This window comes from Eubalaena glacialis, chromosome 4, assembly GCF_028564815.1.
Source record: "Eubalaena glacialis isolate mEubGla1 chromosome 4, mEubGla1.1.hap2.+ XY, whole genome shotgun sequence".
Lineage (NCBI taxonomy): Eukaryota > Metazoa > Chordata > Mammalia > Artiodactyla > Balaenidae > Eubalaena > Eubalaena glacialis.
In genome coordinates this window covers 172,156,626-172,300,804 of record NC_083719.1, presented here as the reverse complement: position 1 = coordinate 172,300,804, position 144,179 = coordinate 172,156,626, and the positions used below count along the sequence as shown (strand labels likewise).

The 144,179-nt window shown below is 39.0% G+C and overlaps 2 protein-coding genes across 2 annotated transcripts; one reads left to right on the top strand and one right to left on the bottom strand.

Moving 5' to 3' along the window:
* Nucleotides 1–35,022: 35,022 nt before the first annotated feature.
* Nucleotides 35,023–57,850, top strand: LOC133090649 (olfactory receptor 2B11). The gene is given in 5 exon segments (XM_061189029.1): nucleotides 35,023–35,028; nucleotides 43,625–43,902; nucleotides 43,904–44,415; nucleotides 44,418–44,503; nucleotides 57,725–57,850. Coding segments are annotated over 5 exon segments (1,008 nt in total).
* A 1,236-nt stretch (nucleotides 57,851–59,086) lies between these two features.
* Nucleotides 59,087–112,262, bottom strand: NLRP3 (NLR family pyrin domain containing 3). The gene is made up of 10 exons (XM_061188593.1): nucleotides 112,223–112,262; nucleotides 111,733–112,053; nucleotides 108,005–108,109; nucleotides 105,713–107,489; nucleotides 102,098–102,265; nucleotides 98,966–99,136; nucleotides 97,760–97,930; nucleotides 62,996–63,166; nucleotides 62,321–62,491; nucleotides 59,087–59,186 (listed from the first exon to the last, which is right to left on the bottom strand). Exons 2-10 carry the CDS (start codon nucleotides 112,013–112,015, stop codon nucleotides 59,087–59,089), a joined length of 3,117 nt encoding a protein of 1,038 aa, XP_061044576.1. The 5' UTR covers nucleotides 112,016–112,053; nucleotides 112,223–112,262.
* Nucleotides 112,263–144,179: the final 31,917 nt, after the last annotated feature.

Sequence of the window (144,179 nt, the reverse complement as noted above, 5' to 3'; positions counted from 1 at the left end):
TGTAGAGGGGAATGAATGGGCCACAAAGAAATAAAAGTTACTTCCTGGGCACTTATGTTATAATTTTCATAATGTCAGCGTGCTCAGTGTTGTAAGCAGGAGACAGATTCAGGCTGCAGATGGTGAAGCAGACCTGCAAGCTCTTTATCTTTTCCCAGCTCCAATGCAGCTCAACTAACAAAGAAAAACTACTCCTCTACTGATTATCAGGGACAAATTTCATTTTTAAATTCCCTACATATTTTACTTATTTTTCTCTGTAATTTTCTTTTGAATACATGGAGTATTTTAATAAATCTGGGCTAGTAGTCATTGAATTAAGTCCTTGTTTGCCAAATTAATGCCATTCTTCATCTGAAGGAGGCTTTGACACCACAAAGTGATAAGAGACTGAGGTAGAAACACATTTCAGTCTGTAGTTGACATTATTTTGAAATGTTAATCTATCCCTTCATAGAGTATGGAGCAGGTGAAATTTGAGGATTTTATTGATACTGAAAATTTCAGGTTTGCATACATCACAAACCTAGAAAGCAATTCACCTTTCTCTTTGAGGTGTATGGATTCTCAAAGTACAAATAATAAAAAGAGAAAGTCTAGGAGAATATATACCTTCCAATAACTAAATAATTCACTTGGGGCTTTTCTGTGCAACTTTTTCTCCCATGGGGGAAATGACTTAAGCCAACCTTTCCAACATGCCGTTTCTCGGATCACCAGTATTCTACAAGAAGTCACTTTACACCAAAGATATTAACTAGCGTGCATTTTCTTCTAAAACATAAAATTACATGCACTATGGGAAGAAAAGACATATTTACTAGTTATTAGTTTGTCTTCCTATCTTTCTAAAAGCCCATCACCATCCTCAAAAATAGAAATTCCTTCCAGTATTTACCTAAGGATTCCCCACTTTAAGAAGCAGCTAGGTGTCACATCAACACCCACACTTGTAGTGTCTATTGTGTTTTTTTTATTAGTTGGGTCTCATTAGAAACCACCGTTTATTTTTAGCATGCACAGTGTCTTAATGCAAGAAGCCTGATTTTCTATTTGGGAACCTCTATTTGGGATCTGTACCTCAGTTTCAGCCTTCTTTGGAGTAGACTGCATACTCCAAATAGGGCATGGTGAGACAGTCTGATATATACCAACATATGATGAATGGCTGAAATACTTCTACCCCACTTAATGTGATGTACATGACAGGTGAGGCCACACCAATTCTTTGCACCATGATGCACTTAGAAACTTAAATTCTGAGAAGCTCAATGGCTGGGCATATGTAATGCATCACTCTAACTCACAAAGTGTATTTCTTTTTGTTTTATTATCTTCAATAGGAAAAAATGTATGAATTGAAATTTTTTTTTGCAAAAAAAAAGCAGTATGGTAAAAAATATATATATTTTAAGACAAAACTAAGACCACATAGGTCTTGGAGGAATGCATAAATGAAAAAAATAGAAGACTAGCATAATGTAATTAGCACTTAATATTTGTGTCATTTGGGAAAAACAAATTCTTCCCTGAAGAATTAGTTTATCTTAGTGTTAATATCCCATAACTCAAGACTTCCCTGGTGGCACCTGCCAATGCAGGGGACAAGAGTTCGATCCCTGGTCTGGGAAGAACCCACATGCTGCAGAGCAACTGAGCCACAACTACTGAGCCTGCACTCTAGAACCTGTGAGCCACAACTACTGAGCTCGTGTGCTGCAACTACTGAAGTCCAAACGCCTAGAGCCTGTGCTCTGCAACAAGAGAAGCCACCACAATGAGAAGCCCGTGCACCACAAAGAAGAGTAGCTCCCGCTCACTGTAACTAGAGAAAGTCCACGTGCAGCAACGGAGACCCAATGCAGCCAAAAAGAAATATAAATACATATATATATTCCATAACTCAATAACTTCTATACAGAAATGGAGAATATATAAGAATAACCTTAAGCAAATAATTATAACTTTCTCAAGGTTCTTGATTGTTTTTTTCTATAGATGGTGACAACTTAGGAGATATGTGAAGGTAGCATAGTGATTGTAAAATATTATAGGTAAATAGAAAAGAAAGGAAGAAACTGCAAAACCCAGTGTGAGACCTTATCTCTTTTTTGTTACTTTTCTCACCTTATTGAGGTATGAGACACAAATAAAAGTTGCATATATTTAAGATGTATGACGTGACATTTTGATATATGTATATATTGTGAAACTATTACCACAGTCAAGCTAATCATCTTTTCTTATAGGCTAGCTCAGCTCTGGGAGGAACAAGTTGAAAAGAAGACTACTCATTTTTAGCAGGGTGAAAGTTCATTTTTCCATAAGCTATCTGCATTCCCCAGCTGGCCACTGTCCTGCAGTCTAGAGTCCAACATATTTATACACATGGGCATTAAACAGCATGTATGTGACCATGTTCTAAGAACTGGGGATGCAGAAGGGAATGAAGCAAACAACAAGCCATTACCCTCATGAGCTTACATTCTGAAAGAAAGATGCACATATGTAAACATAAGGAAATAAGCATATAGAATGTCAGGTGGTGGAAAGTACTCTTGAGAGAAGCAGAGCAGGAATGGAGAAAGGGTGATTCTGCAATTCTGAGTAGCACAGTAGGGAAAGTCACTCCTGGGGTGAAGCTTAAGTACAGACATGAGGAGATGGTAGCAATTCTAGGCAGAGTTGACAGCAGGGACAAAGGCAATGTGGCAAATGATCACCTGGCACCTTTCAGGAACAACCTGGAGACTTCTGTGCCTGCAGTCAAAGGAGGAATGTGGGAAGTGGTGGGAAATAGGATCAGAGAAGTAATGGGTATGGAAGGGATGAAGGAACAACTGGTGTAGGGCTTTGTGGATTATTATAACAATGTTGCACATTTACTCAGAGTCAGGTGGAAGACAGTGAAGAGCTTCAAGTAAGATGCATATGATTTGACTTACATTTTAATACAATTATTATTGCTGATGTAAAGTGTGAAAAATAATTGCAATCTGAGTATTTTGAAGGGAGAGCTAATAAGATTTGCTGGTAGATTATATGTGCTGAGTTGTGGGGGAGGAGGTATAGTGGAAAAGAGAGTGGTCCAAGTTGACACTGAGGTTTCTGACTGAGAAACTAGTAGAATAAGGGTTATCATCAACTGAGATGGGGAGCAGGTCTGGTAAGGAACAGGGTTCATTTTCTGAAGCATTAAGTTTGGGATGTGTATTAGCCATCTGTATTTTACCTTGGATTGCCAAACAAAATGTTACACATTGGGTGGCTTAAACAACAGAAATTTATTTTCTCATAGGTTGGACATTGGAGGTCCTAGATCAGGACTCAGTCAAGGTTGGTTTCTGGTAAGGTCTCTCTTCCTGCCTTGTAGATTGCCTCCCTGTTACTGTGTGTTCACATGGCCTTTCCTTTATGCATGCTCAGGGAGGGAGAGAGGGAGAGAGAGATGCAGGTCTGGTGTTTTTCAGCTTCTTATAAGGACATCACTCCTATGGGATTAGGGTGTAACTCTTACGACATCCTTCAGATAATCTTAATTATTCCTTAAAGGCCCCATCTCCAAACACAGTCAAAATAGGGGTGAGAGCTTCAACACATATATTTTGGGGAAAAACAATTCAGTCCACAACACCATATAAATGAAGATACAACATAGACAATAAGCTGTTTGAGTCTGAAGTTTGGCATGGAGATGCTGGCCAGGGATATAATTTAGAGAGCCTTAAGCATAGTTAGTATTTGAACCCATTAGACTACATTAGATCACTAAGGGTGTGTGAGATAGGAAACTAATATTATTTATTAGTGCAAACCCATGTGCACTCCTTGCTCCAACACTTAATGGCCACATAACCTTGAGCAAGTCACTTGCCCATTCAAAGCCTCAGTTGCCTAATCTTTAAAGTGGGGTTCATAATAGCTCTTTGCAGAGTTAAATTGAGTAATTTGAATAATTTAGACTCAAAAATAAGATAAAATATTTATTGGTATAAATGTCATATTGGATCATAGGCAGTAGATTGTGTCAAGCACATATTTCACTGCCTACATTGCTTGGTTGTATCCCATTCACAATAGCATCAAAAACAATAAAATACTTAATAATAAACTTAATCAAGGTGGTGAAATATCTGTATACTCAAAACTCTAGGACTTTGAAGAAAGAAATAAAATAAGACACAAATAAATGGAAAGATAAACGATGTTCACGGATCAGAAGAATTAATGTTGTTAAAATGTCCATACTACCCAAAGACATCTATAGATTCAAAGCAATACCAATCAAAATACAATGGCATTTTTTACAGAAAATTTTAAAATCCTAATATTTGGATGGAACCATAAAAGATTCCAAATAGCCAAAGCAATCTTGAAGAAAGATAACAAAGCTGGAAGTCTCACATTTCCTGATCTCAAAATATACTACAAAGCCATAGTACTAATAACAGTATGGTACTGGCATAAAAATAGACACACAAACCAATGGAACAGAATCAATAGCCCAGAAATAAAATCTCACATATACAACCAAGAATTCAATGGGGAAAACTGGATAATCACATGTAGAAGAATAAATTTGAATCCCTATCTTACACCACTCACAAAAATTAACTTGAACTCAGTTAAAGGCTTAAAGATCTGAAACTGTAAAATACCTAAAAGAAAACTGAAAGAAATTCCTTGAAATTGGTCTTGACAACAATTTTTTGGATATGACAACAAAATCACAAGCAACAAAAGCAAAAATTAATGTCAGACCACATCAAATTAAAACACTTCACAGTAAAAGAAACAATCAACAAAATAAAAAAGCAACCTATAGAATGGGAGAAAATATTTGCAAATCATAATCTAATAAGGGGTTAATATCATACAAGTGAATAGCAAAAAATCAAACAATCCTATTAAAATGGGCAGAGGATCTGAGTAGATAATTATTCAAAGAAGACATACAAATAGACACAGATATATGAAAAGGTATATTTTTAATCATCAGCAAAATGCATATTACAACCACAACCAGATATGACCTCACACCTGTCAGAATGGCTATCATCAGAAAGATGAGGGATGACAAGTGTTGATGAGTATGTGGTGAAAAGGGAACACTTCTGCACTGCTGGTAGGAATGTAAGTTGGTACAGCCACTATGGGAAACAACATGGATACTCCTCAAAAAAATAAAAAAAGAAAAATTAAAAATAGAATTACCATATGATCTAGCAATCTCACTTTGGAGTATATATCTAAAGGAATTGAAAACAGGATCTTAAACAGATATGTGCACTCCTATGTTTATTGTAGCATTATACCCAATAGCCAAGATATGGAAACAACCTAAGTGTTGAACAACAGATGTATGGGTAACGAAAATACTATTCAGCTATGAGAAAGAGGGAAATCCTGCCATTTGCAACATGGATAAACCTTGAGGGCATTATGTTGTGTGAAATAAGCCAGACAGAGAAAGACAAATTCTGTATGATATCACTTACATGTGGAATTGTTTATATGTGGAATACCTTATACATGGAATCACTTGTATGTGAGACTCATAGAAACAGAGAATAGAATAGCGTGTAAAACAAGGAATGTTGCTCACTATCAGGTTCTACAAAGATTAAGTTACTAACCACTGCAGTCGCTGACCTACAATACACTCTGAAAGGAATTCAGAATAAAGAGCAGGATGAGACACTCTGTGCTTTGGGAAAAGCGGCAAAAAATGTCCTTAGATAGTTAGATATATTTCAGGAGAAATTTTTTATGAACCTGAATTCTTGCATCTTCCCATACTTAAAAAAGCACTAAAAGCATTAACTGAGATATCTGTCCCTCTTGACTAGAAGTAACTAACCTTCTACCTAGACGTATGGTGGATTGCACATATACCTTAGCCAAAATCATATATATACTGACCTCTCCCCCTACCTCTTCAGAGTAGTTCCTCAGAGCTATCTGAGGGGCTGTCTCCCAGGCTATAGGCCTCAGTAAGACACTGAATAAAACTCAACTCACAGCTCTTATGTTGTGCATTTTTGTCTGTTGACAGGTGGTTACCAGGGGCTGAGGGTGGGGAAAATGGGGAGATGTTGATCAAAGGGTACAAACTTCCAATTATAATATTAACAAGTCCTGAGGATCTTATATACTGCATATTGATTATAGTTAATAATACTGTGTTATAGGACCTACTGTATAGCACAGGAAACTATACTCAATATTTTATAATAGCCTATAAGGGAAAAGAATCTGAAAAAGAATGTAGATAGATAGATAGATAGATATGGATATATACATACATATAACTGAATCACTGTGCTGTACACCTGAAACTAACACAACATCGTAAATCAACTATAATTCAATAAAATAAAAAAAAAAATAATACTGTATTATATTATTGAAAGTTGCTAGGAGAGTAGACCTTAAATGTTCACACCACCAAAAAAAATGGTAGCTATGTGACATGATGGAGGTGTTTGCTAATGCTATAGTGGTAATCATTTTGCAATATATAAGTGTATCAAATCAACATGTTATATACTGCAATGTGATTTATAATAAGAAATATATATTTGGCCTTTGTCCCCATTCCTGGCAGGGAGCTGCTTAAACCTTTCGAATTTCCTAATGGAGGAAAGCCATAAAGATGTCTTTTATTATGTTAATAAAGTGACTTGTGGAAAATCCCTAGGTAACTTAAGAATGAGGGCTGCTTGCTAGGGGAATTTTTAGTCCCATCACTGGACCTCTGGGGAGGGGAAAGCAGCTGGAGACTGAGTTCAATCAAATTGCCAATGCTTTAATAAATCATGCCTATGTAACGGGACCTCCATAAAAAACTCAGAAAAATTGAGTTAAGAGAGCTTCTAGGTTGCTGAACATGTGGAGGTTCTGGGAGAGTATCACGCTCAGAGAGGGTGTGGAAGCTTTGTGCCCTTCCCATATACCTTACCCTATGCATCCCTTCCATCTGGCTATTCTTGAGTTACATTATTTTATAATAAACTGATAATCTAGTAAGAAAAATGTTTCTCTGAGTATGTGAGCCACTCTAGCAAATTAACCAAACCCAAGGAGGGGGTTGTGGGAACCTCTGGTCTAGTCCCATCAGTCAGAATCACAAGTGACAGCTTGGAATTGCAATTAGACTCTAAAGTGTATGGGGGAGAGGCAGTTTTGTAGTATTGAGCCTTTAACCTGTGGGATCTGACACTGTCTTCAGATAGTGTCAGAATTGCTTGGATTGACACCCAGCTGGTGTCAGAGTGTCACTTGGTGGTGTTGGGAGAAAACACATGCTGGAACACCTTAAACTTATGCAAGGTTATATGTCAATTATATCTAAATAAAGCTAGAAAAAAATAGCGTTTTATACTCTGATTAACAGACTAGCTCCAGAATCATTCATTCATTGACTAACAATAATAACAATTATTATAATAACAAATATGTATTAGATGTTGTCAACATGCCAGGTATCAGGCAAATATATTGGGACAATGGAGAACATAATATTGGGTTGGCCAGACAGTTCATTCTTGTTTTTCTGTAACATCTTACGGAAAACCCCAAATGAACTCATTGGCCAAGCCAATACTAACTATGACAGACACAGACCTTACCTAAAGAATTAGAATAATACTCTGAAACCCTTCAAAATACATATCAAAAAACTTTAAGCAAGTAAACTTAAGAGGCTTGACCAACAGCCTGAACTAATTAGTGCCAGTGCAATGTGCAAACCCAGTCCTGACTGATTTCAAAGACCAAATTCTTATTAACGGTGCAGTCTCAAGGCACTTCTTACTATACAAATCAAAGAGTATATTAATCATGGTGCAAATAGGGTCCCTTGATAGGAGAAAAAAATTCCATCCAGTAAAGTAGTAGTTATTCCATAGTACACATAAAAGTATATCACTCTTATATAGACATTAAAGAAAACTATAGACTTCAGAGGATCGGAGGGGAATGCAGCAACAGGTCTCTGGAAGGCAGGACAGAGTAAGATCTGTGTGTGTGGTGCATACTGCAGCCCTAAGCACTCCAGCCTGAGTCATGTGTCTCCTGGTGCAGAGTGAGGCTGGGTGCTGGAAAGTGGGGTTTGAAGAGGGGACCCAAATAGGGGACAGCTGTTGGCTGTGAAGAGTCAACCTGAAGGGATGGGAGTAAGGAGTTCCATGACTGGGAAAGTTTGCAGAAGAAGCCCAGGCCACTGTAGAAGCAAGACGTCATTGATGAGTGGCACACAAGGGGCGGGGCCGCCATTGCAACCTACTTAGAGGTCTCAGAGGGCCTCCGAGGGAGGAGGGGGTTGGCTGTGGCTGACCATGAGAGCAAGTACACTGATAGCAGAGGCCCCAGGAAAATCTTTTTTCTTTTTTGTTTGTTTGTTTCTCTGTTCATTTGATTTTTTTTCTGTTATTTTTGGGGTTTGCTTTTGTTTGTTTGTTTGTTTTTGTTAGTATGGTTTTTTGTTGTTTTGTTCTGTTTTGTTTTTATATTTCCTTGTCATGTCTAAGTGTTTGGTTTTTGTTTTCTTCGCTTTTTTTATTTCACTTTCTGCCTTTTATTTTATTTTTGTTAGGCTTGTTTTTATTTTTTGTTTTTGTTTTTGGTTTCTTTTCTTTGGTTGCTTTCTTGCTTTTTCTTCTCTTTGTGTTTTTTGTTTGTTTTTGTTTGTTTGTGTTTTGTTTTTATTGCTTGTCTTGAGTTTTGTTTGTTTTCTTATCTTTCTTTGTTTTTGTTGTTGTTTGTTAGTTTTTGTTATTTGTCTTGGGTTTTGTTTGACTGTTTTTTTGTTGTCTTTTTATTCCTTTTTTGGTTGCAAACATGAGGCTGGTGAGGTCTTGGTCCCCCAGCCAGGGGTCGGGCCTGGGCCCCTGGGGTGGGAGTCTTGAGTCAAGGACACTGGACCACCAGAGAATTCCCAGCCCCAGGGAATACTAATCGACTTGAGCTCTCCCAGATGTTCCCATCTTGGCACAAACACCCGACTCCACCCAACTCCCTGCAAGCTCCAGTGCTGGACGCCTCAGGCCAAACAACTAGTAAGACAGCAACACAGCACCACCCATCAGCAGACAGGCTACCTAAAGTCATACTAAGCTCATAGACACCCCAAAACACACCCCTAACGTGACCCTGCCTATCAGAGGGACAAGACTCAGCTCCACCCTCCAGAGTGCAGGCACCAGCCCCTCCCACAAGGAAGCCTACACAAACCCCTGAACCAACCTCACCCACCAGGGGGCAGACACCAGAAGCAAGAGGAACAACAACCCTGTAGCCTGCAGAAAGGAGACCACAAACACAGTAAGTTTGAAAAAATGAGATGACAGAGAAATATGTTGCAGACGAAGGAGCAAGGTAAAAAATTACAAGACCAAATAAATGAAGAGAAAATAGGCAATCTACCTGAAAAAGAATTCAAAGTAATGGTAGTAAAGATGATCCAAGATATCGGAAATAGAATGGAAGCAAAGGTTGAGAAGATACAAGAACAGTGCAAAAAGGACCTAGAACTAAAGAACAAACAAACAGTAATGAACAACACACAACCGAAATGAAATATACACTAGAAGGAATCAATAACAGAATAACTGAGGCAGAAGAACAGGTAAGTGAGCTGGAAGATAGAATGGTAGCAATAACTGCCATGGTGCAGAATAAAGAAAAAATAATGAAAAGAAATGAGTACAGTCTCAGAGACTTCTGGGACAGCATTATATGCACCAATATTCAAATTACAGGTGTCCCAAAGAAGAAGAGGAATGAAAGGGTCTGAGAAAATATTTGAAGAGATTATAGTCAAAAAATTCCCTAACATGGGAAAGGAAATAGTCACCCAAGTCCAGGAAGCACAGAGAGTCCCATACAGGATAAATCTAAGGAGAAACATGTTGAGACACGTATTAATCAAGCAAACAAAAATTAAATACAAAGAAAAAATATTAAAAACTGCAAGGGAAATGCCACAAATACTATACAAGGGAATCACCATAAGGTGATTGGCTGATTTTTCAGCAGAAACTCTGCAGGCCAGAAGGGAATGGCAGGATATATTTAAAGTGATGAAAGGGAAAAACCTACAACCAAGATTACTCTACCCAGCAAGGATCTCATTCAGATTGTATAGAGAAATCAAAAGATTTACAGACAAGCAAAAGCTAAGAGAATTCAGCACCACCAAACCAGCTTTACAACAAATGCTAAAGGAACTTCTCTAGGCAGGAAAAATAAGAGAAGAAAAAGACCTACAAAAACAAGCTAAAAACATTTAAGAAAATGGCAATAGGAACATACATATCGATAATTACCTTAAATGTAAATGGATTAAATGCTCCAACCAAAAGACACAGACTGGCTGAATGAATACAAAAACAAGAACTGTATATATGCTGTCTACAAACTCCAGACCTAGTGACACATACAGACTGAAAGTGAGGGGATGGAAAAAGATATCCCATGCAAATGGAAATCAAAAGAAAGCTGCAGTAACAATACTCATATCAGACAAAATAGACTAAAATAGAGACTGTTACAAGAGACAAGGAAGGACACTACGTAATGATCAGGGATCAATCCAAGAAGAAGACATAACAATTGTAAATATATATGCACCAAATATAGGTGCACCTCAATATATAAGGCAAATGTTAAAGGCATAATAGGGGAAATTGACAGTAACACAATAATAGTGTGGGACTTTACCACCCCACTTACACCAAGGGATAGGTCATCCACATCATTCAGAAAATTAATAAGGAAACACAAGCCTTAAATGATACATTAGACCAGATAGATTTAATTGATGTTTATGGGACATTCCATCCTAAAGCAACAGAATATTCTTGCTTCTCAAGTGCACACAGAACATTCTCCAGGATAGATCACATCTTGGGTCACAAATGAAGCCTTGGTAAATTTAAGAAAATTGAAATTGTATCAAGTACCTTTTCTGAACACAGTGCTATGAGATTAGGAATAAACTAAAAGAAAAACAGTGTAAAAAACACAAACACAGGGAGGCTAAACAATATATTACTAAATAATCAATGGATCACTGAAAAAGTCAAAAGATACCTAGAGACAAATGACAACAAAAACACGACAATCCAAAACCTATGGGATGTAGCAAAAGCAGTTCTAAGAGGGAAGTTTATAGCAATACAATCTTACCTGAAGAAACAAGAAAAAGCTCAAATATAAAACCTATCCTTATCCCTATAACAACTAGAGATAGAAGAACAAACAAAATTCAAAGTAAGTAGAAGAAATCATAAATATCAGAGGAGAAACAAATGAAATAGAAATGAAGAAAAAATAGCAAAGATCAATGAAATTTGTTATTTGAAAAGATAAGCAAAATTGATAAATCTTTAGCAAGACTCATCAAGAAAAAAGGAAGAGGACTCCAATCAATAAAATTAGAAATGAAAAATAGGAAGTTACAACTGACACCACAGAAATACAAAGGGTAATAAGAGATTATTACAAGCAGCTATATGCCAATAAAATGGACAACTGAGAAGAAATGCACAAATTCTTAGAATGATACAAACTTCCAAGACTGAACCAGTAAGAAAGAGAAAATATGAACAGAACAATCAAAAGTACTGAAATTGAAACTGTGATTAAAAATCTTCCAACAAACAAAAGTCAAGGACCAGATGCCTCCACAGGTGAATTCCATCAAACATTTAGAGAAGAGTTGACACCTACCTTTCTGAAACTCTTCCAAAAAATTACATAGGAACACTTCCAAGGTCATTCTATGAGGTCTCCATCACCCTGATACCAAAACCAAACAAAGATACTACAAAAAAAGAAAACTACGGGCCAATATCACTGATGAACATAGACACAAAAATCCTCAACAAAATACTTGCAAACAGAATCCAACAACACATTAAAAGGATCATACACCCTGACCAAGTGGGATTTATCCCAGGGATGCAAGGATTCTTCAGTATACGCAAATCAATCAATGTGAAACACTACATTAACAAATTGAAGAATAAAAACCATGTAATCATCTCAATAGATGCAGAAAAAGCTTTTCACAAAGTTCAACACTGATTTATGATAAAAACCCTCCAGAAAGTAGGCTTAGAGGGAACCAACCTCAACACAATAAAGGCTATATAAGACAAAACTACAACTAACATCATGCTCAATGATGAAAAGCTGAAAGCATTTCCTCTATGATCAGGAACAAAACAAGGATATCCACCCTCATCAATTTTATTCAACATGGTTTTGTAAGTCCTAGCCATGGTTATCAGACAAGAAAAAGAAATAAAATGAATCCAAATTGGAAAAGAATTAGAAAAATTGACACTGTTTGAAGATGACATGATGCTATACATAGAAAATCCTAAAGATGTTACCAGAAAAATACTTGAGCTCATCAATAAATTTGGTAAAGTTGCAGGATACAAAATTAATGCACAGAAATATCTTGCATTCCTAAACACTACCAATGAAAGATAAGAAAGAGAGATTAAGGAAACAATCCCATTTACCATCACATCAAAAAGAATAAAACACTTAGGAATAAACATACATAAGGAGGCAAAACACCTGTACTCAGAAAACTATAAGATACTGATGAAAGAACTCAAAGATGACACAAACAGGTGAAGAGATATACTATGTTCTTGGATCAAAAGAATCAATATTGTGAAAATAACTATACTACCCAAAGCAATCTACAGATTCAATGCAATCCCTATCAAATTACCAATGGCATTTTTCACAGAACTAGAACAAAAAATTTTACTCTCTGTATGGAAACGCAAAACACCCCAAATAGCCAGAACAATCTTGAGAAAGAATGGAGCTGGAGGAATCATGCTCCTGACTTCAGACTATACTACAAAGCTACAGTAATCAAGACAGTATGGTACTGGCACAAAGACAGAAATATAGATGAATGAAACAAGATAGAAAGCCCAAAGATAAACCCACACACCTATGGCCACCTAGTCTATGACAAAGGTAGCCAGAATATACACTGGAGCAAAGACAGTCTCTTCAATAAGTGGTGCTGGGGAAACTGGACAGCTACATGTAAAAGAATGAAATTAGAACACTCCATAAAACCATACAGAAAAATAAACTCAAAATGGATTATAGACCTCAGTGTAGGGCTGGAAACTATAAAACTCTTAGAGAAAAATATAGGAAGACCACTCTTTGACATAAACCACAGCAAGATCTTTTACGACCCACCATGTAAAGTAATGAAAATAAAAACAACTATAAACAAATGGGACCTAATTAAACTTAAAAGCTTTTGCACAGCAAAGGAAATCATAAACAAAAGGAAAAGACAACCCTCAGAATGGGAGAAAATTTTTGCAAATGAACCAACTGACAAGGGATTAATCTCCAAAATATATGAACAGTTCATGCAGCTCAATATCAAAAACACAAACAACCCAATCAAAAACCAGGCGGAAGACCTAAATAGACATTTCTCCAAAGAAGACCTACAGATGGCCAACAAACACATGAAAAGAGGCTCTACATCACTAATTATTAGAAAAATGCAAATCAAAACTACAATGAAGTATTGCCTCACAATAGTCTGAATGGCCATCATCAAAAAATCTACAAACAGTAAATGCTGGAGAGGCTGTGGAGAAAAGGGAACCCTCCTACACTGTTGGTAGGAATGAAAAATGGTACAGCCACTGTGAAGAATATTATGGAGGTTCCTTAAAAAAATAAAAATATAGCTACCATATGAACCAGCAATCCCACTCCTAGGCATATATCTGGAGAAAAGCATAATTCGAAAGGATGCATGCACCCGGATGTTCATTGCAGCGCTATTTACAATAGCCAGGATATGGAAGCAACCTAAATGTCCATCCACAGAGGAATGGATAAAGAATATGTGGTACATATATACAGTGGAATATTACTCAGCCATAAAAAGGAATGAAATAGTGCCATTTGAGGAGACATGGATGGATCTAGAGGTTTCATACAGAGTGAAGTAAGTCAGAATGAGAAAAAGAAATGTATAATATCACTTATATGTGGAATTTAGAACAAATGGTAGAGATGAACTTATTTGCAAAGCAGAAATAGAGTCACAGATGTAGAGAACAAACTTATGGTTACCAACAGGGGAAGGGAGGCTAGGATGAATTGGGAGATTGGGACTGATATATATACACTACTATGTATAAAATAGATAACTAATGAGAACCTACTGTAGAGCACGGGGAATTCTACTCAGTGCTCTGTGGTGGCCTAAATGGGAAGGAAATCTAAAAAAGGGTAGGTATATATATACCTATGACTGATTCACTTTGCTGTACAGCAAGAAATTAACATAACATTGTAAAGCAACTATACTCCAAAAAAATTAATTTAAAAAAGGGGTACATTGGAGTTAATGAAAAAGTTCTGGAACTTGATATTGGTGATGGTTGCACTATTTTGTGAATGCACTTAATTCCACTGATTTGTACACTTTAAAATGGTTACAGCAGTAAATTTATGTGTTATATGTTTATTTTTACAAGTAAAAATAAACTTGTTCTATCAAGAAAAATATTATTTCATCACTGTACTCTACACTAAGAATAGAATAATTTGATTTTGAAAAAAAACCTGTAGCACATGTACCAAAATTACTGTAGTGAGCAAATATTTCAGACTCTTTTCTCCAGTACATGTGAGGACACTTTGTGTAGACACATGATTCTTATGTTCTGCAATCAATGTTTTGCAGTATAAAAACCTAAAATAATATTGAAATAACATTCAAAATAAACCTTCTGTACACACATGATCAATTCTGTGTGTACGGAAATTATAATAGAATTGTAATTATTCAATAGGGAAAAAAATCCCGAAAACTTCTTTCCCTTCAATTGCACTGCCCTGATATCATCACCCTCTGTCTCCTTCCTGAATGTTCCAGGGGATAAAATGAATGTCTTGTGATTTTTAGAGTTTTTTGGTCTTTTAGGGGGTTGGCGTATATTTCTCATTCTGAAAACACGTGAATCATCCTTACTCCTTATACTAAGAGTTTTCTTAGGGAAAAAAATAAATACTTCTAATTTAAAACGATTCTGATTTTAAAATTTAAGACCGTGTCCTTACACATGCATTTGAAGAGAATCTAGCACACCATTGACTTGGGGATTTCCAATACTTTTAGAACTTCCAAATCCCTTGGCTGCTCTCCTATTTTTTAATGCTACATGCGCTGAATTTGTGGATTTTAACAATCCTTGAAGTAAGATACTATCCATTATACAATATTTGCAACCTGCCTACAGAGATATGATGCTGCTACTTCACCATCAGTAAGTGATATTCTTGGGTTTACTTGTTTTAGGTGGTATTTCAGATAAACTATGATCAGAGAGTTTCTGGTAATTCCAATTAAGTTTAATGAGCACTGATCCATTTCAGTAAACTGATTTGCTCTTCTTAAGGTATTTGGTATTTTATCAGGTTCCTACCTTCAGGGGTAGAGTTTGTGACTGCATAATTGACTCACAAAATATGGACTCATTCCTGTAACTGTCACCATGCTATATTTTTTGTCATAATGTCACAGGACTAAGGGTTGAGTCACATTTTCAAGAATGATTTTTCATTGTAATTATTTTGGTGAATTATTGGATGAGCAAAACTCTTCCTTTAGTGGGAATTTTTTTTTTTTGTACTAAGAATCTGGTTGTCTTGAATGTAGCTCCAGTACTTACACTGAACAGCTCTTGGACTTTGAGTAAGCCACTAAACATTTCTAGAAATGAATCAGATTATCACTAAGATCTCCATTTCCTCAAAAATTCTACCAAACTTTTATTTCATGACTACGATTGACATTTTGGTCCCCATCTTTTGGTGACATTCATACATTTTCTTCATATGTGAGTCAACAAAAATTTCTTATCTCCAGAGAGGATACTTACACCCATGGGGGACAATGTAGTCCTCAGTTTAACCTGTTGCTTTTCTATGTCCTCATCAGTTCATCTGAGGTGACTCTTTTTATGGGGCAATTACTTTATTGTGTCATGATTCACTTGCACATAACCATCCGCATGCGCCTCTCCTCTCCTACATCCACATTATGAAACCACCTATGTTCTGACAACTCTCGATGCCTCCTGAATTTGGAGGGGATCAGAATCCATCTCCCTGGTGCTTTTTCAGAGTATCAGTGCTACTCTGGTCTGCTATATGCAAAGCAGAGGAATGTCTCAGCATTCTGGCTCACAAAAGTCCATACCACTACAACTTCTGTGTATGAATTTTGGCAAATGACTGAAACTCTCTGAGCCCCATTTCTACAAATGCACAGGGAAACTCTAAATGTATTTTAAAACACTGTGACTGTACATGTGTTCAATTTATTTTGTTTGGTCAATTTCCAGTTTTAGAAATGGGTAAGATTCCCTCCCTGGGATTTCAAAATGGTTGAGAGTTGAGTTTTGTTATTTTTCTTAACATCTTTATTGGAGTATAATTGCTTTACAATGGTGTGTTGGTTTCTGCTGTATAACAAAGTGAATCAGCTATACATATACATATATCCCCATATCTCCTCCCTCTTGCGTCTCCCTCCCACCCTCCCTATCCCACCTCTCTAGATGATCACAAAGCACCGAGCTGATCTCCCTGTGCTATGTGGCTGCTTCCAACTAGCTATCTATTTTACATTTGGTAGTGTATATATGTCAATGATACTCTCTCACTTCGTCCCAGCTTACCCTTCCCCCTCCCCATGTACTCAAGTCCATTTTCTACGTCTGCTTCTTTATTCCTGTCCTGCACCTAGGTTCATCAAAAGCATTTTTTTTTTAGATTCCATATATACGTGTTAGCATATGGTATTTGTTTTTCTCTTTCTGACTTACTTCACTCTGTATGACAGACTCTAGGTCCATCCACCTCACTACAAATAACTCAGTTTCGTTTCTTGTTATGGCTGAGTAATATTCCATTGTATATATATGCCACATCTTCTTTATCCATTCTTCTGTCCATGGACACTTACATTGCTTCCATGTCCTGGCTATTATAAATAGTTCTGCAATGAATATTGTGGTACGCGACTCTTTTTCACTTATGGTTTTCTCAGGGTATATGCCCAGTAGTGGGATTGCTAGGTCATATGGTAGTTCTTTTTTTTAAGGAGCCTCCATACTGTTCTCCATAGTGGTCGTATCATTTTCCATTCCCACCAACAGCGCACGAGGGTTCCCTTTTCTCCACACCCTCTCCAGCAGTTACTGTTTGTAAATTTTTTGATGATGGCCATTCTGACCGGTGTGAGGTGATACCTCATTGTAGTTTTGACTTGCATTTCTCTAATGATTAGTGATGTTGAGCAACCTTTCATGTGTTTGTTGGCAATCTGTATATCTTCTTTGGAGAAATGTCTACTTAGGTTTTCTGCCCATATTTGGATTGGGGTTTTTGTTTGTTAGATACTGAGCTGCATGAGCTGCCTGTACATTTTGGAGATTAATCTTTTGTCAGTTGCTTAGTTTGCAAATATTTTCTCCCATTCTGAGGGTTGTCTTTTTGTCTTGTTTGTGGTTTCCTTTGCTGTGCAGAAGTTTTTAAGTTTCATTAGGTCCCATTTGTTTATTTTTGTTTTTATTTCCATTTCTCTAGGAGGTGGATCAAAAAGGATCTTGCTGTGATTTATGTCATAGAGTGTTCTGCCTATGTTTTCCTCTAAAAGTTTTACAGTGTCTGGCCTTAGATTTAGGTCTTTAATCCATTTTGAGTTTTTTTTTATGTATAGTGTTAGGAAGAGTTCTAATTTCATTCTTTTACATGTAGCTTTCCAGTTTTCCCAGCACCATTTATTGAAGAGGCTGTCTTTTCTCCATTGTATATTCTTGCCTCCTTCATCAAAGATACGGTGACCATATGTGCATGGGTTTATCTCTAGGCTTTCTATCCTGTTCCATTGATCTATATTTCTGTTTTTGTGCCAGTACCTTACTGTCTTGATTTGTAGCTTTGCAGTATAGTCTGAAGTCAGTGAGCCTGATTCCTCCAGCTCCGTTTTTCGTTCTCAAGATTACTTTGGCTATTTGGGGTCTTTTGTGTTTCAATACAAATTGTGAAATTTTTCTTTCTAGTTCTGTGAAAAATGCCAGTGGTAGTTTTATAGGGATTGCACTGAATCTGTAGATTGCTTTGAGTAGTATAGTCATTTTCACAATGTTGATTCTTCCAATTCAAGAACATGGTATATTTCTCCATCTGTTTGTATCATCTTTATTTCATCAGTGTCTTATAGTTTTCCGCATACAGGTCTTTTGTCTCCTTAGGTAGGTTTATTCCTAGCTATTTTATTCATTTTGTTGCAATGGTAAATGGGAGTGTTTCCTTAATTTCACTTTCAGATTTTTCATCATTAGTGTATAGGAATGCAAGAGATTTCTGGCATTAATTGTGTATCCTGCTACTCTACCAAATTCACTGATTAGCTCTACTAGTTTTCTGGTGTCATCTTTAGGATTCTCTATGTCTAGTATCATGTCATCTGCAAACAGTGACAGTTTTACTTCTTTTCCAATTTGGATTCCTGTTATTTCTTTTTCTTCTCTGACTGCTGTGGCTAAAGCTTCCAAAACTGTGTTGAATAATAATGGTGAGGGTGGGCAACCCTGTCTTGTTCCTGGTCATAGAGGAAATGCTTTCAGTTTTTCAACATTGAGAATGATATTGGCTGTGGGTTTGTCATATATGACCTTTATTATGTTGAGGCAAGTTCCCTCTATGCCTACTATCTGGAGGGTGTTTTTTTTTTTATAATATATGGGTGTTGATTTTGTCGAAAGCTTTTTCTGCATCTATTGAGATGATCATATGTTTTTTCTGCTTCAGTTTGTTAATATGGTGTATCACATTGATTGATTTGCATATATTGAAGAATCCTTGCATTCCTGGGACAAACCCCACTTAATCATGGTGTATGATCCTTTTAATGTGCTGTTGGATTCTGTTTGCTAATATTTTGTTGTGGATTTTTGCATCTGTGTTCATCAGTGATATTGGCCTGTTGTTTTCTTTTTTTGTGAAATCTTTGTCTGGTTTTGATATCAGCGTGATGCTGGCCTCGTAGAATGAGTTTGGGAGTGTTCCTCCCTCTGCTATATTTGGGAAGAGTTTGAAAAAGATAGGTATTAGCTCTTCTTTAAATGTTTGATAGAACTCGCCTGTGAAGCCATCTGATCCTGGGCTTTTATTTGTTGGAAGATTTTTAATCACAGTTTCAGTTTCAGCACATGTGATTTGTCCGTTTATATTTTCTATTTCTTCCTGGTTCAGTCTCAGAAGGTTGTGCTTTTGTAAGAATTTGTCCATTTCTTCCAGGTTGTCCATTTTATTGGCATAGAGTTGCTTGTAGTAATCTCTCATGATCCTTTGTATTTCTTCAGTGTCAGTGGTTACTTCTCCTTTTTCATTTCTAATTCTATTGATTTGAGTCTTCTCCCTTTTTTTCTTGATGAGTCTGGCTAATGGTTTATCAATTTTGTTTATCTTCTCAAAGACCCAGCTTTTAGTTTCACTGATTCTTACTATTGTTTCCTTCATGTCTTTTTCATTTATTTCTGATCTGATCTTTATGATTTCTTTCCTACTGGTAACTTTGGGGTTTTTTTTGTTCTTCTTCTTCTTCTTTCTCTAATTGCTTTAGATATAAGGTTAGGTTGTGTCTTCAAGATTTTTCTTGTTTCCTGAGGTAGGATTCTATTGCTATAAACTTCCCTCTTAGAAATGCTTTTGCTGCATCCCATAGGTTTTGGGTCATCATGTTTTCATTGCCATCTGTTTCTAGGTGTTTTTTTATTTCCTCTTTGATTTCTTCAGTGATCCCTTGGTTATTTAGTAGCATACTTTTTAGCCTCTATGTGTTTCTATTTTTTACAGTTTTTTTCCTGTAATTGATATGTAGTCGCATAGCATTCAGAAAACATATATGATACAATTTCAATTTTCTTAAATTTACCAAGGTTTGATTTGTGACCCAGGATATGGTCTGTCTTGGAAAATGTTCCATGAGCACTTGAGAAGAAAGTGTATTCTGTTGTTTTTGGATGGAATGTACTATAAATATCAATTAAGTTCATCTTGTTTAATGTGTCATTTAAAGCTTGTGTTTCCTTTTTTATTTTCATTTTCGATGATCTATTCTTTGGTGAAAGTAAGGTGTTGAAATCCCCTACTATTACTGTGCCACTGTCGATTTCCCCTTCTATGGCTGTTACCATTTGCCTTATGTATTTTTATGCTCCTATGTTGGGTGCATAAATATTTACAATTGTTATATCTTCTTTTGGATTGATCCCTTGATCATTATGTAGTGCCCTTCTTTGTCTTTTGTAATAGTCTTTATTTTAAAGTCTATTTTGTCTGATATGAGAATTGCCTTTCCAGCTTTCTTTTGATTTCCATTTGCATGGAATATCTTTTTCCATCCCCTCACTTTCTGTCTGTATGTGTCCCTAGGTCTGAAGTGGGTCTCTTGTACACAGCATATATACGGGTCTTGTTTTTGTATCCATTCAGCCAGTCTGTGTCTTTTGGTTGGAGCATTTTCTCCATTTACATTTAAGGTAATTATCGATATGTATGTTCCTATTACCATTTTCTTAACTGTTTTGGGGTTGTTTTTGTAGGTCTTTTCCTTCTCTTATTTTTCCTGCCTAGAGAAGTTCCTTTAGCATTTGTTGTAAAGCTGGTTTGGTGGTGCTGAATTCTCTTAGCTTTTGCTTGTCTATAAAGGTTTTAATTTCTCCATCAAAACTGAATGAGATCCTTGCTAGGTAGAGTAATCTTGGTTTTAGGTTTTCCCTTTCATCACTTTAAATATGTCTTGCCACTCCCTTCTGGCTTGCAGAGTTTCTGCTGAAAGATCAGCATAAACCTTACAGGGATTCCCTTGTATGTTGTTTGTTTTTTTTCCCTTGGTGCTTTTAATATTTTTTCTTTGTATTTAATTTTTGATAGTTTGACTAATATGTGTCTTGGCGTGTTTCTCCCTGGGTTTATCCTGTATGGGACTCTCTTCACTTCCTGGACTTGATTGACTATTTCCTTTCCCATATTAAGAAAGTTTTCAACTATAATCTCTTCAAATAGTTTCTCAGTCCTTTTCTTTTTCTCTTCTTCTTCTGGGACCTCAATAATTCAAATGTTGGTGTGTTTAATATTGTCCCAGAGGTCTCTGAGACTGTCCTCAATTCTTTTCATTCTTTTTTCTTTATTCTGTCCTGCAGTAGTTATTTCCACTATTTTATCTTCCAGGTCACTTATCTGTTCTTCTGCCTCAGTTATTCTGCTATTGATTCCTTCTAGAGAATTTTTAATTTCATTTATTGTGTTGTTCATCATTGTTTGTTTGCTCTTTATTTCTTCTAAGTCCTTGTTAAATGGTTCTTGTATTTTCTCCATTCTATTTCCAGTATTTTGGATCATCTTTACTATCAGTACTCTGAATTCTCTTTCAGGTAGACTGTCTATTTCCTCTTTATTTGTTTGGTCTGATGGGTTTTTACCTTGCTCCTTCATCTTCTGTGTGCTTCTCTGTCTTCTTGTTTTGCTTAATTTACTGTGTTTGGGTTCTCCTTTTTGCAGGCTGCAGGTTTGTAGTTCCCATTGTATTTGGTGTCTGCTCCCAGTGGGTAAGGTTGGTTCAGTGGGTTCTGTAGGCTTCCTGGTGGAGGGGATTGGTTCCTGTGTTATGGTGGATCAGGCTGGATCTTGTCTTTCTGGTTGGCAGGATCACGTCCAGCAGTGTGTTTTGGGGTGTCTGTGACCTTATTGTGATTTTAGGCAGCCCCTCTGCTAATGGGTGGGGTTGTGTTCCTGTCTTGCTTGTTGTTTGGCATAGGGTGTCCAGCATTGTAGCTTGCTGGTCATTGAGTGGAGCTGGGTATTAACATTGAGATGGAGATCTCTGGGACAGCTTTCACTGTTTGATATTATGTGGGGCCGGGAGGTCTCTGGTGGTCCAATGTCCTGAACTCGGCTTTCCCATCTAAGAGGCTCAAGCCTGACACCCAACTGAAGCACCAAGACCCTGTCAGCCACACAGCTCAGAAGAAAAGTGAGAAAATAAATAAAGAAAGAAAAATAAAATAAAATAAAATAAAAAATATTATTAAAAATAAAAAGTAATTTAAAAAAATAAAGAAGGAAAGAAAGAAGAGAGCAACCAAACCAATAAACAAATCCACCAATGACAACAAACACTAAAAACTACACTAAAAAAAAAAAAAGGACAGACAGAACCCTAGGACAAATGGTAAATGCAAAGCTCTACAGATAAAATCACACAAAGAAGCATGCACATACTCACTCACAAAAAGAGAAAAAGGAAATATATATATATATATTAACAAAGAAAGGAAGAGAGCAAACAAATCAATAAAGAAATCTACCAATGATAATAAGCTCTAAATACTAAACCAAGAAAAACATAAAACCAGAAACAGATTAGATGCAGGAAGCAAATCCCAAGTCTACTGTTGCTCCCAATGTCCACCGCCTCAATTTTGGGATGATTCGTTGTCTATTCAGGTATTCCACAGATGCAGTGTACATCAAGTTGATTGTGGAGATTTAATCCACTGCTCCTGAGGCTACTGGGAGAAATTTCCCTTTGTCTTCTTTGTTTGCACAGCTCCTGGGGTTCAGCTTTGGGTTTGGCCCCACCCCTGTGTGTAGGTCACCTGAGGACATCTGTTCCGCACCCAGACAGGACAGGGTTAAAGTAGCAGCTTATTAGGTAGCTGTGGCTCACTCAGGCCAAGCTTGATGTTGCAACAGCCTGAGGCATGCCATATGTTCTCCCGGGGAAATTGTCCCTGGATCACAGGACCCTGCCAGTGGCAAGCTGCACAGGCTCCTGGGAGGGGAGGTGTGGATAGTGACCTTTGCTTGCACACAGGCTTCGGGGTGGCTGCAGCAGCAGCCTTAGTGTTTCATTCCCGTCTCTGGTGTCTGCGCTGATAGCCGCAGCTTACGCCTCTCTCTGGAGCTGGTTTAGGTGGTGCTCTGAATCCCCTCTCCTTGCACACCCCAAAACAATGGTCTCTGGCCTCTTAGGCAGTTCCAGACTTTTTTCCAGACTGCCTCCCGGCTAGCTGTGGCACCCTTGCCCCCTTCAGGCTGTGTTCAGACAGCCCATCCCAGTCCTCTCCCTGGGATCTGATCTCTGAAGCCTGAGCCTCAGCTCCCAGCCCCCACCTGCCCCAGTGGGTGAGCAGACAAGCCTCTCAGGATGGTGCGTACTGGTAGACACTGATCCTCTGTGTGGGAATCTCTCCACTTTGCCCTCTGCACCCCTGTTGCTGTGCTCTTATCCATGGATCTGAAGCTTCCTGCCCCCGCCCCCCCCCCAGCCTACCCTCGGGCTCCGCCAGTGAAGGGGCTTCCTAGTGTTTGAAAACATTTCCTCCTTTACAGCTCCCTCCCAGAAGTGCAGGTCCTGTCCCTATCCTTTTGCCTCTGAATTTTCTTTTTTCTTTTGCCCTATCCAGGTATGTGGGGGAGTTTCTTGCCTTTTGGGAAGTCTGAGGTCTTCTGCCAGCATTTAGTAGGTGTTCTGTAGGAGTTGTTCCACATGTAGATGTATTTTTGAGGTATTTGTGGGGAGGAAGGTGATCTCCACATCTTACTCCTCTGCCATCTTGAAGGTCCTCTGTGTATTATTTTTGCATCCTGCGATTTTACTAAATTCACTGATTAACTCTATTAATTTTCTGGTGGCATCTTTAGGATTTTCTATGTATAGCCTCATGTCATCTTCTTACAGTGACAGTATTACTTCTTCTTTTACTATTTGGATTCCTTTTATTTCTTTTTCTCCTGTGATTGCCACGGCTAGGACTTCCAAAACTATGTTGAATAATAGTGGCAAGAGGGAAAATCCTTGTCTTGTTCCTGATCTTGAGGAAATTCTTTCAGGTCTTCACCATTGAGAATAGTGTTTGCTGTGGGTTTGTTGTATATGGCTTTTTGATGTTGAGGTAGGTTCCCTCTATGCGCACTTTCTGGAGAGTTTTTACCATAAATAGGTGTTGAATTTTGTCAAAAGCTTTTTCTGCATCTATTGAGATGATCATATGGTTTTTAATCTTCACTTTGTTGATGTGGTGTATCACATGGATTGATTTGCAGAAACTGAAAAATCCTTGCATCCCTGAGATGAATCCCACTTGATCATGGTGTATGATACTTTTAATGTATTGCTGGATTTGGATTGCTAGTATTTTGTTGAGGACTTTTGCATCTGTGTTCACTAGTGATATTGGCCTGTAATTTTCTTTTTTTGTGGTTTCTTTGTCTGGTTTTGGTATGAGGGTGGTGGTAGCCTCATAGAATGAGTTTGGAAGTTTTCCTTCCTTTGCAATTTTTGGAAACAGTTTCAGAGGATCGGTTCTAGCTCTTCTCTAAGTATTTGATGGAATTTGCCTGTGAAGCCATCTGGTCCTGGACTTCTGTTTTGAGGGAGTTTTTAAGTCACAGTTTCAATTTCAGTACCTGTGATTAGTCTGTTCATATTTTCTATTTTTTCCTGCTTTGGTCTTGGAAGTTTGGACCTTTCTAAAAATTTCTCCATTTCTTCCAGGTTGCCCATTTTATTGGCATATAGTTGCTTGAAGTAGCCTCTTATGATTGTTTGTATTTCTGTGGTGTCAGTTGTAAGTTCTCCTTTTTCATTTCTAATTTTATTGATTTGGCTCCTCTGCCATTTTTTCTTGATGAGTCTGGCTAAAGGTTTATCAATTTCATTTATCCTTTCAAAGAACCAATTTAGTTTCATTCTTCATCTTTATTTCATTTATTTCTGCTCTGATCTTTATTATATTTTTCCTTCTACTAATTTTAGGTTTTCTTTGTTCTCTCTCTAGTCACTTTAGGTGTAAGGTTAGGTTATTTATTTGAGATTTTTCTTGTTTCTTGAGGTAAGATTGTATCACTATAAACTTCCCTCTTAGAACTTCTTTTGCTGCATATCATAGATTTTGGATCTTTGTGCTTTCATTTTCATTTGTCTCTAGGTATTTTTTTATTTCTTCTTTGATTTCTTCAGTGATTCATTGGTTGTTTAGTACCATATTGTTTAGCCTCCATGTGTTTGTATTTTTTACAGTATTTTTCTTGTAGTTTATTTCTAATATCATAGCATTATGGTTGGAAAAGACGTTTGATATGATTTCAGTTTTCTTAAATTTACCAAGGTTTGCTTTGTGGCCCAGAATGTATTAAATCCTGGAGAATGTTCTATGTACACTTGAGAAGATTGTGTGTTCTACTGCTTTTGGATAGAATGCCCTATAAATATCAATTATGTCCTTCTGGTCTAGTGTGTCATTTAAGGCCTGTGTTTCCTTATTGATTTTCTGTCTGTATGATCTGTCCATTGATGAAAGTGGGGCATTAAAGTCTCCCATTATTGTATTACTGTTGACTTCCCCCTTTATAGCTCTTAGTAAAATATTTGCCTTATATATTGAGGTGTTCCTATGTTAGGTGCATATATATTTACAATTGTTATGTCTTCTTCTTGGATTGATCCCTTGATCATTATGTAGTGTCCTTTGTCTCTTATAACAGTCTTTATTTCAAAGTCTATTTTGTCTGATATGAGTATTGCTACTCCAGCTTTCCTTTGATCTCCATTTACATGCAGTACTTTTTTCCATCCCCTCACTTTCAGTCTGTATGTGGACCTAGGACTGAAGTAGGAAGAGAAAAAAACTTTGATCAGAAATTTAAAAAAATAGTATTAATGTTTTTCTTAGAAACTTACTTTAAGTGGGAGTACCGCAGACTCACCTACTTGCAACAATGTTTTGCTGGTGTTTCTTTAGGTAGACTTTTTTTTTTGACCAAACCCCTGCCTCTAGAAATTGTGCTCCCACTTTTTTTAATTCAACACATCACTAAATGTCACATATTGATTCTCAGACTGCTCATTTGATTAATACCAACAGACATTGGGAGATTTGGTTCTTAGATATGGTAAAACAAATAGAGTATTGGGGTTCATATATTATCAGATTTATCAACTATTAACTCCTTAGCTTATTTCTATTAAAGCTGAGTCTGTAGGTCTGTAGAAAATGAACACCAATAATTCATACATGTATTTATATATACTGTAAACATAAAATGATTTTTAAAAATTATAAAACCAAAACATTACCTACATTCTACCCAAATACTGATTATTTTATATATTGTCTTCTACCCAATCCCTATATGTTGTTCATTCATAGGTGGGGATTAACATAGTATAGGTAGAACTTTCTATTTCCTTTACTCAATAAGAATAACAACAATCATATCTGACACCTATTGAGTGCTAAGTATTCCCAGGCACATTTCTAGGAAATTTACCTGATTTCACTGATTTAGTTTTCTCAATGAAGCTATTATTTAGGTGTTCTCATTATCCCCATTTTATAAATGAGTAAACTGAGGCCCTAATTATCAAAGTTTGGATGCAAGGAAGCTCATATTTAAATCTAGGCGGTTAGTTTCAGAGTGCCCTGCTGCTTCTTGAGTACTTTTTTCATTAAATGACATTAAAATGTTCACACTGATGCAGTGTCATAACGTTTTTGAAAATAGTGTGTAACATTCCAAAAATAGATATCCCTTCAATTGATTTCCAGCAATTGTTATGTGTAGACATTTGGGATATTTTTATTTTCTTTTATTTTTGCTGTTATGTGATTTGAGTAGGTTTATGCCTTCTATTGAATTCTTTTCTTAAGATAATCCCCAGGATATACATTACTGAGTCAAATATTACAAGAATTTCATTTTTTTTTTTTTTTTTTTGATGATTGCCCACATATCGGCGACTGGAGGGGAAAACACATCAAGATGCAGCTCATTTTGCTTCACAAATTTACCTTAAAAATAAAATTCACCTTCTTACCAAATATTGCATCATACTTATTTATTTTTATCAATTCTCTATTTTACATTGCATCACCGCATAGTTCTCTATAAAGCATCCCCAGGTTTCAGACTCAGGAGCATAGAACTCCATTTACTTTTCTGAAGTGAGAAAAATGGTGTGACTACTCTTTTTCTCTGAGTTAATAAGATAATGTAAACCAAAACTGCCTTCTAGCTTACCCAACATCTGTCATCCCACCACTGAGTTATGAGGCAGGAAGGAAATGAGTCTGGATTTGGAGCTAGAGAACCTGGGTTTACAATCAACCTTGACAATCAAGTATGGAGATGTTATGTTAATCAGGGTCCCAACCAAAAAAAAAAAAAAACCAGATGTCAAAGTGCATAATTTGAATAATGTTTAATATGGATAAAATTGCCTAAAGTATGGGAAGATTCTATGGAAACTGCAAGGGCTAGTACAAGTGGGGACTGTTACTTCTCAGGGGTGGAGGCCAGAGGACAGGAACAGTTACAGGAACCTGAAGACAGAAGGGCTGTGGGGGGAGGAATACCTAATAGGAGTTATGAACTTCAGGGAGAAAAACACCCAGAGGTGGCACTCCCAGGAAGAATGATGGGGGATCAGTGTGCTGACCTCACTCTATTCCATCCTTACTACATCATGGCATGGCCCCCCATTGGCTGATCACAACCACAAACTAAAGGCTAGGGACCCACTGAAGTAGTCCAATGCAGGTGAAGCACAGAGCAAGTCAGAGAAAGTGGAGAGTTAATCTAGAGGGGCAAGGAGTCCATCCTTATTGCCTCAGTCTCTATTCTTGACCTTAATTTAGGTTAAAGTTTACATCTCCAACTCCAGAAACATAGAAACTTGTGTTGGTTATCATATCACCAAGCAGTGATGTCAATTGAGGGATAAGCGCATCAGGAACTAAAATATTAGCCACCATCAGTGTTCTTCATAAAGATTATGAGAAGAGAAGGAGGATAATAATTTAACATAAAATAAAGCTGCTACAGTCCCCACAGCTCTTCATGAGTATGAGACAGGAGGTTCAATCATAGCTACCTTCTTCCACCACCCAATCCATGTTTCCCTAACCTTATTCCAGCATCTCAGCTGGAAGGAATTTTTTACCTGGTGATGTGAACCATACCTTTATCACTTTTTAGTTCCAGTGAGATTTGAGTCCTTAAGGTCTGGGCTTTATTGGGCTGTTATATTTTTCTATTGTCCAGGACTATTGGACATGTACTGGGAGCTTCTTCCCAATTATTTCTGCTTGCAACATTCTATAACAGCATTTCAAGTTATTGTAGTAATCCAGATTATTCACCCCTGCTAATAGAATTATCTCATTCTCCACCTGCTGATTTAGAGGCATGGGGAGCCCATATTAACAAAGTAACATCTCTAGCTTCTAATTTAAAGACATCACATGGCTATCTATATATTCTGGTGGAAGTGTTGTTTCTTTTAGTTCTAGGATCTTCAAATCCACTATGTTAGTCAGGGTTCCCCAGAGAAACAGAACCAATAAGGGGTGTGTGTGTGTGTGTGTGTGTGTGTGTGTGTGTGTAGAGAGAGAGAGAGACAGAGAGTGAGAGAAATAGAAGGAGAGGGAGAAGGAGGGGGAGGAGAGAGAGAAAGAGAGAGAGAGGAAGGAGAGATTGATTTTAAGAAATTAACTCAAGCAATTTTGGAGAGTGTCAAACCGAACATCTGTAGTATGGGCCAGCAACCTGAAATTTCTGATAGGAGTTGATGTTGTAGCTCGAATCCAAGAGTCTGGAGACAGAATTCTCTCTTCCTTGGAGGAACTCAGTCTTTTCCCCTAAGGCACTGATTGGATGAATGAGACCCACCCACATTGTGGAGAATAATCTACTTTACTCAGTCTATTGATTTAAATGTTCATCACAGCTCAACAGATACCTTGACAGCAATATCTAGACTGGCATTTGAGAAAAAACTGCATAACATAGTTTATTCAAGGTGACACATAGAATTCATCATCACATTCACCAAGCCCAAACTTTCAGTGCCATGAAGCAAAATTCTTCAACTGAATGATTATGAGTAATAGTGAGTGGGGACACCCCCTCCTCACCTGTTGGTTCCTGGACCCATGCATCACTCTATGTGGAAGTTGTCCTCACATACTGGCTTCAGATTTAGGACATATACCACACCTGCAGGAAAGCAGTGTATATTCACACAGTATTGTTTCTCAGCTTGCACCATAACTGAACCTTCATCAGGCCAGTCCATCAACCTCTCAAGCCTACTGCTTCTGAATAGTAAAGTATAAAGTAAGAATCATGAATTCCAATGGTGATCCTAATGCCACACTCCCTTTGCTTAAAATGTATTCTCTGACCACAGGTGATATTGCATAGGATGCCATGGTGATGGCTAAGGCATTGTGAGAGTCCATTCTGTAAGTGGTTGGTGCAGGAAAACAAAACTGTGAGAATATTTTTCTATCCTTATGAAAACAAACATTATTGACTGAATGATCAAAGGAGTCTAATGTAATCAACATGCCACTAGTTGGTCCCCTAGACCCTTGCGAATGTGCCAAATCAGGGGTCAACCTTATTGATAGAAAGGTCATAATTTTGAATCAATCCATAGCCTCCATCCCTGCTTCCATGTTCAATTTTTCTTGGGCCTAGGAGCAAACCTGCTGGCAAAAAAGACTAATATCTACTGGAAGAGTTCTCACCTACATTACTATCAAGATCCATCTCTGCAGTGGATGTCCTTTAGCAGGGATTTATGTAGGACACAGTTATCATGCTCTTGTGCCCCTTTCAAGAACTTCATCTGCATCCTCTTTCCAGATTTCTGTCATTAATTTCCCAGTTTTGTTCTTCTCAAATCCCTGAACAAAAGACCACCAATGACCAGAAACCAGTGCACATCCATACTTAAGCGCATATCTCCCATGAAAATTAACAGCCAGATGAACTGCCTGTAGTCTGTTCACTGGTAAAATGTCTATTTGCCAGCATCTTTTAAGACATTCAGAGGGGACTGAGGCATAAGACGTTCATTTCTTTCTGCTGCTGTATATAATTTAAATTTATCTGTAAACTGGACCTTGCTTTTCCTCCGTTGATAACTGGTTAAGCATTACACAACTTTTGGAGGTTTAGGCAGGGAAGAAAGAGAGGTAAAAAAGTAGGTCAATTGTTACCTAGGGAGTCAGAGCAGTAACATAAATTAGGAAGGGAGTTAATGGAGTCAATTGACAATTTTTACTCAGTTTAGTACCCACAGAATAAAAAGAACAAGGAGGAAAGTAATAACTTTGAAAGCATTAGATGAAAATTTTCAAGATCTGAAGAACAATTTCAATTTGTATACTGAAATCTTTCACTGACTCCTTGAAAAGATGTATTAAAAAATCTCCTGGTGTTTAGATGTGCTGTTATTTTCCTTTGCCTGCTCATGGTTTTGTCTAAACTTAGTAGTCAAGTTTTTAGAACCTCCAAACATTGCAGCAAGGAAGGGGGCAGGGGTACCCACTGGGATCCCCATTTCCCCAAGCATGCATCATCCTCTTGATCTCAGTGTTGGATATCAACTCAAGAGAGTAGTACAGGGTTTCATCAGTTTATTCAGGAATAGTCGACCAAACAGGTCCTCCTGGAAACATGGAGGACAGCACTGAGCTCTGCTCATCTCTCAGCCACCCTCTGGTTCAAAGAAGATTGATGACCATTACTAGCACTTTCTTCCAGTTGCTTTAAATGTCCAGGCTGATGGGTCATTTGCTAACCCAACTGCTACCTATATACGTCACCGAATTCAAGCTCCCACTGATCGCTGCATGACAGGCCAATAAGTTGAGACAAAAGGTGTTGGGGCAAGGAATAGTGACTTTATTCAGAAAGCTGGACAATTGAGAAGATGGTGGACTAATGTCCTAAAGAACCATCTTAACTCAGAGTAGAATTCAGGCTTCTATTATGCTAAGGGAAAAGAAGAAACAGGAGGGTTCAAGATTAATGGGTAAAGCCTATGTATTCTATTACTTTATCTTTACATACAGGGATAAAGTAATAGAATACATAGGCTAAAGAATGAGGGAGGCAGTTTCAACACGGTGTTAGTTCTTTTCTTTCTCTGTTACATATGCTTGCCAATGAAGACATCCCCCTGAGAACCCAAAGAGATACACTTGAAGTGAGATATGTGCCTCAGAATGAAGTCAAGACCTGAAAGGAGCACCAGTGATTCCACAATTTCTCTCCCCATGTCCAGTAGAAGTATGGCAGACCCACCAACAGAGACATCCTGAGGCAGTGCAGCCTGAGGGAGAGTGAGGGAAGGTCTTCCTAAATAGAGTGAATTTCCGTCTTATTTGTGTGTAAGTCCTTAAGTTACAGTGAAAGGGGAAAAGATGATTATGTGACCTATTGGAAACTAGCCATCTACTGATTTGTATTATGCACCTTTTCTGCCCAATACATCAGAATCTTCTAGTCTCCACCATTACTCCTGTCACTCCTGCCCCCTTTTGCATCAAAGAGTTGCACACAGGTTTTGATGCCCTCTCACCAAAGCAAACAGACCCTGAGTCACCCCAGGCCCCCTTTGTGAACTCCCCAACTTCTCCTCTGGGTCTCCCCACATGCTTAACTCAAGCATGCACAGTCTGGAAATGAAGCCACGCCTACTACAGGGATGGAAGCCAATGGAGATGCTTGTAAACAAATTTTTTTACAAATTTTTTGAGGTATAATTCACATATAACAAAATTCATACATTTTAATACACAGTTTGAGGTTTTCATAAACATAGGCAGTTATGATACTACCATTCCAATCAAATCGTAGAACACTGCCATCACCCCAAAAAGTTTCCTTGAGGGCCAAATAATTCTAGTTGCATTCTATTTACCACCACTTATCATACTGCATGATACATTGTAAGAATCTATGCAATACTTGTTGATGGGTCAATGGAAAGAAAGAATACAGGAAGGAAAGAAGGAAAGTGTAGACTACCACTTATTAAATTATATACCAGGAAATATACTAAGATATTTGCATTTATTATTTCAGTTTTTCTCATTACAACACAATGCTCAGATTTTACTATTCCTATTTTACAGATGAGTAGACTGGGCTTCATAAAACTTTTGTAAGTCATTCAAGGTCCAATAGTTAATAAGTGGGTGCTGGGGTTTGAATCCAGTTCATTTGATTACAAAAGTCCATTTTTCACCACCATTTTTCACTGGTTTCATGTTAAATAAATATTGGTCTAGAGATGTGTTATCAGCACAAATCTTTTGCTCCTTGAATCTTAACTGCAGCTGAAATAACATGAAATCCCAGAAATATGGGCAATCTGTATTACACCCTCCCCCCTCCACAAGAGAACCTTCCAGTTCATTCCGAGCAGAACAAGGCATCTCTCTTCTCCACTAACCATAACCACATTATTTTTTATCACCTATTTGATCATTAAATGTATTCATTTGTTCATTGTTAGTTCAATTATTAATCTGTTGTGTCCATATCAACAGAGACTGCTTCAGGTTACATTCTCCCAGAGATTGGGAGATTGTTGGGAATACTGACATCAACAACTTTATTATAGCCCATAATATAATAATGTTAAGAAAGAAATTTCAGAAAATCTTCTTGAAAGGTCTGTCATGATTAGGTTCAGCTTCCTAAAGCACAAAACCCAAATTGGTGCTATAAACAATGTGGAAGGCTGTCACTCTCCTGTCACAGATGCTGGGGTTCAACAGCTCATGGTACCTCCCTGATCATCAGGTACCCTGGTTCCTCTGAATGCTCCACCATTCATAGTGTGCAGCTTTCACCTTCAAGTTTGCTTCAAGGAGAAAAATGGCTGCTAGGGTTCCAGCCATCAAGTCTAAATTGCCCACAGGAAAATGAAGAAAGGAGGATTGACAAATATTTCTACAAGTTTTCCCAGCATCTCATTCATCTCATTATTGTCCTCTATCAAAGAAAGTGAAAAATATAACTCCTTCACAGGGTACCATGTTGTCTGGAGTAACAGAGACTGCCAAAAATAAGAGTGGCCAAACAGATATCTGAAGTAAGATGAGGAAGGTGATGATTAGCATAAAGGGACTCTGTCGCAGTCATAACAGTTTCCATCTACTTATACCATCATTTTCACAGCACAAAACTGTGGATTTCATCTATTTTTTTCCAACTTCACGTATATTTAAGCCTCTATATCTTTGGAATTTATCCCATCTGGACATCAAGACAGTTCTCAAGAATTCCCACATCCCACATCTGGCTCTCCATGGGACAGAGCACATGTGAGAGAAATGCTTAGAATCAGGGAATTTTCCCACTTCATCACCCAAGCACAATCTACTGTCTTCTTTGGGACAGGCCTTCTCTCCTCACTCTAACCCTAGACAAAATGCTTCCTGAACGCCAGAGCGTAAAAATGAAACCACTGCCATAATCCGACCTCATGCCAAATCAAGACATCTAGAACTAGAGGTCAGGAATAACCAAGTTGAAACCTAGAGAGTAAAAATAACTGTCCCAGAGGTAGAGAATGGACTTGAGGACATGTGGAGGGGGGAGCGTAAGCTGGGATGAAGTAAGAGAGTGGCATGGACATATATACACTACTAAATGTAAAATAGATGGCTAGTGGGAAGCAGCCACATAGCACAGGGAGATCAGCTCAGTGCTTTGTGACCACCTAAAGAGGTGGGATAGGGAGGGTGGGAAGGAGATGTAAGAGGGAGAAGATATGAGGATATATGTATACATGTAGCTGATTCACTTTGTTATACAGCAGCAACTAACACAACATTGTAAAGCAAATTATACTCCAATAAAGATGTTTAAAAATAAATAAATAAATAAATAACTGTCCCAAAGCGTCACTATTCATGGTGGTTTATAGTACATAATAGCTCTTATTCACCTGAATTACAGCTCATGAATTAACTTGCACTACTTCATACTGGCTGTCAACCTAAAGACTTTTTTGTCCATCCTTTCCATGTGACAAATAGAACAGGTAGTTGAGACCATGTGTAGTAGTCAGAAAAAAATTTTTCAAAGTTTTTACTCTGTGCCAGTCACTGTTCTGAGTGCTTTACAAAAACCAACTCATTTTGCACTTGAAATAGACTAAAGGGTGACTCTAGTGCTTCCTGTACTTTTCTGATCATGAGTGAGGTACACAGAAGTTAGGTAACCTGCTCAAAGACACACAGACAGTGAGTAGCTGAGCTTGGTGCTGAAGGCTGTTCAGTGCCCACACTCTAACTGAATTATGTGCTATACAAGTCTATCTTCCACTCTGATTTTACAGCAGCCCCTACCTACCCTGAAAAGTTAAAAATACAGGGTTCTCGTTCCCCATTATTGGTCCATTTCCTCTGGTCTTCTGGTCTTCTAAGATTTATCATTAATTGCGAGTACTCCAGTCTCACACACTACATCAATTACCAGCTAACCCCTCAGACACTAATTAAACAAAACATCAGGGATAACTTCCCAGCCAGAGGAGAACAAGGTTTTCTTCTCAATGCCTGGGGAGAAAGAGCAAAGCCTTAATAAAACAGAGAAAATGAGGTCAAATTTCATCTGAGGGATAACTTTGAAATGATCAAGGAGCATGACACAGGATGGTTTGCCACCTAAGACTCTTATCCTCAGAAGTAACCTCCACTACATAAGCACATAAGCTTGCTCCACCAAATCAAAATGTCTTCAGGTCTGGGGACCACCAAGATTATAGCAGATCCACGGAGATCACACAGAAAGCACTGAGTATCCCCAGTGATCGTGTTGTGATGGAAGACAGACTTTTCTTCTAGACTAATAATCTCTCCACATCTACTCAGAGGGCAAGGCTCAGGTAAAGGTGAAGTCCCAGCAACTTCATCAGAGAAAGCATGTTGTGTCTTCCTGGAATATAAAGAACATTTCCAATGACTCCATCCCTAAATGTCTCTCTCCAACAAAAAGCACCACATGCTGCTAATAGAGCCTCCATTCCTTAAGCAAGCCCTCTGTAGAAGCCAGGGAAACATGGAGGTAAGTGGTTAGTCCTCAACTCTAGACAAACTAAAATCTGCACAGTGCAGTAGAAGTTGGTCAGGCTGTGGCAGCAGGAACACTGGTCTGTGCTGGAGACCAAGATGATGTGGGACAGCGGACAGGCAGATCAATGATCAGTGGCTAAGCATTAAGCAACATATGTAAGATTGTGTACTTAAAAGCTAGAAAAGACAGCCAGGAACATACTAGGCTGCCCCTACCTCTAGGTAAATGAGCTGTTCAGTACTCACTGGAAGAGTGGATATTGCCCAGAGTAAATGAGACCCTGAGTCTCATTCCTGCTAACTCTCAATATTTTCGACAATGCTGAGTCATAGTCACAAGAACAATATTAAACACTTCATGGTCATGAAAAGAGAGAAACAGAACAAGTAAAGCCAAATAGTACCAATCCCTAGAGAAAGCAAGCTTCTAGCTACATTTTAGCAGCAAACTGAAATATCCAGAGAACATTAAAAGGCAATGGATTATGGGTGGGGGACCAGATTTATGCAGGCGAGGCCATCCCTGTCTCGGTGACATGTGTTTGCTTGCAGAGACTGGTGCCCTCCCTGTGAGGGCTTGTGTCCTCTCTTTGTGGTCCCAAAGACCCATCACTGCTGTGTTCCAGCTCCTTCTTCCCTTTTCCCCTCCCCACCACCACTAGAAAGAATAACAGATGCAGCTCAGGACTCTACATACCATCTGGAATAAGGAGCTATTTGAAGAATGAGACCTTTAGGTTTGTGAACATAATTAGTAATCACTTCATGAATTAATTGCATTAGGCATGCTGTCTAAGTGCTGTAAATGACACAATGTGTAAGATCCTTGCTTTTAGAGAAATTACAATCTCTGCAAAAAGTAAGGATTAACAAATTGGAAATTATTATCAAACAATATAGCACATTATTAAGTTTTCCTTTAGGCAAGGTTTTCAATATTTTTCAGGGTATTTAAGAAAGAGTTGTGCATCTGAAAGGGGACTGCTCATACTTTGGAGGCAGTGATGTCCTGGGTCAATGGTTATGACATCTGGGGGCTTATGAAGAGGTAACTTTCCCTCTGTATGAACCAATATCAGGGGGCTTAAATATCTTACCCCATGGAGTCATATTGCAGCTTTGACCTGAGCAAGGAAGATGTTCTTAACCTTTATGAACTTCTCAGTTTTCCCAGAGTTTTTGAGGTAGGACATGAGATAGCACATATATAGTACCTGGTACACAGACTGAAGGGTGGTAATGCTCACTCAATGCTGATTTACCTCCTTTCCTTTCTCACTATTTGCTAGAAATTGTTTTTTTTTAATAATCTCTAAAAGTAGAGCATTTTGAAAAGTTTTACCTCAAGCCTCTTGTGGAGATGTGGTTACCAATGGTCCTCAAACCTCTCTGTATGTAGGAGTTTATAAGGGATGACCCATGGTGAGGATCAGTGAGGATGGTTTATGAAAGAAGCAGAAGCTGAGCTATAGTGAAATCAAATGTATGATGTGAAGTGAAACAGCATCCTGGCAGATGGGCAAAGGCCTGTCTCAGGATGACTGAGACCTGTGAGTGGACCTGGGCATTAACTATGTTGAAGGGGCTGATGGATTGAGAGTTCGTGGAACAAAGCTAAAGGGGGCAGAGCTGAAGGGGAAAGAGTCTAAAAGTACTCTTCCTCATTGTGCCAGTTCACTTCTTCATTTTACTCTAATCAGAACTTCCATCCAAGAATAAGCATGTCATCAGAACAGAATTGGAAATACAAACAAATCATAAGAAAAGTACTTTTTTCTTTTTTGAGGAAAAACTTCCTATTAATATCAGTGAAGGAAAATATTGGCATTCTTTTTTCTTTAATTAATTAATTTATTTATTTATTTTTGGCTGTGTTGGGTCTTCGTTTCTGTGCGAGGGCTTTCTCTAGTTGCAGCAAGCGGGGGCCACTCTTCATCGCGGTGCGCGGGCCTCTCACTGTAGCGGCCTCTCGTTGCGGAGCACAAGCTCCAGACGCGCAGGCTCAGTAGTTGTGGCTCACGGGCCTAGTTGCTCCGCGGCATGTGGGATCTTCCCAGACCAGGGCTCGAACCCGTGTCCCCTGCATTGGCAGGCAGATTCTCAACCACTGCGCCACCGGGGAAGCCCAATATTGGCATTCTTAAGCCTTGTCCCCAAGACTCAATCTGCAATATAGTTTTAGTTATGGCCTTGGCTGTTAAACAGGACTTTCACTTGGTTATCTGAGTGGTGGGAATTTGAGGCTGAATTTTTTTTTATTATTAATTAATTTATTTATGGCTGTGTTGGGTCTTCGTTTCTGTGCGAGGGCTTTCTCTAGTTGTGGCAAGTGGGGGCTACTCTTCATCGCGGTGCGTGGGCCTCTCACTATCACGGGCTCTCTCGCTGCAGAGCACAGGCTCCAGACGCGCAGGCTCAGTAGTTGTGGCTCACGGGCCTAGTTGCTCTGCGGCATGTGGGATCTTCCCAGACCAGGGCTCGAACCCGTGTCCCCTGCATTAGCAGGCAGATTCCCAACCACTGCGCCACCAGGGAAGCCCTGAGGCTGAATTTTGATTGAAGAAAGAGATCTTTGGGGTTGATAGACAATAAAACCTCATGGCCTAGACCTTGTTTCCCCATCTCATAAGCTTATTTCTAGATTTTCTCTCTTGTTTGTTGGAGTAGGTAACGTGTTCTGTCAACTCCCAAGAGGAATTTCAGCAGCCAGTGTCAGGCATGTGTGTGTGTGTGTGTATGTGCATGTGTACAGATAGATGATAGATAGATAGATAGATAGATAGATAGATAGATAGATAGATAACAAGGTTTATATATCATACAGGGTAATGATATGGAATGATATATATCACAGGGTATATCAATGTGTTCCCATCCAGCCTGCCAATTGGTATGGTGTAAATACTGTCCTTAAAATTTCCCATGGCAGCTGCTAAGAGAGACATGTGACAGAGGTCAGAAGAAACTGCAGGGAATTTGGTGTGAGAAGGATAAAATCCTTACTCTTGCTCAGTAACTATTAAGGAGATGGGTTTTTATTTTTTAGGTAATTGGAAGACATAAAGATATATTTGCTCTTAACACCTGAGTCTTAGAAAGATGACTCCATTGTGAATGTGAGTGATGGGTTAGATAAGGCAGGGACTGCCTGCAAGAAGACAGTTAACAGGCTCTAAGAGGGGTCTGGAAGACCATTCTGGCCCAGAATGGCAGTGGCGAGAAAATAGATAGCTTGTATCTACAACATTGTGCTGGTAGAATAAATAGAACAAAGTCACTGATGAAATATGGTAAGTAAGGAATAGAACATCATTAGAAATAACCTGAGTACTCTGAGTCAGGATGACTAACGCAGAGGCAGCCAAAAATTAGTAGGAAGGTGCTGGTTTGAGGTTGGAGGAATGGCTAAGTTAAATTGGGGCTGTTTCAGTTAGTAATCTCAAGAGGGAAATTGGACATCAGTGAATAAGTGACAGCTGTAGACACAGGTCTGGATTCTGCTTGAGGGTTATTGTAGCAGATGTGGAAATTACTGTTTACCCAGAGAAGCGAAGCAGCATGTTGGGGAACGTCTCTTTTTTGGTAGAAGAAAAACACAAGGATGTCAAGGGAGAGCAGAGGCCAGATCTGAAGCAGAGCTCTAAATGGAGGGCTGGACAGCAAGGCATCTGATGCAGGGTGAGAAGTGTCGGGCTGGGATGACTCCAAGCTTTGCAGTTGAGAGGGTGTGTGGGTGGGTGTGTGAGTGTGTGTGTGAGTGTGTGTGTGGGTGCATGTGCCCAGAAATGCCTGGTACACTGAACTGGAAATTACAAAAAACCTCTTCTCAATTATCTTACCACTTTCCCTCCTGTGACACTGCTCTTCTCTTTCTGGCATTTTCTTCTATCTTAGTCATTTGCACAAATGTTGTTGATGTTCTCCAAGTCACTAGCTGCTTTTTCAAAAGCAAAGTGCTAAAACAAAAATCAACAAAAGCAAAAATAAACAAGTGGGATTACATCAAACTAAAAAGTTTCTGCACAGCAAAGGAAATTATCAACAAAATGAAAAGGCAACTTACTGAATGGGAGAAAATATTTGCAAATTACAATAACTGATAATGGGTTAATATCCAAAATATATATAGAACTCATATAACTTAATAACAAAAAACCAACGATCCCAATTAAAATGGGCAGAGGATCTCAGTAGACATTTTTCCAAAGGAGACATACAGACAGCCATCAAGAAAAGGTGTTCAACATCACTAATCATTAGGGAATTGCAAACCCAAACCACAGTGAGGTATCACCTCATACCTGTCAGAATGGCTATTATCAAAAAGACAAAAACAACAATTGTTGGTGAAGATGTGGAGAAAAAGTCACCCTCGTTCACTATTGGTGGAGATGTAAATTGATGCAACCACTATGGTAAGTGGTATGGGAAAAATTAAAAGTGGAACCATTATATATAATCCAGAAGTTAAACTTCTGGGTGTTTATCTGAAGAAAACAAAAACACTCTTGGCATACCTCAGAGATATAGTGGGTTCCATTCTAGACCACCACAATAGAGCAAATATCACAATAAAACAAGTGACACAAAATTTTCAGTTCCCCAGTGAATATAAAAGTTATGTTTACACTACGTTGTAGTGTATTAAGTGTGTAACAGCATTATGTCTAAAAAATCAATGTACATGCCTTAATTTTAAAATTCTCTATTGCTAAAAAATGCTAGCCATTATCTGAGCCTTCCAGGAGTTATAATCTTTTTGCAACAGTAATATCAAAGATTACTGATCACAAGGAATTCCCTGGTGGTCCAGTGGTTAGGAATCTGCACTTTCACTGCCAAGGGCCCAGGTTCAATCCCTGGTCAGGGAACTAAGATCCCACAATCTGTGCAGCAAGGCCAAAAAACAAAAACAACAACAACAACAAAAAAAAAAAACAGGACAAAGATCACTGATCACAGATAACCATAATAAATAAAATAATAATACAAAAGTTTAAAATATTGTGAGAATTACCAAAATGTGGCACCAAGACGTGAAGTGAGCAAATGCTGTTGAAAAAAATGATGCCAACAGACTTTCTCAGTGCAGGGTTTCCATAAACCTTTAACTTGTAAAAAAAAAAAAAAAAAAAGTATCTACAAAGGGCAATAAAGTGAACTTCAATAAAATGAGGTATACCCATCATTCAAAAAGACATATACACCCCATATCCACTGCAGCATTATTTACAATAGCCAAGATATGGAACCAACCTAAATGTCTATCAATGGATGAATGGATAAAGAAACTGTGGTATGTATACACATGGAATGCTACTGGACCATAAAAAGAATGAAACCTTGCCATTTGTGAGAACATGGATGGATCTTGAGGGCTTTATGCTAAGTGAACTAAGTATGAGGGAAAAAAATACCATATGATTGTACTTATATGTAGAATACCAAAAAAAAAAAAAAGCTCATAGACACAGAGAACAGACTTGTAGTTGCCAGAGGTGGGGAGATGGACAAAATGGGCTCACAAGGTCAAAAGGAACGAATTTCCACTTATAAATTAAATAAGTAATGGGGATGTAATGTACAGCATAGCAACTATAGTTAATAATACTGTATTGCGTATTTGGAAGTTGCTGAGAGAGTAGATTTTAAAAGTTTCAATCACAAGAAAAAACATTGTAACTATGTATGGGAACAGATGTTAACTAGAATTACTGTGGTGATCATTTTGCAATATATACAAATATAGAATCATTATGTTGTACACCTGAAACTAATGTTATATGTCGATTATACCTTAATTTTAAAAAATCAAAAAAATTTTTAAAAAGCAAAGTGCTAGAGAGAATAATGGCTAAAAGGAAGATCTTAGCTTTCAGTATTGACTATCAGTTGCTGCTACATAAATAATATAAGGTAGACCAGTTATCCTCCCCAAGACACTGCTTAACAGTAAAACAGGGTTGAAAACTTCTACCTTACTGGGTTGTTAAAGCACTAAGTAAGATAACCATGTACTGTTGTTATCACAGTACCTCACTCACATGAGTGCTTAATAATTGGTATTTATTATTAAAAATCTCCTATATCTATCCCTCTATCTTTCTTGCTTCCTCCATCCTTTTATCTCTTTTTTTCACCATTCCCCAACTTTTCTCTTTCTTGTCTAGTTTAGGTTCTGAGAAGAAACCTTGGAATCAGAAATTAGGAAAGGAAAATGACATAATTACTTTTCATCTTAAAAAAGGAGCAAGCCTGACTTTGCCCTGCTGCAACTCATGTGTCAAAATCTGGGTCTTGGGTTCCCATTAGAGAGAAAATAATCAAATTCTCTTATAGAATTATCTTAGAAGTATTTTTGATAGAATGGTGGGTAGAAGTGCAACAATTGGGTGTTCCACAAGAATATTGGGAACTTAATAGGAAATATTATATAGTTTTGAAACAGCAGAGGAAGAAAGGTAATTTGCACTTATTTATCCATTTCAACCCCAGAATTTGAGTTATTTTCAAATAATACATTCCTTAGAATGTAGAACTGTGGGGAATGGGAGGAAACATGTTTATTACAGCATCTAGGCTGAAGAGATCTCTATGAATTTTAGAGTTATGTATAAAGCACCAAATAAAGAACTAAAAAATGAATCCTTCATAAGTTACCTGCACACAGGACTTAATTCCCTTTCAATATTATCATGGACTGTATCATCCCCACCATGAACTTGAGGGTGTACAGTCCTGAGGGGAGTGTAGGAAGTTGGAGACCAATGCAGCTCAGTAGTAACACCCCCTGAGTCAGAAGAGGGCAACACAGTTGTTTTATGACAGCAATGGAATCTGGAAATCAGATCAGTTGTGTTTTCCAACTCCAAGAGGAAACAGCTCCTTGGCAAAAAAAGTTGTACAGGGAATTCAAATGTCACTCAAACTGCCTGATAAATGTTACCTCTAGAGGCAATCTTATCCTTCAGTAGACAACTCCAGGGGCTACGTTTCTTACCCTGATCAACACCTTTCTCCCTTTGCTCAAAATTCTATGTTCTGGAGTCTCATTAGGTACCATGACCCAGTCAAATGTGGAAGGGACTTAGCTCCTCCACTCAGGATTTTGGACTGTGTTGTTTTTTGTTTTTTTTTTTTACTGCCAAAGTGAATGATAGTGCTGTCCATGTACGAGCAGTCATGGAGAGAGAGACCAGCATGGAGAGCCAGGGAGGCAATATAAACCTTAGGAGGTGAGTAGGATGTGTTCATATCAATAAACCCCTTAGCTATTTACAAAGCCCTTACTTTTTAAAAAAATTTTTATTGGAGTATATTTGATTTAAAATGTTGTGTTAGTTTCTGCTGTACAGCAAAGTGAATCAGTTGTACATATACATATATCCACTCTTTTTTACATTCTTTTCCCATATAGGTCATTACAGAGTACTGAGAAGAGTTCCCTGTGTTATACAGTAAGTCTTTATTAGTTATCTATTATATATACAGTAGCATATATATGTCAATCCCAATCTCCCAATTTATTCCTCCCCCCAACCCCCCACTTTCCTCCCTGGTAACCATAAGTTTGTTTTCTACATCTGTGACTCTATTTCTGTTTTGTAAATAAGTTCATTTGTATCATTTTTTTAGATTCCACATATAAGCAATATAGTATGATATTTGTCTTTCTCTGTCTGGCTTATTTCACTCAGTATGATAATCTCTAGGTCCATCCATGTTGCTGCAAGTAACATTATTTCATTCTTTTTTGTGGCTGAGTAATATTTCATTGTATATATGCACCACATCTTCTTTATCCATTCATCTGTCGACGGACATTTAGGTTGCTTCCATGTTCTGGCTATTGTAAATAGTGCTGCAATGAACATTGCGGTGCATGTATCTTTTCAAATTGTAGTTTTCTCTGGATATATGCCCAGGAGTGGGATTGCAGGATCATATGGTAGCTCTATTTTTAGTTTTTTAAGGAACCTCTATACTGTTCTCCACGATGGTTGTACCAATTTACCTTCCCACCAACGCAAAGCCCTTACTCTTGCTTTATGCCACCTTTCACCTCCCTCCTGCCACCACGTCAAAAAGGCCAAACAAGAAAGCCTAAGAAAGTGATCAATGCCTGGTTAATGAGTTTGTAGAGAGAATTCAAACCTTCTAATAGTGATGGGAGCTATGGCAGATTTGGACCAAATTGGAAGAAAATTGCTCTTATGATATGCTTTCACAAACCTAATGGCCCTTTATCATCCCCAAGAATGTAGTTGAAGCAGGTATTTTTTCCCCATGTTACAGATGCAGAAATTGAAGTTCAGAGAGGGTCACAGAGTAGGAAGGAGAGCAAGACATACAAGCAACTGTCTGACTCTTGGTTCTAATTTCCTCCATATTTCAGTGTCTTTACAGAGGTAAGGAAGATGAGACATGGTGGAACCTGTATAAGAAAGCACAGGCACTGGTATGAGAAAGACAGTTAATTTTGCTTCTTAGATTTTATTCATCCCAACTTTCTCAATTCATCACAGGTGCCAGAAAATGCCTCAGCATGAGAAGTGACAACCAAAGCTTTTTGGGGGACCCCCCCTAAGGACTTCATCCTTCTGGGTGTTTCTGATAGGCCATGTCTGGAACTTCCTTTCTTTGTGGTCCTCCTGGTGTCCTATGTTCTGTCCATGTTGGGGAACATTTCCATCGTCCTGGTGTCCCAGCTGGATCCCCAGCTCCACAGCCCCATGTAAATCTTCCTCAGCCACCTCTCCTTCCTTGACCTCTGCTATACCACCACCAAGGTCCCTCAGATGCTGGTCAACATGGGCAGCTCCAGCAAGACCATCAGCTATAGTGGCTGCACTGTACAGTATGCAATTTTCCACTAGTTGGGATGCACTAGCAGCCATGGTTCTGGACCACTATGTGGCCATCTGTGAGCCCCTCTGATACACCATTATCATGCACTGCCTTCTCTGCCAGCAGCTTGTGGTTGTGGCCTGGCTCAGTGGCTTTGGCAACTCCCTTGTTTAGGTAGTCCTGAGAGTACAGTTGCCTTTCTGTGGGCAAAAGGTGCTAAACAACTTCTTCTGTGAGGTGCCAGCCAAGATCAAGCTAGCGTGTGCTGACACAGCTGTGAATGACACCACACTGGCTGTGCTGGTGACCTTCTTTGTGCTGGTCCCCCTAGCTCTCATCCTTCTCTCCTATGGCTTCATTGCTCATGCAGTGCTCATGATCCAGTCCTCCAAGGGATGGCACAAGGCATTTGGGACCTGTTCTTCCCACCTGGTGGTGGTCTCCCTCATCTACCTACCTGCCATCTACTTGTACTTGCAACCTCCTTCCAGCTACTCCCAGGAGCAGGGCAAATTTATCTCCCTCTTCTATTCCAAATCACACCCACCCTCAATCCCTTCATCTATACCCTGAGGAACAAGGATGTGGAGGGTGCTCTTAGAAGACTCCTGGCAAAGGGGGTACCTTCAACATGGTGGAGGAGTAAGACATGGAGATCACCTTCCTCCCCACAAACACATCAAAAATACATCTACATGTGGAGCAACTCCTGCAGAACACCTACTGAATGCTGGCAGAAGACCTCAGACTTCCCAAAGGCAAGAAAGTCTCCATGTACCTGAGTAGGGCAAAAGAAAAAACAGAGACAAAAGAATAGGGATGGGACCTGCACCTCTGGGAGGGAGCTGTGAAGGAGGAAAAGTTTCCACACACTAGGAAGCCCCTTCACTGGTGGACACAGGGGATGGGCAGGGGTGAATCTTCAGAGCCACGGAGGAGAACGCAGCAACAGCAGTGCAGAGGGCAAAGCAGAGAGATTCCCACACAGAGGATTGGTGCCGGCCAGCACTCACCAGCCTGAGAGGCTTGTCTGCTCACCTGCCAGGGAGAGTCAGAGCTGGGAGCTGAGGCTCAGGCTTTGGACGTCATACTCCACGGATAGGACTGGGGTTGGCTACGTGAAGACAGCCTGAGGGGGCTACTGCACCACAGCTAGCCAGGAGGGAGTCTGGGAAAAAGTCTGGAACTACCTACAAGGCAAGAGACCATTGTTGCAGGGTGTGCGAGTAGAGGGGATTCAGAGCACCAGCTAAAAGAGCTCCATAGATGGGTGCAAGCCACAGCTATCAGCTCGGACCCCAGAGACGGGCATGAAACTCTAACACTGCTGCTGCTGTCACCAAGAATCCTATGTGCAAGCACAGGTCACTATCCACACCTCCCCCTGGGAGCCTGTGCAGCCTGCCAGGGTCCTGTGATCCAAGAACAACTTCCCTGGGAGAAAACACAGCACACCTCAGGCTGTTGCAATGTCACGCCAGTCTCTGCCGCCCCAGGCTCACTCTTCATTCCAAGTATGATTACAGTAACCCTCCCTCCTCCCAACCTGAGTGAACAAGAGTGCCCTAATCAGCCACTGCTTTAACCTCCTCCTGTCTGGAAGGGGAACAGATGCCTGAGGGCCACCTTCATGCAAAGGTGGGGCCAAAACCAAAGCTGAACCCCAGGAGCTGTGCAAACAAAGAAGAGAAAGGGAAATTTCTCCGTGAAGCCTCAAGAGCAGTGGATTAAACCCACACAATCAACTTGATGTACCTGCACCTGTGGAATAACTGAATAGACAATGAATCATCCCAAAATTGAGGTGGTGGTCTTTGGGAGCAACTGTAGACTTAGGGTTTGCTGTCTGCAACTAATCTGTTTCTGATTTTTATGTTTATCTTAGTATGGTTTTTAGTGCTTGTTATCATTCGTGGATTTGTTTATTGGTTTGGAAGCTCTCTTTTTATTATTATTATTATTTTACTTTTTTATAATTATTATCTTTTTTTCTTTCTTTTTTCCTCCCTTTTCTTCTGAGCCATGTGGTTCACAGGGTCTTTTTTTTTTTTTTACTTTATTTATTTATTTATTTTATTTTTAGCTGCATTGGGTCTTCATTGCTCTGTGCGGGCTATATCTAGTTGTGGCGAGCAGGGGCTAAACTTCATTGTGGTGCACACGGGCTTCTCATTGCGGTGGCTTCTCCTTGTTGCGGAGCATGGGCTCTAGACGCATGGGCTTCAGTAGTTGTGGCTTGCGGGCTCTAGAGCGCAGGCTCAGTAGTTGTGGCACACGGGCTTAGTTGCTATGTGGCATGTGAGACCAGGGATTGAATCTGTGTCCCCTGCAATGGTAGGTGGATTCTTTACCCCTGTACCACCAGGGACATCTGCTAACAGGGTCTTGGTGCTCCAGCCTGGTGTAAGGCCTGAGCCGCCGAGGTGGGAGAGCTGACTTCAGGACACTGGACCACCAGACACCTTGCAGCCCCAAGTAATATCAATCATCAAGAGCTCTGCCAGAAATCTCCAGCTAAATGCTAAGATGCAGCTCCACCCAACAGCCAGCAAGCTCCAGTGCTGGATTCTCCATGCCAAACAACTAGCAAGACAGGAACACAACCCCACTTGTTAGCACAGAGGTTGCCTAAAATCATATTAAGTTCACAGACACCACAAAACACACCACCAGACTCGACCCTTCCCACCAGAAGGACAAGATCCAGCCCCACCCACCAGAACACAGGCACCATTCCCCTCCACCAGGAAGCCTATACATACCACCGTACCGACCTTAACCCACTGGGGGTAGACACCATAAACAATGAGAACTATGAACCTGCAGCCTGTGAAAAGGAGACCCCAAACACAGTGAGCTAAACAAAATGAGAAGACAGAGAAATATACAGCAGGTGAAGGAGCAAGATAAAAACACACCAGACCAAACAAATGAAGCAGAAAATAAACAGTCTACCTGAAAAAGAATTCAGAGTAATAATAATAAAGATGATCCAAAGTCTTGGAAATAGGATGGAGAAAATACAAGAAATGTTTAACAAGGACCTAGAAGAACTGAAGAGCAAACAAACAATGATGAACAACACAATAAATGAAATTGAAAATTCTCTAGAAGGAAGCAATAGCAGAATTACTGAAGCAGAAGAACGGATAAGTGACCTGGAAGATAAAATAGTGGAAATAACTACTGCAGAGCAGAATAAAGAAAAAAGAATGAAAAGAATTAAGGACAGTCTCAGAAACCTCTGGGACAACATTAAATGCACCAACTTTCGAATTATAGGGGTTCCAGATGAGGAAGAGAAAAAGAAAGGGTCTGAGAAAATATTTGAAGATTTATAGTTGAAAACTTCCCTAATATGGGAAAGGAAATAGTCAATCAAGTCCAGGAAGCGCAGAGAGTCCCATACAGGATAAACCCAAGGAGAAACACGCCAAGAAACATATTAATCAAACTATCAAAAGTTAAATACAAAGAAAGAATATTAAAAGCAGCAAGGGAAAAGCAACAAATAACATACAAGGAAATCCCCATAAGGCTAACAGCTGATCTTTCGGCAGAAACTCTGCAAGCCAGAAGGGAGTGGCAGGACATATTTAAAGTGATGAAAGGGAAAAACCTACAACCGAAATTATTCTACCCAGCAAGGATCCCATTCAGATTTGATGGAGAAATTAAAATCTTTTAGCAAAAGCTAAAAGAATTCAGCACCACCAAACCAGCTTTACAACAAATGCTAAAGGAACTTCTCTAGGCAGAAAAGACAAGAGAAGGAAAAGACCTACAAAAACAAACTCAAAACAATTAAGAAAATGGTAATAGGAACATATATAGCGATAATTACCTTAAAAGTAAATGGATTAAATGCTCCAACCAAAAGACACTGGCAGGCTGAATGGATACAGAAACGAGACCTGTATATATGCTGTCTACAAGAGACCCACTTCAGACCTAGGGACACATACAGACTGAAAGGGATGGGATGGAAAAAGATATTCCATACAAATGGAAATCAAAAGAAAGCTGGAGTAGCAATTATCATATCAGACAAAATAGACGTTAAAATAAAGACTGTTATAAGAAACAAAGAAGGACACTGCATAATGATCAAAGGATCAATCCAAGAAGAAGATATTACAGTTGTAAATATTTATGCACCCAACATAGGAGCACCTCAATACATAAAGCAAATGCTAACAGCCATAGAAAGGGAAATCGACAGTAACACAATAATACTAAGACTTTAACACCCCACTTTCACCAATGGACAGATCATCCAAAATGAAAAGAAATAAGGAAACACAAGCTTTAAATGACACATTAGACAAGATGAATTTAATTAATATTTATAGGACATTCCATCCAAAAACAACAGAAAACACTATCTTCTCTAGTGTTCATAGAACATTCTCCAGGATAGAGCATATCTTGGGGCACAAATCAAGCCTTGGTGAATTTAAGAAAATTGAAATTGTATCAAGTATCATTTCCGACCACAATGCTATGAGACTAGATATCAATTACAGGAAAAAATCTGTAAAAAATACAAACACATGGAGGCTAAACATACATTACTAAATAAGCAAGAGATCACTGAAGAAAATAAAGAGGAAATCAAATAATACCTAGAAACAAATGACAATGAAAACACGACGACCCAAAACCTATGGAATGTAGCAAAAGCAGTTCTAAGAGAGAAATTTATAGCAATACAATCCTACTGCAAGAAAAAAGGAACATCTCAAATAAACAACCTAACATTACACCTAAAGCAATTAGAGAAAGAAGAACAAAAAAACCCCAAAGTTAGCAGAAGGAAAGAAATCATAAAGATCAGAGCAGAAATAAATGAAAAAGAAATGAAGGAAACAATAGCAAAGATCAATAAACAAACAGCTGGTTCTTTTAGAAGATACAGAAAATTGATAAACCATTAGCCAGACTCATCAAGAAAAAAAGGGAGAAGATGCAAATCAATAGGATTAGTAATGAAAAAGGAGAAGTAACAACTGACACTGCAGAAAAACAAAGGATCATGAGAGATTACTACAAGCAAGTATATGCCAATAAAATGGACAACTTGTAAGAAATGGACAAATTCTTAGAAAAGCACAACCTTCCGAGGCTAAACAAGGAAGAAATAGAAAATATAAACAGACCAATCACAAGCATTGAAATTGAAACTGTGATAAAAAATCTTCCAACAAATAAAAGCCCAGGACCAGATGGCTTCACAGGCGAATCCTATCAAACATTTAGAGAAGAGCTAATACCTATCCTTCCTAAACTCTTCCAAAATATAACAGAGGGAAGAACACTCCCAAACTCATTCTACAGGGCCACCATCACCCTGATACCAAAACCAGACAAAGATGTCACAAAAAAAGAAAATTACAGACCAATATCACTGATGAACATAGATGCAAAAATCCTCAACAAAACACTAGCAAACTGAATCCAGTAGCACATTAAAAGGATCATACATCATGATCAAGTGGGGTTTATCCCAGGAATGCAAGGATTCTTCAATACATGCAAATCAATCAATGTGATACACCATATTAACAAATTGAAGGAGAAACACCATATGATAATCTCAATGGATACATAAAAATCTTTTGACAAAATTCAACACCCATTTATGATAAAAACCCTCCAGAAAGTAGGCATAGAGGGAACTTACCTCAACATAATAATGGCCATATATGACAAACCCACAGCCAACATCATTCTCAGTGGTGAAAAACTGAAACCATTTACTCTAAGATCAGGAACAAGACAAGGTTAACCCACTCTCACCACGATTATTCAACATAGTTTTGGAAGTTTTAGCCACAGCAATCAGAGAAGAAACATAAATAAAAGGAATCCAAATTGGAAAAGAAGAAGTAAAGCTGTCACTGTTTGCAGATGATATGACACTATGCACAGAAAATCCTAAAGATGCCACCAGAAAACTACTAGAGCTAATCAATGAATCTGGTAAATTTGCAGGATACAAAATTCATGCACAGAAATCTCTTGCATTCCTATACACTAACAACGAAAGATCAGAAAGAGAAATTAAGGAAACAATCCCATTTACCATTGCAACAAAAGAATAAAATACCTAGGAATAAACCTACCTAAGGAGGCAAAAAACCTGTACTCAGAAAACTATAAGACACTGATGAAAGAAATCAAAGATGACAAAAACAGATGGAGAGATACACCATGTTGTTGGATTGGAAGAATCAATATTGTGAAAATGACTATACTGACCAAAGCAATCTACAGATTCAATGCAATCTCTATCAAATTATGAATGGCATTTTTCACAGAATTAGAACAAAAAATTTCACAATTTGTATGGAAACAAAAAACACCCTGAATCATCAAACAATCTTGAGAAAGAAAAACAGAGCTGGAGGAATCAGGCTCCCTGGCTTCAGACTATATTACAAAGCTACAGTAATCAAGACAGTACGGTACTGGCACAAAAACAGAAATATAGATCAATGAAACAGGAGAGAAAGCCCAGTGATATACCCACGCACATATGATCACCTTATCTTTGATAAAGGAGGCAAGAATATACAATGGAGAAAAGACAGCCTCTTCAATAAGTGGTACTGGGGAAACTGGACAGCTACATGTAAAAGAATGAAAATAGAACACTCAACACCATACACAAAAATAAATTCAAAATGGATTTAAGACTAAATTTAAGGCCAGACACTATAAAACTCTTAGAGGAAAACTTAGGCAGAACACTCTATGACATAAATCACAGCAAGATCCTTTTTGACATACTTCCTAGAGAAATGGAAATAAAAACAAAAATAAACAAAAATAAACAAATGGGACCTAATGAAACTTAAAAGCTTTTGCACAGCAAAGGAAACCATAAACAAGACGAAAAGACAACCCTCAGAATGGGAGAAAAAAATTGCAAATGAGGCAACTGACAAAGGATTAATCTCCAAAATTTACGAGCAGCTCATGCAGCTCAATATCAAAAAACAAACAACCCAATCCAAAAATGGGCAGAAGACCTAAATAGACATTTCTCCAAAGAAGATAAACAGATTGCCAACAAACACATGAAAAGATGCTCAACATCGTTAATCATCAGGGAAATGCAAATCAAAACTACAATGCGATATCATTTCACACCGGTCAGAATGGCCATCATCATAAAATCTACAAACAATAAATGCTGGAGAGGGTGTGGAGAAAAGGGAACCCTCATACACTGTTGGTGCGAATGTAAATTGATACAGCCACTATGGAGAACAGTATGGAGGTTCCTTAAAAAACTGAAAATAGAACTACCATATGATCCAGCAATCCCACTACTGGGCATATACCCTGAGAAAACCATAACTCAAAAAGAGTCATGTACCACAATGTTCATTGCAGCTCTATTTACAATAGCCAGGACTTGGAAGCAACCTAAGTGTCCATCGACAGATGAATGGACAAAGAAGATGTGGCACATATATACAATGGAATATTACTCAGCCATAAAAAGAAACGAAATTGAGTTATTTGTAGTGAGGTGGATGGACCTAGAGTCTGTCATACAGAGTGAAGTTAAGTCAGAAAGAGAAAAACAAATACCGTATGCTAACACATATATATGGAATCTAAAAAAAAAAAAAAGGTCATGAAGAACTAGGGGCAAGACCGGAATAAAGGCACAGACTTACTAGAGAATGGACTTGAGGACATGGGGAGGGGATAGGGTAAGCTGGGACAAAGTGAGAGAGTGGTAGTGTATATATGGACATATATACACTACCAAATGTACAATAGATAGCTAGTGGGAAGCAGTTGCATAGCACAGGGAGATCAGCTCGGTGCTTTGTGACCAGCTAGAAGGGTGGGATAGGAAGGGTGGGAGGGAGGGAGACACAAGAGGGAAGAGATATGCAGATATATGTATATGTATAACTGATTCACTTTGTTATAAAGCAGAAACTAACACACTATTGTAAAGCCATTATACTCCAATAAAGATGTTAAAAAATAAAATAAATAAAATAAATAAAAAATTTTAAAAAATAAAAGAAACCAGGAATTGTGAATCTTAGGTTAATTCTCATTAAATTTGGAGCATAGCAAGGATATTCACTACCACTCCAAGTAGTAAAAACTACATAATGTAACAAACTAGAAACAAAAATAAGATGTAGGAGAAAGAGAAAGGAAGAATCAGAATTATTATTATTTGAAGGTAATATTTATATAGAAAAAGCAAGCAAATTCATTAGACAAACCACTAGAATATTAAATCTAATTGTTTTGCTATAGATAAATATTTATTTATCTACAGCAATTTCACAATCCAACAATGACATTATAAAATGCAATAGAAATGCAACCCCATTTATAAAGGCCACAAAGATATTAGAGTATATAGGAATAAAGCTAATTTTTAAAACTGAGGGAGATACATATTAAAAAAATAACTAAACATTACTGAAAGATAGAAAAGGAGAATAATGGGGTAGATATACAATGTTTACAGATGGCATGACATATCACAAAACTGTGATTCTTTCCCAATTTAAACTTAAGTTCAACAGAAGTGCATGGATGCTTTCATGCAAGGTGTATGTGTGTGTGTGTGTGTGTGTGTGCACGTGTGTAGTTTAAGCTACAGGATCAAGAATGTGACTGGACAACTGTTTGCTAAAGGGATTAGGCATGTGACTCATGGATCCAATCAACTATCTCAGTAGAAACCAGGAATAAAGTTGTTGTTGTCCAGGTAAGATCTATAAAGGTCCCTCTTGTTTGATGATTTGGACTCCTGTGAATTTCACAGGAGACCAACAAGATTTTTGTGAATGTTCTATCAGCAGAAATACTGACAGATTGGACTAAAGGAGACAGAAACAGAATAAAATAAAGAAGACTGTCAGATTTCTAGGATTCCAGAGGCAAGAAATGGGCCAACAGGGCTATCTGTCTAGGAATACATGTTATCCTTCAAGAAAATGGAAGACTGATCCTATTGGTGGTTCAGAGTTTGACAAGGCTGCCATTGCCACCAGGGTCCAGAGAGCACAGGCCCAGGGGGTGAGGTCATCTACTTTTCTGTGACCAGGAAGGCAGTGCATAATCAGAGCAGATTATTCTCAAGACTTAAAATCTAATGGAATTTGTTCTGTCAGGTTTCATACTTGCTTGGGACCAGTGATTATTTGTTTCCTTCTGATTTTTCTCCTTTTGAATGGGAATGTCTATCCTATGCCTGTCCCACCATTATATTTTGGAAGTACATAACCTGATGTTTGGTTTCACATGTTCACAGCTGGACAGGAATTTTGCCTCAGGATGAATTATTCCTCAAGTCTCACCCATACCTGATTTAGATGATGTATTTTTTTTGGTCGCGCTGCACAGCTTGCAGGATCTTAGTTCCCCAACCAGGGATTGAACCCAGGCCTTTGACAGTGAAAGCCCGGAGTCCTAACCTCTGGACTACCAGGGAATTCTAGATGATAATTAGATGAGCTTGGATAGTGGAATGGGTGAAGACCTTTAGGGAGGTTGGGATACAGTGAATGAATTTTACATGTGAAAAGAACATGAATTTGGAGAGCCAGAGACAGCACGCTTATGAGTTTGTGTCCCCCAAAATTTATATATTGAAGGTCTATCTCCCAGTACCCCAGAATGTGACCTTATTTGGAAATAGCATTATTGCAGTTGTAATTAGTTAAGATGAGGACATACGGGAGTAGGGTGGGCCTCCTCCATTTCTACAAATGTTCCTATAAAGTTTCGTCACTGGAAAAGCTCCACTGGCTGCTAGTGACACGTCAGTTCTGAGAGTGAGTGTTACCATTTTAACCTGACTAAACATTTTGCTATTACAAATTGTATTAGTTTACTAGCACTGCCATAACAAAGTGCCACAAACCGCGTGGTTTAAATAATAGAAATGCACTATCTCACAGTTCTGGAGGTTAGACATCTGAGACCGGGATGTCAGCCAGGTTGGTTCCTTCTGAGAGCTATGAGGAAGAATCTGCTCCATGTCTCTGTCTCTGTCTCTGTCTCTGTCTGTCTCTCAGGTGGTTTGCTGAAAATCCTTGGCATTCCTCGGTTTGTAGAGTTCTGCCTTCATCTGCACATGATGTTCTCCCTGTGTTTATGTCTGTCTAAATTTTACCCTTTTACAAGGATACCAGGCATATTGAATTAGGGCCCATCCTACTCCAGCATGTTCCCACCTTAACTAATTACATCTATAAAGACCCTGTTTCCAAATAGGGTCACATTCTGAGTTACTGAAGGTTGGGGTTTCAACATATGAATTGAGACAGGTTGTGGGGCGAGGGAACACAATGTAACTGCAAACTAAAGAATGTCACTCGCCACTGGTTCTACAAGAATTAAGTCATTAGCCACTGTAGTCGCTGGCCTTCAATACAACTTGAAAGAAATTCAGGGCAGAGATCAGGAATGAAGCACTCTGGGAAAACTGGCAGAACAAGCCTTCAGATAGATTTTTTCAGGAGAAAATTTTATGAACCCTAATTCTTGCATCTTCCCATACTTAGAAAAACACTAAAACCACTAAGATATTTGTTCTTGGCAACTAGCAGCAATCTTCTACTGAGATGTGTGATTGATTACAAGTACGCTTCAGCAAAATCATATTTATGTGGGCCTCCCCCCTTACCTCTTCAGAACAGTTTCTCAGAGCTATCTTAGAGGCTCTCTCCCAGGCTATAGACCTCAGTAAGACACTGAATAAACTACACTCACAGTTCTTGCGTTGCGCATTTTCATTCAAGTTGACATAATCCATAACAGAAGGAAAGCAAACACAAGGGAGGTGTAATAAGCTGAACCTCTACAGTAAGTTACAGGGTCTCAATCCTAGCAAGGCCTTCTGAAAAGCATGTAGAATGTATCACTCAAAGGAAGAGGAAACCTTCATAGTGGTCCCCACCCCTGTTGCTCAAGGGCATTAGCTTTGTTGTATTGGCAGGCTGGGCAGCATGGGGTTGTTCAGCAAATGTCCCATGGAGTATCAGAGAAGCCTCATGGCTGAAAGGCAAAGAAAGATAGGTGATACCTCTGACTTGACATACTATCATATTGCATCTGTGTGCAGCTGGTGAGCACAACAATGGCTGGAGTGAAATGTGAACCAGAACCGGGCACAAGAGGGTTCAAGCTGGGGCTAATATTTTATCTTTACAACAATACTCAAAAGTTTTACATTTTATAGTTTATCAACCTTTCCTTTATACTTTGTGTATTTTATATTTATTTCAAGAAGCACATTACCTAAACTTACACATTTTGCTCTATTTCTTCTAAAGTGTTTATACTTTTTTCCCTGAAGAAAACAATGTGCTTTTATTGTGACTGCATTCTGTTAATTTAATGATCTGTGTCAATGTGCTTATGTCATGTAATGCACTTTCCTGTCATTCTGTTTCTCCCCCAGCTTCATTGAGTTATAACTGACAAATAAAAATTAGATAGATAGATAGGTAGAAAACAATGTGATGTTTTGGTTAAGTATACACTGTGAAACAATCAACTCAATCAAGCTAATTAACATATCTATTGTCTCACATAGTTGCACTTTTCCTTTTGTGTGTGTGTGTGGTGAGAACATTTAAGATCTACCCTCTTAGCAAACTTCAATTATACAATACAGTATTGTTAACTATAGTCACGTTGTTGTACATGTAGCTTTACTTTGAAAATGTGTCTTCATTACTTTTGGAATTTGTTTGTATGATATAAGGCAGAAATACAATGTTTCCATGTGCGTGGCTGTTTGTCCCAGCCAGGTTGACTAGTCCTTCCTTTCCTCAACATTTTCAATGTCACAAATTACATTTCCATGCATGCCTATGCCTGTGCATGAACTCTATCCTGCCTATACTGCATCAATCATCAGTTTTATAGCTTTTTAATATCTAGTGTAGCAAGTTCTCCTACGTTGTCAAATTTTTTCTGGATATTCTTTGATCCCTATTTTTCTTATACATTTAAAAAATTATCTTGCTCAGTTCTGTGAAAATCCCTGTCAGTATGTTAATGACAATTGCATCAAATTTTAGTTTGAGGGGAGGAACAGATAGCATTGTCATGCCTTTGAAACTTCCCATCCATGAATATGACATATATCTCCATCTCTCCATTCATTCAGGTCTTCTTTTGTATGGTTTTTTACAACTTTTAATTTTTAAGAGATTCACTCCAGGTAAATATTGACTGAAAGAAAAACACACAAGTTACATTTTATTCAGGGTCTTACTGAGGACTATAGCCCAGGAGACAACCTTTCAGATAGCTCTGAGGAACTGCTCCAAAGAAGTAGGGGAAGAAGCCAGTATATATGTGATTTTTTTTTTTTTTTTTGGCTAGGGAATGCATGTAGTCAAGTATACATCTTGGTAAAAGATTACTGCTAGTCATAAAGAACAGATATCTCAAGTTACTGATTAACGTGCTTTTCTATCTATGAGAAGATGAAAGAAACTGGGTTTATTAAAACTCTTCCTGAGCTACATCTAACTCTCTAAGGAACCTGTTTGTCCAAAGCACAGAGCATCCTGTTGTCATCTTTAATTTCCTCTGTCTGAAACACAGAGTGCACTGTTGGTCAGTGACTGTAGTGGGTAAATCTTTGTAGATTGGATGGTGAGAAAAATGCTCTTTGCTCTTCTTTTGTTTGCATACTTAATAACTTTTATTGCTATGATTAATGGGATTTTTAAAAATAAATTTATTCATTTATTTTTGGCTGCGTTGGGTCTTCGTTGCTGTGCATGGGCTTTCTCTAGCTGTGGCGAGTGGGGGCTACTCTTCGTTGCAGTGTGTGAGCTTCTCATTGTGGTGGCTTCTCTTGTTGCAGAGCACGGGCTCTAGGTGCACGGGCTTCAGTAGTTGTGGTGCACGGGCTTAGCTGCTCCGCGGCATGTGGGATCTTCCCAGACGAGGGCTTGAAACCATGTCCCCTGCATTAGCAGGTGGATTCTTAACCACTGCACCAGCAGGGAAGTCCCTTGATTAATAGGATTTTATTACATTTTAAATTGCAAGTGCTTAGAAATACTGCTGTTTTGATTATTTAAACCTTTTATTTGGAAATATGTCATATGTACATAAAAGATGCAAGAATAAGAACAGTCTAAAGAATAATTCCATAACCCTCCCACCCCAAGATTTACCCATTGTCAACACTGACATTGACATTCTTGAAGAATATAGTCCCTTCCCCCTTTTAATAGAACTTCCTCATTTGGAGTTTGTCTGGTGTTTGCTGATGATTAAATTTCGGGTTCTCAACCAGAAACACACAGTAGTGATATTGGTTCCGTCTCAAGTCATCTCACCTGAAAGCAGACATCCATCTGCCCTCACTGATATTTTTTATTAGATGGTCAGGTACTGTCCAATTTCTGCTCTTTATATAGTTACTATTTTTCTTTTGCAACTGATTAGCCAACTGTAAAAAGATAATTTCAGACTACACAAGAATACTGCTTATCATTTAAATTTCCTATTAGGTTTTAGCACCCATTGCTGCTTCACCCCTCACCCAATTTTAATTGTGATGGTTGGAACGAATGATTTCTTTCCAACTGCATGTGTTGATGTTTGTATATTGATTTTCTATCCATCAACTTTACTTATTTTTTAGTTCTACTAGTGTGGAAAACCTCATGGAATTTTCCAAATTAATAGTTATATTGTGGGGTATTTATCTATTCAGATATTCCTCTTGACCACTGAAAGGTAAACTCTCAATCCAATTTTGAGATCTTAAGGAACAGAAATTTTTCTTCTGTCTTTCCAGCTTAACTGTGTTTTTCTAGCTATATTTTATCCTGCAAGTCAAGGTATTTGTGGCAGAGAGGCAGTCTGCAATATCTCACTTCACTAAGATGCAAAAAAACAAATATCGAGATCAGAGTTACTCAAAAGTGCTCGTCCTAGACTAGAAAAAGACTTTGCACCAGAATATAAATCACATACTGCTTCCCTTATTAAAAAAGTCTTATCATGAAAAAAGTCAGCTCATCTAAAAAGCATACTTAGTAATTCGATTGATTTACATTCTTGCAAAATCTCCTTACATCAATAGTCCATAGGCTATACTTTGACAAGCAGAGGTCTAGATGACTCATTTGAAAAAGAAAGTGGTATTTCCATCCTGAAAAATTCCATGTGGTTTAAGAGTTGCTCCATGTGCGGAGAAGCAATCATTCAATATATATATTAATGATTTAATGCTATGTGAAGTGTGGTAGATGAAATGCTCCTGGAATGTGATAAATCCAAGATAAGTTCTTATAACTGAAGGCAAAATGCATTTTCTACATAATACTTCTATTTATGAATATAGGCTCCCTCTACTCTAAAACTTTCTTTTGCATGATTTCAACTTCCTGTCCTACCAGAGTTGAAATTTCAACCATCAGAGTTAGGATAAGACATTTTTTTCCCCTTAGTCATTACAATTGAATCATTTGGCAAAGAGATTTTTTAACACATGAAGCAATTTAATTTATCTTTAGTAGTTTAGATAAATAAGTAAAAAGATTTCTAGGCACCCTCTCTTAAAATTAAGGAAAGGAAACAAATTAACTCAATAAATACAATAAAGTTTTTCTATTTTCCAAATTTTCAGCCAGCTACAATACAATAAAATGAATTATTTTATTAGAAAATATAACTGTTCAAAGATTAAAAATAAATAAGTTGCTGCCACAAAATTGCAACATAATATACAGTTAACTCATTCTTTTATGGTCAGTTAAGAGAAAGATGGCAGGAGGAATGATACAGTCAAAAGTAAACAAAAAAAGGGGGGGGGGAAGATGTGAGGGAAAGGAGAGCTAGAGCAAAAAGAGAAAAAGAAAGAAAAAGTGCTTTATTGAATGAGTTAGTTACATGAGGTCACCAAGAGGAACACATCCTCTGACTGAGGCACTATGGTGAGACCTGTGTTGTTTGATGATTTTATTGCCCTGGTGTCTTCAACCCAGAGGTAAAGGAGATGCTCACATTCTCTAGGCAAAGGCACCATCAGAAAGCTTCCACTCTTCCTCACTGGACCAGAAGAATCACAGAGTGGTGGTCTTAACCCTGATGGAGGAGTACTCACTACCACTTATCCACACCTAGATGGCAGGGAAGGCAAAGAACCTTGGCGTCTAGCAGCCCTGCTTCCACCATTACCGAGCAGGCTCAAGGACAATGGTCAACTCAGGCTTTTCTTCTTGAAGTGTTTCTAACGCACGTTTTGTATCATAATTGAAATACATTCCACACAACCTGTAAAAGCAAATAGAGAAGCTTTGGATTGTACTCTTCAAATAAACACTTTCAGTTTTTGGCTTTAAAAATCTCATCTCCTCACTTAGCCTCACACTTTTAAGCTTTCCAATGCTGCACTTCATGCCTAATGTGGTTTCTGTGATATTCAATATTTTTAACCTTCAAGTTTGGAAATGTTTAAACATGTGCAAATATAGAGAGAATAGTATAATGAATCCCATTACCCAGGTTTGACAGTTAACAGCTCATGGCCAATCTTGTTTCATCTATCACCCACCCACTCCTCACATCAGTGGATTATCTTAAACACAGCAGTTCATGCATCTATAAATATTTCAGTGTGTGAAACTAAATGCAGACTTTTAAAACATAACTGCAATGCCATTATCACACCCAAAAAAGTTAACAATAATTTCTAAATATCAGTATATGTCCAATCAGTGTTTAAACTTCCTCAACTGTCTGATAAAATTTTTATATTATGTTCATTTAATCAGGAGCCATATAAAGTCCACACATTGGGAATTCCCTGGAGGTCCAGTGGTTAAGACTTGGTGCTTTCACTGCCATGGCCCAGGTTCAATTGCTGGTGGGGGAACTAAGATCCTGCAGGCCGCACAATGCAGCTAAAAAAAAAAGGTCCACACATTGTAATTGCTTGGTATGCCTCTCAAGTCTTCTTTGATATCAGTTCTTCCTCCTTCTCTTTTTTTAAGTTTCCCTTGCAACTTAACTAAGAAATCATACCATTTGTCCTGAATCATTTCTAATAATCTTGATTTGGTTGTGTTATGGACTGTTTGTGTTCCTTCAAAATTCATATGTTAAAGCCCTAACCCTCAATGTGATGGTATTTGGATATGAGGTCTTTGGGAGGTAATGAGGGTTAGATGAGGTCATGGGGGTGGGTCCTCATGATGGGATTAGTGCCCTTATAATAAGAGATACCACAGCACACACTCTCTGTCTATCTCTGTCTCTCTCTCTGTGTACCACATGAGAACACAACAAGTCCAGAAGAGAGCTCTCACCAGAAACCAAATCAGCCAGCGCCATGATCTTGGATGTTCCAGCTGCCAGAACTGTGAGAAGTAAATGTCTATGATTTGTTTAAGGCACCTAGTCTATGCTATTTTGTTATGGCAACCTGAGCTCACAAGACAGGTTGACTGCATCCATGGATTCCCCAGTCTATTTTGAGCCTGTCCCTTATCTCCAGAGTGTCCTTCAGGGCTGGGTCAATTAGCCCACATACAGCAATGTCCCCAGCTTCATCCTGACCAATAATTCCTTTCGTTCCTATTTCTCTTAGCTCTGGAAATGGCTTTTCTTGCAAGAAACATGTTCCACTGTGTCCACACAAGGATACAATGCTGATCTGAACTACTGTTTATTCAAACCTGTATTCCAATTGGTTCTCAGCCTTGAGTCCATGAACAAGGACAGAAATTTCTGGGCTAATAGAATTTATACACTAGGGGTAAGATATAGATAATAAATAAATAAGAAAATGATATAGCATGTATTATGATGGTCAACACTATGGAGGAAAATAAGCAAAGAAGAGGAAAGGCATGCTGGGCTGCTATTTTCAGTAGGATGGTTACAGTCAGACTCACAGAGAAAACCCTGAGCAGAGGATTTAATGATGCACAGGAATAAGGCATGTGGATATGAAAGGGGGGAAGTTCCAGGCAGAGGGAACTGCAAGTGCATAGTTTCGGAGATGACAGTGTTTTTTGAAATAGCAAGGAAACCAGTGTGAGTGGAGCAGACGGAACTAGGGTTAGAAGATGACTTTGCAAAAATAGCAGGAGCCAGATCACATGGGGCCTTAGACACTGCCATGAGTTTGTGGCTCTTACTTTGTGATAGAAGCATGTTGGTAGGAGTGATATGCTCTGACTCATGTTTTAGCTACACCCTCCATCTGCAATGGTAGATGCAGAGTAGCCTGGCAGAATGCTACCAGGACAATCCAGACAAGAGGTGACAGTGGTTTGAACTAGGGTAGGACCCATGAAGCTGGCAAAAAGTGGTCAATGAGTGGGCATGCTGTGAAAGCAGAGTTAACAGGACATGCCAATGGATTGGATATGTGCATAAGGAAAAAGATGTGTCAAAGATGACACCAGGATTGTGTTGACCTGAACAATTCAGACTGAGTTACCATTGACTGAGATAGGGAAGAAGCAGATTTTAGACAGAAGGGAACAGCACAGGTTTGGATTTGGACGTGTGAAATTTGGGAGGCTTATTAGACATCCAAGTAGAAAGGTGAGACAAGCATTTGAACATGGAATTCATGGAGATATGAACTAGGGGGAGGGGAACAGCACATATATGATGAAACCAGAAGACTAGATGATGTAAACAAGGGAGAAAGTGTAAAGAAGAAAAATTAACCCAGTGATTGAGTCCTGGGGATTCAGTATGTAAAGGTCAGAATGATGAAGGGATACCAGAGGAGACTGAGCAGAAACAGCCAATGTAGTAGGAGAAAATCCAGAGGAGAGTGTGTTGACCCTAAAACCAAGCGAAAGAAATGTCTTTAGTGGAGACTGTGATCATCAGAGCTGACAGAAGTTATGAAACTAATTAGGAAGCTCTTACTAGCGAGGTATGTGTACCTCAGTGGTATCATTGATGATGGAAAGGAGCCAATGGTCCCAACACCCTGAAGACATGCCAAAGTTTATGGAATTTCTAATCTTGATGTTTCTGGAGCACTTTCTATTTAGAAATTCTCTGAAACAAGACCAACAACACCCTTACTATGCAAGGACTTTGCAATAAGGATGACCCATGGACAGGTCTAGTTCTACAAAGTATGATACCTTGCATAGAAATACAATTCTTTTTGGCTATTTTTCATTGGGACTTGTGTTTCTTTCAGGAATATGGATGAAAGGTCTTTTCACACCCAAATGAACCTTGATTATTCTAAATGTCTGGATGAAATTGAATACATAGTTCATGACTCAATTACTGTATACATATATAAATCTGCAACTGGCCCAAGCCCAACCTCACCCAGAGTGCAAATGAAGCCAACCTGGATTTTGGAAACTGGCCAACTTTTCCTAAGCACTAGGAGCCCTGCCACACAAATCTCTACAGAGCACACTTACTTCAGGCTTTTCAGGAGGCAGCCCTGCTGTTTCAGCACTTCACAGAGTAGCATGACCCCCAGATCACCCAGGTCATTGTTGCCTAAGCTCAACTTTCGCAGGCTCTGGTTAGAAGTCAGAAGTGTGGAAAGACCCCAGCAGCAGTGTGACGTGAGGCTGCAGTTGTCTAATCTGCAAGAAAGAAGGTGATTTCAAGAAAATGTACCCTTAATTATCCTCCACAGGTCTCCCAGATCTTAGCCTGTAATATTTCAAATGCAGAAAAGGCTCAGGATTAACAAACTTGGAACTGCCTTATGTGCCAAGGGTTATCATTCTCTCCTCTTCAGATGAGAATATTTTTTCCAGTCTACTGGATTTTGCAGTTCAAATGATTAACAGCAGTTTATGAAATGATTTTTCCCAAATTCTGTGTCTCCCCCCCAGATTTTCCTAAAACACTAGTGCCATACAACCCCCACTCTTTTGTGGTAGAGAGATTTATGGTGAAAGGAACTTCAGTATTTACCTTTACACCATCTAAAAGTACAGCTCCTCCTAGTCCCATAATCCTGTAAGAAGCCAAGCCCTAGGAAGACTCTCAGATATAGATTATCTCATCATCATTCCCCTCAACTGTCCCCTTCCCTGTAGCCACCATGCATTCCCATCACTGTAATAAGCTCAGAGACTTACTCCAACACCTGAAGCTTGCAGTGGGCATGTAAGAGTCCCTTACAGAGTAGCTTGATCCCCACGTCTCCGAGAGCATTGCCCCGTAGGTAAAGGTGTGTGAGATTCTGGTTTGTGCTGAGCACCGAGCATAGAGCTAGACAACCACCTGATGTAATGCCAGAATTCACCAACCTGTAGAAGGAACAGGGAGAAGAATCCTCAATGCCCAGACTTCCTTGAACATTGCACAGCTGTCTCAACACAGGAACTTCATTTTATCTGAAAAGCTTCATGCTTCAACTTAAAGGTCAGTGGCCAGCATCTTGGATATAATCTGAGGAGAGCATGACTCCCTATCTCTGGCCCCATAAAAGAGACAAATGATTTCTTAGCAGATGCTTTCCTGGGATCAGCAGAAGAGACAGAGCAAAAGCAAACTGATCCACATTCCCTCCACATTCCTCCTTCTTACACGTATTCCCTCTGGCCATACATGTTCCTCACTACCACTTCTTCCAGAAAGACATCCCAGATTGTCTCTTACTAATAATTCTCATTATTATTATATTAACACTGCAGAGGCCTACCTTATTTGATTCTTATACCAACCAAGCAAGGTGGCAGTGCAGCTGTAACTATTGAATATTTTCTACAGATTAGAAAGCTGAAGCTCATCAAATCATGTGTTGCTTTTAAGGTCAAAGAGAGAGTATTTGGTAGAGAGGGGACCCAGACTTACACCTTCTAGAGCCATCCCCTGCTCTATTGGCCCTTCTGTCCATTTCACACTACCTTCTGCCTTGTAAATGGCCTCTCAGAGTACAAAGCCCTAGGTTTGCATTATACGCAGTGGAACTAAGATTCTTGATGTACTACTTTTGGTCAAGTTGAGAATATACTATCACCCAACAAGAGCATAAGGGCTCTGAAATAGAGAGCTGTGTCACTCCTGCATAGACGCTCAAAGAGTGATATACAGTATGCAGAAAGTCACATGTGCTAGGCCTTCAACAAAGCTTTAATTTAAGAATATCTCATGCAGTCACATTTCTTTCTTAACAATGACATGTTTTTAAGTTCCAAGGTGTCTTAGAATCAGAAAAAATAGAAATACAGAAAGAAGTGATCCAGACAGCATAGCATGAACAGATGACCAAAAGGGAACAGAAATAATTATCCATCCACTAGTCTCCATCTTCCCAGTCAAGAATGAATCACAACAAAAAAGACTGAGTAAGCAAGACAAAGAGGGAAATGAAGCCCAAGAGGTATGAACAAAAACAATTGAGTGGTTTATAGTAAGTTCTTCTTTCTAGCTAAGGAGAATTTTATCAGAGGATCTTCAGTGAACATGCAGAAGGGATTTTCAGGATTTCTGGCTATCATAGACTGAATGTTTGTAGTTCCCCCTCCTCCAAATTTCATATGTTGAAATCTTAACTCTCAATGTGATGGTATTATTGGGTTGGCCACAAAGATCATTTGGGTTTTTCTGTAACATCTTAGGGAAAAACCCAAAAGAACTTTTTGGCCAATCCAGTAGAATGTGGGGGTTTAAGATGTGATTAGATCTTGAGGATAGAATCCTCATGATGGGATTAGTGCCCTTTTAAAAGAGACCCCAGAGAGCTGCCTCACCCCTATCACCATGTGAGAACACAGCAAGAGTGGCTGTATGCAAGCCAAGAATAGAGTCCTCACCAGGAACCAGGTGATCTACAGGCACCTTGATCTTGGATTTCCAGCCACCAGAACTGTGAGAAATAAATGTTTGTTGTTTGAGCCACCTAGTCTATGGTATTTTTGTTACTGCAGCCCAAATAGACTAAGACACTGGCAAAGATGAAGACCATTCCAGAAGACTAGAGATGGTCCTCAAAAGGGAAAAGAAAGAATATTTTGAAAGTTACAGAATAGTAAGATTTACTACTATTTCCAGAAAAGGGCTAAAAAGTATTATGCAACAGATGTTTGAGGAGAAGTACACAGTGAAGTGGCAGCAATTACAAGTAGATAGGGTGGTTTTGTTAAGAATAAGTCACATCGGGATTATCAGAATGTTGGTAACCACTGAGACTGAGTGATGGGTACATAGAGTACATAATGAAATGTTTAGAAAATCAAACAACCAAGCCCTACCAACCAAACCACTAGATTAGAAGAATGTAACCAACATCATATATCTTTGTTTCACTCAATCCATTCGACTCAGATCTACATTTACTGAACATAGATATCTTTCCATGTACTATATTGTTACTGATTTTTAAAAAATTTACTAATGATATGCCTTATGTCACAAAAATGTCTCACAAAGAAAATTGAGGAAGAAGATTTAACATTTATTAAGTATCTACTAATTGCTTGGCTGTGTGATGATGACTTTAAATAGGATTATCTCATTGAATTATTACAAAACCAAGATGCACGTGTTGTTTTTATATCTATTTTTAAATAGAAAAACTGAGGATCAGAGAAATCAGTTGAAGAATAAGACGGAGCTTTCTAGATGGACAATAGGAATGGGAGAGTAAGGCTAACCCTCAGGCAAAAAGGAAAATAGTATGCAAGGGTGAGGAAGGGTGAAAGAGTGGGCCAGTTTCTTAGAACTAAAACTTCAGTATGACTCAAAAGAGTGAAGGGTGTGGTAGGCAAGAGGGAAGAAGCAGCAATTTAGGGCTGATCAGGGATAGCCTTGTGTGCCAAGCTAAGATATACCAAATTTACCCTGATTTCAAAGAAGAATGTTTGAAGGTTTTTTTGAGCAAAAGCCCAGTATTATCAAATTTGCATTTCAGAAAATTCCCTCTGGTGTTATGTAAAAGAAAGATGAGAGGCAGAGGAAATTGAAAGTAAACACAAGATTAGAATTATCCTCTGTTTACTTGTCAGCTCCCTGGAAAGTCCCACTATTCAACAAGGCAGAATAGAGAGGGCAAGAGGGCAGAATAGAGAGGGCAAGAAAAAGGAGAGGGGTGGGAAAAAGGTTACAAGAAATAAAGAATTTTGCAAATGCTTAGTGTGTGATGCTTGTGTAATATTGTGGAGGGGGCAGGGGCAATATACAGCCAGAGAGAAAGACCTAAAGTTCAAGAAAAGAAATGTTGGCTATACCTAACAAAATATAAAATGCCTAAAAGTTTTGCCTCATTAATTCTACTTGTAGGTATCTGTCTCAAAACAAATACACACACATAAAGTTATATATATAAATATGCTTGCTGCAGAGTTATTTGTAATAGTGAAAAAGTAGAAACTCATCCAAAGGTTCATCATTCAATGAGCAGCTAAATATATTACCATAATGCATACTATACAGCATTATGCCAAAATCTGTATATCTGTATATACCAGCATGGCAATGTGTCCACAATAAATGAAAAAAGTAAATCATGAAAAAATGGTCTCATAATGATTCCAGTTTGGATAGACAGAGTGTTTGGGGTTGAATCATGTCCCCCAACATTTTATATGTTGAAGTCTTATCCCCCAGTACTTCAGAATATGACCTTATTTAGAAATAGGGTCATTGAAGATGTAATTAGTTAAAATGAGGTCATTAAGGTAAGCCCTAACCCAATATGACTGATATCCTTATAAAAGGGAGATGTTTAAACTCAAAGACAGACACACACCCACACAGTGAGAACACCATGTGCAGATGAAGGCTAAGACTGAGGTGATACATCTACAAGCCAAGGAATGTCAAAGATTGCCAGTAAACCACCAGAAGCTGGAAGAGAAGTATGGAACATATTCTTCCTCACAGCTGTCAGAGGAACAAATCCTGCCAACACCTTGATCTTGGACTTTTAGCTTCCATTACTAAGACAAAATAAATTTTGTTTGGAACATTTTAACAATAGCAGAACATTCTTCTCAAGTGCACATGAAACATTTTCTAGGATAGATCATATGTTAGGCCACAAAACAAGTCTTAGCAAATTCAAGAAGATTGAAATTATGCCAAGTATCGTCTCAGACCACAATGGTATGAAACTAGAAATCAATAACAAGAGGATAATTGAAAAACTCAAAAATCCATGAAAATTAAACAATGCTCTTCTGAACAACCGATGAGTCAAAGAAAAATTATAGGGGAAATAAAATATCTTGAGTCAAAAAAAATTAAAAACAACATACCAAAACTTATAAGATGCAGGAAAATCATTTCTAATGGGAAAGTTTCTAGCCATAAATGCATACATCAAGAAAATTGAAAGATCTTAATTAAACAACTAACTCTACACCTCAAAGAACTAGAAAAAGAGGAATAAACAAAGCCTAAAGTTAACAAAAGGAAGGAAATAAAAGATTACAGCAGAAATAAGTAAAATAAAAAGTAGAAAAATAATAGAAAAAAATAACAAACTAAGAGTTGAACCTTTGAAAAGATAAACAAAATTTACAAACTTTTAGCTAGAAACCTCCCCCCCCCAAAAAAAGGAGAGAGAGAAAGAAAACCTAAATCAATAAAATTATAACCAAAAGAGGAGACATTAAAACTGATATCACAGAAATACAGAAGATCATAAGAACTGTTATAAACAACTATAACAAACTGGACAACCTAGAAGAAATGGAAAAATTCTTAGAAACATACAACCTACCAGGACTGAATCAGGAAGAAATAGAAAATCTAACCAGACCAATTACTAGTAAGGAGATTGAATCAGAAATTTAAAAACTCCCAGCAAAAGAAGGCCCAGGACCAGATGGCTTCACTAGTGAATTTTATTAAACATTTAAAGAAGAATTATCACCAATTCTCCACAGACTTTTCCAAAAATCAAAAAGGAGGGAACACTCCTTAACTCATTTTATGAGGCCAACATTACCTTGATACCAGATAGGACACTATAAGAAAAGAAAACCAGAGACCAATTTCCTTGATGAATATAGATGTAAAAATTCTCAACAAAATACTAGTAAACTGAATTCAGCAGCACATTATAAGAATCATGCAGGACTTCCCTGGTGGTCCAGTGGTTAAGAATCTGCCTGCCAATGCAGGGGACATGGGTTCAATCCCTGGTCCGGGAAGATCTCACATGCTGCGGGACAACTAAGCCCATGAACCACGACTACTGAGCCTGCGCTCTAGAGCCTGCGAGCTGCAACTACTGAGACCATGAGCCACAACTACTGAAGCCCGTGTGCCTAGAGCCTGTGCTCTGCAATAAGAGAAGCCACTACAATGAGAAGCCCATGCACCACAATGAAGAGTAGCCCCTGCTCACCGCAACTAGAGAAAGCCCATGCGCAGCAATGAAGACACAGCACAGCCAAAAAAAAGAAAAAAAAAAAAAAGAATCATGCAATATGATCAAGTGGAATTTATCTCTGGGATGCAAGGATAGTTCAACATATGCAAATCCATTAATGTGATACATCACATTAATAGAATGAAATAAAAAATCACATGACCATCTCAGTAGATGCAGAAAAAGCATTTGACAAAATTCAATATCTGTTCATGATAAAAACTCTTAACAAATTAGGTAGAGAAGGAATATACCCCATCATAATAAAGGCCATATATTACAAGCCCACAATTAACATCATACTCAACAGTGAAATGTTGAAAGCTTTTCTCTAAAATCAGAAACATGACAAAAGTGCCCACCCTCCCCACTCCTATTCAACATAGTACTGAAAGTCCTAGCAAGAGCAATCAGGCCAGAAAAAGAAATAAGTGTATCAGAATTGGAAAGGAAGAAGTAAAATTGACTCTACAGATGACATGATTTTTATATAGAAAATCCTAAAGACTCAACCAAAAAAACTGTTAGATCTAATCAATGAATTCAGTAAAGTTGCAGTATACAAAAATCAACAAACAAATGTCAGTAACATTTCATGTAGCATTGGTGGTATAGTGGTGAGCATAGCTGCCTTCCAAAAGCCAGTAGCATTTCTATACACTAATAATATTATATAAAAAAGAAATAAAGAAAACTATCCCATTTACAGTAGCATCAAAAGCAATAAAATACTTAGGAATAAACTTAATCAAAGAGGTGAAAGATCTCTACACTGAAAACTATAAGACACGGGTGAAAGAAATTTAAGAAGACATAAACAAACAGAAAGATATCCCCTGTTCATGTATTGGAAGAATTAATATCATCAAAATGTCCATACTACTTGAAGACATCTACCAATTCAATGCAATCCTTATCAAGACTTCACTGGAATTTTTCACAGAAGTAGAAAAAACACTTCTAAAATTTATATGGAACCATAAAAGACCCAGAATAGCCAAAGTAATCCTGATAGAGAAGAACAAAGCTAGAGGCATCATACCTCCTAATTTCAAAGTATATTGTAAAGCTATGGTAATCAAAACAGTATCATAGTGGCATAAAAACAGACACTAGACCAATGGAACAGGATCCAGAGACCAGAAATAAGCCCATGAATATGCCATCAACATATATTTGATGAGGAGCCAAGAATACTCAATGGAGAAGACAATCTCTTCCATAAATGGTGCTGGGGAAATTAGATATTCACATGAAAAGGAATGAAACTAGACCCCTTTCATATATCATTCACAAAAATCAACTTGAATAGGATTAAAGACTTAAAGATAAGACCTGAAACCATAAAATTCCTGGAAGAAAATATAGAAAACAAAGCTCCTTGACATGGGTCTTAGTAATGATTATTTTTTAATATGACTCCTAAAGCATTGGCAACAAAATTAAAAATAAACAAATGGGACTACATAAAACTAAAGTTTCTGCATAGCAAAAGAAATAATCAACAAAATGAAAAGGCAACCTACAGAATGGGAGACAATATTTGCAAATCATGTATCTGATAAAAGGTTAATATACAAAATGTAAAGAACTCATATAACTCAATAGCAAAAAAGCAAATAATCCAATTTAAAAATGAGCAAAGGGCCTGAATAGATATTTTTCCAAAGAAGATATTCAAATAGCCAACAGGTACATGAAAAGATGCTCAACAGGACTACTCACCAGGGAAATGTAAATTAAAAACACAATGAGCTACTACCTCATGTCTGCTAAAATGGCCATCATCAAAAAGACAAGCAATAACTATAGATAACACTGCTGTATGGTATATTTGAAAGTTGTTAAGAGAGTAATTCTAAAACATTTTTTGTAACTATATGAAGTGATGGATATTAACAGTGGTAATCATTTTGCAATATATGTATGTCAAGTCATTATGCTATACACCTTAAACTTATACAGTGCTGTACTTTAATTATATGCCAATAAAATTGAAAGAAAAAAAGTAAAAATAAATGTTGCTTAAGCCACTCCTTTTGTGGTACTTTATTACAGTAGCCCTAGAAAACCAATACACAGAGTGTATTAAGATGGGTGGGTAGATGGACAGATTAATGGATGGATGATTGTTCATGTATAACAAAATGTCTGGAAGTTTGCTCATCAGCCTGCTGTAAATTGTTCTCTTGGGAAGTGAGCTGAAAAGGAGCTTTCAATTCTTACTTCATGTATTTGTATTATTTAACATTTTCACACTAAGCATGTATTACTTTTGTAATTAAAAAACTCACAAGCAGGACTTCCAGTTTCCAGGCCAGCATGTAGAAAGCTTAGAAGTTGCCATTCTGTCCTAACAACAAGGTAAAAGCTGAAAAAGCTGATGAATCAACAATACTTCTTAAATCCACGAGAAGTGTGGCCACAGCACAATTTGCTGCCCCCAAAATCGGGGAGACACAGAGGCAAATACAAAGAATCATAACTTCCTGGATCAGAAACCCATGAGTTTAAACCTCCATGGGAATCAGTGCCCAGGTAGGAAAACCTGAATTGTAATTGACAAATAACTAAAGGCTAGTTGTGGACAAGTCTGAACAATAAAAACACCGGGGGACCCCATCATAAGGGGACCTGCATACTTTTGTGAGTTTTATCTCCAGGAGCTCAACCAAGTTCTCACATTAAATATCAGGGAAAAATCCCTCTGTGCTTCCAGTACAGGGAGGAGTAAAGGAACCATTTTAAAATACAAGCATATGTCAGAGATATTGTCAGTTCAGTTCCAGACTACCCTAATGAAACAAATATCACAACCAAATTAGTCACACGAATTTTTTGGTTTCCCAGTGCATATAAAAGTTATGTTTACACTATACTGTAGTCTATTAAGTGTGCAATAGCAGTATGTCTAAAAAAAAAACAATGTGCATACTTTAATTAAAAAATACTTTATTGCTAAAAAATGCTAACCATCGTCTGAGCCTTCAGTGAGTCATAATCTTTGCTGGTGGAAGGTCTTGACTCAGTGTTGATGGCTGCTGACTGATCAGAATGGTGGTTGCTGAGGTTTAGGGTGGCTGTGGCGATGCCTTGAAATAAGACAACAGTGAACAACAAGGTCCTACTGTAGAGCACAGGGAACTATATTCAACATTCTGTGATAAACCGTAATGGAAATGAACATGAAAAAGAACGTATACATATGTATAACTGACTCACTTTGCTGTACAGTAGAAACTAACACAACATTGTAAATCAACTACACTTCAATAATTTTTTTTTAAAAAGACAACCATGAAGTTTGCCAGATTGATTGACTCTTCACTTGAACACTTAGAAGAATTGTAGGGTTATTAATTGGCCTAATTTCAATATTGTTGTGTCTCAGAGAATAGGGAGGCCCACTGAGAGGAAGAGAGATGACACAGGAACAGCCGATCTGTGGAGCAGTCAGAACACACACAACATTTATCAGTTAAGTTCACTGACTTATATGGGTGTGGTCTGTGGTGCCCCCAAAACAGTTACAATGGAACCAATAAAAATTGCTGATCACGGATCACCATAACAAATATAATAATAATCAAAAAGTATGAAATATGGCAAGAATTACCAAAATGTGACACAGAGACACAAAGTGAGGAAATGCTGTTGGAAAATGGTGCGAATAGACTTGCTCAACACAGGGTTGCCACAAACCTTCAATTTGTAAAAATTGCAATGTCTGCGAAGCACAATAAAGCAAAGATCAATAAATTAACGTATGCCTATATACCAGAGCACTCTGTTCTTTTCAACAATACTTGTCCTCAGGAGAAAATAGTTGCCCAAAGCCTAATCTGCTGGGATATTATTAGTCTAACTGATCTTAGGGAAGGGAAATACTCAGCTTCAGCCTACTCTAGGCAACCTGTTCTGCTAAGAAGGGAGGAAAAAAACTGAGAAGCAGTTGAAAAGCACTGAGAATTCACAGTCCAGATGTATAAATTCACTAAAAGGCTGAAACCTAATCATAGGATTATAGAATGCTTCACCTCCTCCCACACTTCATTACCATATTACTAAACTTCTATTTAGAGTAGTTCCCTCTACCCAGTACATCATGTCCAGGTTTCAAGAAAAAGTTACAAAACATTTTAAAAGTCAAAGAATAAAGGTTGAAGAAACAGAGAAAACATCAGAACCAGAGTCAGATATGGCAGGAATGTGAAATTATCAGACCAGGCATTTAAAATAATTATAACTAATACCCTAAGAGCTCTAACGGATTAAGTAAACAGCATGGAAGAACAGACAGGCAAAGTAAGCAGAGAGAGGACCAGTCTCTCCCATCAGAAAACCTGCACAAGCCTCTTAGATAGCCTCATCCACCAGAGGACAGACAGCAGAAGCAAGAAGAACTACAATCCTGCAGCCTGTGGAACAAAAACCACAGTCACAGATAGATAGACAAGATGAAAAGGCAGAGGGCTACGTACCAGATGAAGGAACAGGATAAAACCCCAGAAAAACAACTAAATGAAGTGGAGATAGGCAACCTTCCAGAAAAAGAATTCAGAATAATGATAGTGAAGATGAGCCAGGACCTCGGAAAAACAATGGAGGCAAAGATCGAGAAGGTGCAAGAAATGTTTAACAGAGACCTAGAAGAATTAAAGAACAAACAAACAGAGAAGAACAATACAATAACTAAAATAAAAACTACACTAGAAGGAATCAATAGCAGAATAACTGAGGCAGAAGAACGGATAAGTGACCTGGAAGACAGAAGGGTGGAATTCACTGCTGCAGAACAGAATAAAGCAAAAAGAATGAAAAGAAATGAAGACAGCCTAAGAGACCTCTGGGACAACATTAAACGCAACAACATTTGCATTATAGGGGTCCCAGAAAGAGAAGAGAGAGAGAAAGGACCAGAGAAAATATTTGAAGAGATTATAGTCAAAAACTTCCCTAACATGGGAAAGGAGATAGCCACCCAAGTCCAGGAAGCCCAGAGAGTCCCATACAGGATAAACCCAAGGAGAAACACACCGAGACACATACTAATCAAACTGGCAAAAATTAAAGACACAGAAAAATTATTGAAAGCAGCAAGGGAAAAATGACAGATAACATACAAGGGAACTCCCATAAGGTTAACAGCTGATTTCTCAGCAGAAACTCTATAAGCCAGAAGGGAGTGGCATGATATACTTAAAGTGATGAAAGGGAAGAACCTACAACCAAGATTAATCTACCCGGCAAGGAACTCATTCAGATTCGATGGAGAAATCAAAAGCTTTACAGACAAGCAAAAGCTAAGAGAATTCAGCATCACCAAACCAGCTCTACAACAAATGCTAAAGGAACTTCTCTAAGTGGGAAACACAGGAGAAGAAAAAGATCTACAAAAACAAACCCAAAACAATTAAGAAAATGGTCATAGGAACATACATATCGATAATTACCTTAAACGTGAATGGATTAAATGCTCCAACCAAAGGCACAGGCTTGCTGAATGGATACAAAAACAAGACCCATCTATATGCTGTCTACAAGAGACCCACTTCAGACCTAGGGACACATACAGACTGAAAGTGAGGGGATGGAAAAAGATATTCCATGCAAATGGAAATCAAAAGAAAGCTGGAGTAGCTATACTCATATCAGATAAAATAGACTTTAAAATAAAGAATGTTACAAGAGACAAGGAAGGACACTACATAATGATCAAGGGATCAATCCAAGAAGAAGATATAACAATTATAAATATATATGCACCCAACAAAGGAGCACCTCAATACATAAGGCAACTGCTAACAGCTATAAAAGAGGAAATTGACAGTAACACAATAATAGTGGGGGACTTTAACACCTCACTTACACCAATGGACAGATCATCCAAAATGAAAATAAATAAGGAAACAGAAGCTTTAAATGACACAATAGACCAGATAGATTAGTTGATATTTATAGGACATTCCATCCAAAAACAGCAGATTACACTTTCTTCTCAAGTGCGCACGGAACATTCTCCAGGATAGATCACATCTTGGGTCACAAATCAAGCCTCAGTAAATTTAAGAAAATTGAAATCATATCAAGCGTCTTTTCTGACCACAATGCTATGAGATTAGAAATGAATTACAGGGAAAAAAACATAAAAAACACAAACACATGGAAGCTAAACAATACGTTACTAAATAACCAAGAGATCACTGAAGAAATCAAAGAGGAAATCAAAAAATACCTAGAGACAAATGACAATGAAAACATGACGATCCAAAACCTATGGGATGCAGCAAAAGCAGTTCTAAGAGGGAAGTTTATAGCTATAAAAGCGTACCTCAAGAAACAAGAAAAATGGCAAATAAACAATCTAACCTAACACCTAAAGGAACTAGAGAAAGAAGAAGAAACAAAACCCAAAGTTAGCAGAAGGAAAGAAATCATAAAGATCAGAGCAGAAATAAATGAAATAGAAACAAAGAAAACAATAGCAAAGATCAATAAAACTAAAAGTTGGTTCTTTGAGAAGATAAACAAAATTGATAAACCATTAGCCAGACTCATCAAGAAAAAGAGGGAGAGGACTCAGATCAATAAAATTAGAAATGAAAAAGGAGAAGTTACAACAGACACCACAGAAATATGAAGCATCCTAAGAGACTACTACAAGCAACTCTATGCCAATAAAATGGACAACCTGGAAAAAATGGACAAATTCTTAGAAAGGTATAACCTTCCAAGACTGAACTAGGAAGAAATAGAAAATATGAACTGACCAGTCACAAGTAATGAAATTGAAACTGTATTAAAAATCTTCCAACAAACAAAAGTCCTGGACCACATGGCTTCACGGGTGAATCTATCAAACATTTAGAGAAGAGCTAACACCCATCCTGCTCAAACTCTTCCAAAAAATTGTGGAGGAAGGAACACTCCCAAATTCATTCTATGAGGCCACCATCACCCTGATACCAGAACCAGACAAAGATACTACAAAAAAAGAAAATTACAGACCAATATCACTGCTGATTACAGATGCAAAAATCCTCAACAAAATACTAGCAAACAGAATCCAACAACACATTAAAAGGATCATACACCACGATCAAGTGGGATTTATCCCAGTGATGCAAGGATTCTTCAATATACGCAAATCAATCAATGTGATACACCATATTAACAAACTGAAGAATAAAAACCATATGATCATCTCAATAGATGCAGAAAAAGCTTTTCACAAGATTCAACACTCATTTATGAAAAAAACTCTCCAGAAAGTGGGCATAGAGGGAACCTACCTCAACATAATAGAGGGCATATATGACAAACCCACAGCAAACATCATTCTCAATGGTGAAAAACTGAAAACATTTCCTCTAAGATCAGGAACAAGACAAGGATGTCCACTCTCACCACTATTATTCAACATAGTTTTGGAAGTCCTAGCCATGGCAATCAGAGAAGAAAAAAAAATAAAAGCAATACAAATTGGAAAAGAAGAAGTAAAACTGTCACTGTTTGCAGATGATATGATACTGTACATAGATAATCCTGAAAATGCCACCAGAAAACTTCTATAGCTAATCCATGAATTTGGTAAAGTTGCAAGACACAAAATTAATGCACAGAAATCTCTTGCATTCCTATACACTAACAATGAAAGATGAGAAAGAGAAATTAAGGAAACAATCCCATTCACCATTGCAACAAAAACAATAATATACCTAGGAATAAACGTACCTGGGAGACAAAAGACCTATATGCAGAAAACTATAAGACACTGATGAAAGAAATTAAAGGTGATACCAACAGATGGAGAGAAATACCATGTTCTTGGATTGGAAGAATCAATATTGTGAAAATGAGTATACTACCCAAAGCAATCTACAGATTTAATGCAATCCCTATCAAATTACCAATGGCATTTTTTGCGGAACTAGAACAAAAAATCTTAAAATTTGTATGGAGACACAAAAGACCCCAAACAGCCAAAGCAGTCTTGAGGGAAAAAAGCGGAGGTGGAGGAATCAGACTCCCTGACTTCAGCCTATACTACAAAGCTACAGTAATCAAGACAATATGGTACTGGCACAAAAACAGAAACATAGATCAATGGAACAAGATAGAAAGCCCAGAGGTAAACCCATGCACCTATGGTCAACTAATCTATGACAAAGGAGGCAAGGATATACAATGGAGAAAAGACAGTCTCTTCAATAAGTGGTGCTGGGAAAACTGGACAGCTACATGTAAAAGAATGAAATTAGAACACTCCCTAACACCATACACAAAAATAAACTCCAAATGGATTAGAGACCTAAATGTAAGACTGGACACTATAAAACTCTCAGAGGAAAACATAGGAAGAACACTCTTTGACATAAATCACAGCAAGATCCTTTTTGATCCACCTCCTAGAGTAATGGAAATAAAAACAAAAATAAACAAATGGGACCTAATGAAGCTTAAAAGCTTTTGCACAGCAAAGGAAACCAAAAACAAGACGAAAAGACAACCCTCAGAATGGGAGAAAATATTTGCAAACGAATCAACGGACAAAGGATTAATCTCCAAAATATATAAACAGCTCATGCAGCTCCATATTAAAAAAACAAACAACCGAATCCAAAAATGGGCAGAAGACCTAAATAGACATTTCTCCAAAGAAGACATACAGATGGCCAAGAAGCACATGAAAAGATGCTCAACATCACTAATTATTAGAGAAATGCAAATCAAAACTACAATGAGGTATCACCTCACACCAGTTAGAATGGGCTTCATCAGAAAATCTACAAACAACAAATGCTGGAGAGGGTGTGGAGAAAAGGGAACCGTGTTGCACTGTTGGTGGGAATGTAAATTTATACAGCCACTATGGAGAACAGTATGGAGCTTCCTTAAAAAACTAAAAATGGAATTACCATATGATCCAGCAATCCTACTACTGGCCATATACCCAGAGAAAACCACAATTCAAAAAGACACATGCACCCCAATGTTCATTGCAGCACTATTTACAATAGCCAGGTCATGGAAGCAACCTAAATGCCCATCAACAGATGAATGGATAAAGAAGATGTGGTACATATATACAATGGAATATTACTCAGCCATAAAAAGGAGCGACATTGGGTCATTTGTTGAGACGTGGATGGATCTAGAGACTGTCATACAGAGTGAAGTAAGTCAGAGAGAGAAAAACAAATATTGTACATTAAAGCATATATGTGGAACCTAGAAAAATGGTACAGATGAACCAGTTTTCAGGGCAGAAATTGAGACAGGGCAGATGTAGAGAACAAACGTATGGACACCAAGGGGGGAAAGCTGTGGGGTGGTGGGGGTGGTGGTTTGATGAATTGGGCGATTGGGATTGACATGTATACACTGATGAATATAAAATTGATGACTAATAAGAACCTGCTGTATAAAGAAAAAAAACAAAAACCTGAGCCTAGGGAGTTAGGGGAGGGATGGAGTGGGAGGTTGGAGTTAGCAGATGTAAGCTATTATATATGGAATGGGTAAACCACAGGGTCCTACTGTATAGCACAGGGATCTATATTCAGTACCCTATGATAAACCATAAAAAAAAAAAAAGTAAGCAGAGTGATGGAAATTCCAAGAAGGAACCAAAAAGGAAAGCTAGAGATTAAAACAAGAACAACAACAACAACAAAAACCCCAAAAATAATAACAGTGTAACAGAAAAGAAGAATGCCTTTGATGGGATTATTAGTAGACTGGACATAGCTGAGAAAAGAATCTCTGAGCTTGAGGATATCTTAATAGGAAGCTCTAGAACTGAAAAGTGAACAGAAAAAAAGGATGGAAAAAAACCCCCAGAATATCCAAGAACTGTGGAATAACTATAAAAGTTGCCATATGAGTGTAACAGACACATAATGGAAATACCAGAAGGAGAGGAGAATGGAACAGAAGAATTACAGGAAACAAATATGACCAAGAATTTTCACTAAGTTAATGTCAGATGCCAAATCACAGATCCAGAGAACGCCAAGCAACATAGATACCCAAAAAAAAATGGAAAAAAAGAAAAAAAAAAAACTACGGCTAGGCATATCATTTTCAGAACACAAAAAATCAAAGGTAAAGGAAAAATCCTGAAAGAAGCCAGAGGGGGGAATATACTTTTCCTGTTTAGGAGCAAAGATAAGAATTACAACTGACTTATTCACAGAAATCATGCAAACAAGAAAAGAATGGAGTGAAATATTTAGTGTTGAGAGAAAAAAAAATCCTAGAATTCTGAACCCTGTGAAATTAGCCATCAAAACTGAATATTATTCAGCCTTTGTTTCTCAGACAAACAAAAATTGAGGGAATTTGTCACCAATAGAACACCTTGCAAGAAATGAAATGTTACTTTAAAAAGTTCTTTAGAGAGAAGGAAAATAATATATGTCAGATGTGCATAAAGAAAGGAAGAGCACCAGAGAAGGAACAAGTGAAGGTTAAATAAAAACTTTTATTTTTCTTATTCTTAATTGATCAAACAGATAACATCATGTTCAAAATAATAGCAACAATGTATTCAATGATTTATATTTATGTGTATATATATGCTTACATATAAATTGAATGAATGACAGCAATTATACAAGGGACAGAAAGGAGGAATTAGGATTACTTTGTTATTATAAGGTATTCATACTGTGAAGTGGCTTAAGGTTTTTTGAAAGTAGACAGATTAGTTGTAAATATGTATTCCAAACTCTGGAGCAACCACTAAGAAAAATTTTTTGAAAGTAAAATGGAGGGAATCCTGGCTGTCCAGTGGTTAGGATTCAGCACTTTCACTGCCATGGGCCCAGTTCAATCCCTGGTCAGAAAGCAAAGATCCTGTAAAGCAGGCAGCACGGCCAAAAAAATAAAGTATGACGGATGTGCTAAGAAAAGAGACAAAATGGAATTATATAAAAGGTCCAGTTAAAGTCACAAAAGGCAGAAAAAGAGATGAAGACAAAAATAAGATAAAAGAACAAGAGCAATAAATGGAAAATGGGAACAAATATGAGATATTAATCCAACAATGTCAATAATTAATTCATCAATGATCTAAATAAATCGATTAAAAGGCAGGTATCAGAGAATGAACAAAAAATAAGACCCAACTGTTTATTGTCTACAAGAAATCCACTTTAGGACTTCCCTGGTGGCACAGTGGTTAAGAATCCACCTGCCAACGCAGGGGACACGGGTTCGAGCCCTGGTCTGGGAAGATCCTACATGCTGCGGAGCAACTAAGCCCATGCACCACAACTACTGAGCCTGCACTCTAGAGACCACGAGCCACAACTACTGAGCCCATGTGCCACAGCTACTGAAGCCCATGCACCTAGAGCCCGTGCTCTGCAACAAGAGAAGCCACTGCAATGAGAAGCCTGCACAATGCACCAAAGAGTAGCCCCCACTCACCACAACTAGAGAAAGCCCGTGCATAGCAACGAAGACCCAAGGCAGCCAAAAATAAATAAATAAATAGAAATCCACTTTAAATATAAACACATACAGATTAAAATTACAGGAATGGAAACAATGTTTTAAAAAATAAGTGTAAAGGGATAGAGAAAGATATAGCATGCTAACACTAATCAAAAAAAAGCAGAGGATATGTGGCATAGGTAATAGATGATAGATAGATAGATAGATAGATAGATAGATAGATAGATAGATAGATATACATATACATATATGCAGTGGAATATTATTCATCCTTAAAAAAGAAGGAAATCCTGCCATTTGTGACATGAATGAACCCAGAGGACATTATGCTAAGTGATTTAAGCCAAAGAGAGAAAGACAAATACCATGTAATCTCACCTATATGTGGAATCAAAAAAAAACAAAAAAACAAAAAACCCACCAAACTCATAGTTAACAGAGTAGAATGGGGGTTACCAAAGGTTGGGGGGATGGGGGAAAAAGGGAGATATTGATCAAAGAATATAAACTTTCAATTAAAAGTTCTGAAGACTGAATGTACAACTTGGTGACTGTACATTCACCAAGTTAATATGTTGTATACTTGATATTTGCTAAGAGTAGATTCAAGTGCTCTCACCACACACAGACAAAAAAGTAACAATGTGATGGGTATGTTAATTAGCTTGTTTGTGGACATTAGTTCACAATGTATACATATATAAAAACATCATGTGGTACATATTAAATATATATGACTTTTATTGGTCAATCATACCTCGATAAAGCTTGAAAATGTTTTTAATTTAAAAAATAAAAAATAAAGCAGGAGTATCTATATTAATTTCAGACAGAGCAGCCTGCAGAGCAATGAAAATTATTAAGGATAAAGTGGGACATTATATGATGTTTATATTGGTCAATTTTCCAAGAAGACATAACAATTCTTAACATATGTGTGCCTAAAAAAAGTCAAAATATGTGAGGCAAAAACTGATAGAACTGCAAGGAGAAAAAATATATGTATCTATAACACATTGTTGGAGACTTTAACACCCCTCTATCGGAAACTAACAGATCCAGCAGGCAGAAAATCAGTAAGGACATAGTTGAACTCAGCAACTCTATCAATGAACTGAAAATAATTGACATCTATGTGTGGTTGCCAAGGGGGAGTGGGAGTAGGGGAGGGAGGGATTGGGAGTTTTGGATTAGCAGATGCAAACTATTATATTTAGAATGGATAAACAACAAGGTCCCACTGTATAGCACGGGGAACTGTATTCAATATCCTGTGATAAACCATAATGGAAAAGAGTATATATGTATATATCTGAATCACTTTGCTGTACAGCAGAAATTAACACAACACTGTAAATCAACTATACTTCAAAAAAATAAATTAAAAAAAATTGACATCTATGGACTACTTCATCCAACAACAGAGGAATACACATTCTTCTCAGGCTCACATGTAACATTCACCAAGATAGACCACATTCTGTGTCATAAAACATATCTTAACAAGTTTAAAAAACAAATCAGACTGCAATCAAATGAAACTAGAAATAGATAACAGAAAGATAGCTGGAAAATTCCAAAATACATGGACACTAAACAACACACTTCTTTTTTCTTTCCATGTTAATTACTGTGTTTTAATTATGGCATCTTCCCCTTTACCAGAATATTTATGAATTATTCTTTGTGTAATCCCAAGGTACATTATTAATGCAAATCAAAGGACAGGTTAGTTATAAATATTAATGACCCAGGCAAAGTAACTTCTGGCATAGAATTTCATAACACAGTCAATTTTCTAAACAACACACTTCTAAATAAAACATGGATCAAGGAAGAAATCTCAAAAGAAATTTTAAAATATTTTAAACTAAATGAAAATAAAAACACAACTTAAAATTTGTGGAATGCAGCAAAAGCAGTGCTTAGATGGAAATTTATAGCAAGGGATGCATATATTAGTAAAAAATAAAAATCTAAAATCAATCATCTAAGCTTCCACCTTAGGAAACTAGAAGAAGAGCAAGTTAAATTCAAAGTAAGCAGAAGAAAAGCAATAAAAATTAGAGCAGGAATCAATGAAATTGAAAACAATAAATTCATATCAAGAAAATCAACGAGGGCTTCCCTGGTGGCACAGTGGTTAAGAATCTGCCTGCCAATGCAGGGGACACGGGTTTGAGCCCTGGCCTGGGAAGATCCCATGTGCCGTGGAGCAAATAAGCCCATGCACCACAAGTACTGAGCCTCCACTCTGGAGCCTGCAAACCACAACGACTGACCCCATGCCACAACTACTGAAGCCCACGCGCCTAGAGCCCGTGCTCTGCAACAAGGGAAGCCACTGCAATGAAAAGCCCATGCAACGCAACGAAGAGTAGCCCCTGCTTGCCTCAACTAGAGAAAGCCCACACACAGCAACAAAGACCCAACACAGCCAAAAATAAATAAATAAATAAATTAATTAATTAATTTTTTAAAAAAAGAATCTTGGGCTTTCCTTGTGGTGCAGTGGTTAAGAATCCACCTGCCAATGCAGGGGACACAGGTTCGAGCCCTGGTCCGGGAAGATCCCACACGCTGCAGAGCAACTAAGTCCATGTGCCAGAACTACTGAGCTTGCGCTCTAGAGCCCGTGAGCCACAACTACTGAAGCCCGCGTACCTAGAACTGGTGCTCCGCAACAAGAGAAGTCACTGCAATGAGAGGCCCGTGCACTGCAAGGAAGAGCAGCCCCCACTCTCCACAACTAGAGAAAGTCCACGCACAACAACGAAGACCCAATGCAGACAAAAATAATTAAAAAAAAAAAAAGTAAAAAAGAAAATCAATGAATCCAAAAACTGATCTCCTGAAAAGATCAATAAAATTGATAAATTTCTAGCCAGGCTAACGAAGAAAAACAAAGAGAGAGGACACAAATTACTAATATCAGAAATGAAAGAAGGGAAATCTCTACAGTTCCCCAAAATATTAAAAGGATAAGAAAGGAGTCCTACAAACAATTCTATGTGCACATATTTTATAAGTTAGACAAAATGAACCAATCCTTTAAGGACAAAATTTGCCAAGACTTAAACAAGAAGAAATAGTCTGAATAGAACTTTATCTATTAAAGAAATTGAATCAATAATTAACAAACTTCCAAAAGAGAAAGTACTAGACACAAATGGTTTCACTGATGAATTCTAACAAATGTTTAAGGAAGAAATTTTACCAATTCTCTACAACTTCTTTCAGAAGAGAGAAGCAAAGGGAACATTTCCAAACTCATTCTATAAAGCCAGCATTATAAATATCTCTTATGACCAAAGGTGCAAAAATCCTCAACAGAATATTACCAAATTGAATCCAACAATGTATAAAAAGTTATATACCATGATCACATGGAATTTATCCCAGATATTCAAGACTGAATCAACATTTGAAAATCAATTAATATAATCCAACACATCAACAGAATATAGAAAAAATTGCATGATCATATCAATAGATACAGAAAAAGCATTTGACAAAATCCAACACCCATTCATGATAAAAGTACTCAGCAAACTAGGAATGAGGGAAACTTCCTGGACTTGTTTTTAAAAATCGACAAAAAAACCTACTGGTAACAGCAACTTAAAGGTAAGGAACTTGAAGTTTTCCCACTAAGATTAGGAAAAAGACAAGGATGTCCCCTCTCACCACTCCTTTTCTTCATCATAGTAGAAGTCCTAGCTAATGCAATAAGACAGCAAAAGGAAAAAATAATAAAAGGTATACAGATTGGGAAGAAAAAATAAAGCTGTGTTCACAGAGGGCATGATCTTCCATATAGAAAATCTGAAAGAACTGAAAAAAACTCTTACAATGAAAAAGCAATTTCAGCATGGTTGCAGGATATAAGGTTATGAGGACACAGGGAGGGGGAAGGGTAAGCTGGGATGAAGTGAGAGAGTAGCACTGACACATATACACTACCAAATGTAAAACAGATAGCTAGTGGGAAGCAGCTGCATAACACAGGGAGATCAGCTTGGTACCCTGTGACCATGTAGAGGGGTGGGATAGGGATGGTGGGAGGGAGGCACAAGAGGAAGGGGATATGGGGATACATGTATACATATAGCTGGTTCAGTTTTGTTATACAGCAGAAACACAACATTGTAAAGCAATTATACTCCAATAAAGATGTTAAAAAAATGTGATATATATATATATAATGAAATACAACCCATCCATAAAAATAGAATGAAATAGCGACCTGGTGGTGCAGTGGTTAAGAATCCGCCTGCCAATGTGGGGACATGGGTTCAATCCCTGGTCCAGGTAGATCCAACCTGCCGCGGATCAACTAAGCCTGTGGGCCACAACTACTGAGCCTGCACTCTAGAGCACATGGGCCACAACTACGAGCCCACGTGCCACAACTACTGAAGTCCACATGCCTAGAGCCCGTGCTCCACAACAAGAGAAGCCACCGCAATGAGAAACCCATGCACGTCATCAAAGAGTAGCCCCACTCGCCGCAACTAGAGAAAGCTCACAAGCAGCAACGAAGACCCAATGCAGTCAAAAATTAAAAAAAATAAAGAATGAAATAATGCCATTTGCAGCAACAGGGATTGAACTAGAGATTGTCATACTAAGTGAAGTAACTCAGAAAGAGAAAGACAAATACCATATGATATCACTTACATGTGGAATCTAAAATATGACACAAATGAACTTATCTATGAAACAGAAATGGACTCACAGACATAGAGGATAGACTTGTGGTTGCCAAGGGGGAGGGAGTTGGGGGATGGAGTGGAAGTTTGGGGTTAGCAGTTGCAAACTGCTATCTATGGAATGGATGGACAATGGGGTCTTACTGTATGGCACAGGGAACTATGGTCAGTATCTTGGGACAAACCATAATGGAAAAGAATATTGCAAAAAGAATGTATATATAAATATATGTATAACTGAATCACTTTGCTGTGCAGCAGAAATAAACACAACATTGTAAATCAACTATTTTTTAAAAAGATGTGGTACATATATACAATGGAATATTACCCAGCCATAAAAAAAGAATGAAACAATGCTATTTGCAGCAACATGGAGGGATATGGAAATTATCATACTAAGTGAAGTAAGTCAGAGAAAGACAAATATCATATGATATCATTTATATGTGGACTCAAAAGAAAAAAATGATACAAATGAACTTATTCACAAAACAGAAACAGACTCACAGACTTGGGAAACAAACTCATGGTTAACAAAGGGGAAATGTGGGGAGAGGGGAGGGATAAATTAGGATTTGGGGATTAACATATACACACCACTATATATAAAACAGATAATCAACAAGGACCTACTGTATAGCACAGGGAACTCTACTCAATATTCTGTAATAACCTATATGGGAAAAGAATCTGAAAAAGAATGGATATATGAATATGTATAACTGAATCACTTAGCTGAACACCTGAATCTAACACAACATTGTAAATCAACTATACTCTAATATAAAATAAAATTTTAATTAAAAAAAATCCATCCCTTTCCTATACTAGCAACGAACTAGTAGAATTTGAAATAAAACACAATACCATTTATATTAGCACCCAAAAAACTGAAACATTTTAACCGAGCAGGACCCTATGAGGCCTTCCCAGAATAGACCTACACCCATGTCCTCCACCTGCCTTTTGTCTGAAGAAAAACTTTAGTCAAAGAATAAATTTAATCAGAGAAGTGAGAAAATGCAGAAAGAAAGGAAAACAGTCAAGCAAGACAAAATAATAATACTTTAGTCATTAAACAAAGTCAAGGACCTTTAGTTCTTCCTCAAGGACTATAGATAATATTCTGAGCCATGTTCTTTGAGCTGTTTTGCAGAAACTGAAACCCCCACCAGGTGGAAGAAGTTAACTGTATGCTGCCCACAAGTGCGTAGACCCCAGACCATTTGGAACCAGAAGGTTGATGATGCTGACTCTTGATTACCTCACCACTAACCAATCAGAAGAATGTCCACAAGCTGACCACGCCCTGCTCCTTGAACAGTATAAGGCTCCTTACTACACCCTCCAGGGTGGGACTCACAGTTCTGAGGGCGTTAGCCCACTGTGGCCCCCTTTGCCTGGCAAAGCAATAAAGCTATTCTTTTCTACTTCATCCAAAACTCTGTGTCCACATTTCTATTCGGTGCAGGTGAACAGAGGCCAAATTTCGGCAACAATACTTAGGTATAAATCTAACAAAATATGTATAAGATCTACATAAGGAAAACTACAAAAGCCTGATAAAAGAAATCAAAGAACTACATATATGGACAGATATTTCATGTTCATGGATAGGAAGGCTCAATGTTGTCAAGATGTCCGTTCTGCCCAATGTGATCTATAGATTCAATGCAGTCCCAATAAACTTCCCAGCAAGTTTTTTTGTGTGTGTGGATATTGACAAAATGATTCTAAAGTTTATATGTAGAAGCAAAAGACCCAGAATAGCCAACAAAATAGTGAAGGAGAAGAACAAAGTTGGAGGACTGACACTATTCAGCTCAATGACTTACTGTAAAATAACAGTAATGAGGACAAAAGAACAGGCAAATTGATCAATGGAACAGAATAGAGAGCCCAGAAATAGAGGAACATAAATATAGTCAACTGATCTTTGACAAAGGAGCAAGGGCAAAGATAAGTCCTTTCAACAAATGGTGCTGGACAACTAGACATCCACATACAAAAACATGAATCCAGACACTCATACCCTTCACAAAAAAAACACAAAACCATAAAACTCCTAGAAGATAACAGAGGAGAAAATCTGGAGGACTTTGGGTTTGGCAATGACTTTAGTTTGGCGATGACCAAACTCATGATCCAAGAAATAAATAATTGATAAGTTGGACTTTATCAAAATTAAAATTTTCTTCTCTGGGAAAGACACTGTCAAGAGAATAAAGAGACAAGCTACACTGGGAGAAAATATTTGCAAAAGATATATCTGATAAAGGACTGTTATCCAAAATATACAAAGAACACTTAAAACCCAACAGTAAGAAAAGAAAAAATCCAGTCAAAAAATGGGCTAAATGCCTTAACAGACACCTTATCAAAGAGGATATACAGATGGCAAATAAACTTATGAAAATATGCTCCACATCATACGTCATCAATGAAATGCAAATTAAAACAACAATGAGATACCACCACATACATATCAGAATAGCCAAAGTCTGGTACACTGAAAACACCAAATACTGGCAATGATATGGAGCAACAGGAACTCTCATTCATTGGTGGTGGGAATGCAAAATTTTATACCCACTTTGGAAGACAGTTTTTCAGTTTCTTACAAAACTAAATATTTGTTACTATATGATCCAGCAGTATCACTCCTTGGTATTTACCCAAAGGAGCTGAAAACTTATGTCCATGCAAAAGCCTGTCCACAGATGTTTATGGAAGCTTTATTCATAATTATCAAAACTTGGAAACAACCAAGATATCCTTCATTAGGTGAATGGATAAATAAACTGGTACATCCAGACAATGGAATACTAGTCAGTGCTATAAAGAAATGGCAAAAACTTAAATACATATTACTAAATAAAACAAGCCAATCTGAAAAGGCTACATATTGTATGATTCCAACTGTATGACATTCTGTTTAAGGCAAAATTATGAAGACAGTAAAAAGATCAGTGGTTACCAGGGATTAGATGTGAGGGTGGGATGAATAGACCAAGCATGGAGGATTTGGGGGGCAGTAAACCTACTCTCTATGTTACTACAATAGTAGATACATATCATTATACAATTGTCCAAACCCACAGAGCATACCAAATGAAGAGTGAACCTAATGTAAACTATGAACTTTGGGTGATTATGATATGTCAGTGTAGGTTCGTCAGTTGTAACAAATGTACGACTCTGGGGGGTGATGGTGATAATGGGGGAGATTATGCATATGTGAGGTAGGGGGCATATGGGAAATCTCTGTATCTTCCTCTCAATTTTGCTGTGTATCTAATTCCCCTCTAAAAAATGTCTATTTAAAAAGAAAAAAGCACAAGAGCAATACCTAGGTTTAAGATCTGTTTGGGGAGCCACCTGTATACAGGTTGTTTTCAAAGCTGAGGGGCATATGAGAGTTCCCAGAGAGTGTAGAAACATTTAGTGAAAAATAAAACCAATGGTGAAATCCCCAGACCACAGGAAGAGAAGTCAATGCAGAAGCCAGAGGAGCAGAAGCTATAAAATTAGCAGGAAAAACTGAGCAGTGCCCTAAAAACAAGAAAGAAGGGTTTCAAGGAGGAGATGATGAACAGAATTAAAGGCAACAGATTTCAACTAGGATTAGGACTGAGGAGAATCTACAAGAGTCAGAAACAGGATCACTGAGGGTCAACTGAGAGTTTATGCTCTGAGCCTCTTCACTTCTTTTTGCTTTGTGTGGAGTGTTTTCCCCTGGCTTCTTCATGGCTCTCACCCTCAGTTTATTTAGTACCCAATCCCATGTCATTTGCATGAGAGGCATTTACTGAACACTTGGGCAAGGAAGCAGTCCTCACTGTCACTCCAGTTTTTATTATACCACTTACATATATTGTACATTATTTTGCTTGTCTATTGTCTAGTGTTTATCACCCACTATAAGAATGTTTATGAAACCCGGGTCTTGGTTTGTTTTACTCACTGCTACTATCAACACCCACAACTGAGCCCCCAGAGCACCTGGAAAATAAAGGGGCTAAATCATATCTGTTGAACAAACCAAGAATAGCAGAAGCCAAATTGCTAAGATAGAGTAATGATATAAGGGAAGGAAATGAAGGCATTGAATATAGACTTTTTTGGGTAAAGAGTTTGGCAATATCTGAGGATGGGCCACTGGGACAGGCCCAAGGAGGTAACAGAGCTTTGTGAACATCTATGGGTTTTAATTATGGATTAACAGATTATCCCTCAGTAAAGACCCTTCCTGCTGTATTTGGTGCTGATCTGGTTGGTATTTCTGTCAGTAACATTAATGAAGACATTTACAGTTTGCTTGTTATATGTCTAGGTAATACTGACAGGATCATGATTCAAAAATGCCTAGACAGCTCTCTCACCTGCCTGCTTGCATCTCTTACAAGCGTCCTACATTAATAAATCTACTTCTTGCCTATCAATGTGCCTCTCACTGAAGTCCTTCTGTGTTGAGACACAAAGAACCTGAGCCTCAATAAGTCCAGCACAGAGATTTCTTCAAGATGGCAGAGTAGAAGGACGTGCGCTCACTCCCTCTTGCGAGAGCACCAGAATCACAACTAACTGCTGGACAATCACGGACAGGAAGAAACTGGAACTCACCAAAAAAGATACCCTACATCCAAAGACAAAGGAGAAGCCGCAATGAGACGGTAGGAGGGGCACAATCACAATAAAATTAAATCCCATAACCACTGGGTGGGTGACTCACAAACTGGAGAACAATTATACCACAGAAGCCCACCCACTGGAGTGAAGGTTCTGAACCCCACGTCAGGCTTCCCAACCTGGGGGTCCAGAAATGGGAGGAGGAATTCCTGGGGAATCAGACTTTGAAGGCTAGTGGGATTTGATTGCAGGACTTCAACAGGACTGGGGGAAACAGAGACTCCACTCTTAGAGGGCACACACAAAGTAGTGTGCACATCAGGACCCAAGGGGAAGGAGCAGTGACCCCATAGGAGACTGAACCAGACCTACCTGCTAGTGTTGGAGGGCCTCCTGCAGAGGCGGGGTGGGGTGGCTGTGGCTCACCGTGAGGACAAGGACACTGGCAGCAGAAGTTCTGGGAAGTACTCCTTGGCGTGAGCCCTCCCAGAGTCCACCATTAGCCCCACCAAAGAGCCTGTAGCCTCCAGTGCTGGGTTGCCTCAGGCCAAACAACCAACAGGGAGGGAACACAGCCCCACCCATCAGCAGACAAATGGATTAAAGTTTTACTGAGCTCTTTCCACCAGAGCAACACCCAGCTCTACCCACCACCAGTCCCTCCCATCAGGAACCTTGCACAAACCTCTTAGATAGCCTCATCCACCAGAGGGCAGACAGCAGAAGCAAGAAGAACTACAATCTTGCAGCCTGTGGAATGAAAACCACATTCACATAAAGACAGACAAAATGAAAAGGCAGAGGACTATGTAGCAGATGAAGGAACAAGATAAAACCCCAGAAAAACAGCTAAATGAAGAGGAGATAGGCAACCTTCCAGAAAAAGAATTCAGAATAATGATAGTGAAGATGATCCAGGACGTCGGAAAAAGAATGGAGGCAAAGATCGAGAAGATGCAAGAAATGTTTAACAAAGACCTAGAAGAATTAAAGAACAACGACCTAGAAGGATTAAAGAACAAACAAACAGAGATGAACAATACAATAACTGAAATGAAAAACACACTAGAAGGAATCAATAGCAGAATAACTGAGGCAGAAGGATGGATAAGTGACCTGGAAGACAGAATGGTGGAATTCACTGCCACGGAACAGAATAAAGAAAACAGAATAAAAAGAAATGAAGACAGCCTAAGAGATCTCTGGGACAACATTAAATGCAACAAGATTCACATTATAGGGGTCCCAGAAAGAGAAGAGAGAGAGTTATGACCTGAGAAAATATTTGAAGAGATTATAGTAAAAAACTTCCCTAACATGGGAAAGGAAATAGCCACCCAAGTCCAGGAAGTGCAGAGAGTCCCAGGCAGGATAAACCCAAGGAGAAACATGCTGAGACACATAGTAATCAAATTGACAAAAATTAAAGGCAAAGAAAAATTATTAAAAGCAGTAAGTGAAAAATGACAAATAACATACAAGGGAACTCCCATAAGGTTAAGAGCTGATTTCTCAGCAGAAACTCTACAAGCCAGAAGGGAGTGGCATGATATATTTAAAGTGATGAAAGGGAAGAATCTACAACCAAAATTACTCTACTGGCAAGGAACTCATTCAGATTTGATGGAGAAATCAAAAGCTTTACAAACAAGAAAAAGCTAAGAGGATTCAGCACCACCAAACTAGCTCTACAACAAATGCTAAAGGAACTTCTCCAAGTGGGAAACACAAGAGAAGAAAAGGACCTACAAAAACTAACCCAAAACAATTAGAAAATGGTAATAAGAACATACATATAATTACCTTAAATGTGAATGGATTAAATGCTCCAACCAAAAGACACTGGCTCACTGAATGGATACAAAAACAAGACCCATATATATGCTGTCTACAAGAGACTCACCTCAGACCTAGGGACACATACAGGCTGAAAGTGAGGGGATGGAAAAAGATATTCCATGCAAATGGAAATCAAAAGAAAGCTGGAGTAGCAATACTCATATCAGATAAAATAGCCTTTAAAATAAAGAATGTTACAAGAGACAAGAAATGATACTACATAATGATCAAGGGATCAATCCCAGAAGAAGATATAACAATTATAAATATATATGCACCCAACACAGGAGTACCTCAATACATAAGGCAAATGCAAAAAACAATTATAAAAGAGGAAATTGACAGTAACACAATAATAGTGGGGGACTGTAACAGCTCACTTACACCAATGGACAGATCATCAAGACAGAAAATTAATAAGGAAACACAAGCATTAAATGATGCAATAGACCAGATAGATTTAATTGATATTTATAGGACATTCCATCTGAAAAGAGCAGATTACAATTTCTTCTCAAGTGCACATAGAACATTTTCCAGGATAGATCACATCTTGGGTCACAAATCAAGCCTAAGTAAATTTAAGAAAATTGAAATCATATCAAGCATCTTTTCCAACCACAACGCTATGAGATTAGGAATAAATTATAGGGAAAAAAACATAAAAAACACATAAACATGGAGGCTAAAGAATACACTACTAAATAACCAAGAGATCATTGAAGAAATCAAAGAGGAAATCGAAAAATACCTAGAGAAAAATGACAATGAAAACACGACAATCCAAAAGCTATGGGTTGCAGCAAAAGCAGTTCTAAGACGGAAGTTTATAGCAATACAATCCTAACTCAAGAAACAAGAAAAATCTCAAATAAACAATCTAACATTACACCTAAAGGAACTAGAAAAAGAAACCCAAAACCCAAAATTAGTAGAAGGAAAGAAATCATAAAGATCAGAGCAGAAATAAATGAAATAGAAACAAAGAAAACAGTAGCAAAGATAAATAAAACTAAAAGCTGGTTCTTTGAGAAGATAAGCAAAATTGATAAACTTTTAGTCAGACTCATCAAGAAAAAGAGGGAGAGGACTCAAATCAATAAAATTAGAAATGAAAAAGGAGAAGTTACAACAGACACCGTAAAAATACAAAGCATCCTAAGAGACTACTACAAGCAACTCTATGCCAATAAAATGGACAACCTGGAAGAAATGGACAAATTCTTAGAAAGGTATAACCTTCCGAGACTGAACGAGGAAGAAATAGAAAATATGAACAGACCAATCACAAGGAATGAAATTGAAGCTGTGATTTAAAATCTTCCAACAAACAAAAGTTGAGGACCAGATGGCTTCACGGGTGAATTCTTTCAAACACTTAGAGGAGAGCTAACACCAATCCTTCTCAAACTCTTCCAAAAAATTGCAGAGGAAGGAACACTCCTGAACTCATTCTATGAGGCCACCATCACCCTGATACCAAAACCAGACAAAGATACTACAAAAAAAAGAAAATTACAGACCAATATCACTGATATATATAGATGCAAAAATCCTCAACAAAATACTAGCAAACAGAATCCAACAACACATTAAAAGGATCATACACCATGGTCAAGTGAGATTTATCCCAGGGATGTAAGGATTCTTCAATATACACAAATCAAGCAATGTGATACACCATATTAACAAATTGAAGAATAAAAACCATATGATCATCTCAATAGATGCAGAAAAAGCTTTTCACAAGATTCAACACTCATTTATGAAAAAAACTCTCCAGAAAGTGGGCATAGAGGGAACCTACCTCAACATAGTAGAGGCCATATATGACAAACCCACAGCAAACATCATTCTCAATGGTGAAAAACTGAAAGCATTTCCTCTAAGATCAGGAACAAGACAAGGATGTCCACTCTCACCACTATTATTCAACATAGTTTTGGAAGTCCTAGCCATGGCAATCAGAGAAGAAAAAATAATAAAAGGAATACAAATTGGAAAAGAAGAAGTAAAACTGTCACTGTTCACAGATGATATGATACTGTACATAGATAATCCTGAAGATGTCACCAGAAAACTACTAGAGCTAATCCATGAATTTGGTAAAGTTGCAAGACACAAAATTAATGCACAGAAATCTCTTGCATTCCTATACACTAACAATGAAAGATGAGAAAGAGAAATTAAGGAAACAATCCCATTCACCATTGCAAAAAAAAAAAAATACCTAGGAATAAACCTACTTAAGGAGGTAAAACACCTGTACTCAGAAAACTATAAGGCACTGATGAAAGAAATCAAATATGACACAAACAGATCAAGAGATATACCATGTTCTTGGATTGGAAGAATCAATACTGTGAAGATGACTATACTACCCAAAGCAATCTACAGATTCAATTCAATCCCTATCAAATTACCAATGGCATTTTTTACAGAACTAGAACAAAAAATCTTAAAATTTGTATGGAGACACAAAAGACCGCTTATAGCCATAGCCATCTTGAGGAGAAAAAATGGAGCTGGAGGAATCAGACTCCCTGACTTTAGACTATACTACAAAGCTACAGTAATCAAGACAATATGGTACTGGCACAAAAACAGAAATATAGATGAGTAGAACAGGATAGAAAGCCCAGAGATAAACCCACACACCTATGGTCAACTAATCTATGACAATGGTGGCAGGGATATACAATGGAGAAAAGACAGTCTCTTCAATAAGTGGTGCTGGGAAAACTGGACAGCTACATGTAAAAGAATGAAATTAGAACACTCCCTAACACCATACACAAAAATAAACTCAAAATGGATGAAAGACCTAAATGTAAGACCAGACACTATAAAACTCTTGGAGGAAAACATAGGAAGAACAAACACTCTTTGACATAAATCACAGCAACATATTTTTGACCCACCACCCAGAGTATTGGAAATTAAAACAAAAATAAACAAATGGGACCTAATGAAATTTAAAAGCTTTTGCACAGCAAAGGAAACTATAAAAAAGACAAAAAGACAATCCTCAGAATGGGAGAAAATATTTGCAAATGAATCAATGGACAAAGGATTAATCTCCAAAATATATAAACAGCTCATGCAACTCAATATTACAAAAACAAACAACCCAATCCAAAAATGGGCAGAAGACCTAAATAGACATTTCTCCAAAGAAGACATACAGATGGCCAAGAGGCACATGAAAAACTGCTCAACATCACTAATTATTAGAGAAATGCAAATCAAAGCTACAAAGAGGTATCAGCTCACACTGGTTAGAATGGGCATCATCAGAAAATCTACAAACAACAAATGCTGGAGAGGGTGTGGAGGAAAGGGAACCTTCTTGCACTGTTGGTGGGAATATAAATTGGTACAGCCACTATGGAGAACAGTATGGAGGTTTCTTAAAAAACTGAAAATAGAATTATCTTATGACCCACTACTGGGCATATACCCAGAGAAAACCATAATTCAAAAAGACATATGCACACTAATGTTCACTGCAGCACTATTTGCAATAGCTAGGTCATGGAAGCAACCTAAATGCCCATCGACAGATATATGGATAAAGAAGATGTGGTACATATATACAATGGAATATTACTGAGCCATAAAAAAGGAATGAAATTGGGTCATTTGTAGAGACGTGAATGGACCTAGAGAATGTCATACAGAGTGAAGTAATTCAGAAAGAGAAAAACAAATATCGTATATTAATGCATATATGTGGAATCTAGAAAAATGATACAGATGAACCGGTTTGCAAGGCAGAAATAGAGACACAGATGTAGAGAACAAATGTATGGACACCAAGGGGGGAAAGCAGGGGGGTGGAGGAGGTGGTGGGATGAAGTGGGAGATTGGGATTGACATATATACACTAATATGTATAAAATAGATTACTAATAAGAACCTGCTGTATATTTTTAAAAATTAAATTTAAAAAATGCCTAGAAAATGAGTCAAAAGAAAGATATGAAGAAATTTAACAGACCTAAATGTGAGGTGCCACACAGGTTGGAGAGGGCAAGATATATTGTAGAAGCCTTCTAGAGAGCCTACTAGCAACTCATCATGAAGCAGTGTTGTGCTGGAGTTAAGGGGTGGGTGGTGGGTTACACTGGACTATATCTGCATTGGGTTCCACTGCCTTTAAGCTCTTTGAGCCTCACGTTCTCGTCTTTCAATTGGAGACACTGATATCTACTCAGTGTAGTTTTTATGAGGCCAACTGAGATAACCCATGTAAAGAACATGGAAGAGCAGTGATACATGGTTAAGTGCATATATCAGTGGGTATTTTTGTGGTAGGCACATATATACAATGGAATATTACTCAGCCATAAAAAGAAACAAAATTGAGTTATTTGTAGTGAGATGGATGGACCTAGAGTCTGTCATGCAGAGTGAAGTAAGTCAGAAAGAGAAAAACAAATACTGTATGCTAACACATATATATGGAATCTAAAAAAAAAAAAAATGTTCTGAAGAACCTAGGGGCAGGACAGAAATAAAGACGCAGACGTAGAGAATGGACTTGAGGACGTGGGGAGGGGGAAGGGTAAGCTGGGATGAAGTGAAAGAATGGCATGAACATATATACACTACCAAATGTAAAATAGATAGCTAGTGGGAAGCAGCTGCATAGCACAGGGAGATCAGCTCGGTGCTTTGTGACCACCTAGAGGGGTGGGATAGGGAGGGTGGGACGGAGATGCAAGAGGGAGGAGATATGGGGATATATGTATATGTATAGCTGATTCACTTTGTTATAAAGCAGAAACTAACACACCATTGTAAAGCAATTATACTGCAATAAAGATGTTAAAAAATTTTTAAAAAGAAATATATTTGGTCTTTGTCCCCCATTCCCAGCTCAGAGGTCCTAAAACCCTGGGGATTTCCTGAGTAATAAGGAGTAACAAGTAGTAACAAGGAGTGTCTCTTGTTATTCAAAGGAGCCCCTTTTGATCACACCTGAGTTTATGCTAATGAGGTAACTTAAGGTCGGGCCCCCAGATAGGCTCACGATGGGCTGATCATCAGAAAGCCCAAGTGATTAGAAAGTTGGAACTTTCAGCACCATCCACCAACTTTCAGGAAGGAGAGGGGAGGAAGGCTGGAGATTAAGCTCTATAAAATCTCTTGAACAATGAGATTTGGAGACCTTCTGGGTTGGTGAATATATCCACATGCCAGGAGTGTAAAGCACCCCAACTCCATGGGGATAGAAGCCCCTGGGCTCCAGACCCTACTGTACTTCACCCTGTGTGTCTCTTCATCTGATTATTTGTACCCTTTATAAAAAATGTAAACGTAAGTAAAGTATTTCCCTGATTTCTGTGAGTCATTCTAGCAAATTTTCCCACCTGAGTAGGGGGTCGTGTGAATCCTCAATTTGTAGCCAAGTCAGAAAGAAGTGTGAGTAATCTGGGGACCCACTACTTGCAATTGATGTCTGACATTGGCAGGGGTTGGTGGAGGCAGTCTTTTTGGACTGAGACCTTAGCTGAAGGGTCTGCTATAACTCTGGGTAGTTAGCATCAAAATCGAATTGACTTGTAAGACACCCAGTTGGTGTCTGCAGAGAATTGGTTATTGGTATTCGAAACACCCCCAAAATGTGTATTATTGACTGCAGACATCCAGTAGAACTCATGTTCTAATGTGATTGCCAGAAATATAAGGAAATCCCAGGCTTCACCGGTGACATTATAGTGCCCTGCCACAGGAGGTGGAAGTTCCACCAGGCATCTTTAGGAGTATCAGGTTCAGGTCTGAGCATTGCACTTCAAATAGACACATTAACAGACCAACCCTCACCTAGGACAACATAACTAAATAGGTGAAGGTGCTAAGCCACATCCTAGTTAAGGGTTTAGAGACATCCAGGCAAAAGATGAGAAGACCTAGAGTGTGAGTGTTGTCTCTGAGGAATTGAGATCAGCATCTCTTAGCAGACCCTGGGGAGCAGAACAAAGACCAATGCACAAAAACAAAGAAGGGGCTGCATAGAAATAAGAACTGCAGGCAGTGTAGCAATGACTAGCATGCCTAGAAATTTTTACGCGTAAAACAGGTGACTACCCATGTGAATGTCTTAGAAGCAAGTGTTTCGCTGCTTCACTGGGCTGCACAATTCCTAAGCTTTCTTTCAACTCTGAGACTCTCCACTTCTATATGTAATAGAGAAGAACAAATCTGACTCCATATTAGATCTGGTTCTTTTACTTTAACCTTTGTGCTCTGTTGCCTGTGCTTAGTCATGCTTTGCACCTTTGTATAAGAATGTTGCCTGTAGCCTGAAATATACAGAATAGCCTATTCTCAAGGCTCTGACTTTTAAGAGTCATCCATTTGGAGACAAAATGTTGCAGAACAGAGGGTAACATTTGTCTTGTTGGAGGTTTATGGGAACAGTGTGACCTGACCTACATGGACAGTGCAAGAACAAAGGATTACAACACCAAGAAGTCTGCAACAACCACCCATGCCCTTCCCTCAACTTGCCTTTAAAAATGTTTGCTGAAACCCTTAAAGGAGTGCAGGGTTTTGGGGTACATGAGCCACGCATCTCCTTGCATGGCCCTGCAATAAACCTTTCTCTGCTCCAAACTGCAATGTTTCAGTTTGTTTTGCCTCACTGTGTGCTGGGCACATGAACTTGCATTCAGTAGCATAGACATAACTAACTTACTAGCAGTGGGTAGTATCTAGTGCTTCAAACTACTTCAGATATTGTCTCTTCCATTCTCTACCCTCAACTCCACCTGATTAATCTTTTTTAGAGTGACCCCCATTCACATTTTCCAAACAATGTATCCCTAAAGATAAGTTGCTTTATTGCTGAGACACTCATGAAGACTTACCCCAGTTTCTGCAGGTTACATTGTGGATTCTTTGCTTTTTCACATAAAATTCCAACTCCTGAGTCTCCCAGAGCATTTTCCCCCAAGTAGAGTCTGGTCAGGGAATGGTTGGTGCTCAGGACGGATGCGAGATCATCACAACACACCGATGTGAGACAGCAACTGACCAACCTTCAGAGATGGCAGAATGTCACAACACCTCTCTCATGCCACCCCCCACTCTCCTGTGACTCAAGAAAGCACTTGTCCTGCCCTTGCCTATAGTCCAGTCCACACATGGAAAGAGTACATCCAAGCTCTTTATTAACTTTTTGCTTCTTTTTCTGGTTGGTATAATAGCACGTAAACACCTTCCAAGCCCATGCAATGTTACAACATCTTCCCAGATCTCTACATGTATTTTTATTGTGGTAAAATATGCATAACATAAAATTTACCATTGTAAACATTTATAAGTGTTCATTTATAAGCGCTACAACTCAGTAGCACTTAAGTACATTCACATAATTGTGCAACACTACCGCTGTTTATCTCCAGAACTCTTTTCATCTTCCCAAACTGAAACTTTGTACCCATTAAACAATAACTCCCAATTCCCCTCCCCCGAGCCCCTGGAAACCACCATTCTACATCTTGTCTCTATGAATTTGACAATTCTAGGTACTTCATATAAGTGAAATCATACAAATATTGCCCTTTTTCTTCTGGCTTATTTTACTGAATATATAGTCTTGTTTTGCTTTGCTTTTTTATAATAGCCACCCTAATGGGTACCATTTTCAAGTGCTTTCTTGTCTTCTTCAAAATTCAAGTCTCCCAGAAGCATTTAATGAAGAGCTGCATAGAATGTCAAGTGTCTGCGTTGCTTTAGCATCGTTTTTCCTATTCTGTGTGGACCAAGGCCCTGTCATCAAGTCCCAAAACTCTTCTAAAGCAATGCAGTACATTGGCTTTATTTTCTCAGCTAGGTTGTAAATACCTTAAAGGCAAGCATGACATTTTTGCTTTTTTAAGTTCCCCTCCAGGGCTGGGTATGTGGCTTTTCCTACAACAAACACTAACTGAATTAATTATTGACAAACACCCAGAGATAAACACAGGGAATCCTCTGAGCAGCAAAGGCCATTCTCACACTAAAATTCTAAACCATCGTGACTCATTGAAGCCACAGCTCATACTTCTTGAAGGAAATTAGTTCAGACTCACCAGAGCTTCTTCAGATTGCAAAATAGATGCCTCAGTCCCACACACAAAAGTCTGATTCCAAAGTCTCCCAGGGCATTGTGGCTCAGATCCAGTTCCACCAGCTTCTGATTGTTACTCAAGACCGAGGAGATGTTGAAGCAGCACTGATGGGAAAGGCAACACTGCCCCAACCTTCATGCCAAGCACAGAAACAGGAAACGTCAGAACGTGGGCAGCTTTTCTGTCACTACTTTCTGGTCTACGTTGGTTTTTAGCACCCGGAAGGGGCACTGTGTTCTCATGTTACAAAGAGAAAGTTATAACTAAATTTTTTATGGAAGAAAGAATTATCTTATCAGAACTCCTGAATACAGCTCAAGACATATTGGGAAGTTAGCTGTTGGGCTCACTGGCTCACAGTCTGAGACCACAGCTGCCAGTGAACACCCTCCAAAAATAATGGGCATATATATGAGTATATTATTGGCAAGTTCCAGTTTTGTAAATGAAAACAATGGTGAACCTATGGGTTCCACCTCTTTACCACATGTTGCTAACAGCTGAAACTCCTTCAGGTGGATACTATTCTCTCTAGCGTTGTACGCATCTACCTTTTCTCTTTGCCAACCTTGTCCCTGCTATACTGTTTGATGATTTTTTTTAAATTAATTAATTTATTTATTTTTGGCTGTGTTGGGTCTTTGTTTCTGTGCGAGAGCTTTCTCTAGTTGTGGCAAGCGGGGGCCACTCTTCATCACGGTGCGCGGGCCTCTCACTATCGCGGCCTCTCTTGTTGCGGAGCACAGGCTCCAGACGCGCAGGCTCAGTAATTGTGGCTCACGGGCCCAGTTGCTCCGCGGCATATGGGATCTTCCCAGACCAGGGCTCGAACCCGTGTCCCCTGCATTGGCAGGCAGATTCTCAACCACTGCGCCACCAGGGAAGCCCCTATACTGTTTGATGAGTTAATCCCAGCCCTTCATCTAAACCGAAGGAGCAAGCAGCTCTGATTCTTGATTTGCTTTACACACACACAAACACACACTCTGTCACCACCATCACCACCAATAACAACAATTAGTCCCTATCAGAGGAGCAAGAACAATATTCCAGCTCATCTCCAGGCGAATAGTTCAAATGTCCTGGAGCTCGTTGGATCATCTTTTCTGCCTCCATTTCCACACCAACTAGAAGCAAATGGATAATAGATCTTATCTGCAAAACATCTCATTCTCACCCATGTCTCCCGATTTGTGTCTCACTTTCTGGAATCACACAGGGGCACCCACAGGGGCGATGGGGAGAGTGGCATGGGATGATGGTGGAGAGGAAGGTTAAATGTCAAAACCAGCCAGAGCCTTGAAGGCAAGAAGAACATTTTATGTTTGTCAAAAGAGCAAAGAAAAAGCACTTAAGCATAGAAATGCCACGATCAAAGTATAATTTTCTAAATAACACTCTGTCTTTTGTACAGAGAATGATTGGTGAGTGGCAAAAGTAGATGCAGGGAGACCAAACAGCCAACATTCATTCAATATGTATTTTGGGGCATGAACACATGGTAAGAACAATGTCTCCAGACATTACAGAGACAATTGCAGAACAAACATGAATCCTGTCATGAGAAGTTTATGGTCTTAGAGTCTATTGCACTATCCAGGCAAATCATGGTGGTTGTTGGACCTGGGCTGGTGGAGTTGAGATAGGCTGGGACCTGGGACTCTTTACTGCAGTGCTTGCACCTGGACAAATATCTACTCAAGCAACAGAATACAAAGAAACTATAAGGGACTAAACATAACTGCATGCATGTGTGCAGTTGGGGCAAATTATGAACAATAAGATACAAAAAAGTCAAAACCCAACTGCCATTTCTGAGGTGCCAGGAGCAAAAGCAGGGTACTGTGCATGATCCCTGCACACAGCACCACCAAGGGGGTGGCAGACCACCTAAGCCACGCCTCTGGCCAGACCCCTGGATCTGCCCCTACTCTCACCCCATTTAAGGGACCAGCTCGCCCCCCGCTCAGGGAGCGAGCAAGGGCACCTGTTACTTGTTTTTGCTCCCTTGTGCTGTAGCATGAGCCCCAATAAAGCCTTGCCTGAATTCATCATCTGGCCTCTAATTAATTTATGTTGATTAAGGAGTCTAAGGACTCTAGTCAGTAATAGAGTGAGGATGAGGAAAAGTGGACAATGGTTTGTGTAATAGGTAAAATAAGACTGGTGATGGAGTGGTTATGACGAGCAAGAGAGGAAAGAATGAAAATGTCCTGGAGTGGTGGGCTTTAGCACTGGCTGTGTAGCTCATCAAAAATGCAGATGTGTGATGGAAGAGGGCTGGAGGGATGGCCCATACAACTGTGTGCTCAACTCAGGGCATGCGAGTCTGATTCACAGTGTGGGCTCACAGTAAGCATTTTATTAATAAATCTACAAGAGATTCCCTGTGACAATTTAATCTATGCAAAATATTTTGATGGGTTCCAGCCCAGGTAGCCATTGCTGCATTTGATGAAACTCTTCAGATCTCATCTGTAAGCATGGCTAATGAAGAAATGGAAGATACTGAAAGTCACGTCCTTTCATAACACCAACAAATGACTTATTTTCAGTTCCCCTTTATTCTTCCCCATCTTAAACTTCCCAAACAACTGTCCTCCAATCAATTTTGCCTTCCCACTTACTATGGGCTGAATTGTGTCCCCCCAAATATTTCAAGTTGAAGTCTCAACACTTAGGACCTCAGAATGTGACTATATTTGGAGACAGGGTTTAAAAAGTAATTAAGTTAAAATAGGTCATTAGGGTAGGCCCTAATCCAACATGACTTGTGTTCTTGTAAGAAGAAGAAATCAGACACACACAGAGACCATGTGAAGACACAAGGAGAGGACAGCCAACTACAAGCCAAGGAGAGAAGATGCAGAAGAAACCAACCCTTCTGACAACTTCATCTTGGACTTCTAGCCCCCAGGACTGTGAGAAAATTAATTTCTGTTGTTTAAGGCTCCCAGTCTGTTGTACTTTGTTATGACAACCTTAGAAAACTAATCACTAATCTGGTCCTTCTTCTCTCTCCCTCTCTCTCTCTCTCTCTGACACACACACACACACACACACACACACACATACACACACACATGTTCTTACCACAATCTGCGAATGTTACATCCAGGTTGATGGAGTGTTTCACATAATACCTTCATCCCTGGGTCTCCCAGGCTATTGCCACTGAGGTTCAATTCAGTGAGGTTCCAGTTATTGCTCAAGACTGAGAAGATGCCCCTGCAAATGCTGGAAGTGAGATAGTTCACCAATCTAGAAATTGGAAGGAAGGAAGGACAGAAAACAAAGTCAATCTCTAAGAATAGCAAACTGAAGCTAGGGGCCAGGAGTGGCTGACACCAGTTCAAAGGCCTCCCGGGAATTAAGAAATCAGTCACAGAACCAAAGATTGTGCACTGAGGAATGAAAAAGGCCAGAGGAGCCTTGGTAAGACTGTTCTACACACCTATGATTCAAAGAGCCTGTGAGGAATGGATAAAGAAGATGTGATGTATACACACACACACACACACACACACACATGCCACACAATGGAATACTACTCAGCCATAAAAAAATAATGAAATTTTGTCATTTGCAACAACATGGATGGACTTGAGGGTATTACGCTAAGTGAAATAAGTGAAAGACAAATGCTATATGATATCACTTATATGTGGAATCTAAAAAATAATACAAATAAACTTATTTACAAAACAGAAAGAGACTCACAGACATAGAAAACAAAGTTACGGTTACCAAAGTGGGGGGGAGGAATAAATTAGAAGGTTGGGATTAACATATACAAACTACTATATATAAAATAGATAACCAACAAGGACCTACTGTATAGCACAGGGAACTATATTCAATATTTTGTAATAACCTATAAGGGAAAATAATCTGAAGAAGAATATATATCTGAATCACTGTGCTGTACACCTGAAACTAACATGACACTATAAATTAACTATACTTCAATTAAAGAAATAAAAATTAAAAACTAAATTAAAGGGCTTCCCTGGTGGCACAGTGGTTGAGAATCTGCCTGCCAATGCAGGGGACACGGGTTCGAGCCCTGGTCTGGGAAGATCCCACGTGCCGCGGAGCAGCTGGGCCCGTGAGCCACAATTACTGAGCCTGCGCGTCTGGAGCTTGTGCTCCGCAACAAGAGAGGCCGCGATAGTGAGAGGCCCGCACACCGTGTTGAAGAGTGGCCCCCGCTTGCCACAACTAGAGAAAGCCCTCGCACAGAAACGAAGACCCAACACATAAATAAATAAATAAATACAAAAAAAATAATTAAAATTTAAAAAACTAAATTAAATTTAAAAATAATGAAATTTTGTCTTAACAACATGGATGAACTTAGAGGGTATTATGCTAAGTGAAATAAGTGAAAGACAAATACTGTATGATATCACTTATATGTGGAATCTAAAAAATAAAACAAACTAGTGACTACAATGGAAAAGAAACAAACTCACGGATATAAAGAACAAACTAGTGGTTACCAGTGGGGAGAAGGAAGGGGGAGGAACAAGATAGGGGTAGGGGATTAAGAGGTACAAACTACTATGTGTAAAATAAATAAACTATAAGAATACATTGTACAACACAAGGAATATAGCCAATATTTTATAATAGCTATAAATGGAATGTAACCTTTAAAAATTGTGAATCACTATGCCATACACCTGAAACTTATATAATATTGTACATCAACTATACCTCAATAAAAAATAATAATAATAAAATTAAAAGTAAAAAACAATTAAGAAAGAGCCTGTGACTTTGGCTGACTGTGAATACCCTCTGGCCCTTCCCTCAGGCATCCTTCTCCTCCTTCAACAGTCGGCTGTCTTGTCCATGGCCCTGGACACTCTGCTAAGTGACCCAGAGACCAGTTCTCACATTGGCTGCACAATAGCATCAGCAGTGCTCTCGAAAATCCCTAGGCCAGGCCATAGGAATAAAGTCAGAATCTCTGAGGTGGGACCAAGCATATTGATATTTTTAAGACTTCCAGGTGATTTCAAAGTTCAGCTCTTGTTAAAATGCAGATTCTGACTCCATGGATCTAGGATCAGGCCTGCAGTCCTGCACTTCTAACAGGCACCAGGTGGATGCCCATGCTGCTGGCCCTTCGAAGGCTCTAGAACACGCAAAGCAAGCGCCTGCCCTCAAAGAAGGTAGCTGTCATCTAGCAAAATGGGCATCAGGCTCTTCATCAGGAGTTTTAGTCTGAGTCTCTGCCAGCCTTCCTCACAGCCGTGTGATCTTTGTCAGATGTCTTGTTTACTCAGCTTCAATTTTAGAGCCCTAGAGAGCAGATCTTCTCCTCTTAGTCCCCCTCTCTCTTTCTCTCCCTCTCCCATCTTCTTTCTAGCTATTCTGAACTATTTGCCATTGTCAAAATGTACCCTGCTTTCCCACCTCCCACCCTTTGAACCCACTATTCTCTCAATCTGGGCTGCCCTTTGCACATCCATGGCTCTCTCATGCCCCATCGTTCAGGGTCCGGCTGTTCAAGGGCTCCACCCATGTGCTTCAGGTGCACTCCACCAGTGTTCTTGCCAAAGCCCATCCTCTCTACCAACTGCCCTTGTTTCCTGCCTGTCCCCACAAACCAACTGTAAGTCGCTGTGAGCAGGACCTTGGTCTTAGCCACCACTGAAGCCCCAGCGGGTGGTCCTTGATGACCCGACAGTAAATAGAAAAGTCATCCTGGTAGTGGTGCTGAGGCAAAGAGAGGGAGCTGAAAATTTATTGCTGCCAGTGAAAGGGTCAGCTCTCTTTCTCCTGAATTTTGTCCTATGTCAAGTGTCTTCTATAGCGGTTAAACCCAAGCATTCACAGAGCAACCACCTCCCCACAGCCACTGTAGCTGTGGCAGTTTCTGTGCAAGGACTTAGAAGTCAAGTAACTCAATCCCTTCACTGTACACACACAGCAACTGGCGTCCAACCCCCTAGCAAGTGGGTGAACAGACCCTGAAGGGGGTGCTGTTGATGAATGCCTGGCTGCAAACACAAGGTGGGGGCCTTGGAGCACTCTCTCCTTTCCAGCCCTATTTCCCTCGATTTCCCCTCATTGGTTGGTCCAGTGAAGCCATGTCCCTCCCCATTTTCTCCAACATAAGTACTCTTCCTCAGATCATATTCATGCTTTCTTCATACAAGAGCCCATTGCACAAATCCCTTTACCTTCTCCTCCACTCACGCACATCCTATCAATCCTTCACGGCAGGCTCAAACTCCACTCCTCCAAGAAACCTCCCCCAAGCATCCAACGCTGAGGGCCCTCTGTCCTCTGTGTCCCTGGGCAGAGTCAAAGGGGTTGTTTTGCCCCTTAGGTACTGATAGGGTATTATGCACTAAAGCCCCAAGTACATTACAAGCAATTTGAGTTTACGAACATTTTTATTCCATTCTTTCTCCCACAGAATGCCTTGTGCTAAATTGGCATCCACCAAACATTTGCTTTTTGTTTCATTGTCTTTTTTCTCATGGCGTTTGTCCACCTACCCTTTCTCTACTAGTCAATATCTGCCAATGAAGGGGTCTGGTAGAAATGAGTGGTGGTGGCATTATTATGTAGCTGTGGCAACCGCATTTGCAAGACAGTTGAGAAGGAAGGAGAGAGAGCAGGTGCCAAGAGATAGGTGGCTGGAAAATAGAAGACATATACTACCACCTGCCTGAAGCAGAATCTCCTTACCGCTGAGAATATGCAACATGAGGATTAGAGAGGACACAATGGTTCACATCAGAGTGTTGAACTTCCTCCTCTTTCTCCTCCTCCTCTTCCTCCTCCTCCTCCTCCTTGGATGAGTTATGGAGCAATCTCAGGGAAAGTGATTCCACGTGGCGACAGTTCTCAATACAAAAAGAAGAAACCACATGGTCCATTCTGGTGGAGAGCTTGATCTCAATTTTGGGGAAATAGCCCATGGCCCTTTGCACAAAGTCCTCCTCCTGCATCTCATACAAACAGTAGAACAATTCCAGCTGGCTGGGCTCAATCTGTAGCATCTTTGCCTCGGCTTTTGCTTCAATCCATTTTAGCAACTCCAGCCTGATTTTCTGAGAGATCTTGCAACTCAGTTTTTTCTCCAAGTAGGAGGTTCTCTCCTGGTTTATAAGACCAAAGAGAAAACGGACAACGAAAATCAGATACCCTTTTTCAAACTTGCCATAGTTTTCGAGAAGGACTGTCACATCTCGGTTGGGAAGCTTCAGACTACTCTGCTGCGTGTTGCTCATCTCCCCCTGATTCTCCTCTTCCAGCAGATAGTACATGGCAGCAAAGAACTCCTGGAACGTCATGTGGATGAAGCTGTAGAATTTCTCACAGTCCACTTCCTTTTGGAATAGGTTCATCCTCAAGAAAGCAGACACATCTGCCTTCTGCAGGCCATGATTCCTGAGGTCACACTCCTCAAACAGGATTTTTTGGTTCCAGATTCCATCTGCAGCCAATGAACAGAGACCCCAGAGGGTGGCAGAGTTGTGGTGCTCCTGGCTCCCTCCTTGGGACTGCAACAAACTGGAGAGGAAGAAGATATACACGGCAGTGGTGGTCTTGGATGTCCGGGCAAGGCTCTTGCCACTGTCCATCTGCTGTTTCAGCCCAGTGCACACGATCCAGCAGACCAGGGGAATAAAGCACATGGTGAAGAGGATCTCATTCTCCTGAATCAGCCTGAAGGCTTCCCTGGCTTGCTGTTCATCTGAGAAATACTTAAAGAAATATTCCTTCTTTCTGACCTCCGAGAAACCCAGGATCTCCACATGACGAGCCCGGCCCAGCAAGTGCTGAAGTTTCTCCAGGGCCACGGGTCTTGTGGTGATGAGCAGAGAGGCCTCGGGAAGCAGTCTTTTCCTTATGAGGCTGCTCAGGAGAATGTCTCCCCGCTCCACCTTCTGCCAGTTGGTGCAGAGTGCTTCTGTGTGCTCATCAAAGGCACCTTGCAGCTCATCAAAACCATCCATGAGGAAGAGGATCCTGGAAGGCTTGCTCACAATCTTGCCTATGGGTGGGTTTGGGCCAGGGCAGCAGCTGGCGATCAGGTCCCCCAGGCTCCTCTGCATCCCAAGGCTCACCTCCCGACAGTGAATGTAAAACAAATAGTCAAATTTGTCCTGGTAAAGTTCCCCTGACGCCCAGTCCAACATGATCTTCCTGGCCAGTATTGTCTTCCCAATGCCCGCTGCTCCCTGGAATACCACCGTGTGCACAGGCTCAGAGTGTTGGTCCTCAGGATCAAAAAGCAATTCCAAGTTCATGGAACTCACGGGGCCATCCTGCATCTTGGCTGAGGTCCTACCAATGGCCAGGAGCTCATGCTCTCTCTCCTGCTGGCTCCGGTGTTCCTTGATGAGACGCAGCCTGGTGAAGCGTTTGTTGAGGTTCACGCTCTCACCCAGACGGGCATTCCTGTCTTTGATACACTGGAATCTGCTTCTCACATATTTTCTGTACTTCTTACAGTAATCTGTGGCAGAGACAGAAAGTTAGATTTTGGAAGAAGCCTGAGCACATCCACCAGAGATGAGCTATCAGCAGGGGCCGGTGGTCTGTAAGGAATGGTAACTGGAATTGAGGAATGGGAGTTGCAGTTTCTCTCCACTGCCTGGGTATGAACAGCCCCAGAAAATCTAGGATGTCAAAGTCTTCCTAGACACGGTTAAACAAAAGAACAGCAAAGCGCCATATGAACTGGCCCTGGCCAGAAGATCCTTTTTATTCAATCTTACTCCTTTAGGTAGTCTGCAGCTCATGCCTGATAAAACCTGAAACACTCAATTGCCTCCCCTTGGTTCTGGGACTCCCAGGAGCCATGCAAACATGAATCTATTTCTTAAGCTGAAGTGGATTTCCTGAGACAGGCCTTTTCACCCCAAGGAGCAGGAACATGTTAGGATCACCAAATTATCCACCTTCCTAGCTTCAAGTACCTACAGAACCAGGTCTCCAAACCCAACTAGAAGTGCCACCCCCATTGCTTACCTTTCTTTTTTTTACAAATAGAGATTCTGGAAAGGTACCCCAGTAAACCCATCCACTCCTCTTCAAGGCTTTCTTCCTGGCTTATCACAGAAACATTTGCATTGTCTGAGAGTAAAAGGAAGAAAAATTCAAAGTGTCAAAACTCAGGACTCCTGATTAAGGTGACGTCATTGAGATCCAATATCTAACACCTGGCACAGGTCAAAGGCACCTGCCCTGAACATCTCCCAAACCAGAATACAGCTCAGTTGAATGTCCAGTTAGGGGCATTCCTGTACTCCTAATTTCAAAGCAATGGATACCACCCAGAATTATGTCCACACTGTATCCAGTCTTGGAATCTGTCTCCCAAGCCTGGAAATCAAACAGTAAACATGTGAGGCATCAAGGTTTCTTATCCTCATTTGTCTTTGGCAGACTCCCTCCCTGGTGCTCTTGTTTTGAGGCCATCCCACACACTTTCCAATATCCCCAAGATGGCTAAAGGCCAGCAATATCATCCTTCCTTGACCCCAAACACCTGAAATTCATCTTACCCATATCCTGAGTCTTAAGAGTAAGAATAACCAATCTGACTTATGTCTATTTCTCTATTTCAGTATTCAGAATCCTGGCTGACTTTAGATTCACCTAGAAAGCTTTAAAAACACTGATTCCAGGACTCCACCTCCAGTGATCCTTTGTCAATTCTCTGAGGTGGAGCCCAGGCACCATTATATTTTAAAAGCTCCAACATGCATCCACAGTTGAGAATCACAGATCTAAACAATCACTGAATAACACATCCCAAAGAAGCATCTTATAGGAGAAATTAGACACAGTAGAATAAGAGCTAGGCACCAAGGGAAACACACGGGACAGATAACTTTAGGTGGGCAGGAACCGAAGAGCTACATAAAGGATTCCTGATAGGTGTCTACTTATTCTGAATGGCAATGCTGTTAATCCAACACACACAAAACCACAAAACAAAATCTAAACATTAACTCAAACCAAGACTAAAATTTAATTCTTACCTAAAACCTAACCCTAGCCAGCACCCCCCATAAAAACAAAAAAATTCTAACCCTAGTTATCATTCTTCAACCCCACAACCCAGATGTAAAAGCCAAATGGCACAGTGGTTAAGAGCCAGGCTTCCACCAAAGACACACTTGGCATTGAATCCCAGTCTTGGCTCTGATTAGAACAGAGTCATGGACAACCAAAACCTTTTCCAGGCTCACTTCACATGGTTGTGCAACCAATCTCCAGAATTATTTTTCATCTTGTAAAAATGAAACTCTATACCCATTAAACAACAATTCTCCATTCCCCATTCCCTGCAGCCCCTGGCAACCGCCAGGGGCTGTGACTGGCTTATTTCACTCAGTATAATAAAACTGAAAGTTCATTTGAAAAAGCACAGGCTTCCTGGGGTTCTTGTGAAGAATGAATAAAATCCACAAAAACTGCTTAGTGAACTACTTCTGCCACTATGATTATTATACTTTAAAAGGGTTATTGAGTATGTAAGTACTGACACATTAATAACTGTGTTATTATATGCAATTTGTTTATAACATCCCACTGGTGTACGCCCTTGCCCTCATGCCCCCATATTATTTTTATCTCCCTCATTAGACCCATATTGCTTCCCCAGTTCACTGTGCTTCTGACCTGATGATTCATTTTTTTTTTTTTGCCAGTATAAATACATTTTAATTGACTTTAGACATGCCAATATGGACAATACAGGGTTGGAAGAAAAAACAGGGTAAACAGGGTAAACATTCATTAGAAAACAGAAGTTTAAATATATAAAACTGACTTCAAATGGCATGGATATACTACATACACACCACCATTTTTGTCTGACCATTTCAGAAACGCTGATTCATTTTTATTCCCCCTTTCCGCTAGCTCAACATCATCATCCTGTGATTTTCTAGATTCCTCTGAGCCCATCCTTGTACCCTTCCCTTGCTCAGAACCAGAGCCAGAAGGAAGAACCTCACCCTCAGCCTGTCCACAGGGCTAAAGAGTATTTCTTTGATCATTCCAACACCCAAAGTAATGGCCATAGGAAAAGCTTTTCCCCAGAAATTATGTAGTTCTATAAGGTGAGAGGTTGCCCCCTGAGCCATGGGAAGCAGAGATTCAAGTTTGTTGACTATGCAGGCAGACACATGAGGAGCTAGATGGAGACCTGGAGGAAGTTTCAGGCACAGGAGAGATTTGGATTAAGTGTAACTATTCAGAGAAGATTCCTAGCGGTATATGAGCCCTGACTTAGGTTTTTAAAAAAGTTAGAAAAAAGTAAACTGCTTTCCTCCATCTTCTCATAGCACTATCATGAGAAGAAAAAAGAAGATGAAGCCAAGATAATAAAACAAGTGATTAAAAAACAAACATACTGGGCTTCCCTGGTGGCACAGTTGTTAAGAATCCGCCTGCCAATGCCGGGGTCGTGGGTTCGAGCCCTGGTCCGGGAAGATCCCACATGCCGCAGAGCAACTAAGCCCGTGCACCACAAGTACTGAGCCTCCGCTCTAGAGCACACAAGCCACAACTACTGAACCCAAGTGCTACAACTACTGAAGCCCGTGCACCTAGACCCTGTGCTCCACAACAAGAGAAGCACCGCAGTGAGAAGCCCGCGCACCGCAACGAAGACCCAACACAGCCAAAAAATAAATAAATAAAATAAATTTAAACAAACAAACAAACATACTAACTTTGATTCGTCAAAGGATACCATTAACAGAGTGAAAAGGCAACCCATAGAATGGGAGAAAACATTTGCAAATCATATATCTGATGAGAGGTTAATATCCAAGATATATAAAGAACTCCTACAAGTCAACAACAAAAAAGACAAACAACCCAATTAAAACATGGGAAAGGGACTTGAACAGGCATTTCTCCAAAGATAACCAAATGACTAACAAGCACATGAGAAGGTGCTCACGTCACTCGTCAATAGGGAAATGCAAATCAAAACCACAATGAGATACCATCTCACACCCATTAGGACTGCTACTATCAAAAAAATATAAATATATATATAAAATAAGTGTTGGTAAGGATGTGGAGAAATTAGAACAATTGTACACTGCTAGTGGGAGTGTAATATGATGCGGTCATTATGGAAAACATTCCTCAAAAATTTAAACTAGAATTACCATGTAATCCAGTAATTCCACTTCTGGGCATATATCCAAAAGAATTGAAATCAAGGTCTCAAAGAGATTTGTACAGCCATGTTCATAGCAGCATTATTTACAATAATCAAAAGCTAGAAGCAACCAGAAAGTCCACTGATGGATGAATGGATGAACAAACTGTGGTATATACATACCACAAAATATTATTCCACCTTAAAAAGGAACGAAATCCTGCCATATGTGACAACATGGGTGAGGCTTGAGGATGTTTATGCTGAGTGAAATAAGCCAGATACAAAAAGACAAATACTGTATGATTCCACTTATAAAAGGTACTGGAATAGTCAAATTCATAGAGACAGAAAGAGATTGCCAGGGGCTGAGGGGAGGGTAGAATGAGGAATCATTGTTTAATGGGTACAGAGTTTTGCAAGATGAAAAGATTTCTGGAGATTGATTGCACAAAAATGTGAATGTGCTTAACACCAATGAATCATACACTTTAAAATGGTTGACAGTAAGTTTTGTATTATGGGTATTTTATCACAATTTTAAAAAATATACCATCTTCCTTCCACTCACCCCATTCTGGCTCATCCCTCTTAGCTTTCTCATAAAGGTCTCTCCTGTTGATTGCAGCAAAAATCCACTTGGCCATGGCCCATGCTTTCTCCTCTCCATTGAAATCAATCATCAGAGTGGCTAGATCCACGTGATCTGCTTTCTCTGTCTGACCCCGAGGAAGTGACGTGCAGCCCTTCTGACTAGGATAGTCTTCTAAGTGCATCTTGAATTTCTTAAAGTCTACGTCTTCCAGATCCTCCAGGTAACGAGCCAGCTTGCAGCGGACACTTGCCATGCTCATCTGCAGCCCTGGTCAGAGTCCTTGGGCATAGGTCCACACTGGGAAATCAGGTGGTGAAAACAGCATATGGATAAGAAGTCTTTTAAGAAGTCTACCCTCAGAGAAAACTAAACTATCAAAAACCCAGAAGATTGAAAGGAAAAAAAGAAATCACCAGACTCTAACGAGTTGCCATCTTTCGTTTTGAAAAGCGAGTCAAATACTTACCAGAGAGCTTTCCTATTGGCTTGACCCAGGAGTGTGTCCTGAGCCATGGAAAAAAGGTGCTCCTGTGGAGAGAAACAATTAAACCCACAAGCACAGTCACATTAACATTGCAATGTGTATCTTAAACCACTTCCTGATGCCACCTTGATGTATCACCAAGAGAACTTTGGTCCCACTGATCACTGGCTATGTGTGACCTTGGACAAATTCTTCACTGTTCTTCAACTTCAGTTTCCTCGTCTATAAAATGACAGAGTAGAAAATATGTTTTTTACATTCCTTCCAACTGAAAGACTCTGGTTTCTTGTTTCTGTTTTGAACCAAGGAAAGATGAGTAAGGGACAAAAGAAGAAGGATGCCAGGAATGAGTAAATATGGCGATAACAGAGCAGCATATGTATAGAGAGAGAAAAGGAGAGAGAACATAAAAGCATGTAGAGGAGAGGATGGTCTGCAATAGCACTTTTATCAGTCCACTGATTGATAAAAACTGAAATGGGATGGAACTTGGGGTGATAAGGGAGAATAATAAACACATATATTTCTTTAATGTCTCTTTGCAAAAATCACAATTATAATAATTATTAGAACTCACATTTATTGAGAGCTTCTCATGGGCTAGGTGCTGCCCTGATGCACAAAGCCCAAAGATTAAATTCCTAGTCCCATGGTATGGAAGTAGAGACTGAGTCTTAGGCTAAGTGACTTGCCCAGGTTTTCACAGCCAGGAGGGACAAAGCCAGGATTTAGACCAGGGTCACTGATTTCTGAGTCATGCCCCTAACGTTGCATTTTTCTCAGCTTAAAAAGTGTGAGACCGTTTCTTCCACCATTTAAGTAGCTATCTCAGTCAGATAGGAGGAAAAATTATCAAAGATGATAAAAATAAATGGTTAAAAGGCAAAGACATTTTCCCAGGTTTTATCACACAGAGTCTTTCATTACAGTGTTCAACAATTCAGTTTCCTAACTAGAGTTTGAGTTCCACAAAAACCAGAAATAAGCTGCTATATCTTTTGATCATACACATCTCCTAGATTTTAGATGGATGAACACATTGGCTTTGTTTGGAATTTATCCCTTCATATTACTGAATTTGGAAAAGCACAACATTAGCCCAAAGACATAAATGATGTTAAAGGAAGAGAGAGGCCCTACGAAGCTTTGGAACTCTCCAAAACGGAATTTATAAAGAACACAGTTTAATGTTCAAGACATCTCAAACATGTTCATCTCTCCTTCTATCTTCATTCTTGCCTCTCCACTCCTGGCCTCATGCACCCCACACCAAATCCATTCCCTATGCATCTGGCAGGTAGCAGGAGGGGAGGGGGCACTCCAGACAGATCCACCAGCGCTGCAGACCCTCCCAGGTCCCATTCCATTGATCTTTCCATCCACATCAGGACTCTGCCTTTCCTATGTGCTCCCCTATCCCTAACCCTAGTGCACCCCACCTTGACCTTTACCTTCTCTGTCCCTTGGTTTCTAAAATACTCATTTGCTTTTATGCATCCCATCTATCCTCTCCCTGGGGGAATGCTTGGCAAATCTGCTGGAGTCATGGGTGTAAGCAGTGGTTGCTGCTCCTGTCCTCACCCCCCGTCCCCCCCCACACACATGCCCTCGCACACATAGCACCCAAATAGTGATAAACATAAAAGAACATTCCAGAAGCATTGTTGAAGGACGGACCTGAAGGCTGGCAAAAGAAATCTCTAGTCAAGTTCTGGCCCTTGACACAATCTCCCCATTCTTCCCAAGACCATTGCAGCCACCCCGCTCCACAGAGCTGGACTCACCCAGATGTCAGCCTCAGGAACAGCCGGAGAGGAAACTAGATGAATTTTATAGCAGTCACAGCCCAGCAGGAAGGATGTGGTCTCACTATGGAGTGAACAGGCTTGCATCACAGACAAAGGCAGAGACTAACGATTACTCACATCACTGGATTTTCCAAACTGAAGTTCTCAAAGCTGAGACTGGTTGTAGCCAGAGATGTCTGGCCTCTCCTCAGTGGCCACTGGGGTACAGAATGGGAGGAAATTCAACTGCTACTCAGTGGATGTTCCCTGTAACTCTGACAGCAGCCACGTGAGTGTTTTGTTGACAGAGAGGGGAGTACGATGAAGAATACCACCGGAGCTGGTAAATAGAGAATTGAGAGCATAACCTGGTCATCAGACTGCAAATCCCATGCACTTTCAAGCCGTCACATGGAGGCAGTCTGCAGACAGTACAATAACAATTGACTGTTATATTTTTAACCACCTTATTAGGGGTAAGTATATACCTGTGAAACCATCACCACCATCAAAGCTATAAACATATTTATCACCTCCCAAAGTTTCTCCCCACCCTATAATGATTATGATTTTGTGTGTGTGGTGAGAACACAATATAAGATCTACCCTTTTACCAAATAATAAGTACACAATACAGTATTTTTTAATATAAATTTATTTAGTTATTTATTTTTGGCTGTGTTGGGTCTTCGTTGCTGAGCGCGGGTTTTCTCTAGTTGCAGCAAGGCGGGGGCTACCCTTCGTTGTGGTGCGCTTCTCTTGTTGCGAAGTACGGGCTCTAGGCACGTGGACTTCAGTAGTTGTGGCTCGTGGGCTCTAGAGCACAGGCTCAGCAGTTGTGGTGCATGGGCTTAGTTGCTCCGCGGCGTGTGGGATCTTCCTGGACCAGGGATCGAACCCGTGTCCCCTGCATTGGCAAGTGGATTCTTAACCACTGTGCCACCAGGGAAGTCCACAATACAGTATTATTAGCTACAGGCTCTATGCTGTACAGCAGATCTCTAGGACTTTTTCATCTTGCATAATAGAAACTGCCCACCCTCTGACTAATATTTTCCCTTTTCTTCCTCTCCCTAGCTCCTGGCAACTGTCATTCTACTCTGTTTCAATGAGTTTGACTATTTTAGATTCCACATGAGTGATTTCATTCAGTATTTATCTTTCCTGTCTCATTTATTTCACTGATTTCATTCAGTATTTATCTTTCCTGTCTCATTTATTTATTAATGTCATCAAGATCCATCCATGTTGTTGCAAATGGTAGGATTTCTTTCTTTGTCATGCCTGAATAACATTCCATTGTACATATATACCACATCTTCTTTATTCATTCATCTATTGATGGACACTTTGTTTGTCTTTATCCATTCTTCTATTTACGGACATTTTATCCATTCTTCTATTATGGACAAGGTTGTTTCCACATCTTGCCTATTGTGAATAATGCCACAATGAACATGGGAGCAGATATCTCTTCAAGATCCTGATTTAAATTCCTTTGGATGGGCACAAACTCTACTCTCTGACTCACTGACTTACTTGTTCAACTAACATTTATGGAGTATCTAGTGTGTGTCAGGCATGAACACAAAGCTGAAAAGCACCTTGCCTTACCCAAGAGGAGCTGGAGGAGAGAGAAACACCCAGACCTGCTTTCCTAGCTCTCATCATGGCTCCAGGACCACAGTTCAACAGTGGCATGAGTTCCATAGAGCATGGTGAGTGAGAAGCACTCAGCACCTCCAGGAGAGTGCAGGAAACTTGGAGCAAGAAGGAAAAGCATCCAAGTCTAACAGAGGGGCACTGGTATGCTACTTCATGCCTCAGTTTCCTCATCTGTGAAATGGGGGTGACAATAGCACCAATAGGAGATGGCTGTCATAAGGATTGAGCAAATGGGTAGATGTGAGGCCTTTGGAACAGAGCCTGAATCAAAGAAGCTGGTATCCGTGGTTAGCTCCTGTTACTACCGTTGTTACAGAATTATGTGCAAAATGCTCCGAGGGATGAAAGAGAGGCATCTACTCCCACTGAAGCAAGGGCAGGATAGCAAGACCTGAGTCTAAAGCTCTGCATGTTGTTAAGGGCCAGGGTGCATGCAGGAGCAGTGAGGAATCCAAATGCTGAGGCCAAAGAGAGAGACAGCAGATCAATCAAACAAGACCTGAGAGGGAAATGCAAGGTAGAAAGCAGTGTTCAAATGTCATTCCAGAATTTTGAAAATATATTCTAATCATGTATAAAAACTAATCAAGAAAAAAAATGACCATGCTTTCCTTGTTATTCTGCCTTCTGAAAACATTGTTTCAGGTATGGGAATATCAAAATCAACACAAATAATAAACAAAGAAGGTCACAAAAATAGAATATAATGATTCTCCTTCCTACCTATTCATGACCCCCCTCCTAAAATCATGGAGAATAACAATTTAATACTGTGCACCAAAGAAAAACAATTACACCCTTGAAACAACTGCCGCTCACTTCTATAAAGCAGGGTGAACTGGAGCTCTGGGTATTGGGTTCCAAACCCAAATTTGCCACAAATTCTTTCTAATTGAATAATCTACAGGAAACCAAACCAAAACAAAAGTAAATCCACTAGGAAATCAATGACTGCTGTAAGTTACAAAGAAATAGCCTGCCAAAGGCTGAAGGGGAAATAAAGCAAGCCAGGACAGATGTGCTTCCCCCAACCACCTCCAAGTACATATGAACAAGCCCTGATTCTACAGGTCGGGGCAGAGTGAGGAAATGTCATAGGGCTTTGCTGAACCAAAAATCCAGACACGAGACATGAAAGTATAGGTGTGGTGACAAAGACCCCAAACATTTAAAGTCAAGATTCTATTGAAAAGTCCAAAGCAAAAGAGTAATAGTGTAAGATACCCTAAATCATGCATGTATCTCTGGGCCTGAATGCCTCCAAATCCTCACCCAGCTTCCCCTTCCCTTGACCTCTACACACAGGGTACAACATGATATGCTAATCACCCTCTCTAGGCCTGCGAGGAAGGTGGTTTCACTTCTACACGGGCAGAAAGAAAGCACATTGCTTTCCTGGAAAAGAGATTCTCTTAGGCTGCAGGCATCGCTGCCACTTTCCATTTGTCAACCCTGCACTGATCAATACAGTAGCCACTAGCTATACATGGCTACTGAAATGTAAATTAATTAAAATTAACAATTCAGTTCTGGCTGCACTGGTGGCATTTTAAGGGGTCAGTAGCCACATGTGGGGACAGTGCAAAATAGGACAAGTATATCACTACTGAGTTTTACTGGTCAGCCCTGGTCTGACTCCTTTCTTTGCCTGGAAGGGGCTTCCTGGAGCTTAATTCCTCATGTTGGAAATCTTAAAATATTTCCTGCAGAACATTATTCTATCAGACATTAGGTAGGTTGTTGAAGATATCTATATATATATATAGATATATAGATATATAGATATTTATATATATATACACACACACATATATATATAGGATTACTTATTTTTAAAATACATATATATGCACTTATTAATACATGTGTAGACAAATTTGGAAGAACTGTATTTGAAACTACAAATATGAAGTTAGAACAAACAGAGGATTTTTATTTTCTACATTAATACAGAGGACTTTTATGTTGTACATTATATATTTCTTTATTGACTGGCTTTTTTCCAAAGCATATATAACTTTGTAATTGAAAAAGAAAAAAAGGGAGTTTTACCCAGCACAGGTATCAAGTTGGTAGGTTCTTGTGGCCTTAAAATAGGATGACAGTGACAGTTGGGCTTCCCTGCTTTTCTAGCTTCCATCAGTACACCAGTCCTCTAACTAATAACGCTACTTTTTTTCCTCCTCCTCCACTAGGTGCTAATTCTTTCTCCCATGCCTTCTAATCCATGTCAAGGCATGAACTGCAAAAGGCCAAGCATGTACTCGTATTATGATGAGTGTAGAATTTCACAGAAGTGGAGCAGATACTGTAGGTGGTCAGACCATCATCCAGTGGCCACCTTTTTCCTTGCTAAAAGGACCCCAATTTTGTGCAAGCATTCACTTTTTCCTTACAGGACTCAGGAAAAGTTAATTCTTTTCTCCAAATTAAGGGGTATATTCTGGTTTATATAACCCAATAATTGGATCCTGCTCTCCTAATAATGATGGTTTAAGGAGTGGGCTGGTGAGTAAGTTCTGGTTATAAGACCAGGACTTCACATAAAACAGTCTGTGCTCTGAAGAAAGACTTTCCATAAGGTTTGGTCCTTTGCTGCCAATAGATGTGGTCACATCAGGTTATGATGCCTGGAACTGCTGTGGCCATTTAATGACTCTAAGGGAACATGAAAGACCCTAAGGATGGCAGAGCCAGAGATGGAAGAAACATGTCCACTGAAGCAACCAGCCCAACAGTGAAATGCTCTGGTGTTTAAGCCAATTAATATGGTTTCTCTATTCCTTAAATCCAAAGGCAACTTATACATAGATGCCATTGTTGAAGTATGATTGACTATTCTTCTCTGTGAGTTTTGATTTCCCTGAGGTCAACACTGAGCTAATACTCACCAGTACAGGTGTAGTAGCATGGCTATCAACTTGTGCCTGGGCTAACAGGTGGGCATCGGTGTCCTGAGGATTGTTAAATAGTTCTAAAAAAGACCCTAGCTGTCAGCCACTACCATTTCCTCACCATTTGCTCATCATAGTTTTTCCCTGTGGCAACATGGCCACAAAATAAGGAGTTATCAGGCAGCTCTGAATTTCAAGGTAGAACAATGGTCTTGAATGGAAGGCTTTTATGATAGAATGGAGGTTTTTGAGAGAGAAAATCTTCGTTGAGCTCCAAATAGCATGAGCATTCATGAATTCATAAAATAAATTTTATCTCATAAACTATAGCACAGGGAAGATTGTAAGGTGATATGAGAACAATTTCAAAGAACATGAACATTTCAACAGGAGACTGAATTGGAGAAATGGAGAGTCCCTGCAATGGTTAATTTAATGTGTCAGTTTGGCCAGGCCGTGGTACCCAGACATTTGGCCAAACACCAGTCTGGATGCTGTTGTGAAGGTATTTTTTTAGATGAGATTAACTTTTAAATCAGTAGATTTTGAGTAAAACAGATTACCCACCGTAATGTGGTTGGGCCTCACATAATCAGTTGAAGGTATTAAGAGAAAAGACTGAGATCCCTCAAGAAAGAAGGAATTCTGCCTGCAGTTTGCCTTCAGACTCAACAATGCAACATCAACTTCTCCCCTGAGTCTCCAGCCTGCCCTGCAGATTTCAGACTTGCCAGCCTGCACAATCACATGAGCCAAATACTTAAAATCCCTCAAGATAGATAGATAGATAGATATAGATGTTGATATAAATATAGACATAGTTACATATATATAAATGTGATATATATACATATATATATATATACACACACTATATATATATACATATATATTGTCTTAGTGTGTTCAGGCTACTATAACAAAAATACCATACTAAAAAAATGGGTGACTTCAAACAACAAACATTTATTTCTCATAGTTATGAAGGCTGGGAAGTTCAAGATCAAAGTGCCAGCAGATTCAATGAGTAATGAGGGCTGCTTCCTGGTTCATCGAAGGTCATCTTTTTACTCTGTCCTCACATTGCAGGAGGAGTGAGGGACCTCTCTGGGATCTTTTATAAGAAGAGCACTAATTGCATTCATAAGGGTTCCCCCCTCAGACATAATCACCTCCCAAAGGCCCCACCTCTAAATACTAATCACACTGGGGATTAGGTCTCAACATATGGATTTTGAAGGGACACAAACATTCAGTATATTATATATACACACACACACACACACACACACATATACATCTGTTTCTCTGGAGAACCCTGACTAACACAGTCCCTGGGTAAGGACCAAAAGCCCAACAGCATACCTGCAGCCCAAGCCCCAGGGTGAGGAGTTACAGAAACTACTAGTGGATGCAGGGGATCTGAGAATAGAGGAAAACATGCCTCACTGTCCCAGATGTAGCCCAGAGAGAGTACACACCTCCCAGAGAACTCTCTCTTCTAAAACAAGGAAATGGTGACTGAGATGCCAGGTGGGCAGGCCATGACATATTCACAAAACCCTACCTGGCCCAGACCCAAGGAGGGAGCACGCATTCTGGGACAACCAGAAATTCCAAGAGACCTAAGACCGGGATGAGGACATGGTGCCAGAAGTAGCTGGGAAGGACGCTGGTACCCAGGGGAGATTTCAGAGGGGCCTAGAAAGGACAGAGATCAGCCCAGCAGCCAGACACCCTTCCCCTACTAGGGAGAAGAGAAGAGACAGGAGGTAGAGAGTCCCAAGGCAGCTGAGCTTTCTTAGAAAGAGACTGCATTTTAAACTGAAAGTGACTGTTGGACAAATCACATGGCAGAAACATGATGTGGCAGGAAGGGGCAGTGATGCACAATTTGAATTTGCACAAAGACAAATTCAATTTTTGAAAATAAAGTTACAATTTAGCATTACTGAGTCTTCGTGATCTCTTGTAGGGAGAAGCCTGGCATAATCACTTTATGTCGCTACTGTGCTCTTCCCTGTTTCCCACAAGGTGTATTTCCCTGGGGCTTAGAATGCTGGGAACACACCCTTCTCCTGGCAGTCACCATCCCCAGTGGAGATGGGTTTCCATGGACTTATGAGCCCAAGTGTTTCCAAGACCCCCAGTTCTTGGACCTCTACACCTTCTGAGTAATGGATTGAAGAAGATTTGGCTGACAATTGTGAAAAAAGTTGTCAAGTCCTGCTTTTTAAGAACCAAGTCCTCCACACAAACATCCCATGAACCATATTTGGAATCAGTTTCTTGGTTCCCATTTAGCTTTCCCTTTTTCTGTGTTCATAAGCTTTTCTCTAGAATTACTTTTTATAAACAGCATTAGGGTCAGAGACCTTAGTCATGGGGTTCCAACTATGGCTTACTGTCTCATCTACCTTTAAATGACACCCCCCCCCCCCGTCAGTGTTCCCTATTGTGTTTCTGGAAGACACATTCCAAGTTGAAGCAAATCTAGGAGCTTTTACTGCAAACTCGAAACCAGAAGGAAAACAGATAAACATTTTGAGAGGAAAACAGATAAACTACTACTCAGAAGTACAGTTGACCCTTAAACAACTGGCAGGGGTTAAGGGATGCTGACCCTCTGCACAGTCGAAAGTTTGCCTATAACTTAGAGTCAGCCCTCCTTATCAGCAGTTCCTCAGTATACTACAACATGACCATGATGACATTACGCTAAGTGAAATAAGCCAGTCACAAAAGAACAAATACTGTTCCACTTATATAAGATTCTTAGAATAGTCACATTCACAGAAACAGAAAGAATAGTGGTTGGCAGGGACCCAGGGGAGGGGGAAATGGGGACTCATTGTTTGATGGGTACAAAGTTTCAGTTTTGCCAGATGAAGAGTTCTTGGGATTCCCTGGCGGTCCAGTGGTTAGGACTCTGTGCTTCCACTGCAGGGGGCATGGGTTTGATCCCTGGTCAGGGAACTAAGATCCTGCAAGCCACACAGCATGGCCAAAAACAAAAAAAAAAGAAGAAGAGTTCTGGAGATGGATGGTGCACAACAATGTGAATGTACATTACACTGCTGGACTATACACTTAGAAATTATTAAAATGGTAAATTGCATGTTATATATATTTTCCACAGTAAAAAAGAAGAAAATCAGTTGTTTTATACATTTCCACCCCTGATTTTCCCTCTCTCTCATTTAACCCAGAAGAGAGTAAAGAAAAACTGTAGTACAAGTGCTACTCCTAGCACTCAGTTAAAAGGAAGAAATTATATTTCACTTTACCAGCTACATCTATATAAATTGTGGATGGATTGGATACTTTAAGTGTTTATATAAATATATAGAAAAGACTGGAAAATAGACACACATCACATTTTTTCTTCTGATATCATCCCTAAAAGAGGTCACTATGTGGGAAGAAGGAGACATTTCCACTACATGCAATTCTGTATTGTCTCTATTATAATGAACTTCAGCAACTTTTTAAAAGTTATGGAAAGAAGCTAAAAAGATTTCCTATTAAAGATAGCAGAAGAGAAACCTCTAACTCTTGTGTCTTCTCTGAAATCAACCCAGAACAACAAAGAGAAACAAAAAAAGAACTTCCACTTCTATGAAGTCACCAATCATGAGAGGGCCCCTATGCTCTTGGGGCCTGGGACTGGAGTGAGAAGGGACACAATGAGAGAGACCATCTGCAGGAAAATAAAGAGAATCCAAGGTTTTCCAGAGTAGGGAACACACACTAGTGGGAAACAGCAATCCCAGCCCCACCCTCCTTTGAATTGCAAGGTCTGGGTATATGGGCAAATCACCAAACATCTTTGAACCCTGTGGACCACAGTAGTGGAAGGATGTTGGGATGAAACAGGGACATACGTTTTCAAGAGTGGGTGGTTATCTGTTACCAGTGTGGGGAGAAACTGTGAGTGAACCAATAGGAGCCTGATCCTTTCTGACACTGGTTAGCTAAGGAGAAGCCCAAGCTAAATCACCCAAAATCTATGACATGCAGGGTTTTGACATGAGTCAAGGAGACTTCCTGTTTTTCGGAAGGGGACCACACCCAGCAGAGAGGAACAGCAAGAACAGGGCAAAAGGCAGGAAGACTGGACCCACACTGCAGCCTGCTGACGTGCATGGGTCCCTCTCAGAATAATATTTTCAAATGCATAAAATAAAGCACAGAAGATTACAAAGGGAGACATATTGAAATACAGGTACCAAAATATTTTTTTTAATTTGTGATATTTATGCCTCAATTAATGAGATCTAGCAGTGGGCCTAATAACTGTTATAATTTGGAAGAAATGATGAGGGTAACTGGTATTTCAGTATATCTGTAAAGTGATATCAAAATATCTTTAGGAACTACCCTGGTAGCACAGTGGTTAAAAATCCACCTGCCAATGCAGGGGACACAGGTTCAAGCCCTGGTCTGGGAAGATCCCACATGCCGCAGAGCAACTAAGCCCATGAGCCACAACTACTGAGCCCACGTGCCACAACTACTGAAGCCTGTGCTCCTAGAGCCCATGGTCTGCAACAAGAGAAGCCTGCGCACCACAACGAAGAGTAGCCCCTGCTCGCTGCAACTAGAGAAAGCCTGTGCACAACAACGAAGACCCAATGCAGCCAGTAAGTAAGTAAGTAAGTAAATAAATAAATAAATTTATTTATTTTTTAAAAAAGAAAATATCTCTAATTTCTACTGGTGACAAATGTATAGGATCTATGAATACTACTGGGCTGTGTTGCCTGCTTTCATTAGAGAAAATCAAGATTAAAATTTTTCCCATCCAAGTTAACAGATCCCCTGAATTATATCCACAGAAGCCTTGGGGATATATGCTACCTCTTCCTCCAACTACTTTTTCAAAAAGAGCTGTCCAGGAAAAACGCCATTACTTCAAAGAAAAGTGATAAATTTTTTAAAGGAACTACCATGGAAACTATGTAAAGATAATGCAGGAGGGAAAAACAAAAGAAGAAAAGGCATCTGGCAAATAAAAGATAATGGAAAACACTTAAATACAGTAGCATGGTGGAAGTTAGTAGCATTCCAAAGCAGGTGGAAGTTAGTGGGGCAGGCACAATAGCGCACACCCCCCCCCCAGCATGTCTACATGCTAGTTCCCGTAAACCATGAATATATAACCTTACATGACAAAAGGGAATTAAGGGACCACATGAATCAAGTTTGCTAATGAGGTGACAAAATTGGGGAGAGTATCCTGGATCATCCAGGTGGGACTAATATAATCACAAAGGTCCTTATAAGTGGAAGAGGGAGGTAGAAGAGTTCAGAGTGATTTGATGTGAGGACTCAAGGAAAAGAGACCTCTAGAAGCTGGAAAAGGCAAAGAAACAGGGTCTCCCCTAGAGCCTCCAGAACGGAATGCAGCCTTGCCGACACCATGATTTTAACACCCTGAGACCCATATTTGATTTCAGACCTGCAGAAGTAGAAGATAATCATTTTTTATTGTTTCAAACCAATAAGTTTTTGGCAATCTTTTACGGCACCCATGGAAAACTAATACAATTAAGAAGCCCTAGTCCTCCCAGAATAGACAGTCCAGAAATAAACCCACACACCTATGGTCAATTAATCTTCGACAAAGGAGGCAAGAATATAAAATGGGAAACAGACAGTCTCTTCAGCAAACTGTGCCGGGAAAGTTGGACAGCTGCATGTAAATCAACGAAGTTAGAACACACCTTCACACCATGCATAAAAATAAACTCAAAATGGCTTAAAGACTTAAATATAAGACATGACACCATAAAACTCCTAGAAAGAACATAGGCAAAACATTCTCTGACATACATCGTAGCAATATTTTCTTAGGTCAGTCTCCCAAGGAAAAAGAAATAAAAGCAAAAATAAACACATGGGACCTAATCAAACTTATAAGCTTTTGCACAGCAAAGGAAACCATAAACAAAATGAAAAGACAACCTACAGAATGGGAGAAAATATTTGCAAATGATGCAACTGACAAGGGATTAAAATCCAAAATATACAAACAACTCACACAACTCAATAACAAAAACAAAAACAATCAAAAAATGGTCAGAAGACCTAAATAGACTTTTCTCCAAAGAAGACAACAGATGGCCAACAAGCACATGAAAATAATGTTCAACATGGCTAATTATTGGAGAAATGCAAATCAAAACTACAATGAGGTATCACCTCATGCCAGTCAGAATGGCCATCATCAAAAAGTCTAGAAATAATAAATGCTAGAATGGGTGTGGAGAAAAGGGAACCCTCCTGCACTGTTGGTGGCAATTTAAATTGATGCAGCCACTTTGGAGAACAGTATGGATGTTCCTTAAAAAACTAAATATAGAGTTACCATATGAACCAGCAATCCTACTCCTGGGCATATATTTGGAAAAGATGAAAACTCTAAATCGAAAATATACATGCACCCCGATGTTCATAACAGTACTATTTATAATAGCCAGGACATGGAAGCAACCTAAATGTCCATCAACAGATAAATGGATAAAGATGTGGTACATATATACAATGGAATATTACTCAGCCATTAAAAGGAACGAAATTGGGTCATTTGTAGAGATGTGGATGGACCTAGAGAGTGTCATACAGAGTGAAGCAAGTCAGAAAGAGAAAAACAAATATCGTATATTAACGCATATACGTGGAATCTAGAAAAATGGTATAGATGATCTTATTTGCAAAGCAGAAATAGAGACACAGACATAAAGAACAAATGTATGGATACCAAGGGGGAAGGGAGGGAGGAATTGGGAAATTGGGATTGACACATATACATTATTGATACTATGTATAAAATAGACAAGTAATGAGAACATATTGTATAGCACAGGGAGCTCTACTTAATGCACTGTGGTGACCTAAATGCGAAGGAAATCCAAAAAAGAGGGAATATATGTGTATGTATAGCTGAATCATTTTGCTGTACAGTAGAAACTAACACAACATTGTAAAGCAACTATAATCCAATAAAAATTAATTTTAAAAAAACCCTAGGACTTCCCTGGTGGTGCACTGGTTAAGAATCCACCTGCCAATACAGGGGACACGGGTTCGAGCCCTGGTCCAGGAAGATCCCACATACCGTGGAGCAACTAAGCCCATGCGCCACAACTGCTGAGCCTGCGCTCTAGGGCCCACGTGCTGCAACTACTGAGCCTGCATGCTGCAACTACTGAAGCCCACACACCTAGAGCCCGTGCTCTGCAACAAGAGAAGCCACCACAATGAGAAGTCTGAGCACCGCAATGAAGAGTAGCCCCCGCTCACTGCAACTAGAGAAAGCCCACGTGCAGCAACGAAGACCCAACGCAGCCAAATAAATAAATAAATAAGTAAAAATAGAGTTACCATATGAAGTAGCAATCCTACTCCTGGGCATATATTTAGAAAAGATGAAAACTCTAAATCGAAAATATACATGCACCCCAATGTTCGCAGCAGTATTATTTATAACAGTCAAGGCATGGAAGCAACCTAAGTGTCCATGAACAGATGAGTGGATAAAGATGTGGTACATATATACAATGGAATATTACTCAGCCATAAAATAAAATGAAATAATGCCATTTGCAGCAACATGGCTGGACCTAGAGATTATGATACTAAGTGAAGTAAGTCAGACAGAAAAGACAAATATCATATGATATCATTTATATGTGGAATCTAAAAAATAATACAAATAAAGTTATTTACATAACAGAAACAGACTCATAGGCATAGAAAACAAAATTATGGTTACCAAAAGGGAAAGAGGGGAGAGGGATAAATTAAGAGTTTGGGATTAACAGGTACACACAACTATGTATAAAATAGATAAACAACAACGATTTATTGCATAGCACAGGGAATTATATCCAATACCTTGTAATAACCTATAATAAAAAAGAATCTGAAAAAGAATATATATATGTATAAATGAATCACTTTGCTGTACACCTAAAACTAACACAATATTGTAAATCAACTATATTTCAATAAGTTTTTTAAATAAAGAGCCCCTAGTTCTCCATGAAATCATTTAATTTACCAAAAGCAGTATCTATTACACATAAGAGTCTGAAGAACAGGCATAAAGGGTTGGACAATGAGGACAACATGAAGAAAGGGAGATAAAATGATGAGCCCACAAACTCAGGTCAAATGGAAAGGGGAAAGCCTCGCAGAAATGAAGATCACCATAAGAGCAGCAGAAAAGAAAGATAGAATCTGCAAAATCATTCAAGCATGGAGAACATACTTGAGAAATTGAGAAAAAGAAAGAAGAAAGGACAAAGTGTTTAAGAGAATTTTAAAGCCAAAGGAACGGTATATAAGACAAAGGAGATCCAACATATACATAAATTTTGTCCCTGAAGATAAGAGCAAATGAAATAGGAAAAAATATCAAAGACTTAAAGAAAACTTCCTAAAATAAAGAAAAGCTTGAATTTACCAATTGAAAAGGCACAGTGTGTCACAGGGAAAACTGATTTGGAATGTGCAACATTTGGGCATACCTTTCAAAGACTGAAAAATAATCCTATGGACAAAAATAAGCAGGTAAAAGCATTTATTAAGAATAGCAATTAAGCTGCCCACAAACTTTTGATCAAAATCTCAGCAATGTTTAATCAAAATCTTAAAGCAAAGTTTGGCTTAAGAATTGTATATAGAGCCAACATTCTTTTAAGCAAATAGTCAAGAGAAACATATTTTTTTAAAGATTTTTTTCACATGGACCACTTTTTTTGGTTTTTTATAAACTTATTTATTTATTTATTTTTAGCTGCATTGGGTCTTTGTTGCTGCATGTGGGCTTTCTTTAGTTGTACTGAGTGGGGGCTACTCTTCATTGAAGTGCACGGGCTTCGCATTGCTGTGGCTTCTCTTGTTGCTGAGCACGGGCTCTAGGTGCACAAGCTTCAGTAGTTGTGGCACGCGGGCTCAGCAGTTGTGACACAGCGGGCTCTAGAGTGCAGGCTCAGTAGTTGCAGTGCAAGGGCTTAGTTGCTCTGCGGTATGTAGGATCTTCCCGGACCAGGGCTCGACCCATATCCCCTGCATTGGCAGGCGGATTCTTTACCACTGCACCACCAGGGAAGCCCTGACGTGGACCATTTTTGAAGTCTTTGTTGAATTTGTTACAATATTGCTTCTGTTTTATGTTTTGGCTTTTTGGCTACAAGGCATGTGGGATCTTAGCTCCCCGATCAGGGATCAAACCCACACCCCCTGCATTGGAAGGCAAAGTCTTAAACACTGGACGGCCAGGGAAGTCCCAAGAGAAACATTTTTAAACAGATAAGCACTTTTAAAGTATCTTTTCCAGGGCTTCCCTGGTGGTGCAATACTTAAGAATCTGCCTGCCAATGCAGTGGACACAGGTTCGAGCCCTGATCCGGGAAGATCCCACATGCCGCCGAGCAACTAAGCCCATGCGCCACAGCTACTGAGCCTGCACTCAAGAGTCCACAAGCCACAACTACTGAGCCCATGTGCCACAACTCCTGAAGACCACGCACCTAGAGCCCGTGCTTTGCAACAAGAGAAGCCACCGCAATGAGAAGCCCACACATCTCAACAAAGAGTAGCTCCCACTCACCACAACTAGAGAAAGCCCGTGCACAGCAACGATGACCCAACACAGCCAAAAATAAAAACAAATAAATTAATTTTTTTAATAAAAGTACCATTTCCATGCCTGCTTTTTGGAAAAGAGAAAAAATAAAATAAAAAACAAACCTACTAGAGTACAAACTTAAGCCAATCATGGAATGAAAAAAGAAGATGTTGTAAATTGATGTTCATGGGCAGTGAATTTGTTTTCACATTCTAGAAATTAACTTTTATCAAAATAATTTATTTCAAAAACCACATAGTAGTTCAACACTTCTGTGACAATAGCACTGGTTAAACCCCATTTTCCACCAGCCCTACATGGGGTGCTTATGTGTCTAGTTAAGTGGCTCATTCCCAGCCTCCCTCACAGACATGAGTGGCCATTGTCACAATACCAGCCAATGAGATATTAGCAGAAGTCACTGAGTTGCTCTTTTAAGAAAGCTCTTGTATAAGTTTCACTTCTGGAATGGCAATGTGAAGAGCCCTATGGACCCATTCCCAAGCAAAATAACAACAACTGGTGAAAACTGTAAAAATAACAACCATTTAAAGTTTCAGGAAATTGTCCTAAAGGTAGACAGCAAATGAAGGAGCGTTTACTAAAGAAAACCTACTATATCTCCATAGGAACAGTGAGAATCTGTGGCCCTTGAGCTGCAACCAGCCCCCTCTTTCCCCTCCTATCTGCATCCCCTACCCACTCCCTCAGCAGGAGGAAAGCTTCCATCTGGGTGAGTGAGGCCAAGAAGATAGTGACCCCTTAACCTCATCCGTCAATCAAGGGATATCACCAGAAAGGACAAGAAGCCAATATTTCTCATCCCCTCCAACTCCAAGTTGCAGAGGGTAAAATCCTAGCTTTACCCTTCACCCATGGAAAACTGAGAGTATTTGCCAATGGCTTTTGCACCAACTTACTTATAGGGTAGAGTTTCCATGCCAGTAACTTTTATATGGATGTTCATAGCAACACTATTTATAATAGCCAAAAAGTGGAAACAACCCAAATGTTCAACTGATGAGTGGACAAACAAAATGTGGCATGTCCACCCAGTGAAATATTATTCAGCAATAAAAAGTAACCAATGACTGATATATGCAATTACATGGATGAACCTTAAACACATATTATGTGAAAGAAGCTACTCACAAAAGACCATATATTGTATGATTCCATTTATATAAAATGTCTATAATAGGCAAATCTAAACAGACAGAATGTATGTTCATGGTTGCCTAGGGCTGAGGATTTGGGAGGAAATGGAATGTGACTTCAAATGGAAACAAGGTTTCTCTTTGTGCTGATAAAAATGTTCTAAAATTAACTGTGGTGGTTGCACAACTATATAAATATACTAAGAAACTTTGAATTGCATACTTTAAATGGTTAGATTGTATAGTATATGAATAATCATATATCAACACAACTATTATTTTTTTAAAAGCTCTCATTTTTTTAAAAAAAGAAGACAGTTGGAATGTATCTTTTAGAATTTGTCCTTCCTCTTCTAACTGCCTGGTATGCAGCTGCAGAACCTGAGGTACAAAAGCCATCTTGAATCAATAAGAACAAAAGCCACATGCTAAGAAAGACTGCACAGAAAGAGTAAAAGAATCTGGGACCTCAATGGCATCATGAGCCAGTCCCCTTCCTCTGAATAGAAAGCAAACAACTACAACAAAGTCTTGTTTAAGTCACCATGATTTGGGCTTTGTGTCATATGCATCCAAGTGAAAATCTTAGATAAACAACTACCCTCTCCATCCTATTCCACTCTCAGAAGCACCTACTTTTAACATTTTTGGTTCTTTTTTTATGTTTATGGCTTTACTTTTAAATTTGCTTACACTACTAATTTCTTGATTTTTCAGTTTTAGACATTGTTCACTTCCTTTTATGACAGTTGCAGTTTTATTCTTTTAACACCTTCTCTTCACTTCCCTTCCATCTGTTCTCCCAATATAGTAAATTCCCTACATATGAACGAGTTCCATTCCAAGAGCATGTTCATAAGTCCAATTTGTTTGTAAGTCCAGCAAAGTTAGCCTAGGTACCCGACTAACACAATTGGCTAAATAATATTGTACTGTAATAGGTTTATAATACTTTTCACACAAATAATACATAAAAAACAAACAAACACAAAAAAACAAAGAAAACGTTTTTAATCTACAGTACAGTACCTTGAAAAGTACAGCAGTACAGTACAACAGCTGGCATACAGGGGCTGGCATCGAGTAAACAGACAAGAAGAGTTATTGACTGGTGAAGGGAAAGGAGGTGGGAGATGGTAGAGCTGAAGGACCGTCAGCAATAGGAGATGGAGGGCAAGCTACAATTTCATTCACACCTGACGTTGATGGCACAGGTTCTGGTTCCTTGCTGGATTCACTTATATCTACCTTCTTGAAAAAACAATCCAGTGATGTCTGGGTAGTAGCTCTTTTTTTCTCATCATAGATGACACGGTAGCCTTGGATTGCATTCTGAACAGCTGCTGCAACCTTCGTGTACTATTCTACATTTGGATCCTGTGCCTCAAAAACTACCAGTGCCTCCTCAAATAAAGAAAATCCCCTTGCCATTTCCTGTGTCATGAATCTCTTCAGTTCTTCAGTTACTTCTTCCTCTTGTCTCTATTCATCCTTTCTCTGGGCCTCCAATTCTATCAGGTCTTCATTAGTAAGCTCCTTGTGTTGCACAGCAAGGAGTTCAGTGAAGTCATCCTCTGGCAGATCTAGTTCCAGCTTCTCTCTGAGGGTCACTAAGTTGCTGAAGACCTCTTTGGACCCCTCATCCACCTTCTCAAATCCACGAAAATCATGAACAAACTGCAGGCAAAGGTTCTTCCAAACCCCATTCACGGTGATGGCTGTAAACTCACACCAAGCAAAGTCAATGTTTTTTATGGCCTTGTAGATGTTATAGTCCTTCCAAAATTGTCACAAGGTTGTTCCCGATTCGTCACTCACCTTTATGGCCTGACAAAAAGCGTGACATAAATAATATTTCTTGAAAGTCGCTGTAACTCCCTGGTCCATAGGTTAGATGAGCGACGATTCGGGGGCAGATGCACTACTTTGACGTTAGGATGAAAGTTGTCTATGAATGGGGGGTATCGTCAAGCAGCAAAACAATGTTGAATGGGATGTCCTTCTCCAAGCAATATTTCTCTACCTCCTGGATAAAGTGGTAGAAAAACCAGTCCTAGAAAATTGTCTGTGTAACCCAGGCTTTGGGGTTACTCTTCTGTACAACAGGAAGAGAGCCCTTGGCTATGTTTTTAAGGGATTTTGGGTTCTCTGAATGATAAACTTAGAGAGGCTTCAGCTTCATATCGCCAGAAGCATTGCCACCAAACAACAGAGTTAGCCTATCCTTTGCTGCCTTTATAGCCTGGCATCAACTTTTCCTCCTTACTGATGTAACTTCTGTGTGGCATCCTCTTCCAGTACAATCCTGTCTCATCCACATTAAAAACCTGCTTGGGTAAATATGCACCTTCATCAACAATTTCTTGAAGCGTTTCAGGAAATTCCCAGGCAGCTACTGTATCTGCACTCGCTGCCTCACCATTTACTTTTACGTTGTGAGGGTTGGCTCTAGCCTTGAACCAATGAAACCAGCCATGGATGGCATTAAAAGATGGGCCCTCTGATTCTTCACTGTGTTTCTTCTTCAAGTCTTCATAAAGGCTTTTATTTTCTCTTGAATCAGCATTAAGCTGAGTGGGACTTGACACTGATGCTGATACTGCATCCACACACTGAGAAGTTTCTCCATCTCCTCCATCACTTTTCCATGGTTCTTCAATATTTCTGTCAACATCATCAGCACAGCAGACTTCACATGTTCCATGAGCTTTTCCTTGTTCTTTAGAATTGTGCCGATGGTTGAATAATTCACATTATAAGAAAGAGTGACGTCTACCATCTTTTCGCCTCGCTCCACTCTCTCAATTATTTTCACTTTTGTTTACATTTTTATCTCTTGGCACTTCTTAGCAGTACTAGCTACATCACCAGTGCTTTTGCGCTTGCTTCTGGATATCCTGAGCTTGAAATAAAGATACTGTATTACTATAATCTGTACAGTACTGTACAGTAAAGTACAAAAAAGCACAACCACTTGTAGAGGATGCACACATGTGACAATGTATGCCAGACGTGAACTAACTTACGTGATTGCACATAAGAACACACATTCACATCTTTGAAAATTCGCAACTTGAAGGTTCGTATGTAGGGGACTTAGTGTATAGTTTATCACTCGTTTAAGTTAAACCATTCAGTGTTTACAAATTGCTGGCTTTGCTCATGTTCTTCACTGTAAAGCCAAGGACTGAACCAAGAGTATCTCCTTGCACTTTTTTTCTCATAGTTAATAATTGCCTTTATTTTTTCATAAATTTTTGTATATCTGGACACTCCATTACATAATCTATCAAATCATCAATTCTATGAGTCTCCTTTTTTTTTTTTTCCTAAAGACTGTCCTTCAGGTCCTCAATGCTCCTGACATGGCCTGGACAGGTTCTTCTCTAGGTCTACAAGGTCACCATCTAGAACTTTTCCTTGCCAGTCACCTGAGTTGGAACCATCATTTCCAGGATCCCATACCTTTCTCTTTCTTGATTTTTTCCCTTGATTTGCAGAAGCAAGTAGCTTCCTGGAAAGAAACCATCAGATAAATATTCTGAGCCCTTCATCCTGGACAGTGTTTATGTTTTGTACTCACACTTGACAGTTTATCTGGGTTAAAAATTTAGGTTGATAATGCTTCTGGCACCAAATGTTGCTTTTAAGAAACATAATAACATTTATATTCTTATTGCTTTATATGAGATTTCTTTCCCTTTGTTCATCTTCTTCTTTTCTCTGGATGCTTACAAGATGATTTCTTCCCTGGTTCTAAAATTCCAAAATAATGTGAGTGTTTTATGCATGGATAGCCAAGGAGCAATTTCAATTTGAAACTGAATGCCAACCAGTTCTGGAAAAACCGCTTGTATTTCTTTGATTATTCCCTCCCTTCTGTTTTCTGTTTTCTTTTTCTATAAATCCTAATAATTGATTTTTTTTACCTTTCTGGTTGACGACCCAAGCTCTTTCAACTGTTCATTATTTGAATCTATCTTCTAATAGATTCTATTCATTTTAACTTCCAGCCCTTCTATTTTCTTATTAATTTTGACTCAAAATTTTAAATTCCAAGAGTTCTAGCTATCAGATTGTTTTACTTTACAATATCTTGTTCTTGTTTATCTATAAGTATATTGTTAAATTTTTTCTTTTAGTTTGAGTTTTTCTCTGCATTGTTTCCTCACATATTGTCCTCTCATCTTGCAACTTTTCCTTAAATGTCTCTAGATCCTTCATTATGTGTTATGTTTAACAGTGAGGCACTAAAATAATAGATTAAGTGTTTGAAGGCATGGATGAGGCTCATAAACTGGGGATGGGGAACTTCTCTTGTGGAATTGAGTATGGAACCATGAATTTTATTGGGGATACTCCAAATTTAGGAATGAGGAGATATTTTCTCTAGATGCATCCAGTTTCTGCAGAGAAGAATCTATTAATCTTCTACATTAGCAGTTGACCTTTGGCTGCTGATGTTCTGTGGGTAAGGCAGGTTGACTTCTAATCTCTTTTGTCTTAATGTGTTCTTTTTTAATCTCATCTCCCTCTGCCCACACTATGGGTGGTAGTTTCTTCTGCCCCATAACATTAGTTGTCATATAGAAGAAAATTTAAATATATATAAAAATATTGGAAGTAAGCAAAAGAAGATTATTTTCATAATCTTGCATTGGTAAGTGCCTTTAAATTATGATATGAAACCCCAAATCCATACAATACTGGTAATCATGTAAAAGATAGACATTTTTAATGGCAGTAAAAAAGACAATGTTGAAAAATAATATCAGCAATGAAGAGTCAGTTTTTAACTATATAAAATGTTCTTATAGATCAACTCAATGAAAATTAACATTCCATTAGAAAACCAAATAGACAAAGAATTTAAACATATAGTTCATAGAAAAGACAAATATTCAAATGGCTTGTTAAAAATATTTTTAAATACACTTAATTGTACTGATAATTAAATAATTAGAAATTAAAACAAAAAATTATATGTTTTATATTTCAGAAAAATGAAGATTAAAATATGTGGTAAACACAATGTTGCCAAGAATATGGGGAAATAGCCACCATCATACATTTGAGAGTATAAACTTCTGTAACTTTCCACAATTTGACAAATAGCTACTGACATTTTTAATAAACATATCCACTGAACCAGCATTTTTATTTCTAAGAATTAATCCTGCATATGTATTTTTAATGTATTTGAAAAATATGTAATGTATACAAAGATGTCCATTGAAGTATTGTTTGTCATATTTCAAGACTGGTAACAACCTGATATCTGGGTGGTACTAGCACAGGTGAGGGTCAAACTGGAAACTGTTTTGTAGCCACTGTGTGACAAGATGAGAAACTTGTGCCAGCATCTATATTATTACATAACTCAGCACATTGCAAGACTACCACAAACAAGAAAGTAATATGTTGATTTACATTTTGATTAGCCTCCTTATCTCATGGACTGGCATTTTCAGTCACACTGATTTAGGGGAATGTATAAATCAATTTTGGTACAACCAAAAAATATTCAGTCTTGAAAAAGAATGGGAAAGAACTATTGAGTTATTTTTGAAAATATATTTATGAAAAAATCTTGAGCATGTGTGTATGTATTCATGATTAACGTTTTTTAATGCTTCTTATTTGTGTAAAAACAAGGAAAGAGGTATTCAATCACATATCTGTATTTCTGGAAAGAGTTATAACAAATTGGCAACAGTGTTCACCTCTGGGAAGAAAGACTGGAGAAATTCAGAAACTAGAGATCTGAATGAAAAGGAGACTTGCCTTCCGCTGTATTCTATTTATAACATTTTAATCTTTAGACCATGTGCATGTACAAATAAAAGCAGAATTTTTAATAAATATAATAAGTAGCAGAAACTTTAAAAAAAATTTATGTACCCTTATGTTCATTGCAGCATTATTTACAATAGTCAAGTTATGGAAGCGATCAATGTGTCCACTGAAAGATGAATGATTAAAGAAGATGTGGTATGTATATACAATGGAACATTACTCAGTCATAAAAAAGAATGAAACCTTGCCATTTAAGACAACATGGAGGGGCGGAGCCAAGAAAGCAGAGTAGGAGGATGTGGAGTTCACATCTCCTCACAACCAGGGCACCTACTAGGTGCTGGTGGCGGACTTTGGACACCTAAGAGGAAGGGAGGAATCTCTGCACTACCAGGCAGGACATGGGAGGGTAGGGGGGGAAGAAAGATGGAGGTGGGACAGGACTGGCATCCCTGAGTGGGGGCTGGGGGAGGGGAGAGGTTCCCATGTTTGGAGGGGCCCAATCATGATGAGGAGATCAGCAGGGATGCAGAGGGACCTTAGGGGGATAGGAGGATCAGAGGGGAACACAGCCAGCATCTCCCCGACCCACTCAGGCCCTGGTGAGCCTGCTGGGCTCCCAGGCCTGAACCCATAACCTCCGGGGCTCCCCCAGCCATGTGGGTCCCCGGGCCTGAGCCCCTACCCCACCAAGGCCTCTTCTAGCCACGCGGGTCCCAGCCATGAGCCTTGCCTCTGCCAAAGCCTCCTCTGACTGTGCAGGTCTTGGCAGCCCGTGTGCCACCCCAGACAGGGCCTCCTTTGTCTGCGGGGGTCTAGGTGGGCTGAGCACTGCCCCCCTCCAAGGCTTCCTGCAGCTGCGCCGGCCCTTGCAGGCATGCCTCTAGAGGCCTGCACACCATCTGACCTGTGCAGGCATGTGTGCTCTGGGCCAGACCCAGGAACAGATGCTGGTGAGAGGAACACACACAGAGGTGGGGCTGACACAGCAGGTCCAGAGACCTACCTAGAGGTCTTGGAGGCCTACTGGGGAGGCAGGGATAGGCTGCAGCTCACTGTGGGGGCAAGGACACTGATAGAGGAGACACCAGGGAATTTTTTTTATCTTTTATTTTTATTTTTTTATTTTCTTTCTTTCTTTATTATTATTATTTTTGCTGTTGTGGTTCTGTTTTGGTTTGTTTTTGTTTCATTTCTATTGTTAATTTTTCTAATATATATATTTTTATTTTTCTAACTTTATTTCTTTATTCTTTGCTATTGTTCTGCTCTTTTCTGGTTTTTGCCTTTTTTTTTTTCACCACATGGCTTACGGGGTCCTGGTTCCCAGGCCAGGGGTTGAGGCTGAGTTCCTGTGCTGGGACTGTCAAGTCCAAACCACTGATCTAACAGAGAACTTCAGGTCCCAGGGAATATTAATTGGTGTGAGGTTTCCTGGAGGTCCTCATCTTGGCACCAAGACCTGGGTCCACCAAACTGCCTGCAAACTCCAGTGCTGGATGCCTCAGGCCAAACAACAAGCAAGACAGGAACACAGGTCCACCCATCAAAAAAACTGAGATGACAAAAAAATATGTTACAGATGACGAGCAAGGTAAAAACCTACAAGACTAAATAAATGAAGAGGAAATGGGCAACCTACCTGAAAAAGAATTCAGAGTAATGATAGTAAGGATGATCCAAAATCTCAGAAATAGAATGGAGGGACGGACTGAGAAAATACAAGAAATGTTTAACAAGGACATAGAAGAACTAAAGAACAAACAAACAGTGATGCACAACACAATAACTAAAATGAAAAATACACTAGAAGGAATGCATAGCAGAATAACTGAGGCAGAAGAACAAATAAGTGAGCTAGAAGACAGAATGATGGAAATAACTGCCAAGGAGCAGAATAAAGAAAAAAGAATGAGGGCTTCCCTGGTGGCACAGTGGTTAAGAATCCGCCTGCCAATGCAGGGGACACGGGTTTGATCCCTGGTCCAGGAAGATCCCACATGCCGCGGAGCAACTAAGCCCATGTACCACAACTACTGAGCCTGCGCTCTACAGCCTGTGAGCCACAACTACTGAGCCCGCGTGCTGCAACTACTGAAGCCCGTGTGCCTAGAGCCTGTGCTCCACAACAAGAGAAGCTGCCACAATGAGAAGCCCACGCACCACAATGAAGACAAGCCCCCACTCACTGGAACTAGAGGAAGCCCACACGCAGCAATGAAGACCCAATGCAGCAAAAAATAATAAAAATAAATAAATACATTTATAAAAATAAGAAAGAAGAATGAAAAGAATTGAAGACAACCTCAGAGACCTCTGGGACAACACTAAATGCACCAACATTCAAATTATAGGGGTTCCAGAAGAAGAGAAAGAGAAAGGGACCGAGAAAATATTTGAAGAGATTATAGTCGAAAACTTCCCAAACACAGGAAAGGAAATAGCCACCCAGGTCCAGGAAGCACACAGAGTTCCATACAGGATAAACCCAAGGAGGAACATGCCAAGACACATAGTAATCAAACTAACAAAAATTAAATTCAAATAAAAAATACTAAAAGCAGCAAGGGAAAAGCAACAAATAACATACAAGGGAATCCCCATAAGGTTATCAGCTGATTTCTCAGCAGAAACTCTGCAGGCCAGAAGGGAGTGGCAGGATATATTTAAAGTGATGAAAGGGAAAAACCTACAACTGAGATTACTCTACCCAGCAAGGATCTCATTCAGATTCAACAGAGAAATCAAAAGCCTTACAGACAAGCAAAAGCTAAGAGAATTCAGCACTACCAAACGAGCTTTACAACAAATGCTAAAGGAACTTCTCTAGGCAGGAAATACAGGAGAAGAAGAAGAAAAAGATCTACAAAAACAAACCCAAAGCAATTAGGAAAATGGTGATAGGAACATACATATCAATAATTACCTTAAATGTAAAGGGATTAAATGCTCCAATCAAAAGACATAGACTGGCTGAATGGATACAAAAACAAGATCCATATATATGCTGTCTACAAGAGACCCACTTCAGACCCAAAGACACAAACACACTGAAAGTGAGGGGATGGAAAAAGTATTCCATTTAAATGGAAATCAAAAAAAGGTGGAGTAGCAATTCTCATATCAGACAAAATAGACTTTAAAATAAAGACTGTTACAAGAGACAAGGAAGGACACTACATAATGATCAAGGGATTCAATCCTAGAGGACATACAATTATAAATATTTATGCACCCAACATAGGAGCAACTCAATACATGAGGCAAATGCTAACAGCCACAAAAGAGGAAATTGACAGTAACACAATAATAGTGGGGAACTTTAACACCCCACTTACACCATGGACAGATCATCCAGAAAGAAAATAAATAAGAAAACATAAGCTTTAATTGACACAATAGACCAGATAGACTTAACTGATATTTATAGGACATTTCATCTGAAAGCAGCAGAATATACTTTCTTCTCAAGTGCAGCAGAATGTTCTCCAGGATAGATCACATCTTGTGTCACAAATCAAGCCTCAGTAAATTTAAGAAGATTGAAATAGTATCAAGCATTCTTCCGACCACAATGCTATGAGATTAAAAATCAATTACAGGAACAAAAACTGGAAAAAACACAAACACATGGAGGCTAAACAATACACTACTAAATAACCAAGAGATCACTGAAGAAATCAAAGAGGAAATCAAAAAATACATAGAAACAAATGACAGTGAAAACACAATGACCCAAACCTATTGCATGCAGCAAAAGCAGTTCTAAGAGGGAAGTTTCCAGCAATTCAATCCTACTGCAAGACACAAGAAAATCTCAAATAAAGAACCTAACCTTGCACCTAAAGCAGCTAGAGAAAGAAGAACAAACAAAATCCAAAGTTAGTAGAAGGAAAGAAATCATAAAAATCAGAGCAGAAATAAATTAAAAGAAATGAAGAAAACAATAGCAAAAATGAATGAAACTAAAACCAGGTTCTTTGAGAAGATAAAAAAAAAAATTGGTAAACCTTTACTCAGACACATCAAGAAAAGAAGGGAGAGGATTCAAATCAATAAAATTAGAAATGAAAAAGGAGAAATTACAACTGACACTGCAGAAATACAAAGGATCATAAGAGACTACAACAAGCAACTATATGCCAAGAAAATGGACAACCTGGAAGAAATGGACAAATTCTTAGAAAGGTACAAACTTCCAAGACTGAACCAGGGTGAAATAACAAATATAAACAGAACAATCACAAGCACTGAAATTGAAGCTGTGATTAAAAATCTTCCAACAAACAAAAGTCCAGGACCACATGGCTTCACAGGTGAATTCTATCAAACATTTAGAGAAGAGCTAACACCCATCCTTCTCAAACTCTTCCAAAAAATTGTAGAGGAAGGAACATTCCTGAACTCATTTGACGAGGCCACCATCACCCTGATACCAAAACCAGAAAAAAAATCACACAAAAAAAGAAAATTACACACCAAATTCACTGATGAACAAAGAAACAAAAATCCTCAACAAAATTCTAGCAAACAGAATCCAGCAACACATTAAAAGGATCATACACCATGGTCAAGTGGGATTTTTCCCAGGGATGCAAGGATTCTTCAATGTATACAAATCAATCAATGGGATACACCATATTAACAAACTGAAGAATAAAAACCATATGATCATCTAAATAGATGTAGAAAAAGCTTTTGACAAAATTCAACACCCATTTATGATAAAAAACTCTCCAGAAAGTGGGCATAGAGGGAACCTACCTCAATATAATAAAGGCCCTATATGACAAATCCACAGCAAATGTCATTCTCAATGGTGAAAAACTGAAAGTATTTCCTTTAAGATCAGGAACAAGACAAGGATGTCCACTCTCACCACTATTATTCAACACAGTTTTGGAAGTCCTAGCCATAGCAATCAGAGAAGAAAAAGAAAGAAAAGGAATCCAAATTGGAAAAGCAGAAGTAAAACTGTCACTGTTTGCAGATGACATGATACTATACATAGAAAATCCTAAAGATGCCACCAGAAAACTACTAGAGCTAATCCATGAATTTGGTAAAGTTGCAGGATACAAAATTAATGTAGAGAAATCTCTTGCATTCCTATACACTAACAATGAAAGATCAGAAAGAGAAACTAAGGAAACACTCCCATTAACCATTGCAACCAAAAGAATAAAATACCTAGGAATAAACCTCCCTAAGGAAGTAAAAGATCTGTACTCAGAAAACTATAAGATACTGATGAAGGAAATCAAAGATGACACAAACAGAGAGATATACCATGTTCTTGGATTGGAAGAATCAATATTATGAAAATGACTATACTACCCAAAGCAATCTACAGATTCAATGCAATCCCTATCAAATTACCAAGGGCATTTTTCACAGAATTAGAACAAAAAAATTTACAATTTATATGGAAACACAAAAGACCCCGAATAGCCAAAGCAATCTCGAGAAAGAAAAATGGAGCTGGAGGAATCAGGCTCCCTGACTTCAGACTATACTACAAACCTACAGTAATCAAGACAGTATGGTACTGGCATAAAAATAGACACATAGATCAATGGAACAGGATAGAAAGCCCAGAGATAAACCCCATAGAATGGAGAAAAGACAGTCTCTTCAATAGCGGTGCCAGGAAAACTGGACAGCTACATGTAAAAGAATGAAATTAGAACACTCCCTAGCACCATACACAAAAATAAACTCAAAATGGATTAAAGACCTAAATGTAAGACCGGACACTATAAAACTCTTAGAGGAAAACATAGGAAGAACACACATTGACATAAATCACAGCAAGATTTTTTTTGACCCACCTCCTAGAGTAATGAAAATTAAAACAAAAATAAACAGATGGGACCTAATGAAACTTAAAAGCTTTTGCACAACAAAGAAAACCATAAACAAGACAAAAAGACAACCCTCAGAATGTGAGAAAATATTTGCAAACAAACAACTGACAAGTGATTAATCTCCAAAATATACAAACAGCTCATGCAGCTCAATATCAAAAAAACAAACAACCCAATCCAAAACTGGGCAGAAGACCTAAGTAGACATTTCTCCAAAGAAGACATACAGATGGCCAAGAGTCACATGAAAAGCTGCTCAACATCACTAATTATTAGAGAAATGCAGATCAAAAGTACAAGATATCACCTCACACAGGTCAGAATGGTCATCATCAAAAAATCTACAAACAGTAAATGCTGGAGAGGGTGTGGAGAAAAGGGAACCTTCTTGCACTGTTGGCGGGAATATAAATTGATACAGCCACTATGGAGAAGAGTACGGAGGTTCCTTAAAGAACTAAAAATACAGACTTCCCTAGTGGTCCAGTGGTTAAGAATCCGCCTTCCAATGCAGGGGGCGCAGGTTTGATCCCTGGTCGGGGAACTAAGATTCCACATGCCGCAGGGCAACTAAGCCTGTGTGTCACAACTAGAGAGCCCACGTGCCACAACTACAGAGCCCACGTGCTCTGGAACTCACGTGCCACAACTAGAGAGCCCGTGTGCCACAACTACTGAGCCTGTGTGTTCTGGAGCCCGTGCGCTCTGGAGCCCGTGCGCCACAACTAGAGAGAAGCCCATGCAGCTCAATGAAAGATCCCGCAGGCCACATCTAAGACCCTACGCAACCAAAAATAAATAAATAAATAATTTTTTAAAAAAAACTAAAAATAGAACTACCATATGACCCAGCAATCCCACTACTGGGCATATACCCTGAGAAAACTATTCAAAAAGACACATGCACCCCAATATTCATTGCAGCACTACTTACAATATCCAGGACATGGAAACAACCTAAATGTCCATTGACAGATGAATAGATAAAAAAGATATGGTACATATATACAATGGAATATTACTCAGCCATAAAAAGGAATGAAACTGGGTCATTTGTAGAGAAGTGGATGGACCTAGAGTCTGTCATACAGAGCGAAGTAAGTCAGAAAGAGAAAAACAAATATCGTATGTTAATGTATATATGTGGAATCTAGAAAAATGTGCAGATGAACCTATTTGCAGGGCAGGAATAGAGATACAGATGTAGAAAACAGATGTGTGGACTTGGTAGGGGGAAGGGTGAATGAACTGGGAGATTAGGATTGACATATATACACTACCATGTGTAAAACAGATAGCTAGTGGGAACGTGCTGTATAGCGCAGGGAGCCCAGCTCGGTGCTATGTGGTGACCTAGATGGATGGGGTGGGGGTGGGGTGGGAGAGAGGTCCAAGAGGGAGGGGATATATGTATACATATAGCTGATTCACTTCATTATACAGCAGCAACTAACACATTGTAAAGCAACTATACCCCAATAAAAATAAAAAATTTTAAAAAGATAATATGGATGGACCTGAAGGTATTATGTTAAGTAAAATAAGTCAGACAGAAAAAGACACATACCATATGATTTCACTTATATGATTCCACTTATGTGGAATCTAAAAAACAAAACAAAATGAGAATAGATTCATAGATACAAAGAACAAACTGATGATTGCGGGGTCGGGGGGAGAGTGAAATAGACCAAGGGGATTAAGAAGCACAAACTTCCAGATATAAAATAAATAATTCATAGAGATATAATATCAGAATAGGGAATATAGTGATATTATTACAATAACTTTAAATGGTGACAGATAGTAACTTGACTTACAGTGTTAATCATCTCATAATGTAGATAAGTGTCATATCACTATGTCATATACCTGAAACTGATATAACATTGTATGTTAATTATATTTCAATTATAAATAAAAAAAAGATAAGATGGGAAGAAGGGAGAAAGAGAGAGGAAGGAAGAAAGGAAGGGAGGGAGGAAGGAAGGAAGGAAAGAAGGAAGGAAGGAAGGAAGGAAGGAAGGAAGGAAGGAGAGAGCGAAAAACATTAGTCACCCCACCTCTAGAGGAAAATGGATTATAGAAGTTCAGAAATAACAGGTGAAAACACCTAGAAAACAATGAATTGTCTAAAATATTTACACATTTTAAATGTCCACATGAAAATATACGAATAAGATAAGTAAAATATTTGAAAGCAACTGTATTTGGAGTTGAGCCCAATCTCTCTCCTCTATTGCAGTAGTCCTATGTAAAGTCTTCCTTACCATTTTAGCAAGTGTCAGAATAATTATTTAACAACAGCTGTTGCTCAGGCTCCTAATGGTATAATATAATCCAGTTCATCTAAAGTCCCAGAGTGAGATCTTTGTGCTAAAGAAAGGAAAACCTTCAAAATTTTGCACCAGGTCAGATATTTCTTTCTTTTTGTGCACAAAATAAACCTATCATAAGATATTTGTAAATAATATATCCAGTAAGGGTTGATATCCAAACTATAGAAAGAGTTCATACAACTCAATATTTTAAAAAATCAATTAAAAAATGGGCAGAGGACCTGAACATTTTCCCAAAGATATACAGGTGGCCAGCAGGCACATGAAAAATGCTCAATATCACTAATCATCAGGTAAATGCAAATCAAAACTACAATGAGGGGACTTCTTTGGTGGCCCAGTGGTAAAGAATCTGCCTTACAATGCAGGGGACGTAGGTTCGATCCCTGGTCAGGAAACTAAGATCCCACATGCTGCAGGGCAACTAAGCCCACGCACCACAACTACTGAGCTTGCCCACCTCAACTACAGCCCCCGTGCCTTAAACTACAGAGCCCACGCACCCTGGAGCCTGCGCGCCACAACTAGAGAGAGAAAACCCGCACTCGACACCTAGAGAGAAGCCCGTGCGCCGCAACGAAAGATCCTGCATGCCTCAGCGAAGATCCTATGTGCCGCAAGTAAGACCCGATGCAGCCGAAAATAAATAAAATAAACAAATAAATAATAAATAAGTCAAAAAAACCCGACATGATGAGATATCACTTCACACTTGTCAGAATGGCCATTATCAAAAAGACAAAAACAACAATTGTTGGTGAGGATGTGGATAAAAGGGAACCCTCAGGCACCATTGG

Excerpts from the sequence above, each read along its gene's own strand:
- NLRP3 (XM_061188593.1), bottom strand. The coding sequence starts at position 112,015 with ATGAGCATGGCAAGTGTCCGCTGCAAGCTGGCTCGTTACCTGGAGGAT. Across the intron at positions 108,110-111,732 it reads GAGGGATGAGCCAGAATGGG|ACAATGCAAATGTTTCTGTG; the intron begins GTGAGTGGAAGG and ends TTTTACTCTCAG. Across the intron at positions 107,490-108,004 it reads TATTTGTAAAAAAAAGAAAG|ATTACTGTAAGAAGTACAGA; the intron begins GTAAGCAATGGG and ends TCTCTGCCACAG.